Raw genomic sequence first — 144,179 nt, forward strand, 5'->3', positions numbered from 1 at the left:
TTTGGGGTTCAACCTCATCCCCCCACCATAAGTCATTTACTCCACCATTACGTACACATGCATATCTCTAAAAAGCATGCCAAACTTAACCATTTTCATGCCTTACAAAAGAATTTCAAAACATTGTTACATTTGCACCATAAAATATACATATTTGTAATCAAGATTTTCTAAAGTAATATGTGGTACTCTTAATTACAATCTACTACTACTTTGACTACCCATACCCTACCCCTCAACCCCATGGAGATCCTTGTATTGATGTCATGACCCTCTCCATTTTGTAGATATTCTCTTAAATTGATCTTATAACACCCTCCATTAAAATCATTACATGCACGTACATGAGAACCCTTTCCCTACCAAAATGGACCAACAAGGAATCAAGAGGCTCTACTCACCCCAACCCAAGTGCAAGGAAGTTGTAGCAACAAAAGGCAGGAACTTGCAAACCATGGTGGGAACCATTCCCACTCTCTCAAATTCTACGAGAAAGTGAAAAGAAAAATGTAGTAGGAAGGAAAAATTCCTAATCCACAGTGAGAAGGCTAGAAAAATTAAAAGAAATCAAATGTGACCACGCTAGTCAAAACACGGTCACTGTGTAGAGTTTCTTTTAACCCAAGTTAAAACAGGGATATTTGAGTAGGATATCACGTAGGAAAAACAAGGACTCCAGAGTTCACGTTTTGCTGAGATTGAAGAAAGAGGTGTGAGTTCTATCGCGACTTTCACGAAGCAGATTTGAACTCTGAACATCTTGACAATTCGTCGATAATTCCCCAAGTTGATCATTTAGTTTTTCGAATTCAGTGTAACATCTCCTTCTGATTTTTGTGGGAGAGCTATAAAATTAGGTGAGTACATATGCGATTATCAAAAACTTATCTTTCTTTCTGTGTATTGCAATTATATTACTGATTTTAGTGCAAATTCATTTTTCCCTTTTCCATTTTGTATGAATATGCACCCAAGGGTCCTTGTTATTTGCTAGTATATTTGAGAAATCCACGATGGGTTTATCTCGTAACTCCCTTATATGTTGGTCTAAGCCATGAATTTCATGTTTTATAGTTTCAGCATCCATTTATGAGAAGGTTTGTGGGAAAAAAATTCTGTTGGGTTTGTGCGACTGATGTCAAGGGTTTTATTTGGCTGTCCTATTAATTTCTTGCTTAAATGCGTACCATGCCCTTTGGATGTCTTGAGTTGTTCTTCATCCTCTGTATAGCATGAGCTGATTGGGCTCTCGCTGTTGTATGAAACATGATATCAAGTATTTTGTATTCGATCTATCTTTTCACAGCTTTGGTTCAATAAAAAGGGCAGTGACAACATTTCACCCTTTTACTCAAATCTACTCCTCCCCACCTCACTCGAACGATAGATAAAGCTACCAAATCATAGTTTTATTTGTTCGTTCAATTTTAAAGCCCTTGCTGATTCAAGGGTTTCGAATTCGCGCTCCAACTTTCCATACAGATCCTGGGATCTATCCTCCGCAGCTGAGCCGATCCAAGCAATGGGCAAGCATAGTAAGAGTTCATCAGATGACCTAGCTTCCTCCGAGGAAGAACGACCATAGAATGAAGAATCGAGCCTAGATGAAGAAGAGGATGACTAGGAAGAGCTTGAAGCCGTAACTTGGCCGACGACAGATGACGATGAAGACGATGAAGACAATCATCCAACAAATGTGTCCAATGCAGACGATGATCAAGATGCTTCTGCCGAAACTGATGACGAGGTAATTTTGTCAAACTCTATTTCTTTTGCACTCCCTTTATTTGTCTTTGGCACTTTTCAAAGCCCTTTTTTCTTGAAATTTTATCATTTTGTCATATCCCCCTCTACTTGTCTTTCGCACACGTGCAAGTTTGAGTCTTCCATTCTGTGTGGTCTAGGGTCCTGAGAAGTGTTGGGTTCCTATTCTCTATCTCGCATTAGAAAATGCTCCACATTGAGCTGCCCCTTATCACTATGATGCAACAACCAAGAGGCATTGTGGAAAGAGGACGCTCTGCATCAAGCCACTCGTGATCATTTTTCAATAAAAATGCTCCACATTGAGCCACCCCTGAGCACTGTGATGCAACAGCCAAGAGGCATTGCGGCAAGAGCACTCTGCAATGAAAATTCTCCACATCGAGCCACCCTTGAGCACTCTGATGCAGCATCTAAGAGGTGTGGGGCAAGAGGAAGCTCTGCTTCAAGCCACCCCTGAGCACTCTGCAACATAACCACACCTCAAGTGCTTTTGGCATCCCTAGTCTGCTTCTGCTACCCGTGTATGTTCAACACCCTCTCCGGATTGGGGGAAGTGGGTAGGATTTAATCTTGTTAATTAGGATTTAATTGGGTCTCACTGGTTATATCTTGTTAATTAGGATTTAATAGTATTTAGTCGGATTTCAATTTTAATGAGTTTGTTTATATCCATACACTGCAAGAGTTATATATTTAAATAATACCCAATTTTCTTTTGGCTCTTCCCATAAAGAAGATACATTTTCATTTTTTTCTTTAGATTTTAACTTCTATGGATGTTTTATAGCCATTAGGGAAAGCATTTTATGTTCAAATGGTTGTGAATTTCATTGGGGTCATCCCATAAAGAAGGCATGTGTTGCTTAGTTGTTGGATTTTAACTTTTATGAGCTTTTTATAGCCACACAAGGAAAACATTTTATGTTCAAATGGTACCCAATTTCCTTTCGGGTAACCCCATAACCAAGATCTATGTTCCTCTTTAGTCTGATTTCCAATTATATGAGTTTGTTATGGCAATATATGGCAGGAATTTTATATTCAAATGTATGATTTAAAATTGTGCATCTCAATAATTTAGGGTTACAGATTTCTCAATTTGCACGTTTATTATTCTCTTCGAATTGTGATAGGGTTGTTACTATGAAACATTCATAAATAGACAGGTCTAATAACTTGGCTCTTGTTATGAGCATGGCGATTTCAATGTCTTCCTAGAGATGCATAAGATCCACAATGCATATATTCAAATGGTGCCCAATATCCTTTTGGGTCATCGTTTAATGAAGAGTCATGTTCCTTTTTAGTGGGATTTCAACTTTTACGAGTTTTTGATAGCCATATGGGGCAGGTATTTTATATTCGAATATATGATTTGAAATTCTATGCATTCCCTTAAACCTTAGGGTTCCACATCTCTTAGTGTGCATATTTATTCTTCCCTTCGAATCGTTAAGAGGTTAAGAATATCTATGGTTAAATTAAGAGGTAGAATTTGGTTATAATGGAGGGAGAGGTAGATTTTACAGCTCACTATATGTATCATTCCTTATACAGTTTAAGCAAGGCGCTCTAAAGTTTAAACATAAGTGATTTCCTTACCTTTTAATTGTTTTTATTTGTGAAATATCACCGAAGCAGAAGCCAGGATGGAGAAAATTTTTAGGTTATATTGGACTTGCAGTGCTTGTGTCCATAGCCTTCATGGATCCTGGAATGTGTATGTAGTTACCAGCCTTTAACAATTTTATTTCGTATATATTTAGGTATTGATGTTGATATCGAGAATTCTGGTTGTGTCTCAGCGGTGTCTGATTTGTAGGGAGAGTCTAGGTTCAAATATGAGGTATTTAATAATAATAATAAGCTCTCAAATGAGATGATTGATTATGATTAATTACTTTTTCGATCAAAAGAATTTAGAATTCATCCTAATATAATATTGTTTGCTCAATTTTTTATGTTTTTTGTAGTTACTCTGGGTCATTCTTGTGATGTCTATAAGTGGCTTGATTATTCAATATCTTGCATCGAATTTTGGAGTTGAAACAGGTCTTTCCCTCATATGTTTTCTCTGCCAAACAATTATATGAATTGAGATTATGCTCACCCATGAACCTGCTAGTCCATTAGGTAAGCATCTCGTGCAACACTACAAGGAATATCCAAGAAATCTAAATTTTATCTTATGGTTCCTATCAGAAGTGGGTGTCATTATTGCAGATATTCCCGAAGGTTAGCATTTCAAGAATGATTTTGTAAAGTAAAATTCTTTTGTTTTGATTTCTGATGCAGTAATCTTATTTTCTTTTACTTTGTGTGTCGAAATGAAACTGCAACTAATGCAATATTTTAAATTAGAATATTGATTTTTTTTGGAAAATGAATTCAATTGCAACTAATGCAAAGAATATTGATTTTTGTTGGAAAATGAATTCAATTGCAACTAATGCCGAGAATATTGATTTTTGTTGGAAAACAAATTCAACTACAACTAATGTAGAGAATATTGATTTTTGTTGGAAAACGAATTCAACAATGTTATTAAGAATGGTATGAAATATATTGTACATAGTACATATAAATATGCACTATATACAATAGGTAAACCATTGATTTAGTTTCCTAAGTTTAAACGATAAATAATTGTCCATAAGAACCCTAACTGAATAAGGGTTAACAATTTTACCCAAATTTACTTCATTCACTTCATTCATTGTTTGTAATTTTCTCGTCCCTTCATGTTTTTATTGCAATGCTGAGAATTGCATTTGCTCTTAACATGTTGTTCCATTTACCTACATGGGCTGGTGTTATTCTAATTGGATTCAACACACTCACTCTCATTGGAGTTCAGAGATTCAGGGTGCTCCATCTAATCCTTTCAACTATACTCTATGCATCTATTTCAAGACAAAATTCCAATTCGTTTTTCTTATGTAACTTGGTTACCTCAAACTCTTGGTTTGCTCTATGTTGTAGAGACGTTGTACCAGGAAATGATGTTGAATTTATTTCAAGTTCTATGGTGTTGTCTCTATCAATTTGCAATGAGTTGTTATAGCTTCAGCCTCAAAGATGAAGGTCAACTTGATGTTCGATGTTTTCTTTTGCAGTTAGAAATCTTCAAGAACAAGGTGGTTAGTGCAAAATCATCTTTGTTAAAGTAGTTCCAATATTTTCTAGACTGTTTCACTCAAGGAGATAGATATAATCCCAATTTTTGTTTTTTGTTTTTCCTCCTATAAAATAAATTTTTGTAATTAGAAATGTCTGTGATATCTAATCAAACCATAAGAGAAAATACTTGGCTGACATTATGTTTTTTCAATACACTAGGGCTTTGGATAATTTATACTCTTATATGCAAGGTGGGTAAAATGTGTTGAAAATAGTCACTTCCAAAGTTGACTTGTGTGTCCTTATGGACAATTTCCTTTCACAGACTTGTGAACCTTTACATTTATTATTAGTTCAAAGGCACTACAAAGGAAAGCTTTTAGGCATGATATGATCAGGTTCTTCTCATGAAATCGAGACATGAATTTGCTGCTTTTGCACGTTAATTGCTAATCAGCTAGTTGTTGATTCTGTATTCAAATTAGATTTCTTTTGTTACAATGCATCCTTTTGTTTCCCCGCAATAAAACTTGATGCACACATGGCTTTCTATATCATGGAAATTGAGTACTTTTGCAGTGGGACCAGGAAATGTACAAAGTTGGCTATATGGAATTAGTATGAAGAATATAGCCAAACACCTACAAGGTAGCATCAACATCAAGAATTTGTAGTTGCATAGAGAAATCACATAAGCAACAGGAACATGCCCATAACCCAATATTGTGGAACGTAGAAAATTTTCATTCTAAAGTTGCAGAAGATGGGAGAACTGCAAAACATGCCCATATCCCAATATTGTGGAATTTAGAAAATTTTCATTGTAAAGTTGCAGGAGATGGGAGAACTACTAAACCTATATTTCGGAAAGAAGCCTATAACCTAGCATTGTGCAATTTAAATGCTCACAATCACAACACCCTGAATTGCAGAATACAATGACCTGCGTTAAGGAGTTGCATAACCAGAATCCACATACATGAATCACAGAATGCAACATTCTAAATTGTAGAATACATCACCCTTCAATAAGGATTTGCATTGCGAGTTAGTGATGGCCTTGAGAAGCTTGGAAATAAGCTTAACCAAGTCATTCACTATAGAAGGAAAATTGAAATTCCCCACAATTGTGATCTTGTCACCAATGTATATACTCATCCAATAGGGGACTAATTTTGGATAGTCACTAAAACTTGAATTGTATTTGGAATGTTGTGTGCATTATGCCTTGTAAAATCACTATAATCTAAAGAAGTATGATAATATAATTGTTATATTTTTGTCTAATGACTCTTAAAAATGTTTCTGTAGATTTCTACTTGCATTTATTATGCATTCGTAAAATATGGAAGTGAAAAATAGAGGCAACATCCCACATCTATTGGGCATCAAGCAATGAATATGACAAGAAAATCCCTACAAGGTAGCATCCACAATAAGAGCTCATAAGGCAATGAACACCCCTATAACCAGATATTGTAGAATTTAGAAGATTTGCTTTCTTAAGTTGCAGAATCCAGGAAAACTGCTACCTACATTTATGAAAGCAGTAACCCTATAATCTAGCATCATGAAATTCAAATGCTTACAAAAAGATATTGTGGAGATGGAAAGACCGCAAAGGCATTGCAAAATATAACAGCCTGAATTGTAGAACATAACACTCTGCAATAGGGAGTGGTATTACCATTGAATGACGACCTTGAGAATCTTACAAAGAAGCTTAACCAATTTATTCATTATGGATGGTGAGTTGATATTCTTTGCAGTAGTAACAAACATATCATGTAACTGATGCACATGAATATTTCTATGTTCCACCAAGTTTCCAGGATGGGGGGGTGTGGAAGTGGGGGGAATTAAAAGGGAGATATGTGGGAGCATCCCTAAATTTTAAAGACATTCAGGGAGGACAGGGGGACGTTAGGGTCCCTAGCATAGGGGTCCCCATCTCCAAAATTATAAAAAAAAAAATGATAAAATCTCAACAATAACAATTAATCCCATGCAAATTCATCATTGTGAAATCTAGTGGAAACACTATAATGTTGCCAATCCTGAAATCTATTTAGCCTGTTGAATTCTGAATGGGATATAAAAGTCTACATTCTCCATATGATGTTTGATGAGGTTGGAATCACCCTCAAACATCTCGAAACAGTTTAAAGTAGACTGTGAGATAAAGGAGTGTCACTTGAAAATTTTCACTTTACTTCAAGAATGTAATATTACTATTAATTACTAAAGTCACAGAGTCCTCAAAGATCAATCTCCTATTTTTTTCGTATCTTCATTTTATTGAACAAAAAATAGACTCAAAGCTCAATCTCCTATTTTTTTTTTTCGTATCTTCATTTTATTGAACAAAAAATTTGATGCGAGGGGGTTTGGTTATCCTTGTTCTGGGGGAGGGGCCACCAAAAATCCCCTTTTTGGTAAAATTTTTCTCTCACACCAAGGAAATGTTGTCCCGAGTTTCCCCAAAAGGGGGATGTGGCGAAATGTTTTTCCAGGAACCCCCATCTCTCGAGTGTGTGGTAAATGTTGGGGGTGTGCTCTCCAATCTGGGGGATGCATCCCCATGTAACACCGGAATATTCAATAGGTGGATTAATTTGGGTAATGACTAAAACTTAAATTGTATTTAGGATATTGAATGTGTTGTGCCTTGGCATTCACTATAATCTAAAGAAGTATGATATTGTTATTACTGTTATATGTTTGTCCAATGATTTTTTGAAATTTTCCATGTGGATTTCTACTTGCGTTTGTAAGCATAGCATAATAAATATGGTAGTGTTAAAATTGTTAGTATGCAAAGTTCAAAGCCTTTTATCATGCGTTATAACTTGGGACATCGCAGATGAGAAATTTGGAGGTGAACATTACTTTTCTTGTACTTACAATGTTTCGCTGTTTCATTGGAGAGCTAGCATATGTAAAGCCTAAAGCCAATGAGGTGTTAAAAGGAATGTTCGCTCCTAATTTAAGAGGAAGTGGAGAAACTGCTATTGCCATTTCTCTTATTGGAGATTTTCTTACACCGTAAGCCCTATCACTTGTTCGATTCGTCGATTCAATTCAATGAATATGTTTCATCAGTGCAAAGTAGTAATGATTATAAAATTTGGCCAAACATTTTCCCCTATGATGCAGATGAGGCATTGGGCATTTATTTGCATAGTAATAAATGGAGTAGTTTTAAGTGCGATTTTTTTGGAGTTTCTAGCAATTTTCTGGTCAAAATTTTGTGAAAACATGTGTGGCTAAATTTTGATTTGTGTTGTTTAAAGTGGTTTTTTTTACTACATATATAGATTCAACACCCTCAAAAACCTATGAATCACTTCGATTGTGAAGATTTCACCTATCAAACTTGTGATTTCAATGAATGTTGGCCAGAACAAACTAGATAGAAAAATAAGATAGAAAACTTTCCAAAAAATCACAGTGGAAAACTACAAGGTCATAAATCCCTCAAATAATGTGTATATTATCATGTACAAAATTTAGTATTGTGGTATTGAGTGTTTATTGATTACCTTCATAAAATGTAACTGATCTTGTCATCCACCATATCCAGATACAATTTATTTCTTCACTCTGCCTTGGTTCTCTCCCAGAAAGTACCACCAATTGTTTTTTGAGTTAATGTAAGTACTCTTCCATAGTTTAGATAATTCCTAAAATAACTGGAATAGATTATTCATGTACTTTTTGTTGTGCTTTATTTACAAATTAGATCAATTTTCGATGGGTCATTGAGATTACAAGTTTTCATTACGGAAATTATGAAATGTAATTATTCCACTCAGAATAAGGACTAATAGTCCCATCTACAAGAACAAAATTTGTAAAGGTACACTGAAAAACATGATTCTTCAACCCAAATTGTCATAGTAATATAGTAATATATAGTAATATTGGATTCTTCTTTATTGGTCTATACTTGATTCTATATCATCAAGTATGTGAAGCAACTGCAGGATAGGATCAAGGCACTCAAGGAGCGGGGTCCCAAATAAAACTGTGCAGTCAGTTGTGTATGTGAAGAACACGGAGCTCTGCATCGATGATCAAGATGCACTCATAATTTCTTCTTCTTCCATTAATTCCTCTTCTCAAATCAACAATTCTTCCTCACACAGATTCTCTGTGTATTATAGAAAGAGATTCTGTGTATTACACTTACAGTTTAAAATGTAATAAAAAATTGAAAGGACAACGAATTATAACAGTTCCAACTAATACTCAGCTGAGCTTATTCATATTTCTATCTTCCAATGACTTTGGAAAGGAGCGCACCCCCCGCCCATAATTTTGTGGTAACATTAGTTTCTATTTTCTATATATAGTTCCACCTCATTGAACTTTCTTTAGTGATTGGATTGAATTCTCCGAGGAGTAGAGAACCCGATCTTACAACATTGGTTGGGTCTTCCTTTGATATCCATAAAGATCTGGCCTTCTCTATGTGCTTGTAGGTTTGCAAATGCAATGAAAAACATAGCTCTGAAATTGACTTATGTGTACCAATCTGTTGGATGTGATTCATTCCATTTGCAGCCTCAAGCATGAACTGTCAACAAGGTATGCTTAACTTTCCATTTTAAAATATGGTGATAACTCTTCAATTTTTTTAGGCACAAAATAAACTACATAGAAGCTTCAAATCTTCAAATGTTTTTAGAAACCTGTTTTAACAATGTACACCAAAGTAATGAAATCATTTTTTTTAAATCTTTGTTGTAAAATATATGCAAGTTTAGTCTTGCTTCAAATTTAGCTGATACTTGCAACCCATGGCCTTGGTATGCTCAAGAATAACAATGTATGATATGCACCTGGTTGTGGCCCAGTTGTTCCTCAAGAATGCAGTGATTGTGGCAAGAAATTTAATATGGTTGGGCCCATATGGTCTACCCCAATTCATGATCCTGACTGGGTTTCATCCATATTATCAAATGTTGTTGCCCTCAAATATCGCTATCCTGCATATGACAAAATATATGTTGTCTTGACCTTGATTTCTGAGGTAAGGATATTTTCAGTTAGAAATGAAGCATAACATGTAAAGTTAATATTGATTTGCCACCGCATACAACAGTATAATGCATACAACTTACAATGATGTGATAAATGTGGGCAATTAATTTGGAGTAGCAACATTTCATGAACATAGCAAGATAGCATTCCCTTTGTTTGCATTTTATTTGGAAGGTTCATTTCTTAAGTACATGTGATCATATCACAGAGTATTTATCCTATCGTACCTGGATGGCATTTGGTGCTTTCTATTTGCCATTTATTTTTTATACATTATATTAAGTATCAGCTAGATAAAAAAATTATTTCTAGGGCCCTTTATTGAGAGGGGCTAGTACGAGCACTCAAACAGATAAAGATCTTAGCTACCTCAATCAATCCTTAAGCATGGGTTTTCTTTGCACAAGAGATTCTCCTGAAGGATGACCTACTATGATGGACATTGTGGGAACACTCCAATCCATTAGAGACACTTTTCAAGGCATTGGTGGCATTCCAAAACTGCAATCAGATTTCACATGTTTTTTGGGTGATGCAAGTACAACTCACAACAACAACGGAGGCCAAAGCTCTTCTACATTCTAGAGTGTTGTAAGAGAGCAGTGACTGTGTCACTAGACTATATAATATTTTGAGTCCATTGCCATTAGCTGCATGTAGTGTGAGTTTTATTTTCCTCTTTATTGTTGCAAAACTAGTCTTATTCCCCTCTCCTTTTCTATGGATGTCTATTGTTGAGCACATGTGGGTCTAAATATAAAGTTACATTATCCATCCCTTGTTGACTTGTCTCAACTTGCCTTTTACTACCCCATGAAACATTGGGAATTGACATCATGTATTCATCAATGGCTGAGCGATGAATGTCTTGGAATCTAATCACCAATATTCTTCTTTTCAAGGAGTAGACATTATAATTTTGTAACTTTATTTGCCAAACCTGTTGACAGTGCGAGCATATCATTTATTTTTTGCAACTGGAACATCCCTCTGATTTATGTTTTCATATACATCACATACACTATTGGTAGTAAATTGGATCGATATATAGTCTTCACTATTGGTTTTACATTGTAGAAAACTGATAGGTTTGTTGTCCTGAGATTTATTGTCTTTTACTGAAGAATTCAACTCTACAATTTTTTGGCAATGGCATGGGCACAGAGATCTTTTTGGAAGGAAAACACGCACCACACCTAAGATGCCGATTCTTTCCCACACACCCTTCTAATGTATAACCATACAAACTATCACTTCAAACAACAACACCGAACCCCCCATAATAACAAATGAATCAAACCTGAATTAGAATGAAGTGTGTGCTTGTTGGGTGATGATATTCAACTCCTATCCATGCAAGCTCATTTATCCTTCATCCAAACTCAATCTGATTTAGATACTCCATTCATCCTTTAGTTCAATGAATGAGTTGAGACAGTTTTCATTGAATTTAGCCTTCTATTTTCCCTTATGGTGTGTCTTTTTATGGGCCAATCCAATTATGTGGGGATGAATTGCATGATTTTGTAAGAAATAACAATAAGAATTTTTGTAGTGGAAGTTTTGAAATAGTTTTTTTTTAAGATGTTTCCTTAAGTACATTTGAATATCTGCTTTTAATTAACTTTGTATCACACTGTTGATAAATTTGAAAGTCACACTTTCTTCAATCAAGCTTGCCACTTTAAGGTAACAGTTAGAAATTTTTATGCAATTTGCACTTTAGAAAAAATGTAAGCTTTATTTTTTTATCTATGATTTTTTTTTTTTTATTCTTGTAGTGTGTTTTCATTCTTTTCTTATTGCATTATCAAATCCAATGTCTCTCTTGCACTTTGCAAAAGATGTAAGATTTACGTTTTTTTTTTTTCCTTTTGTTTCTTTTTGTAGTGTGTTTTGGTTCCTTTTCCTATTGCATTATCAAGTCCAATATCTCTCTAGTGTGTTTTGGTTTCTTTTCCTATTGCATTATCAATTCCAATATCTCTCTACTAGTGAAACCTCTTTACAATCAGTATCTCTCTAGATTTCCTACTTCTCCAATGCTTAATGCATGATAACTTTGGCATAATTGCATATGGAAAGTACATATTTTCACTTAAGTTTTCAACAAATTCCTTTGGTGTGAAGCAAGTTCTCAATTGATGTCACTCATCAACAAAAATTCAAAGCACTTTATAAATCCTTCATAATCCAATGGGACAACTCAAAATAATATAAATGGGGTCTACATTAGAGTTTCTTTTCTTGAGATAGAGTTTTTAATTCTGTCTTACGTAGATCTTCCCCTCTTTTGGCACTAGCAACCTACTTCTTGGTGTGGCCTAAATATTTGACGATGCGCTCTTTATAGAGTCTATCTTCATAGATGCATGTATACATGAACATTTAACTATATACTAATATAAGATTTTGAAATATTTTGCTAGAGATATAATCCGCCTCTCTTTGCACCTTTTGGCGAAATTGCTAGTTTTAGTAAGTTAAAAATATGGTCTGCACGATTATAGTTTTTATAAAGATTATAGATCATGTCTTAGATTTTTTTTTTTGAAATTTTTTGCTAGAGATATAATCCACCTCTCTTTGCACCTTTTGGGGAAATTGCTAGTTTTAGTAAGTTAAAAATATGGTCTGCATGATTATAGTTTTTATAAAGATTATAGATCATGTGTTAGTATATTTTTTTATTTTTTATTTTTATTTATTTATTTATTTTTAATCAATGGCTATAATTGTAGTTATCAGGATTGCTGTAACTCTTCACGTAATTCTTTGAAGTGTGCTAGCTAAATGGAAGAGTGTCTGCCTTACAAGAAGGAGGTTGGTGGTTCAATTTCACTGTGCGCTAACATGAATTAATCAACGATTTTGTAGTTTATTTTTAATTAAATGTTTTTTATATCGATTTATTTCAATGGTGAGATATTTATGGATTCATTGTTTTATAGTGTCTCTAGAAAAACAAAAGTGATCTTTAAATAAAAAATGTATTGTCTCTAGAGAGGCAATAGCTAGTATTAAAGACATATTGTCTCTAATATGAGTGTTGTCTCTAGAGAGACAAAAATGAAATTGTCTCAAGAGAGACAAAAATGAAATTGTCTCCTAAGAGACAATAATGCTTGTGTTATATATTGTCATTATAGAGATAATTTTTTAAGACAATAATCTTTAAGACAATAATTTTTGAAACACCTACTTAAAGACAATGTTTAAGACAATACACAAGTATTTTTTTGTCTCAAGTTAGGACGATTTAACCAAAAATTGTCTCAAATATTGTCTTAAAACCCCCCTTTATATATGTAGTAGTGGATTCCTCATCATCATATCACTAACAGGGAATTGAATATAGGGGGAGATTATAACAACCATTCTGCCAACCATCAAAGATAACCCTAATTGACAAATTATAACTGATATACTAGAACAAAAACAAATTAAAACTATTTCAATTTTATTACCATTTTACATCTTTAAACCAAAATAAATTTATGTGTTTTTTTTAATATAAAAATATGTTCTAGGTGAGTTGGATATCTGTTTCATGGAAAATGGCATAAGGGGAGAGTTATGAGGAACCCTGGAAAAATATTGTTAAAACCCTAATAATGCAATAGATTTCTGCCACCATTCACTCTTCTTATGGTGAATGCCAAAGTCGCGAGCAACAATTCATGTTATAGTCAGATCTACTATGAGGGACCAGTAGCTAGGAAGCCCCTCGATGTCGTTTGAGACATGCACTGAAAAATAGAGAAAGAGCAGATCACGTTGATACTGCTGATCTAGATCTATGAAGGAATGAAATGAAATTAAGATATAAACATAAACACAGAGTTACAATGAAAAACATAACTTCAATTCATTAACAACAAAGTACTAAAAATTCTTTACATGCATAATGAAAATATAACAGCTCGGGCGATGGTAGCTTATCTCTGAGAAGATATGTGTGGCTACATGCCTTCTGAACTTTGTTACAAAGAGGCTCAAAAGGCTATTTATTATTGAGAAATAATAGAAAACCATAAACATCCAAATACCTAACCTTAGGAGATGAAGCACCAAAACTCTTTAGGTTCCATTGGGGTAAATTGGTACATCAACTTCCTGGGGTTGTAACTTTGGCATATGATCTTCGTTTTCCATGTATGATACCTTGTTAGAAAGATCTATCCAATGAATATAACTTTTAAATGCAAACCCCTACCAAAATTGATGAATTTTCCCATTAAAAAAATAAAAAAACATTGTTTAGGGCCTAGAAACAACTCTGGAAGTCCATGACCCTAAAAACCACCAAAAATAATAATTTGTGATATACTTAAGGAAACTGAAAGAAACAATGTTGGGGGTCAAAGTGGAATAGGCGGGTGGCTAGCAATGTCCACCTAGATCATATAGGAAAACTCGTAACCATATAAATGGGTTTGTAGTCGAAGGTTGTAGTCCTTGGATAGATCTTTCTAACAAGGTATCATATGCGTCAAACGAAGATTGTATGCCAAAGTTACGACCCTGGGAAGTTGATGTACCAACTAACCCCAATGGGACCCACAAAGTTTTGACGCTTCATCTCCTAAGGTTAGGTTTTTAGATGTTTCAGGTTTTCCCTTGTTTCTCAATAATAAAAAGGCCTCTGAGCCTCATTATAACATATTTTATAGGCATGTAGTTGTCATATCTCTTCTTGGAGATAAGCTACCATCACCCGAGCTAGTTTATTTCCATTTTGCATGCAAACATTTTTAAGTATTTTGATATTAATGAATTGGAGTTCAGTTTTCGTTGTAGCTATGTGTTTCTATTTGAATTTGTATTTCATTTTGTCCCTTCCTAAATCTGGATCAATAGTATCAAAGCAGCTTTCTCTTTCTCTATTTTTTTGTGCATCTCCCCAATGAGGTCAGGGTTAAGGAATTAAGACTTGAATTGGTTGATTCTTTGTAAGACCGGTCTTGCAAACCCCAACAACCTCTTATGGAGGAAGAAAAGAAAGGAAAGGGAGCAAGAGATCCTTTCAAAATGTTGCTCGAAGAAGCCCTTGAGCAACAAAGGAATGAGATGATGGATAAATTTTCCCAGATCCTTCGGTGGGTATCAATGGGTGAAGCATCTTCATCCGACAACCACCCTGGGGGCACCACACCCTTCAAGGTACAATTTAACTTCAACATCCCTGTAGTTGAAGGCCAGATAGATGCAAATGCCATAGATAAATGGTTTAATTTGCTAAAAGGATATTTTTTTATGCATATTTTTCTAATAGGGAAAATATTACTTTTAAAAACTGAGAAACTGGCAATTTGTGAAATCAATTACAAGAGACTGACATAGAATTTGAGGAATGTGAAAGATTGTTTTGTTACAAATGCATTTTTCTTTAGTCCCGTAGGCTTATTTCTAATTAATGACATATTTTCATGCATTTGTATGTTGATGGCTTGCAATTTAAACCAAATGTCCATCATAGTAAAAATTGTTAAAGGTGCACTTTTCATATATCCACTGTGAGTAGAATAGGGAAGGTTATAAAAAATAAATAGAGGAATGTTCTCTCCCAATATGTGTACCTATCACATTCCCAAATCCATCTATATAATCATTTCATAACAGGGGTTGGCTTACATTTTTATTAAACTAAGGGGACATTGTGATAAATACAAGACAACCTAAGGTGTTTTTTCTCAACAATCACCTTTTTAGCCCACCTTTTTAGTAAATGATTTTAATTTTAATTTAACACATTCATTTACTTTTACTTTTCTAATTTTGGACTTAAAAAATCTTGTTGTGAAAATAAACTACAAGGTTACCTTCTAAATGTGAAATTCCTACATAGTTGACCAAAATCCAAGCCTGAGTCTTATCCGTTGGTATTTTTAAGTGCTTTTAGTTGTATAGAATATATTTCCTCCTCCCATGGTCTTAAACAAGTCAATATTTGTCTTATAACATTTGCATGAGGTCCATAACTTTATATATTTTTCTAATATCTATAAAAATGGGCTTAGAAAAATGCCATCCATGAGCTTTATAGAGGCATTTTTTAAAACATAAGATCATATACCTAGAGGTATATATGTATTTGAAAAAAGCCTCCTTCAGAATTTTAAAATCATTCTAAGTTTTTAGGAGTAGTGTTTTCAAAATTGGTATTCCTCAGTTTGTAACTCAATTTCACTAGTTCATTAAAATGCACGCCCAATCCTCATTCTTGAGTACTTTTAAGTGATCCTAGCGGGAAATGATTTTTCTTTTAATTTGACACCTTTTCTTACTTTTATTTTTCTAATTTTGGATTTAAAAATTATTGTTAGGTAAATATGCTACAAGTTTACCTTCTAAATCCAAGATTCCTAGTAGTTCAACATGATGTCATTTGACAAGTCACCCCATATTTAACATGACATCATTCTAGAACATCGCTAGACTAGTCCTCACATGTGTCATAGAAAAACTTGTTTCAAAGGAGTCTGGGGACCCATTTTTGAATTTTTTTACAAGTTAACTAATCCAGGTGGATATTGGTGGCGACTTACTGATTCCAGTTGGATCTCCAACACTGTTTATTTCCATTTACTGCTGGACATTTGATGGTATGAAGGTGGTTGGTTGTATAAGTGTTGGAATTGATGTCAAACAAGGCTCAGCATGATGATGGGGCTTCATGCCTTGGTGGTTGTGATTCCATATAGGTAGAGACTTTGGAGCCATATTTTGAGGCATAATATGGGAGTAATGGCTAATAAAACTCCTTTCATTGGAAATTTCTCTAGAAGATATTTCCTACGGTATGTGGAAGTCTAGAAATGGACTTGTGGTTCGAGAGATATGGCCTTCTAAAGTTAAGGATGATTTAGGCCTTGTGAAATGAGTTATATCGAAGATTATAGGTCTCGGCATATCGAGGATTGGGGGATTCAAGGCTAAGTGCATAGTGTGAGTAAAACGTTGATTAGCAATTTGCGATATCGCATATAGGAGGTCCCAGAAAATCGTAATCGACGATTGGAGGATCAGTGGTGCAGCGCAACAGAAATGTGCGATATGTGATATCGCATATAGGAGGTCCCAGAAAATCGCAATCGACGATTTGAGGATTAGTGGTGCAACGCAACAACAATGTGTGATATGTGATTTGTGACATCGCATATGGGAGTTCCCGGCAATTGACACACAGTGGAACATCAGAGATCGACGATCAGCGGTTTCATATATGATAGCCATTGGAATTCGTTGGTAAGCGAATGTCGATTGAGGCATTCTTTGTTAAAGCATCAAGATTTGAAGCTCCAATGTTAAATCGATGAGAGAGCCAAAAACATTTTTACAAAGAAAATTGCTACAAAACCAAGCATGGCGGGCCTCTTTCTCTCTCCTTTGGGAGGACATGTGGAGTTGTCTAGTTGGATCTAATAAGGATAGTTGGAAGCATCAGATGAGCTCTGATGTGGACACATGATAAGATCTGTTTGGTTTTGATAAGGCAAAGCGGTTGCTGACATCAACATGACATGGCGGTGTGGAAGGACACGTGGCAAGAATTTTCAATGATCTTGGATGGCCTAATGGGCCATATCCGAGTGACACATGTCACCAATTAGAAAGTGCCACGTAGTAGGAGATGACATCACATCGGCAATCGACGATCAATGGTTTGCGATGGTTGGCACATTGGCCATGTTTGGAAATCACTAATTAGAGGGTTCTGATATGAAGGCTAGCATGTGGTCATGAAGTCTTAAGGAACTGAAAGCTATGGGTGAAAATAGGAGCCTATCGGCAATCGACAATCAATGATTCGTGGTTGCTGGAATATGGACAACAAGTGAAAAATGTCTATAAGGGGGCTCTGATGGTGTTAACACTTGGTTGCGGAACACACAAGAAATCAAGGGCTTAGAGCTTTAACAAAAGAAAAAGGCCCCTGACAAAGTGCTGAAAGACTTAGCGCCTTAAGGCCAAGCCCCCAATCACCACTGTCGGTCCTATGGTGAGTAGTGTGCTATAAGGGCCGAGTGGAAGGAGCTTCAAAATCTGAGATTGACGATCGCAGATTTGTGGTTGATGGTACATTGGAAACAAATGAAAAACACTGATATAAGGGCTCTAACATGGTTGGCACTTGGTCACTGAACCAAGTCCTATGGTGGAGATATAGCATGGATATAATGCAAAAGGGGCTAGACTTGATCGGAGGTCAAAAATCGGCTATTTCATAGTGTTAGACAACTACACAACACTACAATGGAAAACTTTGATATGATGGTATAGGGAGCCATTAAGATGTATGAATCGATGGTTGTGGTTTTGAATGCAGAATTGTAAGGTTGATGGCTGAATACCTCCTGTGCACTTATTGTAAATATAAATGAAGAACAAAGACTCTATGAAGTTGTACATATAAATCTGTACGATTCATAAATAAGCATGGCGAGTCTGTAAGAAATGCGTAAGGGGACTGAAATTAGGTACACATCATGGAGAGTCAGCAGTGAGACAAAGAAGTGATCATCACCCATTCTTATGATTTTAATGCAGTGATAGAAATGGAGAAGGCACGTAGCAACAAAATAATGGGGTGCGATGCCAAGGGTACATGTTTAGGCAAAGTTGATGGTGACATTGGTTACATTGAGCCAAGTACAGCACTAGAAAAAAACTCAAAAATGACATTGAGATGAATGGGGGTGTGTGAGTATACTGGAGAGAGAGCATAGCAGTGAGCTGTGTATTGGAGTAGAGCGTTGCAAGGGTAGTGATGTGGTGAAACAGTGGAGAGCCCTGAGCAGAGAAAGTAGAGTATAGAGCAATTTTTGCATTGGGCAGCAAGAGGAAGTCTGCCACAAGTTGAAAATCTCAGGTTTAATTCACATGGACTGTTAAGTCACAAGATTCCTCTTTTAGGAATTGAAACGCATTCACTCCCCTATAATAATTTCGAGCACAAGGCCAGCAAGTGTAGAAGCAGGTTTGAATACCTATCTAATTCTCAAATTGACAGACAGACACATACAAAACGATAAAAGAAGATGGAAACAAAATACCAAAAAGAGCATGCCATGTGGGCTCGCCTTATCAGCGCATGATAAAGAAAACAAATAGTATGTAGATAGTGATTGTTCCAAACACATGACTGGAGACAAGAGAAATTTTATTTCACTTAAAGAAAAAGACAGAGGAGGCAATGCCACCTTTGGCAATAATGCTCCAACAAGAATCAAAGGAAAAGGAGTGGTCAGTCTTGATCAGAAGATAGAAGAACAGAATGTGCTGTATGTGGAAGGCCTTGAACACAATTTGCTAAGTGTTAGCCAGATTTGTGACAACACTTATGATGTTATCTTTTTATCTAAATATTGTGGGATTCGGAAAATAAAAAATGGAAAACTAATGGGGAAGGAAGTTGATCTAGGAGGATCCTGGAGGATTGTCCAGGTGGATATTTAAAGAAGTACCAGTTGCATGATAAAAGGATCAAAACTCAAAGTTGCAGAACTTGGATAAACTTAGAACTAGATCGAAGTGTTCATCATCTTGATTCCATCCATGCGAATGACACTCAAATTCGAGTTCATATGAAGAAGTTAGAGCAACTCAAAGATCAAGTTTGACTTGTCCAAGTGGCAGGAGGAGATGACGTGGAAAAAGTATAAGTGAATGGGGAAGCGCTAAGTGGAAGGCTTCCATTGGTCTCACATATCGCATATCGTAGCAAGGAGAAGTGTCTTAAGGAAAATTAGCCTCAGGCAAGTTGTGATGCGATAATCTCATATCGCAATCGAAAAAAGGAAAAGTGTTTAAGAATCGGTCCCCGACAGGATCCCAGTTGCGATTGTAATATTGCATATTGCGGATCAGAGGGGAACAAATGTTAAGAATCGACACCTAGCAGAGCCAGTTGTGATGCGATAAAATCACAATCGTAGATAACAGTGGGAGTGGTCGGTTGGGATATCACCCACCCTCCGCCGATTGCAATTTGTGATGGGCTTTGGACACGATATTTTATACACTGTATTTCATAACCCTGGTGGGTCCATTGTTATCGTAGTTGTATGGACTTTGATATCCACCAAGGGAAAGCATCGATTGCGATTTGCAATGGGGTTCCTATATGTGATACTTTATATGTTATATTTCATGATCCTAGTGGGTCCACCGCATTGCAAAACGCCTGTCATATGGGTTTTGGTTCATCACCGATTAGAAAACGATGATGGATTATCAACGCCAATAAATCCACTGGGGCAAGGTAAATTCTTGGTCAATGCAGTTAAAGAGTTTCTCCATGTTTGTAAGTCTGTTTCCGCATAATATTCAGGGGCCTAAGAATCTTTGTTAGTAAGTGCCCACCTACTTAACTTGGTCTATTATTAAAACTGGCCGAATTATGAAGGATCCTACCACACCAGCATATAAATTGGGATATTTTCTCAGCAAAGGGGGGGGGGGGGGGGGGGGGGCGGAGCAGATAGCAGCGTAGATTTGGGAGTAGAGCAGTGGCACCTGCTCCTGGCAGGTGGCTAGAACCTTTCCTCACAATCAGGAGGTTCTGAGAGGTGCAGAAGGCTCAATTATCCAAATTGGGTGTTTGGATAGGCATTTTTGCATGATTTTTGCCAGTAAGTCAGTGGTACTATATGTTTCCAAAGATGGGCTCTCCATTTACCATTTATCTTCCAGATTGGAGGTATAAGGATGTTTATGTAAAAAAAAGCTTGTACTTCTCTCTCTCCATGCCATTTAATGAATGAAGGCCTCCCCACTATTAAGCAGGGCGCGAAGATGTAGTCCAAATTGGAAGAACTCCGTAATCAAACCTCTTTGTCTTGATCTCATGTGTGATTATGTCTCTTTTATATTTATTTTATATGCTTATGTTCCATGGTTTTAAAGTGCTCTGTTATATGTAATTATGATGCATCTATAAGAAGAAATATCTTGGATCAACAGTCAGAACTCACAATAACATTTATGTGTTCAATGACTCAAGGGTCAGTTATTGCTTAAGAAAAACCAGCGAAGCACGACTATGGCATAAGAGGCTCAGACACATGAATTTTGATAGCTTGATAAGGATAATCAATATAGGCATGGTAAAAGGATTACCTAGATTATCAAGGCCTGATAACACCATTTGAAAGTCATGTCATTTTGGCAAGCAGGCTAGGACTCATTTCAAAACGAAAGAGTTCTCCTCATCCATAACTCTAGAGCTTATTCACACATACATTTTTGGCCCCACAAGAACAAAAACATCAAAAGGAGAAAGGTTCTTCCTGTTGTTCATTGATGATTGCACGACTGCTACTTGGATTCTCCTCCTAAAACAAAAGTCGGAAGCATTTGAGCACTTCAAGAAGTTTAAGGCTCAGGTAGAGAATGGGAAATATTTGAAGATAAAATGCTTGAGATCAAATAGAGGGGGAGAGTTCACCTCAAAATACTTTGAAGAATTCTATGAAGAGCAAGGTATTAGAAGGCAGTTCTTAGTGGCCAAAACTCCTCAGCAAAATGGAGTTGTGGAGAGGAAGAGCTGAGCAATTCAGGAAATGGCTAGAGCGATGTTAGATGAAGCAAGAGTGGCTCACCACTTCTGGGAAGAAGCAACTTAGGTATCAGTATACTTGTCAAACAAAACTCATCTCAGGCCTAACAGTGACAAAACTCTATATGATTTATGGAAGGGTAGACCTGCATCATTTAAACATCTCAAGATGTTTGCAAGAAAGTGCTTCATTAAAAGAAATGAAAAGAACCTTTGGAAGCTTGAATCACGTGGTGATGCAGGAATATTTCTTGGATATTGTATTCGAAGCAAAGGGTATAGATGCTACAACAATAGGACAAGGAAGATAGAAGACTGCATTGACATAGTGTTTGATGAAGTAGGCTCACAACCTCAACCCTCTGAAAGTAACTTGGACTCAAATGATGAAGAGAGATCAGAGTTGAGGGACATAGATCTGAATGAAACAAATTGAGACAATGCAATTGAGGAAGCAATCACATCTTCAAGGCCAAAAATGCCTTCCAGGTATGTGAAAAAGGAACATCCTAAGAGTTAGATTCTTGGAGATCAAAGAAAGGGTGGCCAGACCAGAAGGAGACTTGTGGAAATACAAATCATGTAAATTTGGATCTACTATCACAAATAGAACCCAAAATCCTTTATCAAGCAAGTGAAGATAAGTTCTGGGTGAGATACATGAATGGAGAGCTAGACCAAATTGAAAAGAATGACACATGGGAGTTTTTCCCAAGACTGAAAGGGAAAAATGTTATTGGAACCAAGTGGGTTTTCAAGAAAAAGCTGAATGAAAAAGGTCAAGTAATTAGGAGCAAATCTCGGTTGGTTTGAAAAGTGCATGCGTAGATAGAAGGGTTAGACTTTGAAGAAACCTTTTCACCAGTAGCCCGACTAGAAGCCATAAGAATCTTCCTTGCTCTTTCCATTCACAAGAACATCAAATTTTATCAGATGGATGTAAAGTCTTCCTTTCTCAGTGGAGACTTAGAAGAGGAATTTTACATTGAGCAACCTGAAGATTTTTTGCTCTCCTCTAATGAAGGGCTTGTATGAAAATTAAAGAAGGCTTTGTATGGTTTGAAATAGGCCCTTAGAGCCTGGTATGAAAGGCTAGATAAGTATCTGTAGCAACAAGGTTTTAATAAAGGCTCAGTTGACAGCAATCTCTATGTAAAATCTAAAGACGATCATCTACAGATAGTGGTTGTGTATGTGGATGACATCATATTTGGCAGCGATGTGGAGAACTTGGGGCATCGGCTTGCAAATTATATGCAAATTGAGTTTGAAATGTCCATGATTGGAGGAATTTTACATTCAACAACCTGAAGGTTTTCTGCTCTCCTCTGATGAAGGGCTTGTATGAAAATTAAAGAAGGCTCTGTATGGTTTGAAATAGGCCCGTAGAGCCTGGCATGAAAGGATGGATAAGTATCTCTAGAAACAAGGTTTTAATAAAGGCTCAGTTGGCAATAATCTCTATGTAAACATCTGAATACAATCATCTATATATAGTGGTTGTGTATGTGGATGACATCATATTTGGCAACGATGTGGAGAAGTTGGGGCATCGGCTTGAAAATTGTATGCAAAATGAGTTTGAAATGTCCATGATTGGTGGGTTGTCCTTCTTCTTGGGTCTACAAATTACTCAGTCCCCACGAGGAGTTTTTATATCTCAATCCAAATACCTCAAGGAAACTTTGAAGAAATTTAGAATGGAGGACTGCAAACCTGTCAGCACACCCATTACTACAGGTTGTAAACTGTGTAAGGAAGATGTAATGCAACAAGTAAATCAGGTTGAATACAAATTTATGATAGGAAGCTTATTGTATCTGGCAACTTCAAGGTCAGATATCATGGAAGCAGTGGGAATTGTGGCAAGATTTCAAGCTTGTTCACGAGAAAGTCATGTGGTGGTCGTTAAGAGGATTTTGAAATATCTTCAAGGCACAACAGAATATGGGTTGTGGTATCCCAGGAGTAAAGACTTCAATCTGAAGGCCTAAACAGATGCAGATTGGGTTGGAAGTCTAGATGACAGGAAGAGTAATTCTGGCGTAGCTTTCTTTTTGGGTGATTTCTTGGTATCATGGGTTAGCAAGAAGCAGGGCTCCATCTTTCTATCGACTATTGAAGCAGAAAATATTGTTGTTGTGACTTGTTGTACATAGATTCTATGGATGAATAAAGCCTTAAAGGATATATAGGTAGAGTTTCCTAATCCCATTCCAATAATGTGTGACAACACTAGTGCAATCGGCATTGTTTAGTCAATTTAATGTTCTTAAATTGCTTACATAAATTATCGACCAGAGTTGGTAAACTTGTGAAGTGAAAGTGCACTATATATGCTATAAGCCTTTTCGAGTTGATTAAGATGATAATTGTGTTTGTTTTAAGGATTTTATTTATTCCTATGTTCTTATTTAACTGACTAACGTTAGTTTCAAAAGAATTAATATGCAAGGTGATGGAAAAGCAAAAACTACTTTGTAAATTCTATCAAAACTTATTTAAGATAGATTGTATTTCTGGAAAGAACTAAAAATAAGGTTATTCTAAAATCTATGAATAAACTACTTATGTTCTAAAAAGATAATTATTTCTGCTCTAAAAATAAGAATCACTTCTATTCAAGAATAAATTTATAAAGCAATCTATGTTAAGATATACACACATTGCAATTAACAATTCTACTTCAAATAATAAAGCAAAAATAGAAGGAATGTGATCTGATAAAACATATTTGCCATGAAAAGAAGAGGATTATGTACATAGCTCTATTTTAGAAATAATACAAATGATTGAAATTGGTAGACAGCAAATGAAAGACTCTAAACAAATAACTAGAAAGAAACTGAAGCTATGAAAATGTAATTATGGAAATAATGAAAACAAAATGAACTGAGCTAAAAAAAAAGATTGAACCTCGATTGTCTGGAGGATCCCTCCACAAAACAACAGATCTTAAGACTTTAATTCAATAGCTAAATGTGCATGAGATTGATGAGAATATTTCTTCAATTTAAAAAGAACAGAGTTGTAGAACTTCAAACTGTCAATTAAAGATTACATATGTGTCCCTGCTTTCTGTTTACAGAATTATATATATAGAATTTGTGCTAAAAAAATTGAGACTTTTATGCCTTAAAAACTTAAAACAAATCCTAATCTGAATTCTAATCTATAACGAAGTAATAACGCTTCTCAACGATTTTCTATTTGGAAAGTAAATCAGAGAGTCGTGATCAATCTGAACTCTCATTGCTTCATTATCCACGTATTTACCTTCTTCTTTGATTGCGCCACTGGGTGATTCTCTTAATGATATGGCTGGGGTGAATAAGAGAAGATCCATGAGGAGATCAATTCCCATTTTCCCATGTGCTTCTTTGCTTGGTTGGCTTGCTGGAATCCGGCAAACCATGGAGATAGCTGCGGAATCATGAAACAACTGCAGAATCATGTTAATTCTATAGCTATTACAATCTTTTAACTTAATGATAAGGCACATTAATAAATATGAAAAATAAGACATCTGAGTACCTTACCATGAAAAAATCTATAGTTTACTATTTATTTAAGTTGATAGTAGTGATGAAAAGAGGAAAAATTGATGGAAATGGTGTCAAAAACAAAATAGTCATGAGACTCTACATTACATGATGCTAAGGTCTTTGCATGTCCTCATGCAAAACACAAAACTGATGTCTCCTGTTTAATTACTGCATTTCTTTTGAGACCTCTGCAAGTACATCCATCTTCATTTGTTTCCCTTTCTTTTCGACCATTGCCATCCTTGGATTTTTCATGAGAATCTTGTACTTTAGGTTTATGGCTTGTCTTTGTAGAGCTCTATTTTTCTACTTCACCTTCTTGTTTTTCTTATACCACAGATTTAGCTGTGAAAGGTCACTATTAGCTATTTGGATTTCCCTCTATGCCTTTAGGGTTTGATTATCCTTTTGAATGTAACTGTTTAGTGTCTCCAACTCAAAAATTTCTTGTTTTAAAACATTTATCGCTGGAGGTTCTTTTGGTTTACTAAACTGAACTTATTCTTGATTTAAAGTTGATGTTTTTGTCGCATCTATTTTCTCCATAGACTCAATATAATCATAAATCTCATATTGTACAAGATCGATTTAAAGTCTTCTTCGACCTGGGATCTGAGGCAGTGTGATGAAAGTTGGCAGAGAAACCATTGAATCTTCTTCTGCTTATAAGTTGATATTCTCCATACTTTTTGAAGGCAGTTCTTTTGTTGTTGGATTGAGTCTGTTACTTCTTCTTAAGCTTGTCATAGGAGGCATTTGAATTTTTTCTTTCTTCCTTTCTATCTTAGAGTTTTATGTTTGAGTGTGCTCTTTGTCTTTTTGTTGGCTTTCTTTCTTCTAACATCTTTCTTTTTTATATTCTCTAAAATTTCTGCAAGAGGAATGTCATCCTCTGATGATTCCTGTGATTGTTCTTGTTCTTGTTCCACTAGTTCTTCAATTTTTCTTTTTCTCCCTCTCTTGGCTTTGTTGCTACTCGGTTGTTCTTGTTCCACTAATTCTTCAATTTTACTTTTTATCCCTCTCTTGGCTTTACTATTGGTCGGTTGTTCTTGGGTATCTTCCTTAAAATGATTCCTTAATAAAAAAAATTCCCAATTATCACTCATATTTTTAAGATGAAATTCAACGAGTATTTTAACAAGACCATGGTGGTACATGGTATTCTCTGTAAATTGAATTTTCCTTTGAACATTTCCTGACATATTTCTTAGACTATTAAGTAAGAAATATGTAATATTTATTTCATTATCCTCAATAAAATTCATCAGCATTCAAATATGATACAAAAACATGAATCCAAACCTCCCTTTGCAAGTAACACATTTTTGAATTATCAAAAGTAAATTTCTCCCCTTACTTTTCAATTATATGCTCGGAATTCCCTTCTTGAAAATGGTGCTATCCATGCTAGGGTTTTTCAGAAAAAACTTCCACTCTTCCCTCTCAATACCTCTGTTTTTAAACCATTTTTCCCCAATTCAAGGCAATCTAGTGGCTTTGGCAACAAAGGAATTTTTCGCTGTAAATTTTATGTCACCTATCTTGACTTCCACCCCATCAAAGGCTATGGCGAAGGATCTGGTCACTTCTTTGTGGAAACCGTTAAATTTCTCCACAAACTCCAGCCACTACACTTTTTGCAACAATTCTCTTGTCTGTGGATATCCTTCTAAAAAATTTCTTCCTGCTGGTTATCTTCTAACTATAACTCCCATGGTTGAGAAGCTTTGTGTCAAGATTGTTTGTTTGAAAGGGTATGAGGGTTTTGTTGACGGGGATGGACCTGCCAACATGTCAAGGGGATCTCCCCAGTAATAAGTCTCAATTAGACCTCACACCATTTGGTGTAGGAATCCCAACAATGGATCATAAGGTAATGCCTTGACTGCAATGTCACACAGAGGCAAGTAGAATAACTCTGTCAGTAACAAGGGTGTGACTGATGTAGTGAGTCAACGAAGGTGTATGAGAGGTTCCAACACTTTGAAGGGGGAAGGAGGTGAAGGTGAGTTCCAGGTTGAAAGGGCTCAGTCCCAACTTGGTTAGGAACACACAACACAAAGGACATGCACAGCTTCCAGTGGAGCAGTCCACTCGGATGCAACAGTCACATCATACAAGGTAAGATAACATGTACAACACTCATGGATCAAACCGATATGAGTGTGACGGTTGTTATGGCAAGGTTCAAGTGAAAGTTTTGTCTGATGTGCGGCAGAGCAATCGACACAGATGGTGACAACATTAATAACATATGCAACAGATTAACAAAAAGATTCATATAATTTCATGTGAATCAGTTCATACACAAGTACATAACTTAAACAACATATATCATTAAAGCAACAAGAGTAGTCCAACTACAATAACAACATATGAACGAAAATGTGTTGGCTCTTATTATATAAAGAAGTGTAAGTCACAATCATATAATACATCCATGTAAACCTGCTAGCCCCAACAATGGAACGTTACAGCCACATCGGCCTGCTCCTCCAAAGAGATGTACTAGCTCTGTGTAGTGGAGAAGCTAAGGCGCGTTACAATACTATCCAATTCTTCTTCAAGATAGTCTTAGTAGAAGCTTGGGACCAAAAGCCTATACAATGAGTTATGAGGGACTATTTATAGCAAAGGGTGGGGTGACTCTTGACATTCCCCTTTGTGACAATTCAACTACCCTCATGACTCTTCACCTACTCTATGATTGTTACATCCAACCATTGACACTTGACTTACACTTGACATGACTCAACATTACAATGCACATGTACTCATGTGAGACAACACGGCTTGAGCAAGCCTTGCAAGACATCGCTATCACTTAGTCCACTGATGAGACCAACTCTTTGACATGCTTGAGATGGTGAAGGTGGTGAGCTGATGCCAAGCTTGGTCATCCGTGATGTTGTGCATGCACCTCATGGTGGCATCTTGCTGAAGCGAACCCTACCTCCATTGCAACTGGTGCATTGGTTCGACCCCTTCATCCAAATCATATGCTAACATGCGCATGATCTTCTTGGGTACGGCTGAACCGACAACACACTGATGCATAATATTCGTACTGATCTTCAAGTGTGTGTTGTTGGTCATGTGCATCAACTTGCCAAAGTAAATGTTCAGCCCCAGTGGGACTTGCTTCTTGTCTTCACCTTGGTGTGTGTGTTGAATGGGTTGGATTGCATGTGTGTGCTCAATGACATGCATGCTTCTAAATCCCTTGCATGCGATCATCAACACTACTCACCATGTCTGCTTTGTGTTAGCTGTTGGGATGGATCCTTAGCTCGTACAAGCGCAGTTTCATCTGTGTTTGCATGTTTCACCCACTGTTATTCTTGTTCCTGTTGCAACTCATTCGTCCGTTTATGTAGCTTCATGTTCTTCCTAAGTTGTTGGTTCAACACATGCAACTCCTTCTTTGTTCCATATTCTACCTTCGCGCGATCTTCATGTCGCGTCGTAACTTCATAGCTGGAGTCTCCAAAGTTTCTTTCATCATCAATGGACCTACTTGAGCTTGCAAACCTTATTCTTCCTTCGTGCTGTCAATAACCCTCCTCTTACATTCGTTGCATTTGGTATGCTGTCTTCAGCTATTATTCATGATGTTGGTCACTGTGATGATTCTGCTGACATATCTTGACGTCCTTGTCTACGAACAACTTGAGGTCTTTGTGGGTAGGCAAGTTCATGGACACTTGATCGATTGCATCCCCAAGTGTGCTCTGAATGGTGTCTTCATCTCTGCTCTCCTGGAAGCCATTGTACCTGTACTACTAAGAGGCAGATGAACACCTGGGATACCTGGAGACATGGAAACACTCATGGCAAGCAATCTGTTAGTCGAAAACCAAAATGAACATGAGAACTTATTTGCAACATACCTAGGTCCATGATCATGAAGGTTGCGCAATTTCAGCCGTGAGGTTGGGAGACCGACTGCTAAGACTGCACAAGGCACAGTCTGGGCTGCTGGGAGACTAAATGACTGCTGGAACTATGTAATTGACAGTCTAGTCTGGTTGTTGTTTACTGGGATTGTGCAATGCACAATTCCATCTTGGAAGGACTGCTGGCCTGGGGACAGATTTGCGCAATTCCTTGGGCCAAGCAGCCACTGTCCTCCAGAAATGCGCAAAACAATCCTAGAGGCTAGTGCTGGGTAGGAATGCACAAATCTAGAGAGGAAGGTGAGCCTTCCTTTCCCAGATTGTGGAATGCAGCCTTGGTGAAGGCAGAGCCTAAGCCAAGGTTGGCCCGACTTGCTGATGGCAACTAAAAGCAAGTAAGTTAGTGAATGCATGGTGACACTAAGTGATAGCATAAGTGATTAACAGTGCATGCAAAACATGAATGAAAGATTCAACAAACATATCAAAATGCATGTGGGTGAGGCAGTTCGTCGTTTGGGCGAATGTCCGTGCAAAACAGTTTCATGCATGGGATAATAGTGAGATAGCAATGAAAACTGAAACAGAGCTAAGACAAGCTAGTATATATGTAGATGACAACAAGTGTTCAAAGAAATCAAGCAAACAGTACTCCCACAAGTGAAAACACAAAAAGTGACATAAATGTAGCACAAGGCATGGGAAGCGGGCTTACCCCAAAACAACTGAGCTAAATGTGTTGATTTCTCCTAGAGGTGATGTGGGATGTCATAGCTGCAAGGTTGATGTGAGGAATGAGCTTTGTAGTGTTCGGTTGATGAGTTTTGATGACATCGAGGTTGTGATGCGCATGCCACGAATCTAGGGGAAGCGACACTTGGTGGGAGGTTTTGGAATTGCACTTTGCATGTAACCTCCAACTGCTAAACATAGATCCCTGAAACAAGGGATGCCTTTACATGCTACCCTGGGAGAAGCAGCCCATGCATGAAAGTCTGTTTTTCTTGGTCCCAGAGGGAACCGTCAACTCAGCTGCACATGCAAGAGATTGCACGACTGCTGGAGAAAAATGCGCATTTTTGGCTGGGAGCTAGGTTGGTTGCCTAGGAGATTTGCACAATTTCTGGGCAGAGCAGCTGATTGCTACCCAGATTTGAGAAAATCTTGGGCTGAACAACCTGCTGCTGGGAAAATTTGTGCAAATCTTGTTGGGAGGGTTGGCTGGCAGGATTGTGCAATCCTGGAGCCCAGCAAGCTATCAGAGAGGATTGTGCAATTCTTGGAGTGAAGGTTGGTTGCCCTCCAGAAATGCGCAATTTTCAAGGGGAAGTTTCTTAGCCTCCAACTCGACCAAGTTTGGGTGAGCAACTTGTGAGGGGAATGGATCAACTGTGATCGACAGGCTGCCTTTTTGCGAGGAAAACAGTTGAAGCTTGAGTACTTGATGCAGCAATACAAATTTTTGTGTAAGGTTGGTAGGGAGGCTCCAAAACAAATTAAGGAAAAATTTTGGAGGGTGGTTGTAGCCGCTACAACACTTGGTGACACACTGGTAGAACTCTAGCTCTCTCAGTGGACCTTGTTCGTGAAAATCAAGTATAACACCTTCGGAAGTATTGTTCAACTCTCAGCTCATCTTGGCTTCACACTAGTTTGATTGTAAGATGTAGCATCTGCCAAACTCTTGGTCGATTGACACACATTCCAAGCCGAGGCAACACAATTGTTTTGATTGGGGTTGAGGGGTATATAGGTGCACAAGCAATATAGTCATCAGAGTCTTAGTTTCATCTATGGTGTTGCTCCACTTCCAGCAAGCCTAGGCAGTACCCCGGTGGAGTCACATAGGAACACAAGCATGGCCCTATTGCTAGCGAGCCTGGTCAGTACCTCTACAGTAAGCCTTTCTGTTCTTTTGCCTTATTCATTTTTCATTTTTCTTTTTTTTACTTTTCATTTTTTTCATTTTTTACTGTGCATAACACTTATTCATTTCAGAGGCAGAAGAGGGATCCCGATTGATTGAGAGTAGAAGAGGTTGTTCCAGCAGAGAAGTAGTTTATTGTATCTTTGACATGCCTATTAAGGTTTTCCACCTTACCTTACTCTACTTGACTGTGCTAACAAGGGTTAACCCAAAAAAAACAATCGACTAGATAAGGTGACACTAGTTAGTGCGCAATCATTATGTCTACACCAAGGTTTACTTCAAATAGTACATATTTTCCTTCGATGTATCATGGGCTAAAAGTAGCAAGCTCATCATACAGAGGCAAGATGACAGATAACCAAGTAGTGATATATGTACAAGCCCTCTTGTACTTTACCCATCTCACTTCAAGAGTCATACATGGTTTCATTCAAAACTAACCTATGAATGAAACAAGTGAATGAAATAACAATCAACAAAGCAAAGCAAGAGCAAAAGAAAAAATGAAAGCGAAGCAAGTAAACAAATAAGCAAGCAAATCACATAAGCAAACAACTGAAAGCAAACACTACTCCTACTCCTACACTAACGATACATGGGCCTAATCACGTGAAGTGATACTTCCAATGCAGTCACCAGCACATTGGTAGATCCATGTTGGTGAAGGCTTGGTCCACGAGCAACCTAGTTGTGTGAACTAGCAAGCAAGAAAGATATAACAATGAAGACAACAACACTCCATGATTTAAAGTGCCCACGGGACATAAGTGAGTGCGTTTGTATGATGGGCAGTCCGCGGACTTATCATGGTGTTATGTGACACTACGTGCAACTTTGAAGCCTAAGCACACTCTTGACTATGACACACAAGCAAAAAAAGAAACAAAGATAACTTGCGTCGTGCACAAGTGCTTACAAGGAAAGAATCCTCCAATGCATGAGCAATGCGATGGTGTAGTTCGAGTGGAGGAAGTAAGATATGAGCATTAGATTGATCTTGAGTGCATAGAGATGAGTGATGAGGAGCCTTGAGTGTTTGAACAATTTCCTTATCGGAAGCGAAACCAACCTCAGGATAGTGAGGGCCTGACATAACCATCAGCTCGGGCTGAAGTGCCTTGATGGTCTGTGGGGTTTCGACTTTGTTGATAAATGGATCTTCGTAGACCAATGGCTTAGACGGATTAACAATGAGTGAATCAACATCGTGATTAGATGATGAGGTGAAGAGATCACAACAACCAAGATTATAAAATTCAGGATGTTGGTTGGCATCCTCATGGTTGGATGAATCACACAAAGGGGTAGATGAAAATTGAACAAAATAATCCTCTGTGTTTCCAGAAAAGACAGATGAAGGATCAAGTGGATTTTTAATGAGTAACTTATCCTCTCCATTGTCAAATGATGGATTAACATCCAGTGAATCTTGCGAGTGATCAATAATGGGTGCATCCATGGCTGAAGATACACATGCAAAATCATGGATGGCAGGTTCACCAAAGAGGTTAGGAAAGAACGGAGGGGACTCGGAAAAAAGGGAAACAATACCCCCACAAGCAAAAACACAAAAAACAACAGAAATTCAGTACAAGGCATGGGAAGCGGGCTTACCCCAAAACAGCTACGTTGAATGTGTTGACTGCTCGTAGATGTGATGTGGGATGTCAGAGTTGCAAGGTTGATGTGACGAATGAGATATGCAGCGTCCGGTTGATGAGTTTTGATGACATCGAGGTTGTGACGTGCATGCCACGAATCTAGGGGAAGTGACACTTGGTGGGAGGTTTCGGAATGGCTCCTTGCATGTAACTTCCAACTGCTAAACATAGATCCCTAAAACAAGGGATTCCTTTGCATGTTGCCTTGGGAGGAGCAACCCATGCATGCAAGTCTATTTTTATCAGTCCCAGAGGGAATTGGTTAACTCATTTGCACATGCAAGAGACTACTCGACTGCTGGAGAAAAATGCGCATTTCTGGCTAGGAGCTGGGTTAGCTTCCCAGGAGATTTGTGCAATTTCTGGGCAGAGCAGCTGACTACTACCCAGATTTGCGCAAATCCTGGGTTGAACATCCTTCTGCTAGGAAAATTTGTACAAATCCTACTAGGAGGGTTGACTCGCAAGATTGTGTAATCCTGGAGCCCAGTAGGCTGTTAGAGAGGATTGCACAATTCCTGTAGGGAAAGCTAGTTTCCCTCCAGAAATGTGCAATTTTCAAGGGGAAGCTACTTAGCCTATAGCTGGACCAAGTCCAAGTGAGCAGCCTGTGAAGGGAATGGATCAACTATGATCGACAGGATACCTTTGTGCGAGGAAAACACTTGAAGCTTGAGTACTTGACGAAGCAAGACAAAGTGTTGTGTAAGGTTGGTAGGGAGGCTCCAAAACATGCTAAGGAAAAATTTTGGAGGGTGGTTGTAGCTGCTACAATAGGTTTCAAAGGGTTTCAGAGTGATGATGACTGGAGTGTGAATGATGGGAGTGTAAGTGGTAAGGGTATAAATAAGTGCGACATAATCTAACCGTTCTGTTAGAGCCTAGATTTGTCTCAGGCTGAAAAGACAAGGTTCTAGGTCCACATCAAACCACGCTCAGCCTCGTAGCTAGCCCTACGAGGACAGGAGAGGGCTCTCTCCGGGTCGATCTCAGAAAAGGTAATCGATGAGGCTCAAGATGACTAAATTTGCAACTGATTTTAGGCTAGGTATTAAGTGCAAAGGGTTTGATTTGAGTTTTTTAGGGTTTTGTTGAAAAATGGGAAAGGCAAATTTGGGCTCGGGGATGAGGCACAGTTTCTACAGAGGTCTGATTGGGGCAAGGAAGGCAATCATTTTGATGATTTAAAGCAAGTGAGGTGGGTAGATCAGACAGGTGAGGAGCTAAGGAGAGCAAGAGAGTCTCAAGGATTCTCCTTAAACTGAAGAAAACATGAAAATTTAAACAAATTCGAAGGCAGAGCATAACAGTTACGGATTCCACCTTAATCACTCATTTGTTTCAAATTCAGAAGAAGAAACATGAAGATGATACACAAAACACTAGATAAACTTACAATTACTCAGAGAAGCACACCATCAAAACATAAAGCCACATGGATCCCAAACAGTGCTGCAAAACCCTGGTCTTTCCTTAGCCAAAAATGCAGAGATACAATGTACAATAGAGTGCCAAGCTTTTCCCAAGAGTCCAATCCTGAAAATAACTTAGAAATTACATAATATAGACAACCCAACCTATTCCCTTGCCTCTAGGGGTCGAGCTCATCCTTCTAGGAGCTATTTCAACCAATTCTAAGAAAAGTACTAAAATCTAGGCAATCAAAACAACTTGCCTCTATAAGGTACGAAACTGATTCATTCATTAAATTTTCACTCTTTGGTGAATGAATCCTCTAGAACAAGTAACTAAGTGTCAAAATTAAATCATGTCCATTCAGTTACATCAAGATAGGTCAAAAATAACATCACAAAGCAAAACTAGTCAAACTGGCCGAATTTCTGAGCTGGAAGGTGAAAAATTAGGCCAAAAACCTCTGTGCACCGTGCCAATTTCTATATGCGTCACGCTACTTTGCTTCTGATTTTGAGGCACTTTCTGAAGTCCAAATTGAGCCCAAGTGTGCTTGCTGGAAAGCCCTGTCTATCTACTTTCCAACCCAAGTGAAATTTCTGAATTTGGTGCCCATTTGACCCTCCAAAACCTCAATCTCCCAAGACCACTTCTTGTGTGTGAAATTAGGGGCAGAGAGGACATTTTTAGGGTGTTTTTGACCTCCTGAGGACTCAAAACTTGCCCAAATTTCTTGTCCAAGAACCAAAAGTCATGATTTTCCATGAAAAATCCAAAAATATAAACTTTTTTGCATTTGGAGCCTCCTATTGTAAGCGTGCGCCACGTGGTGCGACGCATAGTGAGAAAAACCCTGTTTTTTGCACAAAAATTTCCAAAATGACCAAAAATGCCCCAAATTTCTTGAAATTTGGGCTGGAGCTTCCTCATCAAGTGTTATGCTGGGCCAAAGAGGCCTCGACCAATATCTGAAGACGATCGAGCTCCCTTTGCCTCTTTTGCTTCTTGATTGCCTTCCTCAATTTCGCCTTCAAATTCCTGATTCGGGCCTTGCACACTTTGTTGCGCGCCATGTAATGAAAATCCATGTGTATCACCAGTGCATGGTCTTTGTTGGCCTTGTCCAATAGCCTCTCTAAGTGCATGTTCACTCTTTCAAGATTGGCCTCCCGATCCTCATTAATTTCTTGCTCCAAGGATGTGAGCTCAACTCTTCTCCTTTGTGCAGCTTGGCGATGCTCACGAATGTTTTGTAGCTCCATGATCGCTTGCTGATCCTCAAGCTGCTTGTTCCTCTGCTCCAAGTATTTCATGGTCCACTCAGCCCTCTCCAAGTCAAGGGATAAGGCTTCGATCTCCGATTGCTGCTCTTGGATGATCTCTCTAAGTTTGGCGCTTTGGGGATCCGTATTTGTATCATCATCATGAAGGAGAATGAACTCGGTCTCTCATTCACCTGATGGCTCACCTGAAGGCCCCTCATCCTGCATTGGCTCCTTGCCTTTGTCTTGTACCTGTGATGCTGATGGAGGAAGCAAGGCCCCTTCCACCCCGGGTGGAGATAACACTCGCTTTGTCGCTGCAAACAACTGTCTGGTGCCTCTCTGATATGTGACGAAAACCGGCACACTAACAGTCTCATGGCGCTCATACTAATGAGAGGGTTCACCCTCATGCTTAACCTCTGATACTCCCCGTGAAGCTCTGAAGAAGTCACGAGAGATGAAATCATCCCAAGTGACGCCCTACAATCCAAGCTGATGAACCACCAGAATCTTAATAAGAGAAAAATGATATACACTGTTAAGTTGTTGCTGAGGGGTTTTACACTGTATAAAGGTGGTCATCCTCTCAATGTTCCGGCAAATGAAATACGAAATGTTCATCATCCGTACCCTGGTGAAATGCATGAGCAACCTGATGTGATAAGCATAAAGACGAGAGAACCGTCCCTCATAGCTGAAATATTTCATGATCAATCTCATTAGTGGAGCATATTCATCTTTCAGATACCGGAACGGGAACACTCTCTTGAGCTGCCTCAAGCAACTGGTTTTAATGTACGGCTCATAATGCTGTCGATCAATCTTTTGTTTCTTGTGCCATGGTTCACCAATGTTCGGTATACCGGTTGCTAATGAGACAGATTCTGGTGTAAGTGTGAAGGTGACACCAGCCAAGATAGCTTGATCTCCGTGCAAGTGCAGCACAAAAAGACGAGCCAACTCATGATGAAATTGGACACTTGCCACCTTTTGACAAAACTCATAGCATGACTGATGCTGAAAACACTGCATAGCAAGAGAGCAGGCCTGCAATTCTGTGAGGGTGATTGGCTCTTCCCTAACATGTCTACCACTTTTATGCGGTCTCCGGGGTGCCTGTTCTTCCAAGGGAGAGTCACTTTGGGTTTCTACCTCATAGTCCGACGAATGCTCAGATGCCATGACTGCTGGACAAACTACCTCAAAGACAAAATGACTGTTGTGTATAAACTGTGCTTGCACTACTCTTTTGGATGTTGTATTCAAATTCTACCACCAAGGGAAAAAACAAATGCAACAGGGACTGTTAGGGATTGTTAGGAAGGGGAAACAATATTGAGGAATGGGAATGATTGGGAGAAATTTAATAGGGAAATATGGGATAGGGTTTGAGGGATTGATGCATGGGAATAGGGTTTAGGGTTTGGGATTTGTTGTATAGGTTTTGATGTGTGGGGTTGGAGGATTTAGGATAGAGTATGTAGGGGAAGGGAGTAATGAATTTAGGTGATAGGGATTTAGGGATTAGTGAAAATAAGGGAACAATGGGAGGGAGACAAAATCTTGGTGGCAAAACAGTGAATTGTAAACCTGGCTGCAATTGGCTTGAGGATCTTTTAGAAGTAGGTTTTGAAAATTTTTATTGCAACCACTATCACCCATAAACCACCGTCTTTTACCATAAAATTTGATGCAATGGCAAGATAGCAAGCCTACCTGGCAAATCTAGGCAAAGCATTAGCAATTTGGCGAAATTTCCAACAGTTTTCGGGCTTGAGGATATATGCGCCGCGCTCAAAACCTAGTGCGTTGCGTTCTCTGTGTGCGTCGCACCCGTTATAATTTACACTGGGTGGAAATCCCCAGTGCGTCGCGCGCTCTATGTGCGCCGCGTCGCCTATTATATGCACTGCGCCAGTTAGCTGCGGGCCAGTTCTCTCCAAAACACACACTGCTCTCACAAATTCGCCTTGAAACGTTTTTCTCCAACCTTGGCATGCAAAATGACTTTCATCTTCATTGGAAAAACTTTATATAGACATCAATTTGATTTTTGTCTCTTCAAAAACCCACTTTGTAATGTTTTGCAATTAACACTTTTTCACAATTAATAGACCTTTGACCTTTTTGTTTCCTCCTTGATTTTTGGTTGAAATAATGAATTTCTTGGCAATTTTTTTTGCAGGGATAACTGACATGGAATTTGGCAAAGGAGACCAAGGCTATGCCTGGAGAATTCAAGAACTGAAAATTTTGAAAAATTATTACAAAAAAATGAAATGTCGACTTATCTTCAAAACAGAGTTTTGAAGAGAAGTCATAATCCATCCATATGACGATAAGAATCTTTTGAAATAACAACTTATCAAGGACCTCCCTCTGGCTTACTGGCTTTATTAGACTTTGTCGAAGACCAAATTAACTAACCCTAGACCTAATGACTAAAATGACTGTTATGACCTAGAAACTACAACAGGACTGCAAATGACTTTAAGATTCGATTTTTATGGACAGACCTGAGCCAACAGTGCAAAGAATGAGGAGGATGAATGACAAAAGCCCTTCTGTCAGATTTATGGGATGCTCCTAACGAAATGCAACTAATCGAAAGTGATGGGACACCTAAACATGAAATGCAAAAAGAGTTTTGATCTCTGACAGAGGGATGACCAGACCAACTCTAACACGTTCAGTATAAATGAGCATGATTTGGGTGATCAAATAAATAAAATTGGGATGTGAGTTGGAGCGTAAGTATAATGATGAGGAGTGAATGGCGGATTAGATCTGATTTGACATGATACTATCAACTCTTAGAAATAATGATTTTGAATTTCGTAGTACGATGTTTATATAATTCATACATTTAATATTTTTTATCCCTATTATCAAATTAAAGAGTTGCATACCTTTGAATTATTGCTTTCTAACCTTTGGTTGTTGTCCTTTGTATTGTCTTCAGGTGCTTTGCAGTGGAGGGAGTCAATCATTCTTTCAATTATTCCATCAGAAATTTCTATCAAAGTAGCGGCATAAATATTAGAGTTGTAGAAACTCAAAAATTTTGTAGCTATTTTTTTTTTGAAAAGAAAAGAGTGGGACATAAAAAAATGGCTTTATAACATATGTGAGGAAAATTTAAGGTGTCAAAAATTGATTTTCACCTTATATTTTCTATATAAACATGCCAACCATTGTTGGTTTTCAAGTTTATATATATATATATATATATATATATATATATATATATATATATATATATATATATATATATATATATATATATATATATATATATATATATATATATATAGAAAAGGGACTTTTGAAGATCAAGTTGGAGAAGAAGGAAAATCCTTCTTCACCAACTTTAAATCAGTATTATCTTGCAAATATTTGATAAATTTTTCCTTGGTCAATGGCTTATGATAGATTCTCAGTCGATGACCATTCATAAGAAAAGTGATCCTTTCTTCATCAATAGTTCTGATCCTAACTGCACTATTGTCAAAGATTGTTTCAATCTCATAAGGCCCAAGCCAATGAGTTTGAAATTTCCCTTGGAAATCTTTGAACTTTGAATCAAACAATAATGCCCAATCTCCTGGATGGAATTTTATCTCTTTAATATATTTGTCATGCCATCTAGATCTCCGTTGTTGAACTAGATTGGTTCTTTGGATTTCATCTTGTCTTATTTTATCAAGTACATTCAATTGCTCCATTCTTTGTTTTTGTGCCTCCGAAAGATCAAGACCCAATTTGACTACTGTCCTGAAAGTTTTGACTTGAAACTCAATAGGAAATAGGACTTGTTTTCCATAGACAAGCTCATAAGGAGTATGCCTTGTAGTATTTCTCTATGTGGTACGATATGCCCATAAAGCTTCTGGAAGCTTTTCTGCCCAATCTCTTCGATGTAAATGCAAAGTTTTGGTGATAATTGCTTCAATGACTTTATTGGTGGACTCCACCTGTCCATTTTCTTGAGGATGATATGGAGTAGATTTCTGATGTTTGATTTTGTATTCCTCCATTATCTTCTGTACCAACTTGGATGTGAATTGAATCGCTTGATCTGCTACAATTTCTCTTGGGAAACCAAAATGAGTAAAGATATCCTCAAAAAGAAATGAATCTACAACATTTTCAGTAGCAGAAAGAAGTGCTTTAGCTTCTACCCATTTTGTAACATAATCAATGAAAAAAATAGTGTACCTTTTTTGTCTCTCAGGTGGATTGATTGGACCAACAAAATCCAGAGCCCATTTATCAAAAGGTTCAATAAGTACCTGAAGTTGTAGGGGCATCTCATCAGAAGGAACAAGTTCCCCCATCCTTTGGAAACTATCACATTTGTTAACATACTCCGTGGCATCCTTAAAAAGGGAAGGCCAATAGTATCCTAAGGGAAGGACTTTGTAAGAAGTTATTTTGTCAGCAAAGTGTCCTCCACATGGCTTATCAAGACAAGATTTCAATATCTGTGGTACTTCATCTTCTCTAACACACCTTCGGGTGATCATATCTGGACCTATTTTATACAATTCTTCATTTATCCATGAATAAGGTGCACTAATTAGAATTACCTTCCTTTTTGCTCGAGGAGACAAGTATGATGGTAATTTTCCTGTAGCCAAATAGTTAGCAATGTCTACAAACCATGGAGATTTAGTAAATACTGCAAAAAGATATTCATCAGGAAAATTATCTTCTGCAGGCATGTCATTGTTATCATTTTGAATCCTTGATAAAAAGTCAACAACTATATCTTGTTTTCTAGGTCGATCCAAAATAGCAATGTTAAACTCTTGTAGCAACAACAACCATCTAGTGATTCTGCCATTAGTGATTGATTTATTCATTAAGTATCTAATTGCAGAATGATCAATATGTAAGAAATTTTCATAGTGAGTAATATAATGTCTGAATTTATTGATGGCATGAACAATAGCTAAAAACTCCTTTTCTATGAAATTCTAATTTAACTCTGCAAGAGTCAAATTTTTACTAGTGTAATAAATGGCATATGAAGTTGAGTATTTTTGTCCTAGTATAACTCCTAAAGCTATGTCTGAAGCATCAGCCGAAATATGAAAAGGTAATTTCCAACTTAGTCCTCTAAGAATGGGTGCTTCAGAGATTTTCTCTTTTAATGATTCAAAGGCCTTTTGGCAATCAGAATTTCAATTGAATTCACAGTCTTTTGTGAGTAGTTTGAAAAGTGGAGATGAAATGCTTGTAAATTTTTTATGAATCTTCTATAATAACCAGTGAAACCAAGAAAACTCCTAACATCTCTTTGACAGGTTAGAAATTATAATTTAGAAATAACTTCTACTTTATATGTGTCCACTCTAAATGCATTTCCTGAAATATGGTGTCCTAAAACAATTCCCTCAGTAAACATCATAAAAAAAAATCATGGCTTAATGAGAGATTTACCTCTTTACATCTAGTGAGAACTTTTTCCAAATTTTTAAGAGCTTCTTCAAAAGAATTTCCATAAACTGTAAAATTGTCCATATACACTTCCACACAATCATGAATTATATAAGAAAAAATGCCTAATGCTACTCTTTGGAATGTTGCAGGAGCATTACACAATCCAAAATGAAGTACTTGGTAAGCATAAGTTCCCCATGGGCAAGTAAATGTGGTTTTATCTTTGTATTATGAGGCTACTTGGATTTGGTTATACCCACTAAAACCATTTAAAAATGAAAAATATTTCTTTCCTACCAATGTATCTAAAACTTGATCTATGAAAGGGAGTGGAAAGTGATCTTTTAAAGTGGCTTTATTCAATTCCCTATAGTCAATACACACTCTCCATTTTCCATTCTTTTTAGGAACAATTACTAAGGGTGAAACCCACTGACTATTTGATATTGGATAGATAAAATTGACATTCAATAGTTTTTGTAGTTCTTCCTTAACAATCTCCCTTAGATTTGGATTCATTCTTCTTTGAGGTTGTTGAATTGGTTTGGAATTTTCTTCAATGTAGATATGATGTTTACAAGTATTAGGATCAATTCCCTTCATATCAGTATATTCCCATGCATAAGAAGATGAATGTTCTTGTAACATCTTCATTAATTCTTTCTTTTGAAATTCTTCCAAATTATTTTTCATATTCAAAGTTTTTCCTGGAAATATTTCAATTGTAGAACTGCCAAATTTTTCATAGAGTGCAAGGATAGTTTACGAGATGATAAATATTCAATATTGCATTACTCTTGAAAACTCTGACTAGATTCACAATATTATGAAGATTCATTATTTTCCATTATATTTAAAATTTGATCTTCTTCATCTATTTGTGAACTAGCAAAGATTGGTCTTATATCAAATTCATCATCTAACCATTCTTCATTTTCAACCTCTACTATTGTTTTTGCTGGTGGATATATTGTGAATTTCTGTGTTGTACTCCCATAAAAAATGAACATATCACCAGATCTACAACTTATGAAAGCATTGGTTGTAGCTAGCCATGGTCTTCCTAGAATCAATGGATGTCCTCCTAAGTTATTCTTGGGTGTTAAAATCATAAAATCGACAGGGTATTCCCATGAATCTAAGGATACATATATGTCTTCTAATACACCATCAGGTTTCATTACAGATCTATCTTCCAATTGTAATAATGTAGGTCTATATTGAAGATTAGAAAGTTTTAATTGATTCATAGTTTGTTTACTCATGATATTTATGGTTACTCCTAGATCAATCAATGTATTTGGGATCTATACACCATTGATCTGTGTTTTCACAATGGGACTTCCTTGATCAATATATTTCTGAATTTTTATTTTACCCATCATGATATCTACATTTTTTCCAACAAGTTGGATTATTTTGATTTCTTTTATTTTTCTTCCAGACCTTATTATGCTCAAGTCCCTATTTTTTTTTGCAAAAATTGGTATTTCCTTAATGGCTTGAAGCAAAGGAATCTTTATGCAAACATTCTTCACTTCATCTAACATGTCGTAATCAAGAAATAAAAATTGTTTTTCTACCCCTTCATCCATTTTTAATCTTTCAGGGAAAGGTGGTTTCGAAACAAATACTAAAGGTTGTTCCATAATAGGAGTTGAACTATTTGAATTTGTTGGAGTAACTTGTCTTTTAGTTTTTTCTTTTTCATTAAGAGACTTTTCTTCTTCAGGGATATTTTCTTTTTCACTTTCTTGAATAACAATTGAGGGGGACTTATTTTCTAATATTCTACTAGATCTAAGTTGAACATTATTTAGATCTAGTGGAGTTATCATGTAGGTTTGAAAATTTTGTCTTTTCATATTGTAAATAGGTTGTGAATTTTTATTATTATTTGGATTTGGAAGTGGTTGGGCAGGAAATTTATTTGGTCTTTGAGGAGATGGTAATAAAAGTTGTCGATTCACATTGTGAGGTTGAGTTTGTTTAACATCCTAAGGATAATATTGTGGAGGAAAAGTGGGATATGATTGTTGAAATTGTGGATATTGAGGGAATTTTCCATAAGAATTTTGCCATCCTTGTGACCAAGGTTGTGGCCAAGATTGCCAAGGCACTGGGGCAGTCCAATTACTTGCAAATATTGTGCAAATGGTTGACTATTAAAACCTTGAGTTGTATTTGTTTGTGGATTCTGCCAAGGTCTTTTAGCAATAAAATAGAGAGGATCTACCTAATTTGGTACTCCTTCTTCTTGATAGACAACTTTAAGACCTATTATTGAGGGACATTCTTTTGTATCATGATTTTCCACAGAAATAACACAAGTTTCTACACTTTTAAATCAAGAGGACATTCTCTCAAGGCATGTTTCTTTCTGCACTTAGGGCAAAAAATGGACAATGCATCATTTTTAGCTTTTTAGTTGTTTTGTATTTTAAGGGTGTCAATTTGTTCAGTAAGACTCCCTAAAATATTTGTTTTAAAATTATCAAGAAAATTTCCTAATTTTTCTATACTTATTGTCCCAGCTGCAGATTTATTAATCCTTGATAGAAGAGGATCTCTTGGATTTTTCCCGATTCTTGCTTTGCCTCTTGAAATGTGTATGCACAACTCACAAATTTCTCCTAGTGACAACTGAGAAATGTCTCCCTTACCCATTAGATTGAGAAGATCAATCCACTCATCTCTAATTGATTTCAATAAGAGATATTTCAAAGTTTCCTCATCTAGACTATTCATTTTTTCCCTTTTTACATTGTAAGCAAATCTTTCGACAAAATCTTCAAGATTTTCATCTTCTTTTTGTGTCATTTTAAAGACTTCATCTTTAATGTTATGGGGCATACAATAATCCTTATATTTCTCTAAGAATGTAGTTTTCATTTGTTCCCATGTTCTTATGGAGTTTATTCCTAAACCCATAAACCATTTTAATGTTGCATCTTTAAGGGTTGCAGGGAATAATTTCAAATTTTGAGCATCATATAGATAATCATATGATCTACACAAGACTTCAAATTCAAAGAGAAATGTCTCAAGATCTTCACTCCTTAATCCATTAGAGTTTGGTAGGATAGAGGGTGAGATATTTTTCATTGTTACAGTTGTATCTTCATCGAGGATTGGAAATCCAAAAGGTTCTGGATTTATATCAACTCCTCTTCCTCCACCTCTTCCACCTCCTCTTCCTCCACCTCTTCTACCTCCTCTTCCTCCACCTTGTCTTCCATCTGCTCTTCCCCCTCCAATCCTAGGTTATTCACCATTCAAATTATGTACCTCTCCTTCCCCTTCTCCAGCCATTGTAGATTCTTCAGAACTAATATAGGGTTCTAGTTTTGGTTCTAAGATTGGGTTTTCAACTTCCTCTAGTTCCTCTAGTTCTTCTATAAATGGTTTGAAGTAGGTTTCTTCTTCCTCTTCTTCAATAGGAACTTCCAACTCTTGAGCTAGAAGTTGTTCTCCAGTTGAAGATAGAAAAATTATTCCTGTTGTTGGGAATATATGATCTTCTTCTATTATGGCTTCTATTGATGAATTTGGTGAATCTATATGTTGGATTTCAGATCTTAATAACTCAAGAAGTTTATGTTTTCCTACTATGGATGGAAATTGAGTTTGTGTGGGTGATGTGGCACTATGAGATCGTGGTGGGGTAAGTGATGTTGTTGGAATTAAGCTCTTTACTCTACCTACAAATATACCCTAGAGTCTCTTTCCCTATACATATCATGCTTTTTTATTTGTTTGTTATATATATATATATATATATATATAGAGAGAGAGAGAGAGAGAGAGAGAGAGAGAGAGATATAGATATATATATATATATATATATATATATATATATATATATATATATATATATATATATATATATATATATATATATATCTAAAAGCAATCAAGACTTCTATTTACACTTCCCCAACAATGGCGCCATAATGTTTAGTCAATTTAATGTTCTTAAATTGCTTACATAAATGATCGATCAGAGTTGGTGAACTTGTGAAGTGCAAGTGCATTATATATGCTAGAAGCCTTTTTGAGTTTATTAAGATTATTATTGTGTTTGTTTTAAGGATTTTCTTTATTCCTATGTTTCCAATGAAATTGAAGATTTACAACTAAATTCCTACAATCAATTCTTGAAAAGAAAAGTAAGACAAGCTATCATGATCCTATTTAACTGACTAATGTTAGTTTCAAAAGAATTACTATGCAAGGTGATGGAAAAGCAAAAACTACTTTGTAAATTCTATCAAAACTTCTTTAAGATAAATTGTATTTCTGAAAAGAACTAAAAAGAAGTTTATTCTAAAATCTATGAATAAACTACTTATGTTCTAGAAAGATAATTATTTCTGCTCTAAAAATAAGAATCACTTCTATTCAAGAATAAATTTATAAAGCAATCTATGTTAAGATCTACACACACTACAATTAACAATTCTACTTGAAATAATAAAGCAAAAACAGAAGGAATGTGATCTAATCAAACATATTTGCTATGAAAAGAAGAGTATTATGTACATAGTTCTATTTTAGAAAGCATACAAATGATTGAAATTGGTAGACAACAAAAGAAAGATTGTAAACAAATAACTACAAAGAAACTGAAGCTACGAAAATGCAATTCTGGAAATAACAAAAACAAAATGAATTGAGCTAAAAATCAAAGATTGAACCTCGACTGTCTACAGGGGCCCTCCACAAAACATCGGGTTTTAAGACTTTAATTCAACAACTAACTGCGCTTGAGATTGACGAGAATACTTCTTCAATTTGAAAAGAACAGAGTTGTAGAACTTCAAACTGTCAATTAAATATTACATATGCGTCCCTGCTTTTTGTTTACAGAGTTATATATATATATATATATATATATATATATATATATTCATGTTTAAAAAATTGAGACTTTTATGCCTTAAAAACTTAAAACAATCCTAAACTGAATTCTAGTCTATAACATAGTAATAACATTTTTCGACGATTTGCTATTTGGAAAGAAAATCAGAGAGTCGTGATCTATCTAAACTCTTGTTGCTCCATTATCCACGTATTAACCTGCTTCTTTAAATGATCCACTGGGCGATTCCCTTGATGATTTGGATTGGGTGAATAGGAGGAGATCAATTCCCATCTACCCATGTGCTTCTTTGCTTGGTTGGTGTACGGAATCTGGCAAACCATAGAGATAGTTGTGGAATCATGAAATAGCTACATAATCATGTTAATTATGTAGCTATTACAATCTTTTAACTTAATAATAAGGCACATTAATAAATATGAAATATAAGACATCTGAATACCTTACCATGTAAAAATATATAGTTTATTGTTTATTGGAGTTGATAGCAATAATGAAAAGAGGAAAAATGGATGGAAATGGTGTCAAAAAAAAAATTAGTCATGATACTCTACAAACATCTCAAAAATTCAGTCATGCATTCAAAAAACCAAGCACATTCCTATCAAGTATCATTTCTTGAGGGAACAAGTTGTAGCCAATACTATTAAACTTGTATATGTGCCCACTAAAGATCAACTGGCAGATATCTTTACCAAACTACTTGCAAGAGAACCATTTGAGTATCTCAGGCAGTAGATAGGAGTTGTGACTCCTCCTTGCAAATGACTTCATTTTGGTAGGAGGTGGCAGCTACTCAGCAGGAGGAACTCATGGCAGGGTAGGCTGCATTGGTTCAGGAGGAGTACAAGTAAAGTTTTCTTTGCCACTAATCTCAAAGGGGGAGAAATTTGGCATCAGAGCAAACCATGCCAAGCTGAGGGGAAGATTGTTGGACATTTGATGGTATGAAGGTGGTTGGTTGTGTAAGTGTTGGAATTGATGTTAAACAAGGCTCATCCTGATGATGGAACTTCATGCCTTAGTGGTTGTGATTCCAGTTAGGTAGAGACTTTGGATCCATATTTTGAGGCATAATATGGGCTTAGTCGCTAATCGAACTCCCTTTATTGGAAAGTGCTCTGGAAGAGATTCCCAATGGTATGCAAAAGTCCATAAATGGACTTGTGGTTTGAGAGATATAGCCGTTGAAGTTCAAGATGATTCAGGCCTTATGCAGTGAGGAATATCGGAGATCAGAGGTCCTAGCATATCGACAATCAAGGGATTCAAAACTCAATGCACAGTGTGAGTAAAACGCTGATTAGTGATTTGCGATATCGCATATCAGAGGTCTCGACGAATCGCAATTAGCGATTGGAGGATTAGTGGTGTAGCACAAAAGCAATGTTCAATATGTGATTTGTGATATCACATATCGAAGGTCTCAGTAGTTGGTGCATAGTGGAACATAGGAGATTGGCAATCGTCAGTTTCATATATGACAGCCATTGGAATTTGTTGATTAACGAACACTGATTGAGGCATTCTTTGTTAAAATTTCAGGATTTGAACCTCCAGTGTTAAATTGTTAGGAGAATCGAAAATATTTTTACAAAGAAAATCGCTTCAAAACTAAGCATGGCATGCCTCTTTCTCTCTCCTTTGGGAGGACATGTGGAGGTGTATGGTTGGATCCGATAAGGACAGGTGGTAGCATCATATGAGCTCTAATGTGGACACATGGCAGGATCTGATTAGTTCCAATAAGGCCAAGTCGCTTCTAACATTGGCATGACGTGGCGATTCAGAAAGACACGTGGCAGGTGTTTTTCACCATTTTGGATGACCTGATGGGCCATATCTGGGTGACGCGTGTCACCAATAAGAAAGTGCCACATGGTAGGTGACGACGTGACATCAGCAATCAGCAGTTTGCAATGGTTGGCACGTTGGCCACATTTGGAAATCGCTGATTAGAGGGCTCTGATATGAGGGCTAGCATGTGGTCGTGAAGTCTTAAGGAACCGAAGGCTAGCATTGAACAGAAGGGCCTATTGGCGATTGACAATTGACGATTTGTAATTATTGACATATAAGCAACAAGTGAAAAACATTGATAAGTAAAAAACCAAATCTTGATGATGTGATTAATCCAAAAAAACATTTATCTATAATAATATACTATTCTAATTAAAAAATAAAAAATAATATTATAATAAACCTAATATACTAAATTCTAATAAAAATAATATTATAGATAGCATGAGCTATCCATCAAGCGAATTTTAAAGCATATAAATATTACCTAGTAATAAGTAAGGAAAAGTGTCCTTGGATTTAAAAATCCAAGAAATAAACAATGATGTATGTAACTATCCATGTGAATGTATCTTGTTCGATGAGATGACATTTGAATGAATTGGTTTATATAAATTTATTTATTTTTAATGTCAATTTCAACTCGTTGTTGCGTTTAATTTTTTTCATATTTCTTATTTTATTATTGTTATTGCTTTTTACATTTTCGAAATTATTATTGTGTTTTTATAGATAATAAAAATAAGATATTTTTTGTTAATGGGAAATAGTGTGATTAATTATTATTGTGTTTTTATAGATAATAAAAATAAGATATTTTTTGTTAATGGGAAATAGTGTGATTAATTAAAAAGGTTTTTTGGCTTTATCTTTTTTCGTAACTAAATTTAAATTTCACTTCATAATATATTTTTAATTTTTAATTTCGCTTTCTAACATACTTTTAATAAATTTATTGTTAAAATATTAACATAATCTTTAACATTGAATAATCTAATCTAGTTTAGATGATATAACATTCTTAGAATGAGGAGAACACCTAGTGAATTTTCTTAAGAAATGTTTTTAAAAATCCATGTTAATACTAAATTTTGAAACATTAAGTGATTATGGATAAAGTGTTATTATCTTCACTTATGATTTATTCTAGTAAATGATATATTGAGCTTACGATAAGTATATTGTTATAATAATTTTAAGTTTTATTATTTATATGATTTTATGTTGCGAAGATTATATAATTGTTTTAAGTATTATTTTTAAATATATAAATATATATATATATATAATTTTGATAAGAATATTGTATAAAATCAAAATATGTGTTTATATTGTAGATGAATATAATGAAATTTATTTTAAAGTAAGTTATAATTATAATCTCACAATAATTTTTATTTTCAATATATATTAGTAGTTTTACTATTCTAAAGGACAAAGTTTTTGGAGGCGTAGATTTTCCAAATGACTTGTAGATGTAGACAAAATTTATATTGCATATCAGATCTACTATTACGGAATAGTTGCGAGAGAAAGAATACAATTTTTATTAGGACGCTTATGTCTAAGTTTACATATTTATTGGTGAGATCATTTGCTGTAGAATTGTTCATTCTCGATAGATGAAAGAAGATAATAGTGGAGAAAGCTACTTTCATATTTTCAACTTAATCAATAATGCTTCGCAACTTGCAATCCTTAGGCAAAGATCCATGAACAAGGTGATGGATAACCAACTATCAATCTCCCAACACCACTAAATATTCGATGTTTACTTCTTTAGCGAGAAGAAACCTATGTTTACTTCTTTAACGAGAAAAAACCTTTGTAGTAATCGATATGTCTCTATCTCATTATTGTGCAATTACCTCACCCAATTTTACTCAATTTCAATTTTCCCATCAAAATTGAAAATAACCTTTACCACCCCAATTCATTTTTTTTAAATATATTTATTTAAATTTTAAAAATATCAAAATATGGCTTTAAAAAATTAAGTTATAATAAAAAATAAAAAATCCAAATTAAATGTGTGATACTTTCATATTTCTGGCATATTACTTACATCAAGTCCAAGTCCGTTAAAAATAATAACTTATAAAAATAAAAAATCCAACTGAGCGTTGGATACTTTCATATTTTTAAGTATTTGTTGCATCTATTTAAGTATTTGCGTCTGGTTACATAAGTCCGTTAAAACTAATAACTAATAAAAGTTGAAAATCCAAACTAAGTGTTTAATATTTTCATATTTTTGAGTATTTATTGCATCTATTTACGTGAAGTCTCTTCTCAATGTAGCTAGAGCCTTTGGAATATATTAGGTTGTGTAAATGTGTACATGATATTTGCTGGTGTTGGCAATGATAATAGGCCCAGTGTGATATTTAGGTGTTTTTCTGTTATTGTGATAGTATAGTAGATATGGTTTAGTAGTATAGTATATGGTTTATGAAAATTTTGAGTATGTATGTATGTATATATGTATGTGGATGATGTTATTTAGCATAAAAGAGATTGTATAAATTATTATTTTATTATTTTGATAGAGATATTAAGTGAAATTTATATGTGCAAAGTAGTAAGTTTAGAGATTTGTCTCAAGATTTTATTATTTACTATTTTCAAATTTCATATAGGACCAATACTTTTAATAATTACTCATACAATTAGATCATAGATTGTAAGTTAGTATTTTTACATGATTAAAATTTTCTAAGCGGGAAATAGTCCACGGTCCCAACCAAAGTGGCCACTTCAGGCAATTTTGTTAATAGAAAAGAAAAAAACTTATATAAGAGATTTCTTGAAATTGATCATCAACCATGACTCTCCATGCTCTTAAACAGAGATCATGGATTGATCGTGTTTTAAGTCACAGATCAATAGCCATTACTATCAAGGAGAATATGAGTCACGATATCACTCTATGTCTAAGACATATCATGACCACCAGATTACAATGCAACTAATGAATATTAAAAGAAACACATTGTTACCTAATAAACACATTAGATCAAGTTGAACTTAACTAACTCCGTATTGACTAAATATTCTAACATCTACCCTTAAGAGCAACTTGGAATAGCATTGAAGGATTTATGATGATGATTAATGTCCACAAAGACCTATATGGTCTATTAGACCTTAAGATGGTCTACTAGACCTTAAGAAGGTAAGAGATTAATTAGAATTCTTTAACATTTTATTTCTATGCTCAAAATGAAGTGAGAGAAGTGCTCCTAGATCATCATAGTTTTTTTGAATTAAAGGTCAAGAAGGTTGGTAGTGTGACAGATATTTGAAAAATAGATTGAATGTGAGTATAAGATGGACAATCTAAGTGAAAGTGTTTTTCATCTTCAACTCTCCTAGAATCGCATAGTTGACAAACTCTTTCAATTCCATGGTGTTTTAGGAATTTACCAATGCCCAATTTAACTATGAAGCTCATGAGAATTAGTCTTGATCTTGACAGTGTTCATTTTCCTCTTAAAACTAGTCAAGCCAAAGAGTTAATTTTAGTTTTCGAGATTGGGGTCAATCACCTCCTTATAATATCGTAGTTTCCTTTTTTCTTCTAGCTCTTCATTTCCCCACAATTTCTCCTTAAATTTGGAAATAGTGATATTTATAATACTATTCAAATTTTGCAATATGACCTCCTCCTTTATTTCCCAATGGGCTAGCCAGCACTAGGCATCCTTACGTCACCATTGCTTGAGTTGAAGGTGGGAGTTTCGGCTAGAGTTAGATGCAAATTTAGGAAACCTTTTAGCATCCATGTTGTATAACTTCTTCTTATACATAAGTTACCTAGTCATAGTCATGCTTTCAATGGGGAAAATGCTTGCTTCAACTAGTAGGATATGGTAGGGAGTATTTCATTTAATCTTGAGGTTGTCGGTTATAAACTAGTTCTAGATTTGTTTAATCTTCCCCCATGACTCTCTAGATATATTGCAGCCCCAATTCTTACATCCATATGAAATAATAGAATTGACAAAAGTCTCAAAAAGGAGCTTTTTTTAATCTCAAATCCAAATGTCGGTCGACATACAATTTTTTTTTTAGCCCATAGTAAGTTTTCCAACCTCCATTTATCCTTTTATTGGTGCTATAATCCTAATTGAGCTTATGATGGATGTCAATTCCAAAATATTTGTATGAAAGAACTTCCTCAAACGAATCATTGCCATAAATGAAAGCATTATAGATGGTTTTTTTGGATTTAATTATCATGACTTTAGCTTTGTCGGTATTTATAGTCATATCTATCTTAAAGCATAGATTTCGGAAGATTCTAAATTGCTTATGAAAATCATAACAATTCCTTATCAAAAACAATATCATCATTTGGAATTTTAATCAAAAGGAAGGAAACCGACCCATCATGGGTGGTCTCATTTTAACATGGTGCTAGAGCAAGAAATGCTAGTAGTGAGAGAATAAGACCAATGGCATAGGGGATGGGAACCCTGCAGCTCGACAACAATGGAGAATACAGATGATTGTATGTGGAGCCCATTCTCTGCAGCAGGTGGCAGGCACCGGTATTTCCTCGTCGACTAGTACCTGGATCGCGTCTATCACTTTTTTCCCGTTTTCTTCGGGCCTGCAATGCATTTTTACTGCGGTTTACTGTTCTGGTTTACATTAGCTGAGACACTCTGTTAGGGTTGTCTCCCCTTCTTTCCACCTTACACTGTCGATTACAGCTAGCTGGCATTTGCGGTTTCCGACAACTATGGACCTCGAGTTAGAAGATTACTTGGAGGATCCCCTGTCGAAAGGCTCTATTTGGACTACTCCGCACTCAACTAGGGCAAACCGCTCTCCGTTCACCTGTGAGCTGAATGCGACCATCGTCGATTTGCCTCCGATCTCTGGGACGTTTGGTCGTCCGGTCATTCTACCGGACCTTCCCCCTACCTGGCCGTCCCTATTCCTCCCCGCTGGTCTCTCCATCCTCGCTAGGGTTTGCATCTGACTACCTAAACCCTAATCCCCTAGAATCCTGGGCTGACCCTCCCTATTTTCCCCTTTCTGGTGGTCCTTCATCTATTCCTCCTACGTCAGCTCCATTGCCTCTGGCCCCGCAGCATTTGACTCAGGATCCTGCCCCTCCCCCCATTAATCCCTCCCTCCCTCCTCTCCCTGTTTCCGCCCCTTCTCCCCCTTCCCCCTGGGCTCTCCATCCGGGCTTAATCCTGAGGTTAGGGCATCTAAGGAGGCACGACCCAGGAAGAAGGTTAAGTGTTACAGATCGAAGCCGATGACTCCATCCTTCGGTTGGAAGAAGAAATTCAGCTGGCGGATTCTATGGATATTGCAGATTAGGTCTTAGTTGGCAAGATTTGAGGACGGAACTACTCAGTGGAAAGACTAAAAGCATGGGTTTTTGAGGTTTGGGGCCATAGACTCGTGGATCTGCCCACCGTATAGACTTTCGTGCGTGGGTGGTTTGAACTCAGGTTCGCATAGCCGGATCACACCAACTAGATTCTTTCCTCCTACTGGCATTTTGATAATGCCCCGGTTCACCTGAAAAGATGGTCGCCACTTTTTGATCCTGATTTGGAACAGCTCGAGATAGGGCCTATCTGGGTCAGGCTACCTAGGCTTCCCCCTCATTTTTGGTCGGAAGAAATCTTCAAGAGGATTGGAAACGCTCTTGGTTCGTACATGGGTTCAAACAAGTCCTACCTTGTCACAGGGAAGATGTCTTATGCTAGAATCCTAGTGCACATGGATACTCGTGGGGGTTTGCAGGAATTCATAACCATCCAATGGCGGAATCTTAGCAGAAAGTAGACCTTGGATTACGAAGGGGTGTCCTATAGATGTCGGCATTGTCATAAGGTTGGTCATATATTTCGAGACTGCCCTCTCAATCCTAATAGAGGCTAGGTTCAGAGGGTTCATGAGCAGCGCTTTTAGGCACCCTCGGTTTCCACCACGGAAGAGTAGTCGATGGAGGAACAACCGTCACATGAAGTGGTCGAGACAAGTGTCGTTGTAGATCCAGGTCCCAGCAAGAAGCGGGTGAATACTCCACCTAGACCACCCTCTCCACCATTGATGCGAGCTCGGGCGGCTTCTGGGGAGGCTCTCACTGCGGGTACGGTTCCCTCTTCCTCACTCATTGTTAATTCTGTTTCTGATGATATATTGCCTTCTACTTTGCATTTGCATGGTCCTTCCCCCCCGATGATTGTTTCGGTGTGTTCCCCTTCCCCTTCTGTTCCCATTGCTCCCCTCCCTTCCCCCTCTTTTCCTCCCCTCCCCTCGTTGCACTGCCCTATGGTGGTCTCCCCCTCCCAGGGTTCTCCCCCTCGGCCCTCCCTCCTGGTTTCCCTTCCCCTTCCCTCCCTGGGGCTCTCTCCTAGTAAGGACCACCGTTACCCGACACGATCCAAATTTCACTCACTCGGCAAGGATGCAGTTGGTTTTGGGTCTATCTCCTTTCCCCATCTCCCTAAACTCCCCCGTGGGTGGCCCTCCAACCTCTCCAAGGCCAGGCACAGGGCGGGAGCTGAGATTGTTTCTGGCAGACAAGCACAAATTCCCTGGGGTCTTAGAGATGAAGGCACCCCATCCCCTCCCCCTCCATGAAGATCCTTTCCTTCAATTGCAGAGGGTTGGCTAGCCCGGGGAAAAAACTAGCCTTGATGTGCTTGCTTCATTCAGAATCTGTGGACATCATTTTCTTTCAAGAAACCCTTGGACCTGACTGCACCATCTCCCCCCTCCTAGAATCCTGGCTCCCAGGTTGGACTTTCTTTTCTCTAGATGAGATAGGACGCTCTAGCGATTTATCTGTAGGGTTTTGCAATCACTCCATTAGGATGCTCAATGTCTTGGGGCGGGTGGGATACCTAGGTATTGATATCTTCTCATCAGTCCTGGACTCCAATTTAAGGATTTTTAACATTTATGGGCCTTTCCGGGACCGAGAGGTTTTCTGGCATAATCTGCTCTCATCCTCTACTTTTCAAGAAGACTTCTTGATCCTCGGTGGTGACCTTAACTTCTCAATGGGGTTTGCAGAGTCTTGGGGTCCTAACACCCAGGCTGACTCCATGTCTATATTTTTTGAAGACTTGTTGGACTCTCACAATCTGATAGACATCCCCTCGGCTAAGCTCCAGCCTACTTGGAGGAATAATAGAACTGGAGCGGCCAGCCTGGCCAGGCGCCTGGATCGCTTCCTTATCAGAGAAGCCCTTGTCAATCGAGGCTATCAAATCAGGCAGTGGATAGGCTCGGGAGGAGTCTCTGATCATAGGCCTATCTATATGGAGCTAATAGACATCCATGAGAAGCCCAAAGCCCCCTTCAAATTCAACTGATGCTAGCTACATTAAGGCAGTAAGTGAATATTGGAAGGCTCACCCGGGGGATTCAGAAGGGCTCATAGCGGAAGGATTTGCCCGCAACTTATATGAGCTGAAGAAGATATCTATTGAATGGGCCAGGAGGAAAAAGGAGCAGGATGAACAAGCCCTCAAATCAGCTGAGGAAGCAATTACAAAAATGGAGGAGGATTCAGAGGGGATTCTCACCTCGTAGGAACAAAAGGATAAGCTTGCGGAACTACTCCACAAAAGGGCTCAGATTTTGAAGGATAGGGAAGAAAGTTGGAGACTTCGTAGCCGAGCTATCTGGCTCAAAGAGGGTGATGACAACACAAAGTTCTTTCATAGACAAGCTAATGGGAGAAAGGCGATTAATACCATTTGGGAACTTAAGAAGGAGGATGGCTCTACTGTTAACACTTTTAGAGGGCTCACTTCTTTAGCTACTGCTCATTTCAAGAGGATTTACAAGGAGCCTCCTCATGCCACTATGAGGGAGATTATGCATATTGCACAGATATTTCCTAGGTTCGTCGACGAGGAAGCGGGACTGTAACTATCTAAGGAAGTCAACATGGGAGAACTTGAAGCAACTCTTAAATGGTTGAAAAAGGATAAGAGCCCTGGCCCAGACGGTTGGACTGTTGAGTTTTACTGTGCTTTCTTTGACATTTTGGGAGCAGATCTATTGAAATTGATCAAAGAATGCAGGCAGAGAGGTAGAATGTGGGACAGCTTGAACTCCACTTGTATTGCCCTCATCCCTAAAGTGGACAAACCTAATTCCTTTGATGATTTTCACCCCATATCCCTCTGTAACTGCATCTATAAGATCATTGCCAAAATCATAGCTAATCGCCTCAAGCCTATACTCTCTGCCCACATTTTTCCCGAACAATTTGCTTTTCTCCAAAATCGTCAAATTCATGAAGCTGTTGGAACCACAAAAGAGCTTCTCCATTCTGTTCAGACCCGGAACCTGAAAGGCATGATCCTGAAAATTGACCTATCCAAAGCCTTTGACAGGGTCAACTGGCTCTATCTTCACATGCTGCTGACCCACCTGGGATTCCCCTTATCTTTCATCAAATGGATATTTTGTTGCATAACGAATGTTTCCTTTAGTGTATTGATAAATGGTTCTGCCTCCCCCTTCTTTCATGCGAAAAGGGGTCTGAGGCAAGGATGCCCTCTTTCACCACTACTTTTCCTTCTTATCATGGAAGGTCTTAGTTGAATTATTGGAGAGGAATGCAGATTGGGGCATATAAGGGGAATCAAAATAACTGATTATTGTACTCTCACCCACTTATTGTTTGTCGATGACATATTGATCCTCCTTAAAGGTGATATTGGGGAAACTTCTGCTTTCTCTCGTGTCCGCAATATTTTCCTTAAGGCCACGGGCATGGTCATAAATGAATCGAAATCCACTATTACCACCACTGGTTGTTCTCAAAACGAGGTCCAATTTGCCCTCAGGAGATTTGCTTTTGTTATGGTACAACTGGAAGAGGGCCTCAAATATCTGGGGTATAGGCTCAAACCTTGCGGTTACAAGATTGCAGATTGGACACGGCTGATTTCGAGGGTAGAGAAGAGGTTAAATATCTGGTACCATAAATATTTATCCAGGGTAGGGAGACTGGTACTCATCAAGGCCGTCTTAGAAGCCACCCCGGTGTATTGGATGACTCTTGCATGGATTCCCAGGGGTATTCTTTCGTGCCTACAAAATCTGTGTTGTAGGTTTTTGTGGAAAGGGAACCAACCTGGGAGAGTATTTGCATGGGCGAGCTCAGACTCCCTGTCTTTACCTAAGCGCTGGGGAGGATGGGGCATCAAGAGACTTAGACCTTTCTCACAAGCTTTGGCCTCCACACTTGGGTGGCAAATGTTAAAAAATGACAGCTTTTGGATGAAGGTTGCTACATCTAAATACATCCATCTAGTCAATGTCCTCAACTGGATTAGACAAGATATCCGATAGAATACCATCTCTATAATCTGGAAGGTAATTAACAAATCGAAGGAGCTTATCCGCAGTGGATTAACTTGGAGAATTAGATCAGGGGCTAAGATTCAGATAGGCTCAGACCCCTGGGTGGGCTGTGGAAACGCTCATACGCTCTCAGATGGCCTGCGAGGACACCTGCAGGCAAATGGTATTACACATATCAATCAGATTGCAGATGGGGTGCATTCCACTATCTTACATCAAGCATGGAAATCTGCAATCGCTTTGAATATACCTAGATGCTGGGTACAAGAACGGAACAACTACACTAATGCATTATTAGAAGCTCACATAAGGATTACTGATGGAGAGGAAGAGCTTATATGGGCGTATGCTAAACACGGATCATACTCCCCCAAGGAATGTTACTTGGTACTGTTGGAAGGACACAAGCCACCAGATCTGGCTCCATGGTGGAAACACCTATGGAAGCTGAAGGCGCCTCCCCAGACAAAATTACTCATGTGGTCTATACTACACAACAAAATCCCGACCGGGGCCAACTTTATGAAAATATCATATGCGGGGTCGTTCTGGTGCCATCTCTGTAGAAGCGAAAATGAAGATATTGAACATATCTTTCTTCACTGTCCGCTCACACAAGATCTCTGGAACAACATTATGCTCTCTATCTCTACTGATTTGAAATGGTAGGGTCCTCATATATTGGATTCTTGGAATGTGTGGTTCACTTGTAGATATTCAAAACTCAAAAATGTACCACTTCTTATTAGCTGGGCCATCTGGATTGCCAGAAACCAAGCCATTTTTTTACAGAGACCCCCCCATTGGCCTTCTATCTCTTTAAGGATTTTAGCTGATTATAACTCCATCCCTGACGAGGAGGAGCCTCAGAACCAAAGGAAAATTATCCCTGAACCCATCGATCATTCCCACCCTTGGGCTTATTTTGACGGTTCAACTCAGGAGAGGGGCTGCGGGGGTGGAGCTATTCTTCACTTATCTGACTCCCATGTTTACAAAATCCAAATGGGTCTGGGAAGGGGAATAAATAATTTTGCAGAATTGGTATCGGCGAAAAACATCATTCATTTTGCACTATCCAAAAATTGCAAACAATTACAACTATTTGGAGATTCTCAAATTATATGTAACTGGTTGAATAAAACAACACACTGCAATTCATACTCTCTACAACATATATTGGATGAAGCACATCGACTCATAACACATTTTGACATCTTCTCTTGCCGTCACATTTACAGGGAATGCAACACAGCTGTCGTCAGCCTATCCAAGGAGGTGGCACACAGGGACGACACTAGTTGGTTAATTACGGAGGAGAGGGATGGCAGTTGTTACCAGTACTTCCATAGGCCATTCATAGAGCTGGAAACTTGACAGCTTCACATAAATGACTTTCTGTAATTTTGCAATTTTGTTTATTTTGCACAGTGGTTGACAGACATATGTAAATACTCACTGTTATATACTTTTTTATCAGTACATACAACTACAGGGCTCTATGCGTAGAGCAGTACATATATTTATAGACACTTTTATGTTACTTTAAAAAGCCTTAATTGGCGAACACAGTTTTGACTGGGCAAGAAGGACAGGCTATGCCTAAATATTGTATATGCTACGCATCTGCAAAATGCAGTTTCTTTATCAATAAAGAAAGTGCGACTTTTTCCACGAAAAAAAAAAAACAAAACAAAACAAAAAAAACAAAAAAAACAAAAAACAAAAAACAAAAAACAAAAAACAAAAACAAAAAACTAAAAACAAAAAACAAAACAAAACAAAAAAAAAACAAAAAAAAAAACAAAACAAAACAAAAACAAAAACAAACAATATCATCAGCATAAAAGAGAAAAATTAAAACTGCACTAATATACATCATACTAAAATTATATATATATATATACACCAATTTCAATTATTGCATTAAACATTTAACTATTATTGCATCCACTTCCACAAATAAATATTTAAAATGGAGAGAAAAATTATAGCTGCACATATATATCTATATATGAATGGCCTTTTTCACGACCATTTCTGTAACATGTCACCACAAAAAAAATCACTTTTATATGTGTAAATTACCTTACAATACATAAATTACCAAGAGGGTAAGGTTATATGCATTTATCCTATTAATGAGGTACTAATCATCGAATAAAAAATCCCTGTAGCTTTTCATTAGCACCTTATCAAATCTTTATATTTTATGCTAAGGATATTTGTTTCACCTTATCGCGTTGATTTGACATTAATACCGTAATACATTTACATGTTTATTATGACAGTTAAGTCTTACCTTATTACATCATTTAACATGGTATGGAGTTTTACGAATGTGATTGTGATGTGGCACTCCTCCTTGGTACCTTTAATTAATTACCTTACCTAGTTGTACACAGTATCGAGATTGTTTGACAGCGTGCCACTGTTGCCTCATACGCGATGTTAATCCTCCAGGTGTCTCTGTGCTCTGGCAACACTTCTTGGAACCTGTGCTAAGAGGAATGCTCACGGAAACTCCTATTTCCACCTCTATAGCAAAGTTATTGCACCCTGACATGCAAGGGGAATAGTGGGTGCGTTGCATTTATATTTCTGCCAAAGTTGACTTTGGCATGTTAGCAGCAAGACACCCACTATTCCCCTTGCATGTCAGGTGCAATAAATTTGCTATAGAGGTGGAAATAGGAATTTCCGATGCTCACCATTGATCTATCTAAATCACATCAAATGTTTCTAGATACATCTGAATCCATTAGGGTAAGTGAGACATACCCCCTTTGTCGACATTTCGCTCATTTCCCTCGTCGCATTGTTGGGATATGCTCTGTAACTTCTGGTCATTTGGTTTGGTTTCTGATTGTTCCTCCGACACCTTCATGTTGCAGGATTGTTGTTATTCATGGTTCACATGGTTGGCTTGTTTTATTCTCCCAGCAAGAACTAGCCAAACCCTGCTAGGTAAGAAAAATAAAATAAACATACGATGCTATAATTCTTGTCATTTCAGTTTCTTCTTTTCACTGTTTAATGAACTTTTCCTGTCACTTTGATGTAGAGGTAGCTCCGTTAGCACGGCTCACACCGAGGCCTGGAGGAGTCGGAGCTTCTACCGCTTGGTTGACTTCGTTCCAGGTTATAATTTTGTATTTTATCTAAGAAATGGTTTTTGTATGGTTTTATTTCCCCTAGCAAAATATTGTATCTCATGGTTGAGACACATGGGTTGTCTTCATTTTGTCAAATGCTCTACCTAACTTAGGGGTTTGTCACCGATTTGGGCATAAATATTGTTCCATGGCTTGTTAATTATTTTGGTTATTTGTTAGAGTCCTTTCCGTTAAATTTTATTGGTATGTACTTGTTAAATGGCATCTTGACTGTGATTGAAGCTCAGCCTTGCGCCGTTTGCTTCCATGCTATGGAATTTTGCCTCACACGAAGCTATTTTCTATATTGTGTTTCCACGAACTAATGGAGTTTCATTAGGAATGAAAATGAGTCTTTTTATACTGTTAAACATTTGTATCGATAATTAATGATTTTTACCTATTTCGTATGTGGAATTTAAAGAGGTTTTCCTGAACTGAGTAAGAAATTTTCCCAAAGTTTTAGTATTAGGTGTTCTTCTTTTGTTGCTATGATTAGAAGGGACTTGATATCAAAATTTCTCCTTCTTTCTAGCTTAAAAGATGCTTGAAGGTTTTGGGACTGTTCCCGACAAGTCAATGTTGGGACTAACCCACCCTAAGATGGGCACTCTCTTGAGTCACTAAAACAGTTCTTGCTAGCTTAGCTACTACTCTTGTTTATTTAAATGAATGAACTCTACTATTTCTTTGTGTATTGTGATTTCTTATTGATTACACAATCATGTTTTAATGCTAATGATTTGTTATGGGTTGCATAAAGATTCATGTTAACTTCTTTTGATGCACAGAATTGTACATTACTTCTTTTGTTTATTTCCTTAAATTCTACTTCGGTAGGAAATACTTCAAGCTTCTGGTTTTGGCTCATTCTATTTATTTCAAGAAGTACCCTATTGTTATAATGTAATGAAGAATAATATTCCTCGCAAATATAATTCCATTGTTTGGGGTGAAAGATTGTTTTTGTTTCCTTCTTTCAAGCATGGTTAACAGCAGGGTTATCAATAGTTTCTAGATTCATTTTGGAATCGTATTACAATAGTCCAATGTCTATAGTTTTTTTTCATATCACTAGAAAGTCAAATAATGTGCATGAACTTTATCATAAATAGATACTGCATTTGAATTCCAGAATAAAATAAATATTGTGCATGAACTTTATCATAAATAGATACATCATTTGAATTCCAGAATAAAAGAAATTCTTGTTAATATCCAGCCTTTCCTCTCTCATAATTATTGGCCAAAGCAAATTAGTGACACACAGCACTATATTTTATATTCAGAAATCATTACTGTAAAATCTAATAATTCCAAGAGTTCCAGTATTTATCTACATTCTGTAGATATGTTGGGGAAAACTCCTTAGAAACTACCACTCCTCCCTTCCAATGAGAATGGCCTTTACAACCAGTTCTCCCCCTGAGCTCTCCCAACTTCCAAACAACAGGTACATTGGAGAGGTTTCTTCTAAGATTTTTTAGTGGCATCAAAGCCTCATGTGACCCAGCTTGAACTCACAATCTTGATAGCGATTAGAGCCTTCCACTGGTCCTTTCCAACTCAGGAACTTAGCTCTTGGACAGAGTATTGCCTCAGTCTGTATCTTTGTTGTTACTTTTGTGTACTAGAAATTTTCTAACCCCATCCTTCTCCTGAATTTTCTTTTTTAAAAATCCTTTGAAGGTAAGGAATAATGGTTTCCTCCAACTACCTGGAAGTTAGGAAATCTTGTGATCATGTTGTGAGTTTTTCCATTTCAGATAATAAAAGCATTTTTTAAAATCATAACCATTTATTTTCTCTTTTAAATAAAAAGTCTTTCCAACTTAATTAGGTCCTTAACTAACCTAAAAATTTATTAACCTATGCATGAGGTAATTAATTAGCAATTCTAACTATTTGTAAAAAGAAATAAAACCAAAGTAACTGGGGGTGTTACATCTCCCCCCCCTTATGTGCAACACCATACTCGGCGTTCTCTCAATCTTGAAGCAAGGCGGGATAAGATTGTTGCATAAAGGTTTCAACTTCCCAATTAGGTTCCTCTAGGCTAAAGTGCTTCCATTGCACTTTAACTTGGATGATAGCTCGCTTCCGCAAGATTATTTCTCTCCATTCTAGAATACGCAGTGGTTCTACCAAGAACTCTTCATCTGGTTCTACCTACGTCATCCATCATGTACTTATCACTAATCATATAAATTAAATTAACTTAAAGTTAAATAGAGACAAATATTGTTAATGCTTTCTTTACCTACACATCTTGACAATTAATGATATGCCTGGGGTCAAATATTTTTTAACAGTGACACATCAAACAAATTATGAATTCGTAGGTGGCCTGGTAGAGCAAGTTGGTAAGCTACTAGCCCTATCCTTTCAAAAATATGGAAAGGTCCACAGTAGCGAGGAGATATTTTTGCGCAACCCCACCCCCCGCCCCCCAACTTTAAGGAACTTTTCCTAGGCTTTACTCTCACATAAACATGATCACCCACACGAAACTTGTTATATGTTCTTTTTTTATTAGCATATGCTTTACGCCTGTCCTGGGTAGCTTTTAAATTATGTTGTACTTTCTTTACCACTTGTTCAATTTCTACCATCATATTAGGCCCTAGAATTAGTTTATCTTCAAGACTACTCCAGTTGGTTGGTGTTCTACACTTCTTCCCATACAACACCTCGAATGGACTCATTTTGAGGGATTCATGATAATTGTTGTTGCATGCAAATTCCACTAAGTTGAGATACTCTTATCATCTAGTAGGTTGTTGCATTGCTTACATTCTCAGCATGTCTTCCAAGACTTGGTTTACTCGTTCAGTCTGCCCATCAGTCTGTGGGTGATATGTGGTGCTAAATTGAACTTGAGTTCCCAAACTGACAATTTTTTTTTTCTAGAATGCAGAGGTGAATTTAACATCTCTATCAAATACCGCCACCTTAGGGAAACCATGCAATCTAAAAATTTCTTTCATAAATATGTCAGTGATTTCCACAGTTTAATAAGTGGATTTGACAAGAATAAATTGGGTTGTTTTACTTAGCTTATCCACCACCACCATGATGGAATCATTCTTCTTCCTAGATCTAGGTAAGCTTGCTAGGAAATCCAATGTAATTGTATCCCATTTCCATTCAAGAATGGGGAGTGAGTGAAGCAGTCTAGCTGGGTGCTGGTGTTCTGCTTTAACCTGCTGACATTCCAAGCATTTGGCTAAGTATTCTACAATATCTCTTCTCATTCTTGGCTAAAATTAACCCTTTTTAATTGTACAAAACAAATTTTGATAGCCTCGATGTGCCATTTATGGACTTTTGTGAAATTCATATAACATATATTGCTTGATGGCCTTTTGATTCGGCACATAAATTCTTCTTCTGAAAGTCAACAACTAGTATGGATTTATACCATAGTCGCCTTGTTTCCTTGAGTCTAAAATTTGTTTATCTTGCTTCCAAAGGAATTCGAATTTGGGGCCTTTTATAACAGCTTCCCGGATTTGATTTACGAAGTTGCTTTCTATCTTGCTAAACGATACTTCATATAGGTGATGCATCTTCCTACTCAAAGCATCAGCTACTCAATTTTCCTTTCACTTCAGATGTTTGATGTCAAAATCAAATTCGCTCAAGAAGGTAGTCCATCTTTCTTGTTGAGCGTGTAGATTAGGTTGCTTGAAGAAACTCGTCAAGCTGCTATGATCTGTCATTAGGATAAATCTTTTCCCTAAAAAGTAATGTCGCCACATTTTCAAAGCGTGCACCACCGTTGTCAATTCCAGGTCATAAGAAGAATATCTCTGCTCATGATCCTTTAGCTTGTGTGATTTGTAAGCTATCACCCTCCCCTCTTGCATTAATACACCACCAACCCCCTCTTGACAAGCATCCGTGCAAACTGTAAATTCTTGTTCAGGATCAACTACCTTGATTATCGGGGCGATGGTTAACAATTGTTTCAGGAGTTCAAAGTTGTGCTAAAATTCAACTGTCCAATAGAAAGTTCTTCCTTTTTTCTGCAAGGAGGTGATAGGTATGCAATTTTTGATAATCCCTTTATGAATATTCGATAATAACCAGCCAGACCCATAAAGGATCTGATATCCATCACACTTTTTGGTACTGACCAATCCATGATGGTTCTAATTTTTTCAGGATCCACAGTTATACCTTCAACAGAGATAATGTGCCCCAAATACTGAATCTGATCCTTATAAAAATCACATTTGTTGTATTTAGTGTATAACTGATTCTCTCGCAAGACTTGTAGCACTATCCAGAGGTGTTCTTTGTGTTCCTCCAAACTTCTAGAATAAATCAGTATATCGTCAATAAAAATTAAAACAAATTTATCCAAATATGGATGAAAAATACCATTCATTAGACTCATAAAGGTTGTTGGAGCATTGGTGAGTCTGAATGGTAGCACAATAAACTCATAATTCCCATAACGTGTTCTAAATGTTGTTTTACAAATATCTTCATCTTTTATCCTAATCTGATGGTACACAGATTTCAAATCAATTTTAGAAAATATGGTGGCTCCTTTAACTTGATCAAATAGATCATCAATTCTTGGTAAAGGGTACTTATTCTTGACAGTTAACCTATTAAGTTGTTGGTTATCGGTGCATAATCACAATGTACCATCTTTTTTCCTTACAAACAGCGCAGGGGCCCCCAAGATGACACACTTGGGTTAATATAGCCCTTATCCAACAGCTCTTGCAGTTTCATTTTAAGTTCAGTTAACTCGGGTACACTCATTCGGTAAGGGGATTTTAATACTGGGGTAGCCCCTAGTATTTATTCCATAGTGAAATAAATATCCCTTTTGGGCGGTAAGCCTAGTATCTCTTCAGGAAACACATCTAAAAATTCTTGGATAATAGGTATATCCCTTAAAGTAGTTGTTTTATCCTTGGAGTTTGTATAACCTATCTGGACAACATACACCTAATAGCCTTTTCGAATACATTTACTTAACTAATTGGTAGTAATTGGTCGCAGCTTAACATCTCTTCTAATTCCCTGAATTTCTTGTCTAACACCCTCTTTAGAGAGATAACTAATAGTTTTGTCTTTGCAATTAACCACTGACCAATGTTTTTCTAACCAATCCATTCCGATGAGTACATCATATGATCCTAAAGGTAACATGTTTAAATTTACCCTTACTGGTTGTCCAACTATTTCTAATGGCCAGTTTTCTACCTTAGTTGTTACCCTACGCTTGGCCCTAGTGGCTAGCTACACTAACCAGGGAGTTTTAAATTTGGCAGAGTTCAAATGACATAACTCAACTATCTTAGGGCTAACATAACTCAAACTTGCTCCTGGGTCAATCAGAATGGATACATGATGATTAACAATTTTACCTTCAAATTCCACCATGGAAGGCTGATATTCGGCTTGATTGTCCTCTAAAGTTGCATTTATCCAAGGAATGCTTCTAGCCAAATCTCCAACCGTGGAGGCCTCCTGAACATTTTCTACTTGCCCTGCTCTAGTACGATGGGGGTAGTTTTTGTAATAATGGGGTTCCCCACAACCCCAGCATTGCAACGGTGGATTTTTTTGTTGGATGCCCTCTAGTTTGCTGGATGCTTCAGTGATTCGACTCTCACCAGGTGGTCTCGACTTCATTTGATTTTTCCTTGAAACTCCATTTTGTTGTTTTCTAAACATATTCCTGGAACTGACAAGTTTTGTATTCTTAAAATTAGATGCATTTTTTTCCTTTTTTAGCTAAAACAATGTAAATTTTGAAATGGGAACTGATATTGTTACCCGTTTCGTAAAAATAGCAAAAAAGTGACCTGATTTTGAAAAGGGGTGATGTAGAACACATGTGTTTTTTAGAGCATAGTTTTTGGCACTTTATTTTTTTTATGTACATTACGTTTTAGAATGATAGTGATTTTCATGCTGATTTTAAAATGTGGGTATTCTGCATCAGACCCTTTTTTTAAAAGACCTATTTTTTGACTTTAAATTTTCTAATGTATGAAATGTAAATAATTATTTTGTAAATTTGATCATTTTTGAAGTGGTTGTTTTTTCATATTTTCTTGTTTTTTATTTTAATTTTAATTTTAATTTTTTTGGAGTGAGGTTTTTATTGTTTTGCATTTTTAAATTAGAAGGTCGATATTTTGAATTTTCGATATTCTATGTATTTATACATCCTTAATTAATTTTTCAATCCACATGAAATAATTGTTTCTAAAAAACAATATTTTTTAACAATGGACATAAAAATAACCATTTTTAACATAAATATAACTAAAAAACTACACGTTTTGATAATTTTTTGCTAGAATTGACATGTCAAAATCACAATTTTTATACGAAAATTTTAATTAAAAATGGTTAAATAATAGTTTTTTTATGAATTTCATGTCAAAAAAATAATAATAATCACTTTTTTTTCAAAAAATAATGATTAACTTAAAAATCAATGCGAAAATCACATATTACAAATATTGAACGCATAACAACCTTAATTAAGTGTTTATTCTTCTCATAAAATGTCAAAGTCAAAACATTGCAAAGCTTGATTTCCAAGCATAACTTAAATTTAATCAACAATGTCACGTAATCCAAACTCTTCATCCTCTAGAGTTTTATCATTGTCTTCTTCCACAATATTTTCTGCTTCCTTTTGCTCATTTTCCTCTTCTAATGGATCTTTGATGTTTGTGAATCTCCCGATGTATGTCTTTCCAAACATTCCATGTAATGGTGGTTGGGGTTCCTTTGCCTTTTTTGCCACATGTGATTCACTAAAGTCCCCTTTCTTCAACCCAATTTCTTGCATTGCATCTGGAAGAAATTGAAGAGCATTAATTCTTTGCTGAATGAAATTGCACTGTACTGGATATTTTTCAATTGCAATGCAATTTCTTCCTTTTTGAAGGCAACATGCTAGTGTTGTACCTAAGTATCAAGCACAAAAGAAATAATGAAGTAAATTAGTGCAATGACATATTAATTAAAAAATAACATACTGAAATTCAATTCCATATAATAAAACTTACCTCAACCAGAAAATAAATCCAGAACCCAATCTCCTTCATTTGAACATATGTCTATAAGATAGTTAATAATCAATAATTGTGGTTTTTTATAAATGTTAACTATCTTTCCTTTTGCTTCTTTGTCTTCATATGTTAGTTTTCTCACAACAGCATCATAAGTCAGTATTTGGCTATGACTCTTTCCATCTACCCGATTAAAAATCATAGACATATGGCTATCATCTTTTGCCCAACTATCAATATGAATGAACTCACAATCATTTATAAATTGTTGATCTTCATTGTTAAGAAGATTTGACTTTTGCCTGTAACATGAAATAGTAAAAGTTCAATTAACTTGTACATAAATGAATTTTTCAACATTAATCAAATATACATTTTAAACGTCTTACCATGTAAGCTGCATCCTTGAATTTGTTTTCCCCTTAAGCTTGAAAATATCATTGTCAATTGTGTGTTTGAATGAAATGTCACAAATCTCCATAATGGTGATGACGTGACTTCTACAAATCCTGCAACCACTTTACTAAGAACTTGATAAGTATAAAGGTCACTATCATAGTCAATGTTTGGAATATTGAAACCATGGGGAATATCTGCAATAACTAGGGCATAATCCCTTTTAGGTATGAGTTTAGCAATGTCTTCACAGTCGCCTTGTATTATTTGATATTGAATAGTGTCTAGTCCATTCCAAATAAAATGATTAAGAGTTGGATCAAGTTCAACATTTTTGATACGTTGCTTCTTCAGTCTTTCGATCTTTATTTTTTCAATAAAGGTTTTGAAACTATTTGGTGCTCCATTATCATCCTTCCTTATCTTTTATAAAATAAACAAATATATGTGTAAGTTATAAATTAAAAATAGTACACAGATGAATAAAAATGAATGTATAAATCAAGATACCTTTTTTTTTTTTTTTCTGTATAAAGACTATTCTATTAAAAGATAAAAGGAAAAAATATTTACAAAGAGGTTTGAACCTCTGAGGGGGCTGTAGCCTGCCCTCTACCAAAAAGACTGTTGTAGGTAGCACACTGCATTCCTTTTACAAAAATGAGAGTCATAAAAGTGAGAATTATGGTGAGCTTGAGAGACCCAAAGCTAAACTGAGCTATATGAGATCGAAGCTTCAGAGGAAGCTGATCATTTACAAAAAGGCGGCCAGACACAGTCTGATTGAAACCAATTCAAGGACCAGACCTCTGTACAGTAGACCCAAATGCAAAACTCGCTACAGATGAAGTAGACCAGAAGAAAAAACCAGGCAAAGGCGGAATAAACCCAATGCATGGACCAGACACATGCAGAAAAGACCGAATTGATACACCATACACAGACTGACAGGACGAAATCAGTAGACCGGACGCAGGTGGAGAAGACCAACTCAATACACCAGACACCGGCGGAGAAAACCAGAACAATATACCAGAAGCAGGCAGATTGAGACTGGTTATAAAGCCAGAGGGGCTTCCAAACTCCCTGAGCTGCGCAGGGGCACTGAGGGCATAACCAACAGAGGAAAACCAGATTACCAATACCTGAAGAACTTAGAGCTAATGAACCGTGATTAAGGCGCGCCATAATAAAATCCCTTACCTGCAGACCTCGAGCCAAATGAACCATAAATGCCTGGAGATCACATACCGCGAACTGCCAGATCCAGCTAAGTAGGTTGACAGCTGCCCAAGTCGCATGCAGTGCGATTAACACGCTATTAATGCACCCGCATCTGGGTGTGTATCTTCCTTCGAATGCATATCATTTGTTACGATGGTATGGAAGTTAGAGAGTTGGTTCTCAGAAGCTATGCTGGATAGAGGGCCTTCGAAGAATTCCATTCCAGTGTCCACTCCTAAATTAGCAAGAAAGTCTGCCAGCTTGTTCCCTTCCCGCCTGATGTGTTTGAAGGAGATTGCTTGGTGATGAGAAAGCCATTGATTGAGAAGCTCAAGTCGTGGAGCCATTCTCCAGCTGCTGCTGACCTTGTGAATGGGGGATCCTTGCATAAGTTTTGAGGCCATAGCGATGATAATTTGGGAGTCCCCTTCCACAATAAGAGGAAAGAAACCTCGTTCTTGCGCCAGATTAAGCCCTCTCCATAATCCTTCCAATTCCGCTGCATTGTTGGTGTTCCATCCAATTGAGCCAAAAAAAGTTAGAAGGGGAGTACCCTGGTAATTTCTGATGGCTCCACCAAATCCTGTTTTCCCAGGATTACCCCTCGAAGCTCCGTCAAAGTTAAGTTGAAACACATTGATTGGCGGTGGAGTCCATCTTGCTGGAGGATCATGATGCTTTGAGGAGTTGTAATTGGAAGAGAGCGGATGCGTTAAGTGAATCTGCCAATTGTCCCAGATAGTTTGTTCCTGCGGGATTGATGGGAAATCTTCTTGGGACCAGGCTTTGATAGACAAAGTTTCTTTGATATTTTGGTGCAATCCAGTCCATATCTGCTCAATCGACAGTGATTGATCTTTAAAGATCCTTCTGTTTCTCTCCTTCCATATATTCCACATTAGTAGTCCCGGAATGAGCTGCCATAGTGTGTTTAAAAGTTTGCTTTGATATGGCTCTTGGCTCCAGGTGCGAAGGGTGCCTTTAATGTCCCCATACACTCTGCCTTCCTTTTGACAACGGAATGTGACCTTTTCCCACAGTTTCCTTCCTAGCTGACAGGTTTGCATAAGATGTAATGCTGATTCCTCTTCCTGTTTGCAGTTAGGACATATGGATGGCCCAGAGAAGTTCCTTTTCCTGAGGTTGTCCCATGTGAGAATCCTGTTGTGAGACAGAAGCCACAGAAAAGTAGAAACCTTCGGCCATATAGATGAATTCCATATCTTATCCCATAAATTATCTCTGATTATCCTGTCTTTGATGATGATTTTGTATGCTTCTCTGGTGGTGAAAGTGCCCTTTTCCTCGTATCCCCACCTGAGAATGTCCATTCCTGCCGAAGATAGGATTTTTCGTTTTTGAAGTTCTGAGGAAAGAGAAAGTTGAGTTTGCTCCGGGCTGTGAGGTATTATATGACTAGCTTCTTTCCACTTTCTGTGTTCTTGAGCAGAGAGTGAGTCCCAAAATTGACTCACCTTATCATACTGATTTATATCTTGTTCTGGGAGGCCCGGGATAGTGTCTCTGAGGTTTGGAAGCTGCTGCCATGAGTCTTCCCAAAACCGTGCTGTGTGGCCATCCTTCACATCCCAAAAGCTATGCTTTTGTATTAGATTTCGATGTTGAATGGCCGAGTTCCAGATGACTGATCCTTTACTAACTTCTGACATTCTAATTCTATCCTCTATGGGCGTATTGCTCGCATATTTCGCCGTCCATAGGGAGGCCCAAGGAGTGCTGGGATTTGAGAGCCATCTCCACCAGATTTTGGCCCCCATTACCATATTGCTATGTTCTGGGTCTCTTAGCCCAATGCCTCCAGCTTTCTTTGGTAGACATACCTTCTCCCATTTGACCAGAGCCCACTTTCGATTTGGACCCGAATTTCCCCATAAGAAATTGCGCTGAAGCTGTTTTATTGCTTTGAGAACCCACTTAGGTGCCGCCAATATGGAAAAAAGGTAAAGAGGCATGGACTGTAGAACAGCTTTAATTAGCACTAACCTACTAGCCATATTAAGAGCTCTGTGGGTCCATAGGAACAATCTGGCTTCAAGTTTTTCTAAAAGGTCTTTCCAGGAGGAATGCTTGAGAGCTGAGGCAATTAAAGGAGCGCCCAGATATTTAGAAGGAAGGGAAGCAATGGTGAAGCCTAGGATACGGGCAATGGCTCTTTGGGTGGGGGGAGGCGTATTAAAGAAGAATATCTGAGACTTAACTTTGTTAATGAGAGCTCCCGAAGCATCCGAGAAGTTTGCAAGTATTGATTTGAAAGAACGAGCTTCTTGAACAGATGGATGACCGAATAACATATTATCATCTACGAATTGCTGGTGAGAAAAGGAGGGAGCATGGTGGAAAGCTAGACCTTTGAGGCTTTGAGAGAGGATAGCTGATTTGATGCTGCGGCCTAGCCCTTCAGCTAAGATGACAAACAGAAAGGGCGAGAGCGGGTCACCCTGTCTGATACCCCTAGAAGGACGGAATGTGGGCGACGGGATGCCATTAATGAGAATAGAGAAGAACGAGGAGGATAAGAGATTACTGACCCATCTGATCCAGGAAGGGGCGAAACCAAAGGCATTAAGGATTTTTTGCATATAGTTCCAACTTATACTATCAAAAGCCTTAGATAAGTCAATTTTGAGTAGCATACCTGGTTTTTTTGAATGCTTGAGAGAGTGGATTATTTCATGGGTTAAAATAATTCCATCCGTGATCTGCCTTCCTTCTACATATCCAGATTGTTCTGGAGAGATAATGAGGGGAAGCAAAGGCTTCAATCTGGAAGCTATAACCTTGGAGACAATTTTGTATATGATGTTGCACAAAGCAATCGGTCTGTATTTGTCCGGAGTGTTGGATTCCTCTGCTTTGGGGATTAGTGCAATGAATGTTGCGTTCAGACCTGGATACATCCATCTTAAAGTACGCGATTCTTCCACGACCTGCCAGACTTCCCATTTAACTAAATCCCAGAAATGATGAAAAAAGTTTGAGGTGAATCCGTCTGGTCCCGGCGCTTTCCCTGCTTTTAGCTGATGCACAGCAGTCTCAACCTCTTGAAGGCTTATGGGCTTGAGAAGGAGAAGATTATGATCTTCAGTGATTAATCTGGGAATATGTCTGATGACTTTATCAATAGCCTCTGTTCTATTTATGTTAGGTTCTTGATTCATCTTTTTGAAGTAATTGAGGAATTCCTGTTCAATGCCTTCATGGGTTTCAATTTTGCTTCCTTGCTCATTATTGATATGGGAGATTTGATTGTTCATTCTTCTTTGCACTGTAGTTTTGTGAAAGAATTTCGTATTCTTTTCACCATCCTTCAGCCATCTAACTCTTGATTTTTGCCTCCAGAGAGTTTCCTCCTGTAAGGCTCTTTCAAGGATTTGATTTTCTATGGACTGCTCTTTCTTGGCTAGCTCTTCAGAGCGTCCTTCAGTGATCATTCTTTGCTGAATGGTTTTCATTTCTTGATTGAGGGTTTCCTTAGCTTTGAAGATGTTGCCGAAGATGGATTGATTCCAGCATTTAATTTCCCCTTTGAGATATTTCAGCTTCCGTTGGAATATGGACATTTTAGTGCCATCCGTAGGATTGAATTTTAACCAAGATGCTCTGACAAATTCATAAAAGTCAGGATGAGATAACCAAAAAGCCTCAAACCGGAAGGGGCGCCTAATATTGCAACCAGGACGATTCCAATGGAGGGCGATTGGCCAATGATCAGAGCCTGAGATAGGAAGGATAGATGCAATGAATTCTCCTCCTAGGTGAACTGCATTATCTGATATCAAAAATCGATCAAGACGAGAGGCTATTTGCATTGGTTCTGCCCTTTTGTTGTTCCAAGTGAATAGGCCGTTATTTGAAGGGAGATCTATCAGCCAATTATTATGAATGAAGTCTTTTAATATGGATCCATCTCTATTGATTCTGCAACGGCCTCCCTTTTTTTCCTCCATTGTTGCTATCATGTTGTAGTCTCCTCCAGATATCCATAACGGGTACATCCTCTCTGTATTCAGCTGCGTCAAGGCATCCAGAATTTCAACTTTGTGCTGGGTTTCTTGAGGAAAATACACATTTGTCATATGACCATAGATATTGGTGCCAATTATGTGAAATATGGCTTGAATGAAATTTTTATTTGCATGTATGTTGTTTAGTTGAATCATTCGTGCATCCCAGAGCACTGCAAGTCCTCCTGACGCCCCCTGAGCATCAACAGCTGTTACTAACCCTCCTGGCCAGGCCTTTGCTGCTATTTTTTCCAAGACTGTCGAGTTACATTTTGTTTCTTGTAGAAAGAGAATTGTAGGTTTTTCCTCCATTAGCATATTTTTTAGTAATCTTCCTTTCCTTGGGCTATTGAGCCCCCTGATATTCCATGAGATCAACTTCATTGGGAAGGTTTGGGGTTGACATTGAAATACTTGGTTAACTTAGCATATCTGCCTGATTCTACCAATACTTCTCCTATCTTGATGGTTCTCTCCAGAGTGGTTTTCCTTCCCCGTTTTTTACTATCTTTGGTGATGAATTTCCCATCCCATTGGCTGCCAATTTGAACCCCTAATGAGTATTTTTTTTGGGCTTTATTGAGGACTGCCACTAGATTATCCACTTGTCGATCAGGTATTTTGTCGAAGTTTCCCGTTTTACAGGCCTGTTCTAAGCCTAAAATATCCAGCTCGCCAATATCTATAGATTCCGTGTCCTCCTCCATGATCTGAGGTTCTTGATAGCTTCCATCGCTTTCCTTCTCGTCTTCTATGTTGGGATTGGTACCATCTATATCCATTTCAGGGAAGCTCCAAGTATTTGAAGCAGTCTTAAGATGATTGCCCGCTTGTTCTACTCCCTTTTCCCCTGTTTTCGATTGAGATCCTTCAATCTTTTCCTGACTGGTTCCTTTTTCATTGGAGGGTGTATTGTCTGGATCCTGCATATCTTCATTGGCTAAGGCTGCAAAGCTATTACTTGTCGAGGGTTTTGATTGATCAGCTGGAGGAATCTTTGTAGAGACTGCTGATTTTTTATTTCCTCTTCTGCGATTTAGCACCTTAGTGAAACCATCCGGCGTTGGGTTTTCCGGGTCTATTTGAAACGAGGGTTTGCTATTCAACGGGCAGTCTCTATAGAGGTGTCCTAAATCATGACATTTCCTGCACCTAAAGGGTACATGCTCATAATCAATCAACTGTATCCATTCAACATCTTCATGAAAAAGACTTACCGTATCAGGCAGAGCTTGTTTAAGGTCCATGTAGACACAGATCCGTGCATATGAGGTGTATCTATGCGTCTTTGTTTCTTCTGCTACCTTGACGAAGTCGCCCAGAACATTACCAATCGCCTTGAGAGACTCCTCTTCCCAGTATTCCAATGGCAGAGAGTACAGCCTGATCCACACCGGTGCGCAACTTAGGTCTTCCTTATCTGGATTAAAACGTTCGATCCATTCTTTGAGAAATAGTCTGGCAGAGTTAAAGAAATAAGGCCTCCATCTAAGACAGTTGAAGACTGCAGTAAAAAACCCCTTAGGCCCTAGATGCAAGGTTATGTGTCCTTTTGGATGCCATTTGACATTTATCCAGGCTCTCAACGCTTTCTCATTTGGCCATATTCCAATGAATTTGCCTATGAGGGCATGATCTCTCATATACTGAATTCTGGCATTGATGCGATGGCTTGGTAACTCTACTTTTGGCCTATGCGTGGCGACTGGCTTGCATGTGGAAGAGCTGACTTTAGGCTTATCTTTCTGTGCTTGTTCAGTATGCGTCTGCTGGCTGCTATCTGCATTTTCGTCCTTGTGCCCTTTTTCCCTGTCTGAGTCCTCGATGTGTCTCTGCTGGTTGTCGTTTGTTGGAGGAGGCGCCCCTCCTTCCCCCTGAGGGGGGTTCATGATTTCCGTCGGCCAAAACCCACGGATTGATACCTACTTCTCTTCCGCGTTCTGCAAAGGGTGAGCGCTGTCAGGAGGACCTGCCGTAGCAGGTATTTTCTGAAACCCTAATACGAGTTGCAGAGTGCCTCGTCTCACCTCCAATATAATCAAGATACCTTTTTAAATGCAAGATAAAAAGCTTTTAATGTTGATGTAGAACTTGAATCTGGAAGCCCCAAGAGTTAGCTCAATCGGTCAAATCAAGTGCCTCGCCAATGGGAGGTCACAGGGTCGAATCCCGAAAGCTCTTGGGGTTAGGTTAGTAAATAGGCCGAGGGGTGTTGATGCCCTTCGGGTGGCGTCCACTCAATGTTTAAAACCCTGGACGTAGCGGCTACCCACTGACCTGGGTATCCGTGAACCAATAAGTGAAAAAAAAAAAGAACTTGAATCTGGATAGTTGCATACAAAATCATCCCAACTATCTTCATTCAACAATCTAACCATTTGCTCTTGAATTTTCATGTAAACTTTGTGACTGCATAGATAAAGTAACAAAAAGTTAATATAATGATATGTATAAAAAATACTACCAAGAACAAAATGTTTTATTTAAAAGATAATTATAATCTAGAAATAAATAAAAATAATTCAACAAACTTACTTTTGAAATTCTTCAGACATTTCCTCCAATGATAATTCCCTTGACCTCACACGATGTAATATTGTTTTGACAATTTTTTCATCTTTCACTCCTTGCATCGCCCTCCAAGGTGTGATAGTCATATCGTCTGGAAGTTGCTTCATTTCAGGAGCTGATTTACTGTTGTTACATATCAATGGCTTATACTTTTTGACCCTCTGGTTTTTAATGCCAATGTCTTCCCACATGCTAAAAATCTCATCAATCAACTTCCAAACATCTCCAGTTCTAAATCCCAATTGGAAAATGTTATCAACACCTCTGAATAAATCACTATTTTTGTTGCCTTTTCCACCTTTTGAATTGGTTTTCTCTTCAATTTGATAGCCTATTTCCATACAACATTCCTTTCATAAATCTGCAGTGACATTTATCATATCGCCACCACATTTTCCTTGAAATTCACTATGAATAAATCTAACCCTTTGGATGAAACTCATACACATCCTATATTCATTATCTGAATTATGATCCCATGCCACTAACTTTGCTTCTGTATCTGATAAACCAGCATAAATGATACATTTCATTGTTTCAAAATGTGGGTTATTAGGATATTTCTCCATCAATTGTCTTTGAGCTTCTACAGAATGGTTCCCCCCAAGCACATAATAATTGTATTCAAAACATTTTGACTTATCAAATGCTTCTTTGTTGGGAACTTGAAGTGGATCAACAAGAAGCACATAACTAACCACATGAGCATATGGATTGTACCTCATCAATGTCTTCAAGTTGTGAACATGCAGATGATGTGGCTTTTTGACTTGATATTGACATTGTCCTTCACTTGCCTTATAGGTTTGTTTGACATTAAGCTGAAATGTACGACCACCATCAATTAAGTTTCTCTTTGTCAAATTCTGTCGAATGGCATTTTGTTTTGTTTTGATAATGCCATCCTCTAAATCAGCTCCTGGTGTAATGATTTCTCTGCTTTCACTAGGTTCTTGATTGCTGGTAATGACTACTTCAAAATCTTCAACTTTACTTTTCTTTGTCATAACATTCTCAACAGATTTATTCTTGGGCATTGTTACTTTTGGTCTTTTACGGCTCTTCGCAGTTCCAATGTCATCTTCAGTAATGGCAACATATGCTTCATTGTCAGTTTCAACTTCATTGTCCTCAAAAGTAACTTGTTTACACTTGCTAGATTTATCCACCAGAGGCCTTTTTTCTGATTCTTTGGATGTAGTTTTGTAGCATCGTCAATTACTACATTTTGTTTGTTTTCCATATCTTCTTTTGACACTGAGTAAAAACTGTTGACAACTTTCATGATATCATGCTCTATGAAATGAATGCTTCCCAACCTAATTAAACAACTTTCAACAAAATTCTGTCAAACTAAATATCATATGTCAATAAAAACAAAGTTAGAAAAATATAGCGAGACACTTTCAAGAATGCAAAATACAAATATAAATAACAATACTTACGATGTTTTGTGTCATTTCATTTACGATTTGTTTACACAACTTTGTAGATGTCTCTCTCGTGTCATAGAATGAATATGATAGTTGGTATTTAATCCTTTCATGTGACATGGGAGCTTTTGTAAGTATGTAAGCAAATTAAGTGTCCGGTACCGAACACATATCTATGACTCTTCCCATTACCTCAAAAATTCCATTATCATTCGGTATATCAATATATAGATATATATTCACATTTTTGCTTTCTCTTTCTTTCACATACCAGATTCTTGATGGAAATTTCACCTATTTTGAATTCTTCCAGTCTGAAATCATCTTCTTATCATTTGAGGCACTTGAAAGATTTGTAGCCATGAGCTCAGGTGGAGTTCATTCACCAATGTTTCTTGAAGATGCACCTTTAAGAGTCTTTGGTCTAGAAAGATTCACAAAAATCTTCTTTGATGCCATTTTCCTGAAAAATAGAAACACATAAATCAATAAATAACAAAAACATATTAACTTAAATTAACAACAAAAATATATCATAAATTTTTTATTTGTATAATCAGAATTGCCCAGCCACCCCTGACGGGCAAGTGGGCGGGTCGATGCTGGGTGGGTGGGTGGGCGGGCGGGAGGTCAAGTGAGGGACGACGGGGCGGGGTGGGCAGTCGGGCGGGTGAGGGTGGGCGGGGTCGATAGGGGTGGGCAGGCGGGCTGGGTGGGTGAGGGTGAGAAGGCGGGCCGGGCGGGTGAGGGCGAGAGGGCGGGCTGAGCGGTCGGGGTGTACGGGTGTGGACGGGCGAGGGAGGGGCGGGTACGGGCGGGGTGGCCGGGTGAGGGCAGGCGGGGCGGGCTGGGTGAGGATGGGTGAGTTGGGTAGGCGTGGGTGGGTGTGCTGGTGGGTGCGGGCAGGCTGGCGGGTCGGGTGGGCAAGAGCGGGTGGGTGGGCGAGGCAGGCCGGGTGAGGGTGGGCGAGCGTGGTCGGGTCGGGTCGGGCGGGCGAGGGCTACAACGGGCATGGGCGGGTGAGGCGGCGGGCGTGGGTGGGGGTGGGCGGGCGGGCGTGGGCGAGTGGGCGAGGGTGGGGTGGGTCGGGTGGGCGAGGGCGGGTGGGTGAGTGGGCAGGTGGGGCAGGCCACGTGGGCGTGGGCGGGCCGGGTGAGGATGGGCGGGCGGGTGGGTAGGGGTGGGCGGCTAGGCAAGGGAGAGGGCAGGTGGGTGGGCGGGGTAGGCCGGGTGAGGGCAGGTGGGTGGGCGAGGTGGGCTGGGTGAGGGCAGGCAGGTGCGGGGTGGGTCGGCCGAGCGAGGGTGGGCGGGCAGGCGAGGGTGGGTGGGCGAGTGGGCAGGCGAGGGCGGGTGAGGAGGGTGGGGCGAGGGTGGGGCGGGCATGGGTGGGCAGGGAGGGGGAGGCCAGGCGGGTGGGGTGGGTAGGCGGGCAGGGAGGGCGGGGAGGGGGAGGTCGAGTGGGGAGGGCGGAGTGGGTGGGCAGGCGGGGAGGGGGAGGGAGTGCGGGGAGGGGGACGCAGGGCAGGGTGGGTGGGTGGCTGGGTAGGCGGGCGGGGAGGGGGACGCTGGGCGGGCGGGCCGCCGGGGTGGTGCGGCCCAAGTTGGTGCCACCCCAGCAGCCTGCCCGCCTGCCCGCCTGGTGGCTAGGCGATTCCGGGAATCGCCCAGCCACCAGCCAAGAGGGTGGGCAGGCCACCGGGGTGGCACGGCCAGGAATCTCCCAGTCACCAGCCGGGTGGCCCGCCTGGTGGCTGGGTGATTCCCAGAATCGCTCAGCCACCAGGCGGGCAGGCGGGTGGGCCGCCGAGGTGGCGCAACTAGGCGTGGGTGTGGGCGGGGAGGGCGGGTGAGGGGGTGGGGCAAGCGTGGGCGAGGGCAGGTGGGGAGGGTGGGGCGTGCAGGGCATAGGGCGAGTCGGGTAGGCGGGGTGGGCGGGGGCGACTGGGCTGTGCCAGGTGTGAGGGCGGGCGGGTGAGGGGGCGGGCGTCGGCAAGGAGGGAGAGTGAGGGCGGGCGAGTGAGGAGGCGGGCGTGGGCAGGGAGGGCCAGTGAGGGGGTGGGGAGGGTGTGCGGGTGAGGGGGCGGGCATGGGCGGGCATGGCGGGGGAGAGTGGGTGAGGGGGCGGGCGTGGGCAGAGAGGGCGAGAGAGAGAGGGTGAGGGGGCAGGCATGGGCAGGGGAGGACGAGTGGAAGGGTGGGCGAGGAGGGGGAGGGCGGGTGAGGGGGAGGCCATGGGCAGGGAGGGGGGGTGAGGGGGCGGGCGTGGGGGGCGGGTGTGGGGATGGCAGGTGGAAAGGTGGGTAAGGGTAGTGTGAGGGTGAGCGGGTGTGGGTGACAGTGTGAGGGCGGTGTGTGAGGGGGTGTGTGAGGGGGCAGGAGGGGTGAGGGAGAGGGGGCGGGAGGGGTGAGGGAGGCAAGGGGGTTGGGTTGGGTGTGAAGGGGGGGGGGGGGGGGGGTTGGGTGGGTGGGTCGGTGGGTGGGAGGGCGAGTGGGTGTGGGTGAGGGGGGAGAGGCAGGTGGGTGTGAGAGGGGTGGAAGGGGGCTGGGTGCGGGTGGGGATGCGAGGGTTGGGGGGTTGCGTGGGGATTAGGGGGTGAGGGTGGCGTTGAGGGGGTGGGATGTTGGGGTAGGGGGTGGGATGTTGGGGGAGGGGAGCAGGGTGTGGGTGGAGGGGGTGAGGGTGTTGGGGGGGGAGGGGGGGTGTTGGGGGGGGAGGGGAGGGGAGGTGGCAGGGGGTGGGGGTGGGGGGTGGGTGGGGCTGTGGCACCCACTTGGCAGCCCACTCGCCCGCCGTGAGGTTTGGGGGATTTTAAGAATCGCCCAACGCCCGCGACAGGCGAGCGGGCTACCGGGGTGGGCGTCGTAGCCCCACTCGCCCCCACACCCCCTACCGCCCCACCCGCGCCCTCACACCCCGCCTGCCTGCCCGCCCTCCCCGCCCACCCCGCGACACCACGGTGGCCTGCCCATGGCTGTTGAGCGATTGAGTTTGGTCAGGCCCACCATGCTCACAATGGACATAATTGTTATTTTGGCTTAGAAAAATTATTAATTTAACAAAAAAAAAATAAAAAAAAATTCTTCTTCATTAAACTAATTTAATATGAAAATTTTCGAGGAAAAAATTTAACTTACCTTTGAATTGCGAGAATATTTCATTGAATATGTTGTTGATAGCAATGTAGCTGCTCCACAAATTCACAAGTCTTTAAACGAACTTCAGAAAACCTGGATGTGATGTGAGTAATAGTGATAATGAAATTTAGTATATAAGTGAAATTACGGAGATGTTTTACCGTACGGTTAATGTGGGATAATTTGTTTTAAAATATTAGAAAGCGAATATTGTAGAATTGTTTTACAATGGGTTCAATGTGGGATTAATTTGTTTTAGAATATATTATAAAAATTTAAAAAAATATTGAATTGTTTAGTAAATATTACATACTTTAACTATTAAAATAATTAATGTAGAAGTTGTAGTTTACAATTTTAATTTTAATGATTTATTTCATAAAAAAAATTAGTTTACATTTTTCAATAACTTGTAGAATAAAATAATGAAGGTAAATAAATCTAACAAACTTTTTGGAGGGAAATATTTTCGCGAAATTTTTTGAAGGGAAATATTTTTACGAAACTTTTTGGAGGGAAAATTTAATTCTCTGAGCTATATAATATCTTTAGGAGACTTTCCATTTGTATCATTCAACATCTTCTATTTGAAAGGGATGGATTGTTCTGATAGTGAAGTTTCGATTTATACACCATCAACATCTTCATCGCGTAACAACTCTATTCATATTGATGACTATAGCGGGAATTCTTCCACTATGAATAGAAAGTCAATTCTTCCACTTAGTCCTGATTCTAAGGACTATGAGAGCAGCACTGATGAAAGAGGGGATGGAAAATTTCAAACAAATAAAGAGTCACAGATTCCACTTAGTCCTAATTCTAAGGACTATTAAAGCAGCAGTGATGATGAGCTTGATCACAAATTTCAAAAGAATGGATTGTCACGGTGTCCACTTAGTCCTAATTCTAAGGACTATGAGAGAAATAGTGATGAAGAGCATGATGGTGAAGTTCAAAAGAATGGAGTGTCATGGTGTCCACTTAGTCCTAATTCTGAGGACTATGAGAGCAACAGTTTTGAAGAGGATGATGGCGAATTTCAAAAGAATGGAGTGTCACGGTGTCCACTTAGTCCTAATTCTAAGGACTATGAGAGCAGCAGTGATGAAGAGCATGATAACGAATTTCAAAAGAATGGAGTGTCAAAGTGTCCACTTAGTCCTAATTCTAAGGACTATGAGAGCAGTAGTGATGAAGAGCATGATGATGAATTTCAAAAGTATGGAGTGTCACGGTGTCCAGTTAGTCCTAATTCTAAGGACTATGAGAGCAGCAGTGATGAAGAGCGGGATGATGAATTTCAAAAGATTGGAGTGTCACGGTGTCCACTTAGTCCTAATTCTAAGGACTATGAGAGCAACAGTCATGAAGAGCGTGATGATGAATTTCAAAAGAATGGAGTGTCACAGTGTCCTCTTAGTCCTAATTCTAAGGACTATGAGAGCAACAATGATGAAGGACAGGATGATGCACTTAGTCCTAATTCTAATGAGTATAAAGGTAGCAGTGACAAAGGACAGGATGTAGCATCTTCAATAAGTAAACAGTCACATTTTCGACATAGTCCTAATTCTATGGACTATGAGAGTAGCACTGACAATGCACATGAGGAAGAATATCCATTAAACATCGAGTCAAATTTTCCATTCAGTCCGAATTCTAAGGACTATGACAGTAGCACTGAAGAAGGGGAAGATGAAGAATATCCTCTAAGTCAATATTTGAAAAGCAGAGCTGATCATAGTGTGGATAACATTCCTCTTAATGATGATGAAAATCCTTATACAAATGATGATCCAATGATGGAGATGTTGCCAAGAAATATTGTATCGAGGAGTAGGAGCAGACCTTTTCGTATCAATGCAAGTTGTTCTAGTTATACAAGGGGTAGAGCAGAATATCTGACAAGAAGAAGTTCTATCAGCGCTCTCATTTCAAGTGAATGTTGCCAAAAAGATTGCTTGAAACATATGGATTTCAAATTTGCATTAGAAAGCAGGAAGAGATATTTGTCAATGAATAAAAGCATGCAAAATTCATATTTAGTTGGGTGCATGCAATCTACATTGTCAGGTTATGATTATCATATTAGGACTTTATTTATCTGTAGAAAAGCTTTCAAAATGTTTCATTCGATTGGGAATTTTCATCTCTCGAGAATTCAAGAAAATTTGGAAAAGGATCCCACATTTTATTTAGAAGTATGTCATAAAAGACAGTTTGGGCCATTATCAAATACTGCAATGTCATGGATGAAAGATTTCTTTTCAAAGCATGGAGAGTGTATGCCAAATAGAGAGACAATACATATTCCAGATAATTTTTCAAGACGAGAAATCTACAACTTATACAAATAATATGTAGAAGGTGCTGAGGGACATGGCCAGTTTATTACATATTAATATTTTGTGAAGGTATGGAAGAAAGAATTCAACAATGTCTGTATTCCTAAGAAGACAAGGATGGGGATTTGCAGTACATGTGCTTCTCTTAAATAAAAAAGGGACAAATGTGAAGGGTCAGAAAGAGGTAAGCATTCATAACTTTAACTTTTAAAATTGTATAGTCATCAACTATGAAAACATATTTCTTAATGAATTTCTTTTATGTTGTGTAGATTTAATTGTCAAAGAACTTCAGGAGCATCGCGAACAACAAACAAACGAAAGGAAGAAGTTGTACCAGCATCGAAATAAGTGTTATGATAATCCGAATAAATATTTGGGTTTGATAATTGATGGTATGGACCATAAGAAAACACTTTTACCACATTTTGTTCGCACACCTAAAAATTTACAGGAGGAAAATTTTATTCAGTTTCACTTGGTCGGTTGTATGGTCTTCAATGGGAAAATGTTGCCAAGGGTGTACTTCACAGCTCCAAATATTCATAATGATACAAATCTGACCATAACCATAATTCATGATGTGATTTCTCATTGGTCTGGTAATCTTCCTGAAGTTTTGTATCTACAATTGGACAACACTTGCTGTGAAAACAAAAATCAGGTTGTTTTTGGATATCTAAACATGCTTGTTGAATTGAGAATTTTTCAAAAGGTAAAGGTTGGTTTCCTTCTTGTTGGGCACACTCATGACCATATTGATCAGACGTTCAGTCGTTTTTCAGTCACAATGAGGAGGAAGGAAGCTGGGAGCTTGCCATCACTAATTGAATGTATTAAGAAATCATACATGCCAAAGCCTACTTTTGATGTGTTGGAAGAAACTGTTGACATGCGAAGGTTTATTCTGGGATCATATGGTGAGGGGAAATGCATTGAACAACTTAATGACATTAGCTTCCAACATCAATTTCGTATCAAACAAATTGATGGGAAAACACTAATATGGGGCAAGAAGTATTCAACTACTGCAGAATGGGCACCATCATCAGGTTTGCAATTTTTGAATTTCATTCCAGATCATCCAATATTTGCATCAAAAATATTGTTATTACAATCAGTTGGTGAAGTTCAGAATGCACGTAGACAAAATAGAGATATAAATTATTCTGATTGCCTGGAAGAAATTAAAAAATGTATTAGATATACATATGAGTACTTTGACATTGTTGATTCAGTTTGGTGGGAATCATTTTTTAATAATCAAAGTGATATCATTTCAACAACAACAAATGAAGATATACCTTTGAAAAATCAATTTATTTGGCCACAAAATGTGTCGAATGAACATGAGGAAATAAACATTGTTGAATAGCAACAATATTAAGGTATTATTAATTCTTCATAGGCAGAGGAAAGAGAGATGTATATTGGTTCCAGAAGATCTCGTGCACAACGTGAAGCCATGGAAGACCTTTACAGGGGTTCAGTACAGGATATTAAGGAGGGTTGCATGATTGCAGTGCTAGCAGATGGAGATCCCAATGGCTATCCATTCTGGGTTGCTAAAGTTATAAAGGTCTTTACAGAAAATGAGAATGTTACAAGTGTTTGAAGTACATTGATATGCCACAAATACACACCCATTCAATGGTCTGTATAAGCCAGAGATGGTAGTTGACAAAAAAAATGGCGGAAAAGGAAAAAGAAAGGGTACAAATATAAATCGCCGCCGCACAGACCTATTAAAATTGGAGGATGTTGACATACTTGTTTATGACTTCAATTTAACAAAGAGAGGAACTCTTCACTTCAAGACGATAGAGATTCTGAAAAGGTTGTTACCAGAAGGAACAGTGTTAAGATGGGAGTCTGCTGAAACCAATCATAGATCTAGAAGAATTTTGAAACCTGAAATGTTAGGCATGCATGTGGACTCAGCTGGGGCACTAGTTGATGAAAGAGAAGAATATGGAACATCTTCATCAGCATCCAGTCACTCATCTGAAGATCTGAATTCTGATGGTGTGCAAGAAAATATGAGTGATTTTGAATAATTGTTTAAGACAATTTATATAATTGATGTATGCATCGTATCTTGAAATAAAATTAATGATTTCCATATGGTGTTAAATGAGAAGTTATGAGACATTTTTATGTTGTTGGATTATATGTCTTAATTATGATCATTTTTATTGTTTAAAATATCTACAATGCAATATTAAATTAGAGATATAATGTATGTTTTATTCAATATACAAATAATGACTTTTGAATTCATTTAGTGATATAATTTGTTCATAATGTCATGGTTTTTTAATTTTATAGTTGAAAAAATTTCAATTTCTTTTGTATCTAGCATGTTATGGTTGAAAACATGTTGAATTTATACTTAGGAAAGAAAAATGATCTTCTACCAAAAACATTAATGTGTTTTTTTCCTCATAAACAACTTTGTTTGGCACATAAAAATTTGGTTTTACTAGCATTTTTTAAAATGTTTGAAAATTGACCCTAAAAAAAAAAATTCATTGTTCCAGTATCATCACTTTCGTTTTGAAGCTATATTTTGCATGAAAATTTCGTAGTAAATTTCGTAGTCATTGCCATTTTTAAAACATGTTCAAAATTGACCCCTAAAAAATAAAATCATCGTTCCAGTATACACATTTTTCGTTTTTAGCACTGTTTTTGATGTTTTTTCGGGGTTTTTTGGCTAGAGTTCCCATTTTGAGTTTATAGTTCCCGTTTCAAATTTTACATTGTTCTAACCATCCTTTGCTACCTTCTCATTTCTACTTCATTTGTTAATAGCAGATGATGGCCTTTCATATAACTTCATCCATGGTTTTTGGACTATCAAACTCTATTCTTTCCTTCATAAAAGTTGGCAAGATGCTAATAAAGCGTTTCACCTTAGCTTTTTCCTCCCGTATATAGGGTACATATCTTAGTAATGACGTGAATTTAGTCACGAACTCATCCATGGTTTTCTACCCCAACCTCAGATCGTGGAATTCTTTTTCCTTTTCATCATAAAATCGTTCAGTTAGATATCTATCTTTGAAATGTTTTTGAATTTGATCCCATGAAGCTTCTTGTTCATCTACTCCCTGTAACATTTTGACTTCCTCCCACCATAAAGTGGCTTTTCCTTGTAATTAGAAAATTTCCAATCCGGCCTTCAAATTCTCTTCGTATTCATAAATCTGAAAGTACTTGTTCATGTTTATTATCCAGACCTCTGCAACTTCCTCCTTTTCCCCATCAAGCGTAGGTGGTTTAATCTTTTTAAACTCCCCCTGTAGCTTAGTTTTTTGTCTTTTATTCCCTTTTCCACCTATGACGTTTTCTGATCCTTCCTCCTTATCCATTTGGCTCCCATCCATTCCAAAATTTTCCGCTCTTCGCTGATGTTCCTCATTTATGTTTTCATCTTCAAGGCTGGGAGTGGGATGCCCTTGATTTTGTTTCTCAAAACAACTCTTCGAGATCCTTTCTTGTTCAAGTCTCAATCTCTCATTATCGGCTCGTAAATTTTCCTGTGTGTGGTGTAAATCTTTTTCTCAAGGTCGTCCTTCTTGATGTTGTTGATGATATCCCTCCATGCATGTTCGGCTCCCATCTGTGAGGAAAAAATGTTGTGTTATTTTGCATTGTCCATTCAGGCCTAGTGTGGAAACATGTGGCTCTGATACCACTTGTAACATGACACCACAAAAAAAAAAAAAAAACAAACAAAACAAAAAACAAAACAAAACAAAAAAAAAAACAAAAAACTTTTATAATGTGTAAATTACCTTACAATACATAAATTACCAAGAGGGTAAGGTTATATGCATTTATCCTATTAATGAGGTATTGATCATCAAATAAACAATTCATGTAGCTTTTCATTAGCACCTTATCAAATCGTTATATTTAATGCAAAGGATATTTGTTTCACCTTATCGAGTTGATTTGGCATTAATACCTTAATACATTTACATGTTTATTATGGCATTTCAGTCTTACCTTCTCACATCATTTAACATGGTATGGATTTTTACGAGTGTGGTTGTGATGTGGCACTCCTCCTTGGTACCTTTAATTAATTACCTTACCTAGTTGTACATAGTATCCGGATTGTTTGATAGTGTGCCACCGCTGCCTTGTACGCGATGTTAATCCTCCAGGTGTCTTCATGCTCTGGCAACATTTCTTGGAGCCTGTTCTAAGAGGGATGCTCACCGTTGATCTATCGAAATCGCATCAGATGGTTCTAGATACATTTGAATCTGTTAGGGTAAATGAGACCTACCCCCTTTGTCGTCATTTCACTCATTTCCCTCATGGCCTTGCCGGGATACGATCTAAAACTTCTAGTCGTTTGGTTTGGTTTCTGATTGTTCCTTTGACACATTCATGTTGCAGGATTGTTGTTGTTCATGGTTCACATGGATGGAAGTGTTTTATTCTCCTGGCAAGAACTGGCCAAACCCTGCTAGGTAAGAAAAATAAAGTAAACATACTACGTTATAGCTCTTGTCATTTCAGTTTCTTTTTATCAATGTTTAATGAATTGGTTATGTCACTTTGATGTAGAGGTAGCTCCGTTAGCATGACTCACACCTGGGTCTGGAGGAGTCGGAGCTTCTACCGCTTGGTCGGCTTTGTTCCATGTTATAATTCCGTATTTTCTTCGAGAAATGGTTTTTTGCAGTTTTATTTCCCTTGGAAGAAGATTGTATCTCATGGTTGAGACACATGGGTTGTCTTCCTTTTGTCAAATGCTCTACCTAACTTAGGGATTTTTCACTGATTTGGGCATAAATATTGTTCCATGGCTTGTTAATTATTCTGGTTATTTGTTAGAGTCATTTCCATTAAATTTTATTGGTATGTACATGTTTAATGGCATCGAGACTGTCATTGAAGCTCAGCCTTGCATTGTTTGCTTCCATGCTATGGAATTTTGCCTCACATGAAGTTATTTTCTATATTTTGTCTCCATGAACTAATGGAGTTTCAACAGGAATGAAATTATTTTTTTTGTATTGTTAAACATTTGCATCGATAATTAAGGATTTTTACCTATTTTCTATGTGTAATTTAAAGAGGTTTTCCTGAACTAGGTAACGGAGTTTTCCAGAGTTTTAGTATTAGGTGTTCTTCTTTCTATTGCTATGATTATAAGGGACTTGATATCAAAATTTCTCCTTCTTTCTGGCTTAAAAGATGCTTGAAGGTTCTCGGATTATTCTCGACAACGATCCACCGCTCGGCATTGGGACTAACCCACCCTAAGATGGCTGCTCTCTCGAGTCACTAAAACAATTCCTGCTATCTTAGCTACTACTCTTGTTTATTTAAATGAATGACCTCTACTATTTCTTTGTGCATTGTGATTGCTTAGTGATTACACAGTCTTGTTTTAACGCTACTGATTTGTTATGGGTTGCATAAAGATTCATGTTAACTTCCTTTGATGCACAGAATTGTACATTACTTTGTTTATTTATTTCCTTAAATTCTACTCCAGTAAGAAATACTTCAAGCTTCTGGTTTTGGCTTCATTTCTTTCTTTCAATCATGGTTAACAACAGGGTTATTAATAGTTTTTAGTTTCATTTTGGAATCGTGTTACAATAGTCCATTGTCTATAGTTTCTTTTCATATCACTAGAAAGAAATATTGTGCATTAACTTTATCATAAATAAATATTTCATTTGAATTCCAAAATAAAAGAAATAATGTGCATGAACTTTATCATAAATAGATACTGCATTTGAATTCCAGAATAAAATAAATTCTTGCTAATATCGAGCCTTTCCTCTCTCATAATTACTGGCCAAATCAAATTAGTGACACACAACACTATTTTCTATATTCAGAAATCATTACCGTAAAATCTAATAATTCTAATAGTTCCACTACTTATCTGCATTCTGTAGGGGAAAAATCCTCAGAAACGACCACTCCTCCCTTCCAATGAGAATGGCCTTTACAACTAATTCTCCCCCCGAACTCTCCCAACTTCCCAACTTCCAGACATATCAGGTACAATGGAGAGGTTTCTTCTAATATTGTCCAATGGCATCAGGGTCTCACTTGACCCAGCCTTAACTCACAATATTGATAGGGATTAGAGCATTCCACTGGTCCTTACCATCTCAGGAACTTGGCTCTTGTGCAATGTATTGCATTGCCCTGTATCATTGTTCTTACTCTTGTCTACCAGAAATTTGCTAACCGCTGTTCTTACTCTTGTCTACCAGAAATTTGCTAACCGCCTCCTTCTCACGGATTTTCCTTTTTAAAAATTCTTTGGAGGTAAGGAATAACTATTTCCTCCAACTGCCTGGAAGTTAGGAACTCTTGTGGTCATGCCGTGGTTTTTTCCTCTTCAGATAACAAAATCATTACTTTAAATCATAACCATTTATTTTCTCTTTTAAACAAAAAGTCGAAAATTTATTTTCTCTTTTAAATAAAAAGTCTTTCCAACTTAATTAGGTCCTTAATTAACCTAAAAAATCAACCTTTGCATGAGGTAATAATTAAAAATTTTAAAGTCTTTCCAACTTAATTAGGTCCTTCCACTTGCCTACCATCTATTCTAGCAAGTCCAATTGGGCCTTCATGCCCATAATGGTAAAAAAATTGTACAAGCCACAACTTGTCAAGGCATGTATGGTTGTTGGATCATTAGAGCAGCTATATCTTGCTTTTCATGCTCACGTTCTCTCCATTCCATGTTTGTGGTTCAAAAGCCTACAATTACACATAAAATATCATTAGAATGAATCATGTAGAGAATTAGCAAAAAAAAATTGAGCATTTTCTATATTATTTTTCATGCCCTTGGCTTTGTGCGTAGCCGACTATTGTGAACAGTGTGCATGTGTGCGTTTTTTTCCTTTGAAACTACGCACATAGTGTTAAAAAATAAGTCGATGTGCGCAAGCCCGATAAGGGTGACCCACGCACATTGAGGGCAGAAATAATTTTGAAAACCCTCCCAAAAAAACCTAAATCCACGGTGAAAATCTAAATAAATGGCATGGAAATGAAGAGCTCAGAAAAACAATCTACCTGGAGGAGACAACTCATGATTTCATCCAACGGTTTTCCCAAAATCATCTTCGGAAGTTTCTGTTAAAAAATTACTTCTATCACTCTCAAAAGGATAAAGACACAAATGGGTAAAACGTTTTAGTTTTTGGACTTTTTATAAGTTTTTAGGGCTAATTAAATATTTTTTTTGCCTGTTGACTTTTAAAAATCCAATTTTATAATATTTTCACGCTATTTTTTTAGCAGAGATAATTACTTCGAGTTTAAGTGTGCAGGTTACAGATTATTTACATAAACTGATAATTTTGGTATTGAGTACATTTTTATCACTTTTTTGAACTCGTTAAAACTTACAAAAAAATGAAACCATGGAGTTCTCTTTACGCCCTTTTCAGACTCCTGAAAAACGGAAGATCACCAAGTACTTGATTGTTCGAACTTGTAAAAGTAAATGAACAACCATCTATTCAGTATAAGTTTACCCCTTTTACGGACTGAACCAGACTATTTATGAAAAAGGTATACATTGACTAATCATGGTCAATAGAGTTATCTCCTACATTATTTTATCCTTTTTCGGGCTTGAGGGACTAAATTTACGAAAAAGAACACTGCAAAGTTTACTTATGTTTTTCTCTTGACTCCCTAAAACTAAAAAACACCAAGCTTTACTTTCTCCAGGCTCGTTAAAATTTACATTGAAAGAGTTGAATGAGTTTTCTTTTTGTGTCTTTTCAAACTCTTTAAATATGAAAACGACATCGAGTTACCCCTTTACTGGACTCGTAAAAATTAAACAGTATAGGACTCATTAAGCATGACAAGACTGAACCACTCCTTCTTAGAGTTCGTTAAAAATAGTTTAGAGGAATCATCGAAAGGATAAGCTTACAAGACAAGAATATGTTATCCTCCTCAAGATTGTAAAAAATAAAGAGGTACTTTCCAGTAATGGTGGGGGAAAACTGAGAAAGAATCTTTGTTTTGTATTTATAAAAGATAGTATGTCACTCTTGAACATGACATTCCATCACTTTTGTGTCCGGGTTTGGAAATCCATTTTCTACTCACTTGACCTTACCTCATTGAAAGTCTTCAGTTGGTTTGGTTTTATTTTTGAGTCAAATGTTGCCAAGTCATTTTGTCATGTCTTTGATACGTTCAACAGAAGTTCAACCTCAATCAAGTTACTTTGTCAGTCTTAGCCTTCAGTTACGTCAACCATCCTTGATTTAATCTTGGATTACTCCAAACTTATATACTTCAAAACTTGACATGAGTTTCATGTCGTGGGCCCTCCTGTAATAGATCGCTTCTTATCGAATTTAGCTCATTATCTAGGAAGTTGATCTAGAAACCTTCATTACCTTGAGGCCTGCATGCCTTAACGACAATTTTCTCACCTTCGATGACATGTTCTCATAATTAACCTTCTATCGAATGATTCTACGAGTGTTAGACATCAAATCATCTATTCACACTTCATAGATTATACCGGAAGTACCTTGAGAGCCATTGTCATTATTGATGATTTCTCTCGCACTTGTTAATTGTTCACATCATTGACCGGTAATCAAATGGTTTCTACCATGTTCGACTCCGAGACATTCACTCACATGGTTAGATTTGTAATACGGATTGAGAGATGGAGATCAAGACCTTGGATCTAGTTTCATCCATCCAGGCTACGTAGAGTTATTAAATATTCATCATTGTAAACATAGATCCATTGATGGTTTTGTCCATACTAAGTTTCCTATTTACATGGATCTTCAAATGTATTTTCGTACTATGATTTTAGACTTTTATGTTCTGAGTATGGAAATGCCTACCTTAGAGATGATATTATATATTGCATTGGAACGTTTGTTTGATTGTTTCAGGTCTCCAACTGCAATCTCTAACCCAAACCTTCGCGTGATAAAGCACTTCAGTCATTAAAATATTTCTTATGACTTTGCACTTTTATGGGGCAATCTGTTACACGTTGTTTTGTCGCATTAGGAAAATGACCATTGGTTTGGATCTCTCACTATCAACAAATGTGTCCCAGAGCATTCCTCTACAAATTTTGAATCTAAATCATCCCAAAGAAAATGGAATTCCTAGATCTCATAGTAAAAAACCTTGATTTTGGCTACCTACGCAGTTCCCTAGTTGATTTATGCGCATACAAAGAGAAGACCATTAATATCTATGCCTAAGTACACATTATCTTCCACTATGACATGCGAACATGACCAATCAGAGTCCCCACTATGGTCACCAATTTGTTATGTGGAATTATCCCTCTTACGGATAAGAGCGATCTCCCTAGACTTAAAATAACCCTAGTAACAAACAAACAAGGACTAATACCTTTCTCTAGACTTTGGTTAACTGAAAGAAAATAGAATGATAGAGGCCTCTTACTGATTTAACGAAATGATTGATGAATTCCCTCAAATATTTCGACCATTTGCTCCTCGATGCTCTAGATGTCCTTTCGTCGCTTTTAACAGCTTCTCCATACTATCTTGAAAGAGATCTGCAAAGACAGAGACAAACAAGAGATCAAAGCATACAACATATAACCAAAGAGATAAATGGACTAATTAACCAATTATATATCATAAAATGATCAATATGCAACCAAAATCCATGTAGGTGATCAAGGAATCCTACAAATTAAATCAATGAAGATGTAATTGAGAAAGAACAATTGCTTTTATATTCATAAAACCGGAGAAAATCCTTACAACCATATAGTGTTGATGTTGCAAGTCGCTTCTACAATCTCCAACCCTCTTCCTTGCAAGAAAAAGCCTTCCAACCTAATCTCAACAACATAAACCTACTTCCAATAGTCCTCTCCCAATCCTCAGACCTGTAGTAGATTTATAAGCTGAAAATGGGAAGTTTTGGATCCATTCTCCAAGGGATGTGAAGCTAGATCATGTTCAGGTGGTTAAGTTAACCATTGTGAAGACTGTCAATACAAAAGCTGGAGTCAAAGGTTGTCATCACCTTTCGGTTGCATGTCTCATTACCATAGCATGTTGGTAGCACAATTAGAAAATATAGTAGCTACAATAGTGACACTTTCCACGATAGCAGTGATTATTAGTATACCGACATGTTTGGTTTGAGAGATACTTTTTTAAGTTTTTGTCAATTTGGAGTAGTATTATTTTGTTTGTAAAATAAATGATGAAATAGAAAATTATTTATGGTCTGGTTTGAAGCATATGGTGCAAAGCACATGAGATTCAATGCAGTTAAAAGCTGCTGAGTATCGATTCGACATGAGATACGTACAACGGATCAAGCATTTGCAATTCGGGATATTAGATTTGGAGTTTGAAAGATTACGTGAATTTTCTGGACTTGGATGGGAAAATACTTACGCAATTCATCATGTGACTTGTCCGGATGTAGACGGTAAAATATTTTTTATCCAAAATCCCTAAATATACCATACGTATACACGAGCTTATATATGGGGTACTACCTACGAGTGATAAGTTTTTACAGACATATTTTTATTTGACGTAAGTTTTTAGGCAGGTTTAGAAATTCAAAATAGATTTATTTATTAAATTTGATGGTTTTCACACTTTCCAATCTATTTTTATAATTTCAAAAAAAAATCTTTGACTATCTTATACAATTTTTTATTGTATTTGACAAACAAATCACTTATGACGAACAATTCACCTATCAAATTCTATCTCTAAAACTCATAGCTATCCCTACCTAAAATGTCCTGATACATGAAATACAAAGAAAATTGAATTGATTTGAACTTGACTTCTCTGTGTATGGCAAAATGCTTTAATCCATTCATCGTGTGACTTGTCTCGATGTGGACATACAAAGAGGATTGAATTGATTTGAACTTGACTTCTATGTGTATGGCAAAATGCTTTCACCCATTCATCATGTGACTTGTCTCGATGTGGACATGAAAATATTTTATTCACTCAGATGTGATAAGTAGGGTTGGATTGTTTCCTTTATTAGTTTCAATGTAATAAATCTGCATTTTATTAGGGTTGGATTTTTTCCTTTATTAGTTTCAATGTAATAAATGTGCATTTTATTAATGTTTTTTAATAGTTATTATAATAAAGTTTATTTAGTAAACGCATGAAAATATCATTGTCAATTTAGATATTTTCTTACACTTGATAATTCTCAAATATATCTAAATTTTTAATTTATTTTTATCTTCACGAAGGTTACAAATAACTTTATAGCAACTTGTTATATTAATGATAAGTTACAAGATGAAATCAACATGGACATTATTCATGCAGTTGGCATAACCATCACCAAGCAGACTAGTTGTAATCTTCAATTTCATATATTGGATGAATGATATATGTTTGTATATACCAATCTCAAATTTTCCACCTAAATTTCACTGTCAATACCACTTTTATTATATCTTGATTGATATTAATAATAAAAAAATCTAATACTTTGAAACCAAAATGTCATACAAAATTCTAATACTTTGAAACCAAAATATCATGTACCCAATTAATTATAATAGGAGAGAATAGTAACTTGTTTCTCTTGTGAAGAAAAAAAACTAACACTTAATTAAAGTTATCTAAGAGTATATGCTCACATGTCTCAATCTCATAATTTTCAAAAATATCTAGTGGCTCACATTCCCTTTTCTCAATAATGAAATAAATACTACTACATTTAAATTAAATTAATTTGTATATATTAAACAATAAACATTATTATAGAACCCCAATGGTTAGCTCAACTGGTCAAATAAGTGCCTCGCTGTTCGGGAGGTCACAGGATCAATTCTCCCTGAAGCCCTTGGGGTTAGGCCTAGCTATTAGCCACGGGGCTTGATACCCTTGATCAAGCTTAGATATTTCCGTGGACATAGCGGCCACCGAGTGACCTGACCGCGAGTGTCCCCGAAAGAAAAAAACAAAAAAACAAACATTATTATACTATTTAACAAATTCCCTATACAAATAATAAATAATTTTAATTCACTTTATTAGAAAAAAAATTAAAATAATAAATTGAAATATAATTAAAAAAAAAATGAAATCACATATTTTTTTATAATAGCTTGAGACTTATAGATTATAAAGTTAGCATTATGATATATTTTCATTACCGTGTGGCTTTGAATATCATATAAATAAACCATAGTTTGAAAATCATGATAGTTATGAAAAACTTAACATGCATACATAGCATTAGAAATATTGAACATGCTACTAAGTCATTGTCTTTATTGATGAGTCTTCTCCACTGCATTTCCATTTTCAATTTTTTTCTTACAATCTATATATATATATATATATATATATATATATATATATATATATATATATATCACATAATGAAGATCACTTAATACACAACTATACTTAGTTACTATTTAGTGATTGAATTTTGTTAGCATATATTCTACAAAGTGAATTGACCATATATATCATTTATAGCTCTTGTATAAATGTGAGAGCTCATTCATACTTTTTAAAGTTCAATAATTAAACTAAGTGACAACGGCCTTGTTAAATTTTCGTTTTTATTATTTAAATTATGTTTTTTATTACACATATGAATTTAGCACCCTCGAAAACTCTTCAATCATCCAAATTGTAAAGAGTTCACAACTCAAACTTGTAATTCTCATAAACCCATATCAAATTCCAAACAATTTAAAGATTATTAGAAAAATTCAATTTAGATATTTTTAATTTATAATTTTTAAAATAATATATATTATATATGACAAAATTTTCTCTAATTTATATTTGACTTTATTTGTATTTGACTTTAATTAGTATTATCATATATGTTAATATATATTCAAAAGCACAACATAAACATGTTATTTAGTGAAATTTGAACCAACCTTAGTTACATTAATTACTTTTTTTCGCAAACTTTACAAACCACCTTTAATATATTTTATAATGAATATATTTTTTTTAAATATTATTTTTAACATTTTCATTAAAATATTTAATGACCATACATTATATTAATTATTTATTTTTATAATTTAAAAATTTTATAGTAAATATATAAAGGTGTAGTTTAATTTATAGATAAAATCGTCTTATTCACACTATTTTTTTCTGATTAATTTTAATTAAAATTTGACAGAGATTTTTAAAAGCTTGAGTTTAAGTTGTTTAATCTATAGAATTCAAATGCTCCAGGGTTTTTCAGGGTGTTGAATCTATTTATGCATTCAAAAATATATTTTAAGCAACAAAAAATCATGTTCTTGCTTGAAATTGTATCATTGTATTCCGGTGAAAAAGGTTGTTTCATCTATATGTTAAACTACACATTTTTTAAAAATCAATTTTAACATTTTAATTAAATAAATTAAAATATTACACTAGTTGAAAACCTCCTAAAATATTAACAAAGTTAATAACTTAATAATAAAGCCACTTATCTCATGTCAATTTAAATCAGATTCTAAACTAGTTGAAAACCTCCTAAAGCATTGCCAAAGTCAACAATAGCTTAATGATAAAGTCACTTCTCTCATGGTACAATTAAAGTGACATTGAATATGTATCATGTCACTACATTGACATATAAGGTCGGTGGTATTATTTGCCTCGTGCCAAAAATTTTATAAAAAAAATTGTCATTTGCTTTGTTAAACTTTAGTGTTTAGGTTCCCTACGCAACAAACATATTAACGCCACCACACTAGGGCTACAGATTCCAAGGCAAGATGCCAGTTGGTCATTTCATAATTTTTATGTCACTGTTGGTTGAACTCTGCATCATAGGCATGCTTTCAAAATATATGGTACCTCCTGCATCATTAGTTTTATTGTTTCCAGAGTTTAATCAAGGCATTGCAAATTGATCTAAATAGAGCAAGAAAAGGGAAGCCACCACTAAATGATACAGAAGGGAAGCCAAAAAAATCCCAATCCAGAAGTCTATGGTTTCTTATATCAAATTTATATTTATGGTTCTTGTTGTTGTTTTAAGTGTATATGGTAATTTTTGGTATGACAAGTTATAACTTTGTGGTATTGCATGTTGGAAAAGAAAATCGCACATGTGAAGATGGATAAAATGAGTCTAAACATGAAAATAAAAGATGATCTCAAGACGGTGGCATTGGGAACTTCTAAGCACCTCTTGCTCCTCTTAGAACAAGTTCCACTCCTGGTGGAGCTTTACAGAGAGGAATGAATAGGTCGCCTACAAGGATTTCTCAGAAGAATTAATGGTTGTGGGAAGCACATGTGAGAGCTTCTATAGAATGAATTTAAACATTTTTTTGTGTTTCAAAATTTCTTCTTGTGGGTGTAATTTGTTGTTCCTTGTATGCGATTGCAAAATAAATGCATGTTTTATGTTGATGACTACTTTGGGTTGTAGCCAATGGAAAATGTGCAACTTTGGTGTGCATTGGCTTGGGTAGAGTTTGAAATTGTTGCATATCGTGGTAGGCTTATGAAATTGGAGTCATGTGTTTTTGCATTGAAGGCACACCATATTGATGATGTTGCATATGGTTTTGTTGTAGCAAACACTGCTACAAAAAATGCTAGAAAAGGTAGAAATAAGAGAGCCATTGATGTGACAATTACTTTGCCTTTGTCTAACAATTTTTAGCCTAGATCTCAGGGAATAAAGGTTTCAACTTGTAGGATGGTGATTAAAGACATGTAAAAGAATGGCAATGAGAAAGACAAAGAAATCAAAGCCGAAGAAAAAAGAAATAAAGTAAGAACTCCTGTAATAACCATGCACCCGCCAAACCTTCCTATTGTCGTAGAGGAGAAAAATAAGGTTCAACCAATGTTCACTACTCGTAGTGAATTTGAACTTGACAAAAACAAATCTAGACTCAATTTAGATATCCCAATTGTAGTTGTATGCCATAACCATGTTTTCACAGATGATGTTGGTAATATTCAATATAGCACTATAAACTAGATAAGTGATTTTGGAGCGCCTCTTCCTGCAATGGAAAGGAAAGAAAATGGAAATGAGAACACTATAGGAAAAAAGGGTCCTCTTTAAGGGCTTCCACAAAATCTTAACAATTTTTTAGAGAACAAGATTTCATAATGTGGTGAAGAAAGTTCTACTTCTTATAGAGTTGTGAATAATAGAGTGAATGGGTGATCATTTGCTACTCATGCTAGTGATGATGTGAGGAATATGGTGTTTGAGAGCAGAATGCAACCTTTTTATGACCATGGGCATGTTACGAGATTAGAAAAAATGCAGGGAGGGAAGATGCTTTTGTGACAGCCCCAATTGCTTAACCTCCTTTTGCAATGTAAATATTATCATAAAAGAATTGTGTGATAAGTTATGAGACATATATTCTAGAGACTAGAGGGGTTGTTTACATGGATGGTGTAATTTCATTAAGGTGTGAAAATCTAAATTGTTGGGAAAACCATTGAAGGTTGGTTGTTTCATGCCTTAACGGACTAGTCCTTAAATTTAATGGAACTGCAAGGAAGTATGCATAACCATGCTCCCTTGAAGGAAAATGCACTTAAAGGAGGACACAAAAAATAAATGAGGACAACGTCGCTGAGGAGGTTATGGTAGAGCATGCAAGCAAGAGTGGCTGGTTGGATTGTAGTTAACAGATAAGGGAGTGGGGAGACGTGGCACAACCCCATAGGCCATGAAGATCTTGACTGCTTGTCGGACAACATGTGAAGAATCACCATGGACGAGAAGGGAGGGGGGTTTAAAATGACAAAGAATTAGGCAGTAGCAAATTGGAGAAGAAGGAACATAAACGAATGGAGAGGGCAGATCTTGACATGAAAGATCATCAAATAAAAATGGGCAGGCACAAGCAGCTTACTAGAGGAGAACACAAAAGGAAAATAGCACAAAAGAGCATGTGCTAGTTTTTTGTTGGAAAGAAGTCAGGAATAAGATCATTCTAGGTGGGGAAGAAATTACCTCTTGAGTCCCAAGTAATCATAGGATGGAGATAGTGATTCTCAACAAATCTCGAAGGGCTGGGATGGAAGAATGATTCGTGAAAACTCCTAGAGGACTTTTGGATGGATTCTTTGTTGTGTGTTTGATTGGTTGTGGTTATGGAGTCCACTAAGCTAGGTGGAACCACAATGTTGAATTGAAGGGTGGAGACAGTGAGTCTCTTAATTCGCTATGCAATTGTTTCTTGCAACTCAGTTGAAGGGTGGAGACAGTGAGTCTCTTAATTCGCTATGCAATTGTTTCTTGCAACTCAGTTGAAGGGTGGAGACAATGAGTCTCTCGATTCCCTATGAAATTGTTGCTTGCAACCTAGTTAAAGTGTGGAGGTGGATGGGCCTCTAGAGTCCTTGAAGCGTCTGAATTTTGTGGTTCATCCCTTGAGAAATAGGCCCCACAGGCTCTAGAATCTAACTCAGGGGTGATAGTTTCAAGAGAGAAATAGTTGCAACTATCTATGGTTGGGTGGAGAGTCCTAGTCCTATACTCAATTGCCCAAATATTTATAAGATAGGTGTCTCTTAAGTTTGTTTTTTGATAATTAATGTGTAGTACATCTCTAGTTTGAAATAGTGTTTTTGTGCAAATACATGACTGGATTACTAGTTTTACACCATTGAATAACATATTGTGCAATGTTTAAAGGCACTGGAATAGCCTATAAGAAGCTTGATTTAATTACAATAATATTTAGTATGAGAACTTCTTATTGTTACAGCATGATGATTACATTAACATGGCTGATGTTACAATGTGACAATGTTGAGGATTTTCCTCCTTCCTTATTCTCATTCATTTGAGATTTCATATGAGGGACCTCTTTGAGCCCTCAGTGATGCACATCCTGATGTCTAGGTCTATACTTCCACTTTACTCAGGATTGGTCTAATATATTTGTATGTTTTGCTATGTAAAACATGTCTTCTTGAGTCTACATGACTTGATTTTATGTTCCTACACTTCACACAAGGTTGCATCTCTATTATGCATTCTTTGATATGAATTTTCCCCAAGACTAGGGTTCATGTTCCGTATGTTTCCCTAGTATTGGGGTGGCAGGGTAAACTCTTACTTGAATAGTTGGTTATATCCTTGTGTTGGATGTGGTTGGCACCCTATATGTAGTGACCATCCATGAGTCCTTGCTAATAGCCAAGTTTCTTAGGAACCCATTACAAACTCTACTTCTTGGCCCATCATACAGGTTATGCCCAAGTAGATACACATAATTATTTGTATGGATGTCATAAGCCCTGAGTTGCACTGTGGTGTGTAGTGTGAGCATTGGAGGCCCTTCAGGAATCACCAAGTCTATAGCAAGAGGTAACTGACAGGCATCAGTGCAATTAGCCTAGAATTCCCTGTCCCTAAAAATGGAATGCTTGTAAGTCTGCAATCTTATATATTATGTGCCTATTCATAAGGCTCTTGCATGTATTTAGACCTAAAAGAGGGATTCCTTGTTTCCTTGAGGAGTGATGATCTCCTTGTGGCCTTTTTGGCACCATGTGCTTCATGGTGGCCACTATATGCTTGCAAGGCTTGTTGGGTGCTTGAATGAGACCTATAGATCTTTATACCAAGATCTATTAGATCCAAGTAAAATATCAAAGATCCTAGGAACTACAGATCCTTGAGAGACTGGAAAGATAAGTCATTAGACTATATGGACGAGTACTTGACCAGTGTTCTCCACTACAAACATTGTGAACCTGGAGAGAGTAAATCTGACATAAGATCAAGAGGGATAGCACTAGTGGGTGCCTTAGAAATCTCCAATGGTCATGGTGGGACTTTAGCGCAAGTCTATACATTTGTAGAACCACTGCATCTGGACCATGTTAGAACTCATTTGTGAGTAGCGCATTGTTTGGGAAGGGAAAAAACCCATATGAAAACCATTAGATGCAAGAGCAAACATGTTTCTCATGGCCCAAGTTTCGGCCAAAAACTTCACTGACGGGCTATGGGTGAAACCCTACTATGAGTGGCATTGATGCAAACTCAGGCATATACTTAACCTTATAGTCTTAGTCGATTAACCTTATCTGCATGGATTGAAAATAAGCCTTGTCCTAGAAGCGACAGGTTGAAGGTTTTGATTATGCCTTATTGCAAAAGGGGTGAGTGGAAGGATGATGTACACTGAGAGTTATGATCCCGTAAGATCTATCCCAGAGGCTAATCCCTGGATGCAGGAGGTGGATTTTAGCTGCGATAACAAAGTCGAGAGTTTTAGCTAGTATAACAAAAATGGGAGACCTAGATTCTGCTAATTGTTGACAATATGTCAAATCATCCCGAAGGAAAGACAAAGGCGCGCTAGGATTTTTAACCAGGATAACGGAACTGGGAGACAAAGATTCTGTCGATTGTTGACATTTTGTCAAACCCTCCTTGAGGCTTGATCCCAGAAGGTCTACCCTGGAGGAAAAACAAAGGCTCAATGGGAGCTTTAGCCAGGATAACATAGCTAGGAGTTTTAGCCAGGATAAAGCAGCCGGGAGACAGAGACTCTAACGACTGTTGACAGTTTTTTCAAATAATGACATGTGTTCCCAAGACTTGGTTTTGCAATGGTTTCATGTGTTTTGGTCCATGGGCATATGGGCTAATAACAAATAAAAAGGCATTGTGGGTAAGTGGCTAAAGAAGCTCAGGCCATATATAAAGCGTTGTGTGCATAATAGAAATGACTTAATGCATGTGGATATGAACTGGTCGGAAACTATTGTGGGCTTATCACAAAAGGGCTTTGAGCATAGTGTTAAAGGAATGAACGAGTCAACAACCATTAACAATTTTCCATGTGGTGCTGAAAGGTTGGCCAGGGGGCATATCCACATGGGTTCCATGTGGTAGGGTCAACGATGTGGCATCCTGTGGTTTTTAGGATCATAACTTTTGATCCAAAGGTTGGATTAGGGTGAAGTTTTATGTCGCCGAAAATGACAAACATAATGGTGATACTGATTTCCAGTTCTAATATATATATATATATATATATATATATATATATATATATATATATATATATATATATATATATGCCATCTGACTAACTATTTATAAGGGATATTGGATTAGCAAGTGAACACTTTTCACCAAGGTTAAGGTGTGTGGGGTGGGGGGGGGGGGGGGGGTGGGGGGTGTTTACACTTTATACTTGGGGCTATGTTTGTGAGGATGCCTCTGAGGAACAAGATGATGTGGTTTCATTAGGAAAAAAAGAAGAAGATGACGAAATGGATGAGGGAGATTCAACACTTGATGGAAGAATGAGAACAAAGGGGGGAAGGAATTTTAAGATTAAACTCGGCCTCCAGGATCCTAAAGGTTTGACTCAAATGAATAGATGGTAGAATTGTTGAACTTATTGATATCTGGAGTTTCTAGATTTCCTTCCTCCAACCACTTTCTGATCTAGTGAGAACAACTGTATTCTTTCATTTACTTATCTTCATGTCATGTGTTAACTTCTTGGGATAATTTCTAAGGAATTTTTCCTCAAGTTTTTGTATATGACAGAATAGGTTATCTATTAACCTCACATATAAAGTACTTAGAAATTATTGACTAGTGACAACAGATCCTGCTATTTTGAGGTAGGCAGAGGCTTATTTGACCTATCTTATCAATGTAGACACATGAGTTAACCCAACTGGACTTCTTATTTGAGATTCCTTTGGAATATGGCAAGCACTGGCGATTTTAAATTTTAAAATGTAAGAATCACAACGAGGTATTCCCTTTTCGTCTTTGCCCCGTAAGATAGTAATGTTGGCATTATGATACAAGTGTTGTCCTTGATGGCAACTCACTCAGAGGTTGATACAGGTGATGGAAACTTAATCAAAGGACAGATCTTAGTACAGCAGGTCAAGAAAGAGATATACGCAGGTTCATTGTGACAAATCAGCGTATACACGCGGGTTGGACGTGCCGAAGATGCGTATGCGTATACACGCACTTTCACGCAAGGAAAAGCGCATACATGTGGGAAAACTTATGTCTTGGTCCGTGGTAGTTAGTCCTCGGTATTTGAACCTATGGTTTTGGACCATGGTGTCTCGTCAGAAGTATTGATCCCAAGTATTGGGCCCATGGTATTGATTTATTATGGTTTTGGACCGTGGTATTGAAAGAAGCCTAACCTATATAAGGAGAAGATCATTAGGCAAAGGAGATATGCAAGGAATGGATTTCTGACGAAGTGGGAAGATCTAGTATTGCTGGTTATCTGTTTGTGATGCTTGGCTAAGGTTGGATATGACAGCGAACGTATAAGTAATTATCTTTAGATCTGTACGCGGGTTGTCTCTGGTGAAAGCGCATATACACGCGGTTTTGATATAGTCAAGTAGCATATGCATTATGAGATTTGGTGTTTCAAGTTGCTGTTGATTCTAGTGGTTGTTGCAGAGTTCTAGGCTCTGGTTTGTGTTCTGTGTTTTTGATGACAAGGTTTCAGTGATTCAGTATTGGGTGATTTAGAGATTTATGATGCAAGTATAAGTTGATGATTGTATTGCAACAATGATTGTTTTGTACTCATGGATCCAGTTTGAAAATTTATGAAACGTGGTCCCTGAAGAAAAGAAGGTTGTAGCCTTCTGTAGGTCAGCACCTACGTACTAGTATATTAGCTAGTACAAGAGCTAAGGGGGTTGTAGCTCCCTTCCAGAAGTAGCTGGAAAACGAGAGAGGGTTGTAGCCCTCTGCAGGTTGAAGCCTGCGTGCTGGTAAAGGACTGCACCAGTACATTGTAAAAGAAGTTTCTTATTAAAGGAAGAAAGAGACGAATTGCAGCAGGTGGTTTTCACCCACATTGGGTTTCCACCTTATATCTTGGTGTTCATGTGTGCTTCTTATGTGTGATGATCTGTTCTGTTTTACTGCACCTAATTACTGTTATTATGGTTAATAATGTTCTGATGAATTTACTGAAGATAGCTAACTGAATTATAAGATTACTGCATATACGCTAGTTGCATTTAACACAGTCGTGTATATACGTTGATATACTGAACTGAAGCCGCGTATATGAATCTGAGTATGAAATTGAAAAGTATCTGATAATACTGATTCACCCCCCCTCTCAGTATTATTTCCAACTATTGGAATCAGAGCAGGTCCTTCAGAGGTAGCTTGATCGCTTGAAGGAAAAGATCCATCAGAATGACTAATCCAGAAAGAGAGGCACACATTAGGCCACCAATCTTTGACGGGAACAATTTTACCCACTGGAAGATAAGAACCACTGCATATCTACAATCACTTGGAGCAAAAGTTTGGGGAATCGTAGAAGGAGGATACAAATTCCCATCAGCAACTCCTACAGATGCAGCAGAGAGAAAGCAATATGAGCTCAATGCCAAAGTTGTTACTATCTTATTGGGAAGTTTGACACAATCAGGATTTATGAAGGTCATGCATTTCAAATCAGCTAAGGGAATATGGGACAAAATCATTCTGAGCTACGAAGGAGATGATCAGGTAAAAAGAGCAAAGCTTCAAACTCTGAGAATCCAGTATGAAAATCTTAAGATGCATGGTAATGAAAGCATAGCTAATTATTTCCTGCGTATGGATGAGATTGTAAATTGTATGAGGGATCTGGGTGAATAATTTACGGAAGCTGTCTTAGTTGAAAAGGTTTTGAGATCTCTGTCTACTAAATTTGATTCCAAAGTGTCTGCCATAGAAGAAAAGGAGAATCTGCAGAAAATCACCATGTCACAGCTTCACGGAATCTTAACTACTTTTGAAATGCGAAAAGAGGGACCATCAGAAGCCGCATTCGAAGCATCAGGATACATGTCAGAGGAAGAAGATGAGGTAAATTTTGTCAAGAATCTTGAACGGGGAACTGGAGGGTTCAAAGGTAAGCTACCTTTCAAACGTTTTTCATGTGGTAGAGTTGGTCACTATGCTGCTAGATGCCCTCATAACAAAGGAAAGATGTCTGAAGAAGGTAATAGAAGCTATTATACCCATGTTAAAAGTAATGACTCATTCAATGGTAGTGAAGACATTAGAAGTCTCATGGCATATGAAAAGAAGAATGCAGAAACTGAGGAAGTTACCAAATTAAACGAACAATTGGAGACAGTAACCAAGGTAAGGGAGAAATTGCAGGATATAGTAAATGATCAAAGCATAACAATTCAGAGACTTGAATCAAAGATCCTCTCTCTAAAAGAAGATCTTGAAAAATCAAGAGAGCAGAACAGAGAAGCTCTTGAAGATCAAGAACATGAAGTGATCAAATTAAAGCAACAAGTGGAAGAAGGAAGAAAAGCTGAAGAAGACCTAAGGAATCAGTGTCTGGAAAAGGAAGAACAACATCAGGTTGAGGTAGATATCTTAAAAGGTAAATTAGAAGAAAAGGATAAATTGTTGCAATTTCAAGATAGTACTAAGATTTTGGATGACATTCTTGGTAGTCAAAGATCCCCTATTATCAAAACTGGTCTTGGTTTTTATGAATCCGTTGAAGGTGAATCTAGCTCACAAGGTGAGGCAAGAAACTCTAATGAGAAATCTGAAATTCTCAACAAGGAACAACCAAGGAAAGAAATTCCTCAAGGAAAATCCTTTACTCCTAACTATGGAAGTGATAGACGATTATTTCCTCCACTGAATAATGTTGAATGTTATGTATGTCATAATCTTGGACATGTTGCAGCCAGATGTAGAAGTAGAATGGTTCAAGACCATCACAAAATATCATCGCATCCCAGGTATTTCAGAGGATATTGCTTTGCCTGCAATGCATATGGACACAAAGCAATTGATTGCAATACAAGGAACATGAAATATGTAAGATGTTATACATGCAACAAACTTGGACATAAAGCAAGGGAATGCAAGAGCAAATTTCAAAATTCAAAACAGGAGGACCATACATCATCACAGTTCCAGGAATTGAAGAAGACAGAATTAGAGACAGAAAGGTGTGACATAACTCAGTTAGCTGACATAATAGACACAGGGGAATCTGAAAGTGAAGAAATTCAGTATTCCATCTTGCATACGCTGATATAATGAAGATAAGTCACGTATATACGCGAGTTACAGGCTGCAGAGTCGCGTATATGGAGATCAGAAGAAAGGGCAACAGAACAGACCCAGGAAATGGTTCGGTCATGGCTGGCGCAGGCTTAGGGGGAGCATATACTTCAAATAATGCATTGTTGGCATTATGGTTAGAAGTTGTTGATAAAGTCTATGAAGCTAAATGATACATCTTTCTGTTTGATCAAAGGAATGGTATTGCAGGCTGATGCTTATGGTACAGATCATATATGATGAATGATAGTCATGGTCTTGAATGAATTGCTAGTCTTAGAACTTGCATCTGCTCAGGGGGAGCATGGATGGATTGATACAACTTGGCATATACAAAGGGGAGCTCAATCAGAAACTTCAGCATCTACTCAGGGGGAGTATGGACAGCAAAAGGTATACCAAGGAAGAGAATATCTTGGTCCGCCCTTTACCCTTGATGTCAAAGGGGGAGAGTGACTTGGTGTGGTGGTTGCCATCAAGTCCAAAGGGGGAGATTGATGGCATTATGATACAAGTGTTGTCCTTGATGGCAACTCACTCAGAGGTTGATACAAGTGATGGAAACTTAATCAAAGGACAGATCTTAGTACAGCAGGTCAAGAAAGAGATATACGCAAGTTCATTGTGACAAATAAGCGTATACACGCGGGTTGGACGTGCCGAAGACGCGTATGCGTATACACGCACTTTCACGCAAGGAAAAGTGCGTACATGTGGGAAAACTTATGTCTTGGTCCGTGGTAGTTAGTCCTCAGTATTTGAACCTATGGTTTTGGACCATGGTGTCTCGTCAGAAGTATTGATCCCAAGTATTGGGCCCATGGTATTGATTTATTATGGTTTTGGACCGTGGTATTGAAAGAAGCCTAACCTATATAAGGAGAAGATCATTAGGCAAAGGAGATATGCAAGGAATGGATGTCTGACGAAGTGGGAAGATCTAGTATTGCTGGTTATCTGTTTGTGATGCTTGGCTAAGGTTGGATATGACAGCGAAGGTATAAGTAATTATCTTTAGATCTGTACGCAGGTTATCTCTGGTGAAAGCGCGTATACACGCGGTTTTGATATAGTCAAGTAGCGAATGCATTATGAGATTTGGTGTTTCAGGTTACTGTTGATTCTAGTGGTTGTTGCAGAGTTCTGGGCTCTGGTTTGTGTTCTGTGTTTTTGATGACAGGGTTTCAGTGATTTAGTATTGGGTGATTTAGAGATTTATGATGAAAGTATAAGTTGATGATTGTATTGCAGCAGTGATTGTTTTGTACTCATGGATCCAGTCTGAAAATTTATGAAACGTGGTCCCTGAAGAAAAGAAGTTTGTAGCCTTCTGTAGGTCAGCACCTACGTACTAGTATATTAGCTAGTACAAGAGCTGAGGGGGTTGTAGCTCCCTTCCAGAAGTAGCTGGAAAACGAGAGAGGGTTGTAGCCCTCTGCAGGTTGAAGCCTGCGTGCTGGTAAAGGACTGCACCAGTACATTGTAAAAGAAGTTTCTTATTAAAGGAAGAAAGAGACGAATTGCAGCAGGTGGTTTTCACCCACATTGGTTTTCCACCTTATATCTTGGTGTTCATGTGTGCTTCTTATGTGTGATGATATTTTCTGTTTTACTGCACCTAATTACTGTTATTATGGTTAATAATGTTTTGATGAATTTACTGAAGATAGCTAACTGAATTATAAGATTACTGCATATACGCTAGTTGCATTTAACACAGTCGCGTATATACGCTGATATACTGAACTGAAGCCGCGTATATGAATCTGAGTATGAAATTGAAAAGTATATGATAATACTGATTCACCCCCCCCCCCCCCCCCCTCTCAGTATTACTATTTTGAGGTAGGCATAGGCTTATTTGACCTATCTTATCAATGTAGACACATGAGTTAACCCAACTAGACTTCTTATTTGAGGTTCCTTTGGAAGATGGCAAGCAGTGGCAATTTTAAATTTTAAAATGTAAGAATTACAACGAGGTATTCCCTTTTCGTCTTTGCCCCGTAAGATAGTAAAGATGGTCGGGGCACAATTTTTTTCACTTACAAATACCATACATTTAAACAAGTATTCCATCAGCACAAAGAAGTTCAGTTCTTTTCTTGATACAGAGATGAATTTTGTACAAAATATGAATGTTCCTTCAGTTCTGTTGATTTTTCAAAGTGTAATATCATGAATATAATAATGCATTCTACTCTTTTCTCTAAGATTTTATTGTTTTATTTGCATGGTGAGATCATGGACCACTAAAAAACTTATTAAACTAGGGAATGGATGAAAAAAAGGTCTTATAACGTAGGATTCTTTTGAATCCCCGACCAAGGTTCAAATATCACCTAGGACACATCCATACTCATGCTCATGCTCATGCTCATTATAGCCCTAGTAAGGCTTCCTTTCACGGGACGCATCCACCTAAGAAGAAAAATCCTAGATTAATGGATCTCATACACAAACATAACTAGATATTTTCCAGATCTAATAGATTTGGCAAGAGGAGACATTTGATTAAAAAAAAATATTTTCTGGATTTAATAGATTTGGAAAGAGGAGACATTTGATTAAAAAAATTACTACAAAAGGAAATTATTCAACTAAATTGTTTCAGTTACGGATCTATGCTTCATGCTTTATGCGGGTAAATTGGACCAAGCTTTAGTGTGAAACAATAATTAACTAAAACCAAACTGAGTGAAATTAACCTTGGTTAGCATGGCGAGGTTTACTTTAGAACAAAACTAATCTAGTTTTGTATTCTAATTAACTAAAATCAAACTAAGTGAAATTAACCTTGGTGCATGGCGAGGTTTACTTTAGAACAAAACTAATGTAGGTTTGTATTCTCTAGTTCTTGAGGTTTGTTGCGTTCACTCATTAGTTCCTAAACTCATGATTCTCTATATAACTAACAGTGAATTTAGATAGTCATCCTAATTGTTATTCTCTGAGCATTAATGTAGGTTTTATTCTCTAGTTCTTAAGGTTTGTTGCGTTTATACAATTTTTTCAATCCTTTTTAAGAGTCACACATTAATTCTTGAACTCTTGATTTGCTATATAACTAACAACAAATTCAACTTCTCATCCTACTTGTTGTTTTGTGAGCATTAATGGGAAGGTCGAAAGGCTTGATGATTGTTTGAGTTAGATAAAAGTTGTACTTGTTTTTCTGCTCTGTCTAGGATATGTTTCTACCCTATCATCCATATTTGTAGACATATTATTTATTTCGAGCCTCATGGATTTGCTTATATATCCTCAACTCTTGTATCAAAATTTCCACTAACTCTATTCATTTGTTCATGAATTTTAACATTTTTTCATGTTTTCACATTGCTTCTGCTCCTTAAAGCCTCAAGGAATGTTAGGAAAAAAGTAGTGGAGAGGATGATTGGTTAAATTTCCTACACTTTATGAGAATTGGATGGTTGTGATCAATATTTGATAGATATATTGGTTTTGGATTTGATAGATCAAATAGAAAGATATATACGTCAAATTACCAAGTTAAAATTAAATCGCATGAAGATCATAATTAATATAAAGATATATCCCTTAAGATATGTGATTTAACTTTAACTTGGTAAGAGCACTTCCTAGCGATTCTTTGACAAATACCTAGAGAACTTTCCAATTTGTAAGCTAGAAAACAAAAAACACTTCACTTACATTGGGATATTTCATTTTTAAGCGTGACTTCATTACATTTGTAAAGAATTATTTATGTCATTTGCATTAGAAAGAACTACAATGTATATAATACAATTCACCTTCAATTTTTTTTCCGAAGCTCTTTGAAGAAAAATATTAGCATTATTGGCTAATATATAGGATACCATTTATTTTATTTAATTGTGTTATACTTGTAATCAATAACAACTATAAAGTTGAAGAATTCAAATTGTAGTGGAACACGTGTAGGGTTTCTGTCAGTGGTGCTAATTTATTTATATACCATTTGCATTTCTAGGGATGTGGGTGTTATTGATGAATATTAAATATATTCTGGATGGATGTCACGTTGTACTATGAATTAGAATTTTACGCATCTTATAATATTTGCAAACAGGGGCGTACTTTGAATGGTATTTATCAAGAGTTGTGCAATGTGTAACACTTTGATAAGAGTCAAATATTGAAAGAAATGTAGAGAAGTACCCAAAATATTTGACCTTTTTCAATAACCAGTTATGATGTTCACATGATTAGTGGTTTTACAATATCATTTCAATTAAAATAACTAAATATTGAATGCACAAAATCTATATATGCGAAAAGAAGTCGCACAAATATGTTGAATATTTATAAATAGTTATAAATTTTATTCTTTAACAACTATTAAAAGATTCAAAAAATTATTCTTTAAAAAATTGGTTTTTATTTGTAATTTTTAAGATACTTATGATCATATTTATACATATTGAGATAATAATATTATGTAAAGGAAGATAGATTTATATTTATTAAAATTATTGTAAGATATTATCAAATGACATAGTCTAACCTATAGACGAAATGGCATGTTTTTAGAGCATTTCTCTGGTTAATTTTAATCAAAATAAGGCATATATATTTTTAAAAACTTGAGCTTAAGTTGTTTAATCTGTAGAATTCTAGTGTCCTAGGGGTTTTTCAAGGTGTTGAATCCATTTTGCATTCAAAAATGTTTTTTTTTGTAAGATTGGAAGGGCCTTCTTCATTCATTCATCAAAAATGGTAGATTACATCCATGATAAGAGGGTAAGGTGGCCTCAATTTTCCCAGTGGGAAACTAGATTTGTTGGCCACTGTACCGCATTATAAGCCATCCAAAAGAAAAATAGTTTAAGACTATCTTGTAGATCTATATATCTCTGAGTATCCTTATCTCGTCTAATATCTAAATATCTAAGACATAGTATCAAAGTTTGCAAATCTTGCATTTATACATAACAAAATTGAAAACTCACTAGACATGACATACTACTAATCATCAGAAGAGTCCACAAGAGTTGGATCTTTCATGCTTGAGCCAGGTAATTCCATTTGAGGGAGACATAGAATATGCTTTTCTATACAACTAAGGCAGACATTCTGTTGTTGAATTTGAAATTGGATAAGCTGGAATTCTTTATGAATTTCTAGGAGAACAAGATCGGTCTTGGTCGAACCAGCTACAGGAGTTGAAGGGGATCTTGCCACAATATTTTTCATAAGCTAATATAGGTATACGATCTATTTATACCAAGAGGATCGACCCCTGGTATGACCAGGGGCTAGAACCAACTCCAACCATTCCTCAACATTCAAATTTTCTTGAGTTGCTTGTTGATTCAGTTCCATTTCGCACCCAGATATAAGCTGGTGGATCTCAGGCTGCGTGCCAGTTTGGTAAGACTGAGCTGCTTCATGTATGAGACTAGAGGTTGATCTATAGCCTCGACCTTGAACAAGACGCGGATGACTCCCTCCATGTCGAAGCCCTGCACGACTACTCCAACCTCGAGTCGTGCCCATCGTGGAGCCTCTTCCAGAGGAAGGTCACACCATGTTGTGAATTCGTTGGCCGCGACACTAAATCAGTGCCCTGAGATGACAACCCACAAACCCTAGCACAATATAGGTGGCTAGCTTAAGGACTTGGTGTGTGCACCTGGAGTTGAAACCTGAAGGGATATCACAGAAAATCCATAGAACTGTGAGCAAGAAGCCAATAAAACAAACATTTTCCAGTAAATATGATACAGGTGTACTGATAGAGACCATAATCATCAATCCATGGATCCCTAAGCCTTTGAAGAACAAAACACAGAATCTGTTTGAACGAATATTCTCTCAGAGGGTTTTTCCTCTTATAGACCAATAAAAGTAACAAGAATACAGGAAATAAAACCCAAGCATCCAAGCATAGAGTACAAATTGAATGTCAGTGCGCAGACCTCAAGTACATGCCCATTCGGGAGAGAAGAAGACCTTAACTAACAGAAATAATTCGACCAAGTTGAGGTCACCCATCATAAAAACCAGCGCTTTCCTTCCAAAATTTCCGAAATGTATTCTTTTTAACCTAAAACATTGTCTCTGAGACCCGTCTCCCACGAATTATCATAAAGAACTTAAGTGAAGGGATATGAAGGGAAGAATACATAGATAAAACATACCCACAGACATTGGCCACTGGATATCGGGAGAGATTTATTATACCCGGTCAACAGGATTCGGAGGGAACCTTCAAGAGTGCACCTGAGAATTCCACTAAGCCTATAACCAAACTAATTGCATTGCCTCCAACTCAAACCAAACTCGTAGCATAAAATTCCAGGCGGAAGGTATCATACCAATTTGTCTCATCGCCATTAATGCCTTGCATGTGTATAGAAACCTTGCAAAGGTTGGCGAGTGTGCAAGGGCCTAAACCATACCCCTCACTATCCTTTCATCTCGAGATACTAACCATGACATGGATCCCGAGGACTTCAATTCTTCGCTCTCACCCCGATCGAGGGATTCAAAAATGTATTTTAAACAATGAAAAAACACAATATTTCTTGAGATGGTATAGTCAGATTCCGTTGAAAAGTTCATTTCATTTATAATTTAGCCTATGTCTTATTAAATAGATAAATATCTTAGTGTTATTATTTCTCATTAATTATTAATTATTACTTGGAATGAAAGCATTATCAATTCTCGAGTACTTCCCTACATTTTGCGGATGGTAAACTGAGTAAACTGTTGACCCTAATTACGAGGGCTCACCCCAAGGGAATCAAAGAGAGTCAAACTTGTGATCAGCAACAATATCAAAGAAATTCATGTCTACCTATAGGCCACTTGAGCCAATCCTTGAGGCTTTATTATTTCTTATTATTATGACATTAAAATGTGTATATAATATAGTATTAAGATGTGTATTCTATATTTTAATATTGGGAAGATGTGTAATGTTTATAATTTTTTTGTGAATTTATATTGATATTACCTCAAAAGCTACCAATATCAAAATATTGTTGTCAGAGAGACATTGCTTTTATTGAATTCACTGTAGGCGATATCAATATACCGCAAGGGAAACTAGATATATTGACCACCTATGGAGGATATACCCTGACCAAAATAATACCAAATGTTGTAAATAAACAAGTTTATCAACTACTAAACTACAAGTAAAAGAGCTAATGTAATACATAACATAAGATCAAGAATATAAGGAAGTCACTGGAGCTAGATCTTGGGCGTTGGAGGCTTTACATCTCATTAGAGATGGCTCTCTATGTGGGTTAGTTGAGTATCCAATATCTCTAGACACAAACGCTTGTAATGTTCAACATACAGGATATCATTCAAAGCAAATATAATGTCATTTTGCTCCTCATGTTTCTCCTTCAAGACCCTGCCCAAAAGGGTTTTCATCTGCTAATGAAGGGTGATGGATTTTAGGTAAGGTTTCTATCTTCCCTTAGTGTGACCAAGGTCAGGAACCTAGTAGACTACCTCCTTAGAGGATTTCAAAATATAAGAAACCTTGATAGTAATTAAATGAGAGGGTTTTGAGGTGGCGAATCTCATCATGAATATTAGGGAGGGGTTGTTGAATGGTAGATGACCGCAACCTCTTGTGCATGGATCTAGGCTCATGGTCTACCTTGGGGGCTACGACCACCTCCCTCTCGATGACTGTGCATGCGTTACCGAGGTATGATGCATGTGAAATGGCATCGCGAATAACAACGGTCAAGACTTAACAAACTAGAGGAGTTATAAAGATTGTGGATGTGAGGATGAAGACTGAAATGAGGACTGAAGGGAGGTATGGTCAGATTATGCTGGCATAAGAGAATAGAGCATAGAAATGAGAGAGAAAATAGAAATCCTCGAGTAGGGTAAGGATTTAAACAATTTCTAACACATCACTGGCCATAACGCCAATCACCAGTAAATATTGTGTAAAAAACTGGAAGGAACCCAATAAATTCATGGCCAAAAGAAATGTGAACATAACTGAGAGTATTAGAAAACAACCCAATGGTAGTGTCCCACTCTAGCCAAGCCTTCAAATTCTACAGAATTGATGATTGGGAGGCAACAACTACAATAAAAAGGACCAACTCCAAAAGAAACCACAACATCAAGTGAGAGGTCCAATCGACACAGCCACAATTGCCCATAATTTTCCATCCTGCTATCGTTGTGGGCACCAAGCTGTCCAAAATCCGTAAACCTGGCCAAGGCACATACAAAACCAAACCACCGCGGCTCCACTATCTAGCACAAGTAGGCACAGTTGAAGAGAAGACAAAGGAATTTCTTTTGTTTACATGTAATTCTCCATGCACAAATCCCTTGACACTGTAAAACCTTAGAAGGAATCCCACATGTGTTATAGGAGGAATCTCAACACACCATAATAGCGGCGAAGGGGAAGTTCTACAAACAAAGCATAGACAAGAGTGAAGACTTGTCATATTCATAAACTTAGAAAAGAATCCTCACATGCTTGGTGCATGGAGGGAGTTGGCAACACCACCCCCTTTTAAATGTTGTGTGAGGTAGTGGGGTGGTGGGGTTGCCCCCCAACCTTCTGCATACTCTCGATAGCCACCCCGATTGGGGGTGTAATGTTTATATTAATTTAGTATAATATTTTAAAATAAGTTAAATTAATTAGTGGACAAAATTGACCTTTGTTTTATTAAATTTATCTCTTAGATTAAGTAAGATTTCATCAGAAGTTACAATTCTAATTGATTGATAGGTATTTCGACTATGGAAATTTTTCTCTTAAAAGTTTTGTGCCATTTTAAGATGACCTAAAATGTCAAAAACTTGAAAAAATAAGTATATAAAGGTGGAATTTTCCTTTGCTAGAAAAAATAAACCCACAGGTTAGATCAAATTTGTCCATTTATTAACTCTCTCATTTTAAAACCAACTTCTATCTAACTTAATCATGAATCAACCAAGCCTGAATAATAATCAAATCCTTAAAACTACAAATATTTTTAATGGTATAATAATTTGAAAAAATGTTTACATTTAGAGAGATTTGATTTCTCTCAATACCCAATTAATATATAGAGATTTGATTTCTCTCACTACCCAATTAATTTAAGATTAAAATGGATTAAACTAGTTTACAAAATATGAAAATTTTGAAAAGAAGACCCAACAAACACATACAAATTGTTTGCTTTCTATAGGCCCCTCTAGTTATGTTGAAGACGTTCTATTATGGAGTTCTTCCTCTAGAAACTTTACAGATTATTCGTCATTCACTATACAGATTCAAATGACATTAGATGACCTACCCGTTCTTTAGGCCCGCCAAGAAGATTGATGTACAGGTATGTCATGTGTCATCCTTGACCTACGGTTCCTCATTTAGCTCTGTCCTACGCCTACTTAGGGGCCAAGCCTAGTGCCTATGCAAGTGCTTTCGCGAGATCATTTATTGATTCCTCTTCATCCTAGGTTACAAGTTATCGAGCTTCCATTTTTCCTCTGCGGTTGGCTGGGAACTTCACACCCTTCCCAACAAAAGTATCATGTGAATAACCTAGGCCTATAATAACTGGAAAGTTGGTGCAATGTTGGCTGGAAACGCTAGTCAATGAAATATTTATTAAATAGGATAATATTTGATAATATTTATTAAATTTATATGGTTGAATGGGATAACATTTATAATTAGATATATTCAAATTAATTCTATTAATTTTTTTTGAATATTGTGTTATTACCCGCATTTGTAACCATTGATCGTGGTTTAAGGATTGTATTGGTATATACTGTACCCAGCCTTAGGTATGAAGTTTCAATTAAAAAATGCCAAAGAAGTTGAGGGTTTCAACTTGATAAATATGGAAGCGTTTTTTGTTAAATGATGCCTTCAATGTATATCAACCACATTTTCCAATGTGGTTGTGCTAATATATATATTTTAGGACATTGCGAGTTCAACCCCATTAGTAGCCATTGCAAGGTACCTTGAATAACATCATTGTGTAAGATTTGAGTTCAAGCCATCCATGAAAAAATTCACGTTAGGTGAACGATATAAAAGTTTTGAACCCCTAAGTGACAACGAGAAAGGCTTATTTACCACTATCCAAGAATCTAGGGAAATGTAATTATAGAAATTAATCCCTTGAATTGAAAAAAAAAAAAAAAAATCTGAGTGACAAGTTTTTAGTTGGGTAAAAGGTTACAAAGATAATCAACTTACCAATGACAATGAGAGGGTTATTTAAAACTATCTAAGAATCTCTTTCAATTGTGAAGATTGATTCATTAAGTTGAAATGTAATATATTTTTGGTTTATGTTGAAACATAATATACTTTTGGTTTATGGATCTATTTTTTACAATTATTATTGTTTTAATATTTTTTAATTATAAAGTTTGAAAATATAGTAAAAATGTCTCATTATTTTATTTTATTCTATTATTATTATTATTATTATTAAACTAGTTTGAGTCTAGATCTAGATTAGCGTTTCTATTGAATGGAAGGATGGTTTATCCACAATAGGATGTTATCATCGGGATTGTGCGAGTTGAGATTGGAAGCCCCTTGAGATAGTTTACTTCCCCCAAAGTGGTATCCATCCTCAACCCCTCCCCGTAAGGTTTGAACTTGAAACCTGAAATATTGGTTATTATTGTCATAAAGTAAAAATACTTAACTTACAAAAATTCTCCTCCCTTCACATTAATACTTAGAGAGATTTTTGCTAATAAGTATAATTGAACTTGGCTTAACTATTACTAGCCTAGATCCATCTTAACTTTGGATCTACCAAGTGCCGAGAGGGAGAAAGTTTCTTTTCACTCTAAAAGAGGTTTGCACTTCAAGAGATTTGATCCTTGGTCGACGTTTGGTAGATCCAGAGTTAAGATGGATCTATGTTGGTTTAATTATTCATTACAATTCATTGTAATTATTAATTTTATTTTTTTAATTTTTAGTTTTATAAGTTTATTTATTTTTTATTTAGTTATTTATGTAATTTGACCAAGTCAAAATTTTTTATTAATAAATATAATTATATTTTTTTATTTCATTTAATTTAATTTTTTATGTAATTTTACCGAGTCAAAACGGAACCCTTCCATTAATGTTATTAATTGAGGGAATTGAACAATATTGCTTTTGAGATGAGCTCTCGTGTTGTGCCTCGCTGCTAGATTACCTACCCTCCCTCCATTAGCTAATCCCTCTATCCATCTCTTCCCTCCCTCCATTTTCTAATCCCTCTGTCCATCTCTGCCCACCCTCCTAATCCGTTATTCCCCCCCTCGTGTTTGGTCGATCAGTCAATCATGGTTGGGCTAACCCAGCCCTGTGACTTTGATTGGGAAGTAGTTGCCCTCAAATTGTTGGTGGCTTCGGGCCCCAAATTTCAGAAATCCAGTTCTTCCAAATTCGTGAAGAAATCAGAGGCAATCACAAAGATCGAGATCAAGACCCCCCAAGCTCGAACTCGTGCTCTTCAGCTTGTCGATTGCGGGTTCATAGGGAATTTTATGGGCCTTTGACCCTCCCCTCGCATAATTACGTCATGGATTGAAAATAACTGGAAGCCTCTCATCAAAGGGGAAGTGATCTCTTCATTTTACGATAAGGGTTTCTACACCTTTTTTTTTTTAAACAGATCGAATGGAAATTTGATCTTCTGGAGTGGTCCATATTTCATGGGTCCTTAGGGTATCTATCTAGATAGATGGAGCCCCAAATTCAACTTGTGATGTGATGTCCCCTCGACTATCCCAATCTGGGTAAAGTTGCCCTATCTCCTATTACATTGTTGGAATGATGCAACCTTCAAGTTGATAGGGAACTCTAGGAAAATATATTGATAGTGTTGAGCCAAAGGACAGACTCTTTTCCTATGCCACGATCTATGTGGCGGTGGATCTAGAGAAAGGACTACCTATAGAGGCCCAACTTTGCATGGATAATTGGACCCATATCCAAGAGGTGGACTATAATCAACTCCTCTTTAAGTGCAATATCTTCCATGAGTATTGCCACTTTGCAAAGGGATGTCAAAAAGTGTAGCCTCTTCAAGATCCATGGCAAAAAAGATCAAATGAACAATGGCACCAAGCCAAGAAGAGAAGATCAAATAATCGCTAGCAAACCCCCCCCAATACTTCTAGCCCTTCCCCGAACCCTGAACCAAGTAAGGGCATACATAATCCACCTTTTGGTGCCTTGAGCGAAGGAGATAGCTCCAGACGTGATTTCAATCATTTCAATGCCCTCGAGGGGATACTGGCAGAGGACATGCCCTAGAAAGATATGCCTAGATAATATGTACAAACTCAAGGAATGGACCTTCATGCCACCTCTTCATTACAAAAGGAGGTAATATCCCCAGATCAAGTCTCCAGTAGTAGCTCAAATGACTCCTCAAAGGGGGAAATGGAAGAAGAGGACTTCTTGTCCTCCAAATAAAGAACAAAACCAGTTATAATCATAAGTTTAGCCGATGAGAAGTCAAAGAAAGCAAGGGCTAAAGAGAAGGATAAGAAAGTCAGATGCTCGGGCCACAAATCCAATAAGGAGATCTGATTTGAGAAAACTAAAAAAGACAAAGAACTAGGGTATCAACACACTATCCCTAAACAAATAACGGATCATGGGAACAAAGGAGGAAAGAAAGAATACTTAGTAGGTCCAGGGAAAGGGACATCTTCCTCTAAAAGTAAGTAATGAATATTATCTCTTGGAACTCTAGGGGACTTCGCTTAGAGAAAAGGATTATGGAAGCAAAATCCCTAATCCAAAAGGAAAAACCCCCAGTCACCCTGTTCTAGGAGACGAAGCTAGGAGAGCTCAAGCTCTCCAACAAGTAACGCAGATTATGGAATCGAAGTGACATGGTACCTGTCAACTTGAGAGGAGCCTCAGGAGGACTCTGCACTATGTAGAACCCTAAGTATCTGCAATTGGTAAGCTCTCTTAAACCAAACACACTGGATTGCAACAACTTTCAACATTCTATAAATAGACCAGACATGTACTATTGTCAATGTATATATGCCTATCCACTTTCGAGGAAAGTATGAATGTTGGCAATCCTTAATGGATTTACGGCACACTGAATATGGAAGAAACTTCATCCTGAGATGGGACTTCAATAACACCATTAGTTAAAAAGAAAAAAGGGGGGGATCAATTGTTCGTGATACCTCCTAAGAATCTATGGAATATTTGATGCTCTCTCTTGGCTTGTTTGATGTCAAACCTTCTTGTTTCCTTTACACCTGGAATAAGAAACGCTCTGGACACAGTCATATAACCACTTGAGTGGATGGTTTCCTTGCTTCTGACCTCCTCCTCTCAGGGAATTTGGTCCTTCAATCCATTATCCTCCCTTAGAGTGGCTTCAATCACAAGCCTATCTATCTCCTTCTTCCCCCCTCCTAGAACCTTGGTCCCATCCCCTTTTATTTCTCCCTTCTATGATTGGACTCCAAGGGTGTTGATGCGATGGTTGAAAAATCATGGTCCCAATGGGTGGATGGAAGCCCAATATGCATTTGGGAAACTAAGACAAAAAAGCTGAAGAAGGACATTAAAGCATGGCTCACTGAAAGTAAAGATGAAAGACAGTACCCTATAAAAGAGACAGATCAGTAGCTCATGTCGATTTAGGAGCACATTGAGGAGGCCCATATCTCCTTGAAGGTCCTCCAAAGAGAAGTGGATTCTTTCAGGAACCTCCACTCTCTTCTTATGAAGGAGGAGGATTATTGGAGAATTAAATCTAGAAGTACATGGCTCCAAGAGGGTGATTGAAATGCCATGTTTTTCCATAAGTAGGCCCGGTACAAGGAAAGTGAAAATACCATCTCACAAATTCAGTATGGGGGACAAATTATATCAGAGTTTGAAGGTATCAAAGAAGTTGTTGTCTGGAACTTCAAAGCCTTGTACCGGGATGATAAGTAGAGGGACTGTGAATATGATAATTCTATGTTAGAACATGTTCCCACCCTAATCTTTGAGGAAATGAATTCTTAACTCATTTCTCCTCCTTCCAATGAGGAGTTTAAGAAGGTTGTCTTTTCCTTTCTCCCAGATAAAGCCCCGGGACTAGATGGCTTCTCGACTATTTTTTACCACCACTTCTGGGAGTTAATAAAAAAAGGATCTGTGTGGAATGATAAGGTACTCTCTTAAGCGCCTCTATATTGGAGGAGGAATAAATTCCTCTTTCCTGGCCTTAATCCCTAAAGAATCTAACCCTTCCTCCTTCTCAAGGTTTCGCTGATTTCTCTCTGCAATGTCTCTTATAAAATCATTTCGAAGTTGTTGGCCTATAGACTCAAGTGAGTCCTTCCTAGTCTGGTTTCAGACAACTAAGGAGGTTTTGTTCCTAGAAGACAAATTATTGACAATATCATTCTAATCTAGGAAGTAGTGTACTCTAGTTGGAAAAGAGGAGATCAAGGGATGATAATCAAACTCGATATGTCAAATTCTTTTGATAGGTTAAGGCATGGTTTTTTATTTAAGGTAATGTAGAAAATGGGGATTGCTTCAAGCTTTATCCAATGGGTGGTCCTTTGTATTTCATCCCCCCTGGATTGGTCCCCTAGTTAATGGGAGAGTAGCAGGTTTCTTCAAGGCATCTAGAGGGTTGCAGTAAGGATGCCCTCTATCCCATTTTCTATACATTATAATGGTTGACTCCCTGAGCAGAAGGATTGAATTGGAAAAAGAAAGATCTAACCTAGCAGGCATTAGATTCACACCGGGGATCAAGAGCATAAATCATGGGAATTCAGCTTGCTGACTACACCTTTCCGAGTGTTATGAGGCAACTTAATGGAGCCCATCTTGATCTAGAAGTTGTAAACCATTTAAAGAATGATTGTGTATTTTGTTGTTTCAATAAGTTTATGTAATGTAAGCATCAAGAAGGGAACTTGGAGTTAATGCTTACATCATATATTTGTAAAGTTGGTTTATGAGTTGTTAGTGTTTGTTGAGATATTTCCTCAACTAACTGATTGTGTGGTTAAGATAGTATTTCTATCTTAAACAAATAGTTTATGTATTTATATCTGTAATTAATCGAATGTAATGAGAAGTTTGTTAAGATAATATTGTAGTTAAGATAGTATTTCTATCTTAAACTAATAGTTTATGTATTTATATTTGTAATTAATCTAATGTAATGAGAAGTTTGTTAAGATAATAGTTTTATCTTAAACCAATGGTTGATGTATTTATATTTGTAATTAATCTAATGTAATGAGAATTTTTGTTGTGCAATCTGTTTTTTAAATTATATTTTATTTTTAATATTAATTATTATTGTTGTGGCCCGGTTAAGAGGTGCATTTTATATTTTAATATTATGAAGTTATTTAATGATTATGTAATTTAATTTAATGTTAAAAAATAGAATTAGTTAATTGGTGGACAATTTTAACTTTTTTTCATTAATTTTCTTTCCTAATTTTGGTAGAATTTTCATTAATTTTCTTTCCTAATTTTGGTAGGATTTTCATTAATTTTATTTCCTAATTTTGGTAGGATTTCACTTGAAGTTATAATTTTACTTGATTGATAGGAACTTCCACTATTGAACTCATCCTTTAAGTTTTTTGCCCACTTTAAGATGGATCATCAAAAATTTGAAAATATGAGTAAATCAAAGTGAATCTTGGCCTTGCAAAAAGATAAACCTATTAGCATCAAATTTGTTTAGTTATTAACTAACTCCTACAAATAAAATATTTAACATCAACTTCATCTTTTTATATATAAAATAAGTGAAAGTAAAAAAAATCTTAATATGTAAATAGGTGCAGTGTCCATCTCTACATAGAGGAGATGTGTAACTCCTTTAATATTTAACATAGAGTTTGACACCTGACATTTTAAAAAATAGTAATAACAAACAAATATTACATTATCAACCTTAAATAAAATATTTCAATGTCCACCTCAAAAGAAACATTTTAATATCAACTCTTTCTATATAAAGCAATTGTAAACCAAAAAAAATAATGATTAGTTAAAATATTTCAACATTTTTCTCTTGAGTATAAGCAAGATGTGAAATTATTTGCTTATTTAACATGGAGTTTTCACACACATACACATAAAGAATCAATGTAAATTCATCTTTATGACAAAATATGTATAATTAAAGAAATTTGATCTCTCTTAACAAATTATAGATTAAAAATTAAGATAAATTTATATTAATGCATTTTTTAAATTAGAAAACTCTTAATATATTAGGAATATCAATTAACCTATTCACTTAAAGTTTTTGGATTAAACTTTATCTAAATATGTTTAGTATAATAATTCAAAGACTACTTTTGCTCGTTTAAGAGCTTGTCTTCCTAGTATGTAAGGAAATATGTTAACGACTTAAGACTCAGAAGCATTTGGGAGTGAAAGTCTATGCCCTTACAAACCATCAACTCGTAATTACAAGTGGCGTAATTTTCCTTGAATAATAGTGATGAATCAACTTGCATTAATCTCCACTATTGTTTTGACAATTGAATTAAGATAGATTTTTTCACTATTTAAAAATATAGTTTAATTATAATTTTGATTATAAAATATAAGTGCTATCTGACAAAAAAAATTAAACTTCAACTTGTAAAGTTAATCTCATAAAATTATATATATAATTATTTTTATTTATTTATCTTTGAATGGTTAATTGAGCTTATATTTTATTGAATAATGATGTTTCCGCCGCTGGTTTATTGATTCGACATGGGATACGTACAACGGATCAAGCATTTGCAATTCGGGATATTAGATTTGGAGTTTGAAAGATTACGTGAATTTTCTGGACTTGGATGGGAAAATACTTACGCAATTCATCATGTAGACGGTAAAATATTTTTTATGATTCCAATTACCTTTAAAAAATCATGAAAATCTAAATATACAATACATATACATGAGCTTATATATATAATTACTACTTACGAGTGATAAGGTTTTAGAGACATATTTGTATTTTACGTAAGTTTTTACATAAGTTTGGAATTTCAAACTAGATTTGTCTGTTAAATTTGATGGTTTTCACACTTCCTAATTTATTTTTATAATTTTAACAAAAAAAAATTGACTATTTTATAAAATTTTAAATTGTATTTGACAAACAAATCACCTATAACAAACAATTCACCCATCAAATTCTATCTCTAAAACTCGTAGCTATCCCTACCTAAAATGTCCTAGTACATGAAATACAAAGAGAATTGAATTGATTTGAACTTGACTTCTATGTGTATGGCAAAATGCTTTAACCCATTCATCATGTGACTTGTCTTGATGTGGACATACAAAGAGGATTGAATTGATTTGAACTTGACTTCTATGTGTATGGCAAAATGCTTTAACCCATTCATCATGTGACTTGTCACACTCAGATTTCACTCAGATGTGATAAGTAGGGTTGGATTTTTTCCTTTATTAGTTTCAATGTAATAAAATATTTTCCTGTCCACATCGAGACAATATATAAGGTACTACTTACGAGTGATAAGTTTTTAGAGACATATTTGTATTTACGTAAGTTTTTAGATAAGTTTGGAATTTCAAAATAGATTTATCTCTTAAATTTGATAGTTTTCACACTTCCCAATTTATTTTTATAATTTCAACAAAAAACTTTTGACTATTTTATAAAATTTAAAATTGTATTTGACAAACAAATCACCTATAACAAACAATTCATCCATCAAATTCTATCTCTAAAACTCGTAGCTATCCCTACCTAAAATGTCCTGGTACATGAAATACAAAGAGAATTGAATTGATTTGAACTTGACCTCTCTCTGTATGGCAAAATGCTTTAACCCATTCATCATGTGACTTGTCTTGATGTGGACATACAAAGAGGATTGAATTGATTTGAATTTGACTTCTATGTGTATGGCAAAATGCTTTAACCCATTCATCATGTGACTTGTCTCGATGTGGATAGGAAAATATTTTATTCACTCAGATTTCACTCAGATGTGATAAGTAGGGTTGGATTTTTTCCTTTATTAGTTTCAATGTAATAAAATATTTTCCTGTCCATATCCAGACAATATACAATACATATACATGAGCTTATATATATAAGGTACTACTTACGAGTGATAAGTTTTTAGAGACATATTTATATTTTACGTAAGTTTTTAGATAAGTTTGGAATTTCAAAATAGATTTATCTCTTAAATTTGATGGTTTTCACACTTCCCAATTTATTTTTATAATTTCAACAAAAAACTTTTGACTATTTTATAAAATTTAAAATTGTATTTGACAAACAAATCACCTATAACAAACAATTCATCCATCAAATTCTATCTCTAAAACTCGTAGCTATCCCTACCTAAAATGTCCTGGTACATGAAATACAAAGAGAATTGAATTGATTTGAACTTGACCTAAATGCTTTAACCCATTCATCATGTGACTTGTCTTGATGTGGACATACAAAGAGGATTGAATTGATTTGAATTTGACTTCTATGTGTATGGCAAAATGCTTTAACCCATTCATCATGTGACTTGTCTAGATGTGGATAGGAAAATATTTTATTCACTCAGATTTCACTCAGATGTGATAAGTAGGGTTGGATTTTTTCCTTTATTAGTTTCAATGTAATAAAATATTTTCCTGTCCACATCAAGACAATATACAATACATATACATGAGCTTATATATATAACTGTACTACTTACGAGTGATAAGTTTTTAGAGACATATTTGTATTTTACGTAAGTTTTTAGATAAGTTTGGAATTTCAAAATAGATTTATCTGTTAAATTTGATGGTTTTCACGCTTCCCAATTTATTTTTATAATTTCAACAAATTTTTTTTGACTATCTTATAAAATTTTAAATTATATTTGACAAACAAATCACCTATAACGAACAATTCACCCATCAAATTCTATCTCTAAAACTTGTAGCTATCCCTACCTAAAATGTCATGGTACATGAAATACAAAGAGAATTAAATTGATTTGAACTTGGCTTCTCTGTGTATGGCAAAATGCTTTAACCCATTCATCATGTGACTTGTCTTGATGTGTACATACAAAGAGGATTGAATTGATTTGAACTTGATTTCTATGTGTATGGCAAAATGCTTTAACCCATTCATCATGTGACTTGTCTCGATGTGGACAGGAAAATATTTTATTCACATATGTGATAAGTAGGGTTGGATTTTTTCCTTTATTAGTTTCAGTGTAATAAATGTGCATTAAAGTTTCAGTGTAATAAATGTGCATTTTATTAGGGTTGGATTTTTTTCTTTATTAGTTTCAATGTAATAAATGTGCATTTTATTGATGTTTTTTTGATAGTTATTATTATAAACTTTATTTAGTAAACGCATGAAAATATCATTGTCAATTTAGATTTTTTATTACACTTGATAATTCTCAAATATATCTAAATTTTTTAATTATTTGTATGTTCATGAAGGTTACAAATAATTTTCTAGTAACTTGTTATATTAATGATAAGTTACAAGATGAAATCAACATGGACATTATGCATGTAGTCATAACCATCACCAAGCAGAGTAGTTGTAATCTTCAATTTCATATATTGGATGAATGATATATGTTTGTATATACTAATCTCAAATTTTCCACTTGAATTTCACTCTCAATACCACTTTTACTATATCCTGATTGACTTTAATAATAAAAAAATTCTAATACTTTGAAACCAAAATGTCATACAAAATTCTAATACTTTGAAACCAAAATGTCATGTACCCAAATAATTATAATAGGAGAGAATAGTAACTTGTTTCTCTTATGAAGAAAAAAAACTAACACTTAATTAAAGTTATTTAAGAGTATATGCTCACATGTCTCAATCTCATAATTTTCAAAAATATCTAGTGGCTCACATTCCCTTTTCTCAATAACTATATTTCATGATATACAATAAATACTATTACATTTAAATTAAATTAATTTGTATATATTAAACAATAAACATATTATAGAGCCCCAAGGGTTAGCTCAACTGGTCAAATAAGTGCCTCGCCATTCGAGAGGTCACAGGGTCAATTCTCCCTGAAGCCCTTGTGGTTAGGCCTAGCTATTGGCCACGGGGTTTGATACCCTTAATCAAGCTTAGATATTTCTGTGGACGTAGCGGCCACCAAGTGACTTGACCGCGGGTGTCCCCGAAAAAAAAAAAAAAAAAAAAAAAAACAAAACAAAACAAAACAAAACAAACATTATTATACTATTTAACAAATTCCCTATATAAATAATAAATCATTTTAATTCACTTTATTAGAAAAAAATTAAAATAATAAATTGAAATATAATGTTAAAAAATGAAATCACATATTTTTTATAATAGCTTGAGACTTAAAGATTATAAAGTTAGCGTTATGATAACAGATAAGGGAGTGGGGAGATGTGGCACAACCCCATAGGCCATGAAGATCTTGACTGCTTGTCGAACAACATGTGAAGAATCACCATGGACGAGAAGGGAAGGGGTTTTAAAAATGACAAAGAATTAGGCAGTAGCGAATTGGGGAAGAAGGAACATAAACAAAGGGAGAGGACAGATCTTGACATGAAAGATCATCAAATAAAAAAGGGCAGGCACAAGCAGCTTACTAGAGGAGAACACAAAAGGAAAATATCACAAAAGAGCATGTGCTAGTTTTTTGTTGGAAAGAAGTCAGGAATAAGATCATTCTAGGTGGGGAAGAAATTACCTCTTGAGTCCCAAGTAACCATAGGGTGGAGATAGTGATTCTCAACAAATGTCGAAGGGCTGGGGTGGAAGAATGATTCTTGTGAAAACTCCTAGATGACTTTGGGATGGATTCTTTGTTGTGTGTTTGATTGGTTGTGATTATGGAGCCCACTAAGCTAGGTGGAACCACAGTGTTGAATTGAAGGGTGGAGACAGTGAGTCTCTTGATTCGCTATGCAATTGTTTCTTGCAACTCAGTTGAAGGGTGGAGACAATGAGTCTCTCGATTCCCTATGAAATTGTTGCTTGCAACCTAGTTAAAGGGTGGAGGTGGATGGGCCTCTAGAGTTCTTGGAGAATCTGAAGTTTGTGGTTCATCCCTTGAGAAAAAGACCCCACAGACTATGGAATCTAACTCAGGGGTGATAGTTTCAAGAGAGAAATAGTTGCAACTATCTACAGTTGGGTGGAGAGTCCTAGTCCCAGACTCAGTTGCCCAAATATTTATAAGATAGGTGTCTCTTAAGTTTGTTTTTTGATAATTAATGTGTAATACATCTCTGGTTTGAAATAGTGTTTTTGTGCAAATACATGACTGGATTACTAGTATTACACCATTGACTAACATATTGTGCAATGTTTAAAGGCATTGGAATAACCTATAAGAAGCTTGATTTAATTACAATAATATTTAGTATGAGAACTTCTTCTTGTTACAGCATGATGATTACATCAACATGGCTATTGTCATAATGTGACAATGTTGAGGATTTTCCTCCTTCCTTATTCTCATTCATTTGAGATTTAATATGAGGGACCTCTTTGAGCCCTCAGTGATGCACATCCTGATGTTTAGGTCTATACTTCCACTTTACTCAAGATTGGTCTAATATATTTGTATGTTGCACTATGTAAAACATGTCTTCTTGAGTCTACATGACTTGATTTTATGTTCCTACAGGTCACGCAAGGTTGCATCTCTATTATGCATTCTTTGATATGAATTTTCCCCAAGACTAGGGTTCATGTTCCATATGTTTCCCTAGTATTGGGGTGGCGGGGTAAACCCTTACTTAAATAGTTTGTTATATCCTTGTGTTGAATGTGGTTGGCACCCTATATGCGGTGACCATCCATGAGTCCTCGCTAATAGCCAAGTTGCTTAGGAACCCATTACAAACTCTACTTCTTCGTCCATCATATAGGTTATGCCTAGGTAGATCCACATAATTATTTGTATGGATGTCATAGATCCTGAGTTGCACTATGGTGTGTAGTGTGAGCATTGGAGGCCCTTTAGGAATCACCAAGTCTATAGCAGGAGGTAACTAACAGCCATCGGTGCAATTATGCCTAGAATTCTCTGTCCCTAAAAAGGGAATGCTTGTAAGTCTGCAATCTTATATATTATGTGCCTATTCATAAGGCTCTTGCATGTATTTAGACCTAAAAGAGGGATTCCTTATTTCCTTGAGGAGTGATGATCTCCTTATGGCCTTTTTGGCACCATGTGCTTCATGGTGGCCACTATATGCTTGCAAGGCTTGTTGGGTCTTTGAATGAGACCTATAGATATATATACCAAGATCTATCAGATCCAGGTAAAATATCAAAGATCCTAGGAACTACAGATCCTTGAGAGACTGGAAGGATAAGCCGTTAGACTGTATGGACAAGTAGCTGACCAGTTTTCACCACTACAAACATTGTGAACCTGGAGAGAGTAAATCTAACATAAGATCAAGAGGGATAGCACCAGTGGGTGCCTTAGAAATCTCCAATGGTCATGGTGGGACTTTGGCACAAGTCTAAACATTTGTAGAACCACTACATCCGGACCATGTTAGAACTCATTTGTGAGTAGCGCATTTTTCAGGAAGGGAAAAAGCCCATATGAAAACCATTAGATGCAAGAGCGAACATGTTTCTCATGGCCCAAGTTTCGGCCAAAAACTTCACTGACGGGCTATGGGTGAAACCCTACTATAAGTGGCATTGATGCAAACTCAGGCACATACTTAACCTTATAGTCTTAGTCGATTAACCTTATCTGCATGGATTGAAAATAAGCCTTGTCGTAGAAGCGACGGGTTGAAGGTTTTGATTATGCCTTATTGCAAAAGGGGTGAGTGGAAGGATGATGTACACTGAGAGTTATGATCCCGTAAGATCTATCCCAGAGGCTAATCCCTGGATGCAGGAGGTGGATTTTAGCTACGATAACAAAAATGGGAGACGTAGATTATGCTAATTGTTGACAATATTTCAAATCATCCCGAAGGAAATACAAAGGCGCACTGGTATTTTTAGCAAAGATAACGAAACTGGGAGACAAAGATTCTGTCGATTGTTGACATTCTATCAAACCCTCCTTGAGGCTTGATCCCAGAAGGTCTACCCTGGAGGAAAAACAAAGGCTCAATGGGAGCTTTAGCCAGGATAACGAAGCTAGGAGTTTTAGCCAGGATAAAACAGTCGGGAGACAGAGACGCTAACGACTGTTGACAGTTTTGTCAAATAACAACATGTGTTCCCAAGACTTGGTTTTGCAATGGTTTCATGTGTTTTGGTCCGTGGGCATATGGGCTAATAACAAATAAAAAGGCATTGTGGGTAAGTGGTTAAAGAAGCTCGGGCCATATATAAAGCGTTGTGTGCATAATAGAAATGACTTAATGCATGTGGATATGAACAGGTCGGAAACTATTGTGGGCTTATCTCAAAAGGGCTTTGAGCATAGTGTTAAAGGAATTAACGGGTCAACAACCATTAACAATTTTCCATGTGGTGCTGAAAGGTTGACCAGGTGGCATATCCACATGGGTTCCACGTAGTAGGGTCAACGATGTGGCATCCTCTGATTTTTAGGATCATAACTTTTGATCCAAAGGTTGGATTAGGGTGAAGTTTTATGTCACAGAAAATGACAAACATAATGGTGATACTGATTTCCAGTTCTAATATAGATATAGATATATATATATATATATATATAGTATGTCATCTGACTAACTATTTATAAGGGATATTGGATTAGCAAGTGAACACTTTTCATCAAGGTTGAGGTGTGGGGGGAAGGGTGTTTACACTTTATGCTTGGGGCTATGTTTGTGAGGATGCCTCTGAGGAACAAGATGATGTGGTTTCATTAGGAAAAAAAGAAGAAAATGACGAAATGGATGAGGGAGATTCAACACTTGATGGAGGAAGGAGGACAAAGGGGGAATGAATTTTAAGATTAAACTTAGCCTCCAGGATCCCTAAAGGTTTGACTAAAATGAATATATGGTAGAATTGTTGAACTTATTGATATCTAGAGTTTTTGGATTTCCTTCCTCCAATGACTTTCTGATCTAGTGAGAACAATTGTATTCTTTCATTTACTCATCATCATGTCGTGTTTTCACTTCTTGGGATAATTTCTAAGGAATTTTTCCTCAAGTTTTTGTATATGACAGAAGGTTATCTACTAACCTCACATATAAAGTGCTTTAAAATTATTGACTAGTGACAACAGATCTTGCTATTTTGAGGTAGGCAGAGGCTTATTTGACCTATCTTATCAATGTAGACACATGAGTTAACCCAACTAGACTTCTTATTTAAGGTTCCTTTAGAAGATGGCAAGCAGTGGCAATTTTAAATTTTAAAATGTAAGAATTACAACGAGGTATTCCCTTTTTGTCTTTGCCCCATAAGATAGTAAATATGGTCAGGGTACAATTTTTTTCACTTACAAATACCATACATTTAAATAAGTATTCCATCACCACAAAGAAGTTCAGTTCTTTTCTTGATACAAAGATGAAATTTGTACAAAATATGAATGTTCCTTCAGTTCTATTGATTTTCGGAGTGTAATATCATGAATATAATAATGCATTCCACTCTTTTCTCTAAGATTTTATTGTTTTATTTTCATGGTGAGATCATGGACCACTAAAAAACTTATTAAACTAGGGAATGGATGAAAAAAAGGTCTTATAACATAGGATTCTTTTAAAGCCCCCGCCAAGGTTCAGATATCACCTAGGACACGTCCATACTCATGCTTATGCCCATGCTCATTATAGCCCTAGTAAGGCTTCCTTTCACGGGAAGCATCCACCTAAGAAGAAAAATCCTAGATTAATGGATCTCATGCACAAACATAACTAGATATTTTCTAGATCTAATAGATTTGGCAAGAGGAGACATTTGATTAAACAATATATTTTCTAGATTTAATAGATTTGGAAAGAGGAGACATTTGATTAAAAAAAATTAATACAAAAGGAAATTATTCAACTAAATTGTTTTAGTTATAGATCTATGCTTCATGCTTTATGCGGGTAAATTGGACCAAGCTTTAATGTGAAACAATAATTAACTAAAACCAAACTGAGTGAAATTAACCTTGGTTAGCATGGCGAGGTTTACTTTAGAACAAAACTAATCTAGGTTTGTATTCTAATTAACTAAAATCAAACTGAGTGAAATTAACCTTGGTGCATGGCGAGGTTTACTTTAGAACAAAACTAATGTAGGCTTGTATTCTCTAGTTCTTGAGGTTTGTTGTGTTGACTCATTAGTTCCTAAACTCATGATTCTCTATATAACTAACAGTGAATTTAGATAGTCATCCTAACTGTTATTCTCTGAGCATTAATGTAGGTTTTTATTCTCTAGTTCTTGAGGTTTGTTGCGTTTATACAATTTTTTTAATCCTTTTTAAGTCACACATTAATTCTTGAACTCTTGATTTGCTATATAACTAACAACGAATTCAACTTATCATCCTACTTGTTATTTTACGAGCATTAATGGGAAGGTCAAAAGGCTTGATGATTGTTTGAGTTAGATAACAAGTTGTACTTGTTTTTCTGCTCTGTCTAGGATATGTTTCTACCCTATCATCCATATTTGTAGACATATTGTTTATTTCGAGCCTCATGGATTTGCTTATATATCATCAGCTCTTGTATCAAAATTTCCACTAACTCTATTCATTTGTTCATGAGTTTTAACATTTTTTCATGTTTTCACATTGCTTCTGCTCCTTAAAGCCTCAAGGAATGTTAGGAAAAAAGTAGTGGAGGGGATGATTGGTTAAATTTCCTAAACTTTATGAGAATTGGATGGTTGTGATCAATATTTGATAGATATATTGGTTTTGGATTTGACAGATCAAATAGAAAGGTATATATGTCAAATTACCAACTTAAAATTAAATCGCATCAAGATCATGATCAATATAAAGGTATATCCCTTAAGATATGTGATTTAACTTTAACTTGGTAAGGGCCCTTCCTAGCGATTCTTTAACAAATACCCAAAGAACTTTCCAATTTGTAAGCTAGAAACAAAAAACACTTCACTTACATTGAGATATTAGATATTTCATTTTTAAGCGTGACTTCATTACATTTGTAAAGAATTATTTATGTCATTTGCATTGGAAATAACTACAATATATATAATACAATTCAGTATACCAGGCAACATAGTGTACAATTCACCTTCAATTTTTTTCCAAAGCTCATTGAAGAAAAATATTAGCATTATTGGCTAATATTTAGGATACCACTTATTTTATTTAATTGTGTTATACTTGTAATCAATAACAACTAGAAAGTTGAAGAATTCAAATTGTAGTGGAACACGTGTAGGGTTTCTGTTTTAATTGTGTTATACTTGTAATCCATAACAACTATAAATTTGAAGAAGTCAAATTGTAATTGAAGAAGTCAAATTGTAATAACAACTATGAATTAGAATTTTACGCATCTGATAATATTTGCAAACATTGGCGTACTTTGAATGGTATTTATCCAGAGTTGTGCAATGTGTAAACACGTTTGATAAGAGTCAAATATTCACAGTAAATAAATACTTGTTTAAGCTTATTTTAGAAATAAATGTATCAAAGTACCCAAAACACAAATATTTTGGGTACTTTTTGACCTCTTTCAATAACCAGTTATGATGCTCACATGATTAGTGGTTTTACAATATCATTTCAACTAAATATTAAATGCACAAAATTCAGTGGCATATCACTACGTGGCTTTTGTTTACAAATATGTTGAATATTTACAAATAATTATAATTTGTATTTTTTAACAAATATGAAAATATTCAAAAAATTATTTTTTAAAAATTGGTTTTTATTTGTAATTTTTAAGATAATTATGATCATATTTATATATATTGAGATAATAATATTATGTAAAAGGAAGACAGATTTATATATATTAAAATTATTGTAAGATATTATCAAATGATATAGTCTAACCTATAGACGAAATGGCATGTTTTTAGAGCATTTCTCTGGTTAATTTTAATCAAAATAAGGCATATATTTTTAAAAACTTGAGCTTAAGTTGTTTAATCTGTAGAATTCTAGTGTCCTAGGGGTTTTTCAAGGTGTTGAATCCATTTTTCATTCAAAATTTTTTTTTTTTTTTTTTTTTTTTTTTTTTTTTTTTTTTTTATGTAAGATTGGAAGGGCCTTCTTCATTCATTCATCAAAAATGGTAGATTACATCCATGTTCAGATGGTAAGGTAGCCTCAATTTGCCTAGTGGGAAACTAGATTTGTTGGCCACTGTACCGCAGTATAAGCCATCCAAAAGAAAAAAAAAGGTTTAAGACTATCTTGTAGAGCTATATGTCTGAGTATCCTTATCTTGCCTAATATCTAAATATCTAAGACATAGTATCAAAGTCTGCAAACCTTTCATTTATACATAACAAAATTGAAAACTCACTAGACATGACATACTACTAATCATCAGAAGAGTCCACAAGAGTTGGATCTTTCATGCTTGAGCCAGGTAATTCTATTTGATTGAGATATAGAATATGATTTTCTATATAGTTGAGGCAGACATTCTGTTTGTTGAATTTGAAATTGGATAAGCTGGAATTCTTTATGAATTTATGGGAGAACAAGACCGGTCTTGTTCAAACCAGCTACAGGAGTTGAAGGGGCTCTTGCCACAATATTTTTCATAAGCTAATATAGGTATATGATCTATTTATACCAAGAGGATCAGCCCCTGGTATGACCAGGGGCTAGAACCAACTCCAACCATTCCTCAACATTCAAATTTTCTTGAGTTGCTTGTTGATTCAGTTCCACTTCGCACCCAAATATAAGCTGGTGGATCTCAGGTTGCATGCCAGTTTGGTAACACTGAGCCGCTTCATGTATGAGACTAGAGGTTGATCTACGGCCTCGAACTTGAACAAGATGTGGTTGGGGATGACTCCCTCCATGTCGAAGCCCCGCACGACTACTCTAACCTCGAGTCATGCCCATCGTGGGGCCTCTTCCAGAGGAAGGTCACGCCATGTTGTGAATTCGTTGGCCACGATACTAAATCAGTGCCCTGAGATGACAACCCACAAACCCTAGCACAATGTAGGTGGCTAGATTAAGGACCTGGTGTGTGCACCTGGAGTTGAAACCTGAAGGGATATCACAGAATAAATCCATAGAACTATGATCAAGAAGCCAATAAAACAAACATTTTCCACTAAATATGATACGGGTGTACTGATAGAGACCAAAATCATCAATCCATGGCTCCCTAAGCCTTTGAAGAATAAAACACAAAATCCGTTTGGACGAATATTCTCTCAAAGGGTTTTTCCTCTTACAAACCAATAAAAGTAACAAGAATACAGGAAATAAAACCCAAGCATCCAAGCATAGAGTACAAATCGAATGTCAGTGCGCAGACCTCAAGTACATGCTCATTCGGGAGAGAAGAAGACCTTAACTAACAGAAATAATTCGACCAAATTGAGGTCGCCCATCAGAAAAACCAACGCTTTCCTTCCAAAATTTCTGAAATGTATTCTTTTTAACCTGAAACATTGTCTCTGAGACACTTCTCCCACGAATTATCATAAAGAACTTAAGTGAAGGGATAGTAAGGGAAGAATACATAGATAAAACATACCCGCAGACATTGGCCACTGGATATCGAGAGAGATTTGTTGTACCTGGTCAACAGGATTCGGAGGGAACCTTCGAGAGCACACCTGGAGAATTCCAGTAAGCCTATAACCAAACTAATTACATTGCCTCCAGCTCGAACCAAACTTGTAGCATAAAATTCTAGGCATAAGGCATCATACCAATTTGTCTCATCGCCATGAATGTCTTGCATGTGTTTAGACACCTTGCAAAGGTTGGCGAGTGTGCAAGGGCCTAAACCATACCCCTCACTATCCTTTCATCTCAAGATGCTAAACATGACATGGATCCCGAGGACTTCAATTCTTCGCTCTCACCCCGATCGAGGGATTCAAAAATGTATTTTAAACAATGAAAAAACACAGTATTGCTTGAGATGGTATAGTCAGATTCCGTTGAAAAGTTCATTTCATCTATAATTTATCCTATGTATTATTAAATAGATAAATAACTTATTGTTATTATTTGTCATTAATTATTAATTATTAATTATTACTTGGAAAGAAAGCATTATCAATTCTAGAGTACTTCCCTACATTTTGTGGATGGTAAACCGAGTAAATTGTCGACCCTAATTACGAGGGCTCACCCCAAGGGAATCAAAGAGGGTCAAACTTGTGATCAGCAACAATATCAAAGAAATTCATGTCTAGCTATAGGCCACTTGAGCTAACCCTTGAGGCTTTATTATTTCTTATTATTATGACATTAAAATGTGTATATAATATAGTATTAAGATGTGTATTCTATATTTTAATATTGGGAAGATGTGTAATGTTTATAATTTTTTTGTGAATTTATATTGATATTACCTCAAAAAATTCAAATATCAAAATATTGTTGTGAGAGAGACATTAATTTTTTTGAATTCACTATAGGCGATATCAACCTACCACAAGGGAAACCAGATATATTGACCACCTATGGAGGATAAATCTTGACCAAAATAATACCAAATGTTGTAAATAAACAAGTTTATCAACTACTAAACTACAAGTAAAAGAGCTAATGCAATACATAACATAAGATCAAGAATATGAGGAAGTCACTGGAGCTAGATCTTGGGCGTTGGAGGCTTTACATCACATTAGAGATGGCTCTCTATGTGGGTTAGTTGAGTATCCAATCTCTCTAGACACAAACACTTATAATGTTTGACATACATGATATCATTCAAAGCAAATATAATTTCATTTTGCTCCTCATGTTTGTCCTTCAAAACGCTGCCCAAAATGGTTTTCATCTGCTAACGAAGGGTGATGGATTTTAGGTATAGTTTCTATCTTCCCTCAGTGTGACCAAGGTCAGGAACCTAATAGACTACCTCCTTAGAGGATTTCAAAATCTGAGAAACCTTGATAGTAATTAAATGAGAGGATCTTGAGGTGGCGAATCTCATCATGAATATTAGGGTGGGGTTGTTGAATGGTAGATGAATGCAACCTCCCGTGCATGGCTCTGGGCTCATGGTCTACCTTGGGGGCCACGACCACCTCCCTCTCGATGACTGCACATGCGTTACTGAGGTATGATGCATGTGAAATGGCATCGCCAATAACAACGGTCAAGACTTAACAAACTAGAGGAGTTATAGAGACTGCAGATGCCGAGATGAAGACTGAAATGAGGACTAAAGGGAGGTATGGTCAGATTATGCCGGCACAAGACAATAGAGCATAGAAATGAGAGAGAAAATAGAAATCCTCAAGTAGGGTAAGGATTTAAACAATTTTTAACACATCGCTGGCAATAACGCCAATCACCAGTAAATATTGTGTAACAAATTGGATGGAAACCAATAAATTCATGGCCAAAAGAAATGTGAACATAACTAAGAGTATTAGAAAACACCCCATTGGTAGTGTCCCACTCTAGCCAAGCCTTCAAATTCTACAGAATTGATGATGGGGAGGCAACAAATACAATAAAAAGCACCAACTCCAAAAGAAACCACAACATCAAGTGAGAGGTCCAGTCGACACAACCACAATTGCCCATAATTTTCCATCCTAATCTTGTTATGGGCACCAAGCAGGCACAGTTGAAGAGAAGACAAAGGAATTTCTTTTGTTTACATGTAATTCTCCATGCACAAGTCCCTCAACACTGGAAAACCTTAGAAAGAATCCCACATGTGTTATAGGAGGAATCTCAACACACCATAATAGCAGCGAAGGGGAAGTTCTGCAAACAAAGCATAGACAAGAGTGAAGACTTGTCATATTCATAAACTTAGAAAAGAATGCTCACATGCTTGGTACATGGAGGGAGCTAGCAACGCCACCCCCTTTTAAATGTTGTGTGAGGTAGTGGGGTGGCGGGGTTGCCCCCCAACCTCCTGCATACTCTCAATAGCCACCCCGATCGGGGGTGTAATGTTTATATTAATTTAGTATAATATTTTAAAATAAAATAAATTAATTAGGGGACAAAATTGACCTTTGTTTTATTAAATTTATCTCTCGGATTAAGTATGATTTCATCAAAAGTTACAATTCTAATTGATTGATAGGTATTTTGACTATGGAAATTTTTCTCTTAAAAGTTTTGTGCCATTTTAAGATGACCTAAAATGTCAAAAACTTGAAAAAATAAGTATATAAAGGTGGAATTTTCCTTTGCTAGAAAAAATAAACCCACAGGAAAGATCGAATTTGTCCATTTATTAACTCTCTCCTTTTAAAACCAACTTCTATCTAACTTAATCATGAACCAATCAAGCCTGAATAATAATCAAATCCTTAAAACTACAAATATTTTTAATGGTATAATAATTTGAAAAAATGTTTACATTTATAGAGATTTGATTTCTCTCAATACCCAATTAATATATAGAGATTTGATTTCTCTCACTACCCAATTAATTTAAGATTAAAATGGATTAAACTAGTTTACAAAATGCTAAAATTTTGAAAAGAAGACCCAACAAACACATACAAATTGTTTGCTTTCTATAGGCCCCTCTAGTTATGTCGAAGACGTTCTATTATGGAGTTATTCCTCTGGAAACTGTACAGATTATTCGTCATTCACTGTACAGATTCAAATGACATTAGATGACCTACCCGTTCTTTAGGCCCACCAAGAAGTTTGATGTACAGGTATGTCGTGTGTCATCCTTGACCTACGGTTCCTCATTTAGCTTTGTCCTACGCCTACTTAGAGGCCAAGCCTAGTGCCTATTCAAGTTCTTTCATGAGATCATTTACTGGTTCCTCTTCAATATAAGTTACAAGTTATCAAGCTTACTTTTTGCCTCTGCAGTTGGTTGGGAACTTCACACCCTTCCCAACAAAAGTATCACTTGAATACCCTAGGCCTATAATAACTAGAAAGTTGGTGTAATGTTGGATGGAAATGCTAGTCAGTGAAATATTTATTACATAGGATAAAATTTGATAATATTTATTAAAGCTATACAGTTGAATGGGATAATATATATAAATAAGATTTATTCAAATTAATTCTATTAATTTTTTTTGAATATTGTGTTATTACCCGCATTTGTAACCATTGATCGTGGTTTAAGGATTGTATTAGTATATACTGTACCCAGCCTTAGGTATCAAGTTTCAATAAAAAAAGGCCAAAGAAATCGAGGGTTTCAACTTAATAAATATGGAGGCGTTTTTGTTAAATGATGCATTCAACATATATCAACCACATTTTCCAATGTGGTTGTGCTAGTCTATATATTTTGGGACATTGCGAGTTCAACCCCACTAGTAATTACTGCAAGGTACCTTGAATAACATCATTGTGTAAGATTTGAATTCAAGCCATCCATGAAAAAATTCACGTTAGGTGAACGATATAAAAGTAATGAACCCCTAAGTCACAACGAGAAAGGATTATTTACCACTAGCCAAGAATCTAGGGAAATGTAATTATAGAAATTAATCCCTTGAATTGAAAAAAAAAATCCTCGAGTGACAAGTTTTGAGTTGGGCAAAAGGTTACAAAGATAATCGACTTACCAATGACAATGAGAGGGTTATTTAAAACTATCCAAGAATCTCTTTCAGTTGTGAAGATTGATTCATTAAGTTGAAATGTAATATATTTTTGGTTTATTTTGAAACATAATATATTTTTGGTTTATGGATCTATTCTTTACAATTATTATTGTTTTAATATTTTTTAATTATAAAGTTTGAAAATATAGTAAAAAGGTCTCATTATTTTATTTTATTCAAATATTATTATTATTATTAAACTAGTTTGAGCCTAGATCTAGATTAGCATTTCTATTGAATGGAAGGATGATTTATCCACAATAGGATGTTATCACTGGGATTGTGCGAGTTGAGATTGGAAGCCCCTTGAGATAGTTTACTTCCCCCAAAGTGGTATCCATCCTCAACCCCTCCCCATAAGGTTTGAACTTGAAACCTGAAGTATTGGTTATTATTGTCATAAAGTAAAAATACTTAACTTAGAAAAATTATCCTCCCTTCACATTAATACTTAGAGATATTTTTGCTAATAAGTATAATTGAACTTGGCTTAACTATTACTAGCCTAGATCCATCTTAACTTTGGATCTACCAAGTGCTGAGAGGGAGAAAATTGCTTTTCACTCTAAAAGAGGTTTGCGCTTCAAGAGATTTGATCCTTGCCGACGCTTGGTAGATCCAGAGTTAAGATGGATCTATGTTGGTTTAGTTCTTCATTATAATTCATTGCAATTATTAATTTTTTTATTTTTTTATTTTTTTTATAAGTTTATTTATTTATTATTTAGTTAATTATGTAATTTGACCAAGTCAAAATGTTTTATTAATAAATATAATTATATTTATTTTTTATTTTTTAATTTCATATAATTTAATTTTTTATGTAATTTTATCGAGTCAAAACGGAACCCTTCCATTAATGTTATTAATTGAGGGAATTGAACAATATTTCTTTTGAGATGAGCTCTCGTGTTGTGCCTCGCTGCTAGATTACCTGCCCTCCCACCATTAGCTAATCCCTCTATCCATCTCTTCCCTCCCTCCATTTTCTAATCCCTCTGTCCATCTCTGCCCACCCTCCTAATCTGTTATTTCCCCCCTCGTGTTTGGTCGATCATCCCATCATGGTTGGGCTGACCCAACCCTCTAACTTTGATAGGGAAGTAGTTTCCTTCAAAGCGTTGGTGGCTTCGGACCCCAAATTTCAAAATTCCAGTTCTTCCAGATTCGTGAAGAAAGCAGAGCCAATCCCAAAGATCGAGATCAAGACCCCCCAGGCTCGAACTCGTGCTCTTTATCTTACCGATCATAGGGAATTTTATGGGCCTTTGACCCTCCCGTTGTACAATTATGTCATGGATCGAAAAGAACTGGAAGCCTCTCATCAACTTTTATTTTGAAAACAGATCGGATAGAGATTTGATCTTCTGGAGTGGTCCATATTTCATGGGTCCTCAGGGTATCTATCTAGATAGATGGAGCCCCAACTTCAACATGTAATGTGATGTCCCCTCGACTATCCGAGTCTGGGTAAAGTTTCCCTATCTCCCATTACATTGTTGGAATGATGCAACCTTCAAGTTGATAGGGAACTCCTTAGGAAAATATATTGATAGTGTTGAGCCAAAGGATAGACTCTTTGCCTATGCCAGGATCTATGTGGCTGTGGATCTAGAAAAAGGACTACTTGTAGAGGTTCAACTTTGCATGGATAACTGGACCCATATCTAAGAGGTGGACTATAATCAACTCCACTTTAAGTGCAATATCTTCCATGAGTATTGCCACTTTGCAAAGGGATGTCAAAAAGCGCAGCCTCTTCAAGATCCATAGCAGAATGGATCAAATGAACAATGGCACCAAGCCAAGAAGAGAAGATGAAATAATCTCTAGCAAACCCCCCCCCCCACTGCAAATACTTCTACCCCTTCCCCGAACCCTAAACCAAGTTAGGAAATACACAATCCACCTTGTGGTGCCTCGAGCAAAGGAGATAGCTCCGGAGGTGATTTCAATCATTTCAATGCCCTCGAGGGGATACTGGCAGAGGACGTGCCCTAGAAAGATATGCCTAAAGAATATGTACAAACTCAAGGAATGGACCTTCATGCCACCTCTTCATTATAAAAGGAGGTAATATCCCCAGACCAAGTCTCCAGTAACAGCTCAGACAACTCCTCGGAGGGGGAAATGGAAGAAGAGAACTTCTCGTCTTCCAAATAAAGAACAAAACCAGCTATAATCACGAGTTTAGCCGATGAGAAGTCAGAGAAAGCAAGGGCTAAAGAGAAGAATAGGAAAGACAGATGCTCGAGCCGCAAGTCCAATAAGGAGATCTGATTTGAGCAAACTAAAAAAGACAAAGAACTAGGGTATCAACACACTATCCCTAAACAAATAATGGATCATGGGAACAAAGGAGGAAAGAAAGGATACTTAGTAGGTCCAAGGAAAGGGACATATTCCTCTAAAAGTGAGTAATGAATATTATCTCCTGGAACTATAGGGGACTTCGCTTAGAGAAAAGGACTATGGAAGCAAAATCCCTAATCCATAACGAAAAACCCCTAGTCGCCCTGTTCTAGGAGACGAAGTTAGGAGAGCTCAAGCTCTCCAACAAGTAACGCAAATTATGGAATTGAAGTGACATGGTACATTTCAACTTGAGAGGAGCCTCGGGAGTACTTTGTACTATGTAGAACCCTAAGTATCTGCTATTGGTAAGCTCTCTTAAACCAAACACACTGGATTGCAACAACTTTCAACATTCTATAAATACACCAGACATGTACTATTGTCAATGTATATATGCTTATCAACTTTCGAGAAAAAATGTTGGAAATCCTTAATGGATTTACGGCACACCGAATATGGAAGAAACTTCATCCTGGGATGGGACTTCAATAACACCATTAGTCAAAAAGAAAAAAGGGGGAGATCAATTGTTCGTGATACCTCCTAAGAATCTATGGAATATTTGATGCTCTCTCTTGGCTTGTTCGATGTCAAACATTCTTGTTTCCTTTACACCCGGAATAAGAAATGCTCTAGACATGGTCATATAACCGCTTGAGTGGATCGTTTCCTTGCTTCTGACCTCCTCCTCTCAGCGAATTTGGTCCTTCAATCCCTTATCCTCCCTTAGAGTGGCTCCAATCACAAGCCTATCTATCTCCTTCTTACCCCCTCCTAGAACCTTGGCCCCATCCATTTTTATCTCTCCCTTCTATGATTGGACTCCAAGGGTGTTGATGCGATGGTTGAACAATCATGGTCCCAATGGGTGGATGGAAGCCCAATATGAATTTGGGAAAGTAAGACAAAAAAGTTGAAGAAGGACATTAAAGCATGGCTCGCTGAAAGTAAAGATGAAAGACAGTACCCTATAAAAGAGACAGAACAGTAGCTCATGTCGATCTAGGAGCACATTGAGGAGGCCCCTATCTCCTTGAAGGTCCTCCAAAGAGAAGTGGATTCTTTAAGGAAACTCCACTCTCTTCTTATGAAGGAGAAGGATTATTGGAGAATTAAATCTAGAAGTACATGGCTTCAAGAGGGTGATTGAAATACCAAGTTTTTCCATAAGCAGGCCTGGTACAAGGAAAGTAAAAATACCATCTCACAAATTCAGTATGGGGGACAAATTATCTCAGAGTTTGAAGGTATCAAAGAACTTATTGTCTGGAACTTCAAAGCCTTGTACCAGGATGATAAGTAGTGGGACAGTGAATATGAGAATTCTATGTTAGAACATGTTCCCACCCTAATCTTTGAGGAAATTAATTCTCAGCTCATTGCTCCTCCTTCCAATGAGGAGATTAAGAAGGTTGTCTTTACCTTTCTCCCAGATAAAGCGCCGGGACTAGATGGATTCTCGACTATTTTTTCCACCACTTTTGGGAGTTAATAAAAAAAGGATCTGTGTAGAATGATAAGGTACTCCCTATAAACCTCTATATTGGAGGAGGAATAAATTCCTCTTTCCTGGCCTTAATCCCTAAAGAATCTAACCCTTCCTCCTTCTCAAGGTTTCGCCTGATTTCTCTCTGCAATGTCTCTTATAAAATCATTTCGAAGTTGTTGGCCTATACACTCAAGCAAGTCCTTCCTAATCTGATTTCAGAAAACTAAGGAGATTTTGTTCCTAGAAGACAAATTATTGACAATATCATTCTAATCTAGGAAGTAGTGTACTCTAGTTGGAAAAGAGGAGATCAAGGGGTGATAACCAAACTCGATATGGAAAATTCTTTTGACAGGTTAAGGCATGGCTTTTTATTTAAGGTAGTGTATAAAATGGGGATTGCTTCAAACTTTATCCAATGGGTGGTCCTTTGTATTTCATCCCCCTGGATTGGTCCCCTAGTTAATGGAGTAGCAGGTTTCTTCAAGGCATCTAGAGGGTTGCGGCAAGGATGCCCTCTATCCCCTTTTCTATACATTATAATGGTTGACTCCCTGAGTAGAAGGATTGAATTGGAAAAAGAAAGATCTAACCTGTGAGGCATCAGATTCACACCAGGGATCAAGAGCATAAATCATGGGAAGTTCACTGATGACACCATCCTTCCTGGGAGAGCTTTAGTTTTAATATCTAGGATATTCAAAACTACCCTAGGAAATTTCTTAAAGGAATCTGTAGGTGCAACGAATGATAGAAATGGCCACATCTTCACTTGGAACACTACCGAACAGAAAGCTGAGAAGATTGAATTTTTTATGGGGTTCAAGCTCGTCAAGGACTTGAAGGAATTTAAGTATCTAGGTATCCCAATATACTTAAAAAGAACTTCCCCTAAAACATGGCAAGGAATCCTAAACAATATCAAAGTAAAGCTTTTGAATTGGGGGTTACCTTGGCTCAGTAACGCGGGTAGGGCTATCCTCGTGAAGATTGTCTTCTCAACCATCCCATTGTACCAATTTTCAGCGTTATTGGCTCCCAAATATTTTATGCATCATATTAGATTTTATATAAGAAAATTACTTTAGGAAGGGGGAAGCAAGAAACCAAAAATTTTCATTCGGTGAACTGGAACACTATCCAAGCCCCGAAACAACATGGTGTTGAAAAATCTAGGGAAACTAGATTAGGTGCCACTGATCTTTATGGGTAGGATCAATAGGGACCTTAATGTCACACTTTAGGCAACCTTCTTACTACTTAAGGTGAATTAACCTGGTATTTCATTGTCTCAGATACTCTATATTAATGTGATGTATTTTTACTTTACTTGATTAACTTCTTCTTTCCTTTATTATTATTACTGTTCTTTATCATAAAATAACTACTAAAACATAAATAATAGTGAGACAATAGGACACAATATGTAGGCGATCATCCAGGGCCAAAACCTCTCCAATTGAGAGGAAAACCCATCAGAATTCTTCTCTTCTTACAGAACTTCAATTGATGAATTCCAAGACCTATGACCCTTGACTAAGACCCTCCAAGACCAGGTCAACATTTTCCTTCTTGAAAAACTTTCAGCAACAAAGTCCGACCTTCCAGCAATTTCTCCAACAACTTTGATCTGAGCAACAATTTCTGCAACTTCGACCTTGATGCAGCTTCAACAACTTCGACCTAGCAGTTTCACAGCTTTGACCTAGAAAAAACTTCGCAGATTCAACCTAGAGGCAACTTCATATCTTCAACCTTGCAGCTTCACAACTTCAACCTTGCAACTTCACAGCTTCGATGCAACTTTACAACTTCGATGCAACTTCATAATTTTGTCTTGTCAGGTAACTGTACAAACCCTAACAAAAGAGAGAGAGAGAGAGGCCCAAAACTTTGAACTTGTTCTTCTTCTCCTTCTTCGTCATTTTCCAACTTCTATCTTCTGGAGATCGAACTTGCTTGAGTGTCCAAATGAGGTTGAATTCCTTCTTATTTATAGGCTTGATCCGGATTTAAACAGGAACGCAACAAATTACAGAGATAACCATATACACAAAGATGCAGCGGAAATAATACTTCATTTCATTAATGGAAAATACTGAAATATGCTTACAAACAGAAATGGCAATAAACTAGCTAGGGCGATGGTAGCTTATCTCTGAGAAGAGATGTGATGGCTACATGCCTCTGAACTGTGTTACAATGAGGCTCGAAGGCCTATTTATTGTTGAGAAACAATGGAAAAAACCCTTAACATTCCAAAACCTAACCCTAGGAGATGAAACGCCAAACTGTGGGCCCCGTTTGGGGGTAAGTTGGTACATCAACTTCCCGGGGTCGTAACTTTGGCATATGATCTCCGTTTGACGCGTACAATAGCTCATTAGAAAGATCTATCCGAGCACTATCATTGTTGGAACAGGCAACACCAGTCCATTCCATGGACTCGTGTTGCCCCCGGATTCCCCAAAAAACGTCGTTTAGGGCCTCAAAACG

Source organism: Pinus tabuliformis, chromosome 4_2 (assembly GCF_031772625.1).
Source record: "Pinus tabuliformis cultivar Carrire ecotype Pingquan chromosome 4_2, CPIR1, whole genome shotgun sequence".
Classification (NCBI taxonomy): Eukaryota; Viridiplantae; Streptophyta; class Pinopsida; order Pinales; family Pinaceae; genus Pinus; species Pinus tabuliformis.